Raw genomic sequence first — 131,672 nt, 5'->3', positions numbered from 1 at the left:
GAGGAAAGTAAGACATCTATCTGCTCCGATGAGACGACACAATTTTGAAAGCATCTGTAATCATTTACAAAAACACCAAGGTCGTGGTAGCCATGACTGAGCTGAGCTTCTTTCGAAGGGAAAACAGCGACTGAGTTTGAGGGGGAGTTGTTGGGTTGATCTCACTAAGAATTTAACATCAGTGTTTCTGGCTTTAATATGAAGGCAGATTCTTCAGTCCTGACCTCCTTTGTTGCCCTTTTGATGGTTTGCTGAGGCTTTGTGCGACATGAAAAGATGCAGGATGGAGCTGCTCAGTTTGCCAAGAGGAAGTCAAGAATCTGGGGTGTTGGAATGGCAAAGTGGGTGAGAGTGCAAAAGAATGTGTCCCGGACCTGACTCTCCCAGCTGTGACATTTTCATGCAGCCCTCATTAAGGCAAAGGCATGCTGAACACGTATCGTGTGAAATGACAGAGTAAACAGCACTAGTTGTGCGTCATAAAGCTGCAGCATCAGTGTCCTCCAAGTGTTCCCTCCCCTCGGCAATTTCACCGCCAACCGCTGATGAATGCTGAGTCACCCACTCCAACCAGACCGCCTGCCTGCATGATCCACCTCTCACTACACTTCTGTCGTCTCACCATGATGGTTTATTCTCCTCTTGGCTACAGCCACATTAGGCTATATGAAGGCAGATATGAGGCCATAAACGTAGAATGATTGTTGCATGAAGAGAAACATTATGTCCAGGTTCAGTACTGAACTGGTGCTTGCATTCGCAAGTGACTGGTGTGACCAGGTTTGCACATTATGAAAAGTTTGTCCAATAATGTCCTGCTATAATCATATTATTCATGCATTAAGTTTCTATTTTGAATAGTTTCTATTCAAAATGTATCTGCAACTGGAAACATTGGGACAATGAGGCTAATATATATTACCCTGAGTGTGAAGGTTTAAAATTTATAATTACAACAACACTTTTTTTTATTATTTCCTTCCAATTTATGATGGTTACCACACTTTTGCCCAAGAATAAACGCATTCAATAGTGTGTTTACACAGATGTGGATTAAATGATGGACATAAAGTGATGGACATAAACGTGTGCTTTAATACCAATAATGCTCTCTCAACCTTATCATTGCATCAGATTCATGTAATTACCTGGTAAGACACCAGGTGGTATGGCCTCGGACTCATCTTTCGCTCCACTCACTTGAAGAAATGTCTTTTCCTTCATGGATTACTTTCCTGTTTCAGATGGCACCAAAATAAAATCTTTCTGTATGTATTAGTTTTTTTCCCCCAGGTAAAAACATGAAAAGTATAAAACAACATTCCAACTGTTTACTTCAGTATTGCAATATAATAAATATTTATGTCGTCATATTGAGAGAAGTGTATTTTCTGTCAGGCATATCTGCAGCGTATAGAGTATATAAGAGTCTATTTGTTAATGTTGGTGACCAAATATACCATAACCCTGATAAGTTATTCTAATACTCTTAGTACTGGACCCAAATGTGCGTAGTGACTGGACACAGGGAGACTCGGACAAACAACAACAATAATACAAACAATAAAACAAAGATGGAATAGAAGGAGGAACCATGGGTGTCACTGAAGCAGGAGAGAAAACATGAACGAACAACCGAACAGAAAAACCTGAAACAAACCGAAGTTAGTAACAACCAAAAAAAAGGAGAACAGAAAGAAGAAAGAAATAAACAAAAGGTGAACAGAGCATATTGTGGTGGTCACAAATGATGAACAGAAATACCCACCACTTACTACATGGCCAAAATCAGAGAGCAAGATGAACAATTTAGAAGTAATAAAATTTAGAAGCCCAGTGCCTCATTTTTACATTCACTTCTGGATGTCAATGACATTGCTAGTCGTACCTTCTGCAGTCTCCTAAGACTTGTAGAAGCCTCTTTCCATGCAGCGGAGCGACGGACTGCGATAAGTCTTTGAGGGCAGAGTAAATTATTAAGGCGTGCTTTTTATTCGGCCGAGCATGTTGTCTCTCGTCTCCCACCATTTCCCTTATTTTAAGCTTCCTTTTGAGGGACAGCCGAGGGGAGAGGATGACAGTGGGAAACAGCGGGGCAGGGCGGAAAATAGAAAAATGGAAGCTACAAATGTGTTTTTGTAATGGACAGCGGGGAGATGGAGAGTGAACAGCAGTGGGCTGATGAAATGCACAGCAAGCAATTTGCTGCCTTCCAAGTGCCCTGCAACCACACCTGATTATTCCAGGTTTGCATCTCCTCAGTGGCTCAGCTGCTCTTGAAGAGCTCTCAGTCTGAGAACACCGCTGTCGGCAACTGCAGAGAAGATTGGCTGTTGTGATGTCGAGCGATCATATTTTTTTGTATTTTGGTGGGAACACCACAACTGAAATGATGACGGACAAGTCATTGCTTCTCCATGTATCACAGAGTGGCATCTGTCCATCTGGTCCTACACCTGGCTCTTATCGCCTCCACATTGCTGGGGATCAGCTTCAGTCAGTGGCTACAGTCGGGGTCAAATTGCCACCTGCACCTGCACAGTTTTCTGATCATGTTCTGTCAGTCCATGGAGCTGGAGCACAGGGACATGTTTGACCCTAAAAACCAGCAGCTCACCATCTTCAATTTGTTCCTCCTATTATTGAGTGCTGGCAGTCATCACTGAGAGGCTTTGTTTAATTCACACACTTTGGCACCTTCACTTGACACAAACACTGCCCCAGTCCTGTTGAACAATGTTTGGATTGATTCCTGTCTCCCACCACTGTGTGTGTCCAATTCATCCTCCACGATACTTCTGACTCATATTCTCACTGTATTTCTTAATGAAGTGTTTTGGTTGGTTCAGATGGGATTCTGCCGTCCGACTCGATCCGACTGATGGTTTTACAGTAACACGAGATGCCTACTTAATGAGGGCCTGCTTCACTCATCCCAAGTGGTCCATTAGTTCCCCTCTATTCTTTATGTTTGTACCAGATTAACAGTGCGGTCGGATTAGATGGCTTAGTGGACCAAGTGAGAACGTCAGTCAAAATCTCTCAGTGAAACCGTACTTTAACAAATCACTTAAAAATGAGTCATGCCACTTACAGTATATTGGCATTTATAGTCAACAGATTATGATGTCCGGAACCAGCAAAAAAACAAACAAAACAATCACTCAAATAAACTGATGGTGGCAAGAAAATATGCTGTTCATTCGGCATTTTGAGGGCTGAGACTTGGTTGTGGTTTGATCTGAACATTGCACTCCTGAGGCTTGAGGTTGGCTGGGAACATCATTGTCACTGTGAGCCAACACAATTCCTCAATCACAAATGCTGTTTTTATTATTATTACTTTACCACTTTTTTAAATTCAGTTTTATACGATGACACATTGCCAAACACAAATAACAATAAATCCCTTGGCAAAACTAAACAGCGACCCCAAGTCAACTAATGTACTCAAATGACTGGCAACAATGAAGTTGGTAGGTGGAGAGGCACAATGACTTGGTTTGGTTAACAACAATAGACATCAAAACAAACATTATATTAAAAAGATGCAAAACGCAAACGACATGGCTTATTCACAGAATAGGGGTCGGGTTACATTTAGGTTAGATAAAGATAGAACTGAAGACCTCAGCAGCCAACTTTGGCTTGTATCTGTTGCTTAAGATGATCTGCCATACGTGTAAGTTTAGTTTTTCCATCTAGATAAAGAGTGACTCCCATACTTTCTCAAACTTGTTACAGGATTTTGGAGGAGAATGACTCATTTTTCCAATTTCAAGAAATACAAACACATCTCTTACCCAGTGAAAAAGTTAGGCGAGAAACTGATTTCAATTTCAATGGAATTATTCTTGCGAGAAGAGTCACAGAGGCTATGGCGTCTTTTATGGAAGAGGACCGGGAAGATGAAGTTGATCTTCCAAACAGAGCTGTTAATGGACTGAGTGTCTTGTTTTCCCCCAGCCACCTGGGACACGTTGTTAAAGATGCCCTGAAGGGTCCAGAATGGTGGATGATATGTGACATCTGATCATGCATTTTTGCAACTCATGTAGTGGACACGGTGTACAGTAATATTTGGTTAAATAAGACTGTGTCAGATGGATGATTTATGTACCGGTCTCAGCATGTCTGCTGGTAATTCCCCAGGCCTAGGTCCTGCTGCCATGATGACTTTATAGAGTTCAGTGAACCCTCTTGTAATTGGTTCATTTCACCATCACAATACGAAATGAGTCTTTCAGTGTGTGGAAGAGGTGTTAGAAAGCCATCCAGGATTGAGGTAGTGGGTAGGTTTGGAAAAGAAGGTGTTGCCTTCAGAGCAAAACTACAAGACTGAGAGTATAGAAAAAGTCGCAAAGACGCAAACGTCGATGAACAGATCTTAAATCCTCCAGAATTGTAGGCCAGAAATACACTGACAAGTAAGGAGGGATGATTTGGAACTAAGGGAGCCTGAACTGAGAAAGGTTGAAGACCAAAGCAGCGCTTGAATTGAACCCAGATCTTTATTGAAGTCTTCATAATAACAGGGGGGCGCGGCAGAGACAACCATGCATCGGGACCAAAGAACGAGTTAATGTACTCACTCTGTGGGCCATTGTTCATGATGGTGGTCGCCCAGTAATAACATGAAAGGCTGGTCAAGGCAGGCCACCCGTCTCTTTAGGTCTCTGGAGGAATTGTTTTCAAATGTGTAATTTTTGTTCCGTATTAAATCTAAATACAAGCCATTGATTTTGTGGAAAAAAAAGGTTTTGGCGGAGAAGAAATGGGATGCACTGGAAAAGATTGGGAAATCCTGATGGAATATGAATGTTAACACAGTTAACTCTTGCAACAATTGATGGATGCTACTATTATAAATTCAGTAGCCATGAGCTGCTTGTTGGAGGTATGGACTCTCTGTGTACCTTTGTAGTTGTACATGTTGTTGGAAGAGATTGGAAATAAACCAAACCCTGACAGAGGCATCCGATTCGTCCATGAGTTGTGTTCTGGGATCTTTGCTTTGTTGGAAGGTTCTCTTTCTCACTGATGACCTCAGAATCTCTTCACTGCCTCTGGTGAAGAGGGAGCTGTGAGAGAACAGGCAAATATACTGCTAATGTTGATGTGGTGTCAAGGTTGCCCTTGTGACTAGACAGCATCCTCCATTACTGCTTCCTGTTGTGGTCATCAGGCCCTGTCCAAATGGAAAGAACATGCTAGTGAGATGTGTGTCTTAATTGATCTACTGTAGGAAGGAAGTTTCATGGGAGAAAGTCCTGACCTCTTCACATCAGATGCTGTGGACTGTGAGCTTTGGACTGTGAGCTTTGGACTGTGAGTTTGGGACTCTGTAGTAGTTTGTGTTCTGGTTTTTATGTTTTTATATCAGGAGGGTGTATTGACCACGCATGTGTTTTGGGTTTCAGGTTCTGGTTTGGTGACACCTTTTGTTGGATGCTTTGGTTATTTTATTGTGTCCTTGTCTATTCTTGTTTAAATGAATAAGCTCAAACTCTTGATACCTGTCTGTACTTCTGTTCACCACTCGACATACACGCTCCTTCTTCTAGGAATGGATGGCATCTCCCTGAATAGTGGGCAGTGGAACTCTGCTCCTTAGAGACAGCTTTGCTCCCTGCTGAACAGAGCCTGTAGTGATGGGGAGAACGTCGCTTGTTCTTGATGCTTTTGTGAGAACTCTCAGCTTTGACCCAAGAAGGCTAGCTTGAAGGGGATGTCTGCTTCCACTGAAGCCGTGTTTTTCCTGAAAGAGAAAAATTAGAAATGTGATTTAGACAAGTTCCCAAACCTGAATGGTGCAGTGTTTTGAAAGAGTGGGAAATACTTGCTATTTTCCACTGGTGGTGAGCGGTTGGAAGCAGATGCATTTCAGTGGCTGCTCTATCATCATCATCACCTTCATCCCCGGGCTCTGCTGTATCCAAACACGTGCGCTGCTCAGCAAATGTTGTTAAATTTGGCACTTTGCATTCCCTCGCTGCTTTTTCTCATCCTCATGGGCAATTAGAGGAAGCACAAGTCGTGTCAGGCCATTGTGCATGTCTGAGTGTGTGGAACTTGGCTGTGTGCTGTAAGGCATTACGAGGAAGCTGCCTTCTCTCTCAGCAACAGACATGGATCAAAGTAATTGGACAGTTTGGTTCACACTCGCAGCGCCTCAGAAGACATTGTGTTTGTCTCAGTTTACTGTCTGCCTATAGCACCTAGCAGAAAATGCTTCCACACCACCACTCAGGAACAGCTTCTCATTACTGGTGCGCAGAATAAAACGTGGCAGTAGAAGTGAGTGGAAACTGTGTCTCTGCTATCATTCAGCCATGTGACTTTAACTGACTGGGGAGTTGATGCTCACCGTGGAGCGGTTGCTCTGATCTCAGAGTCTTGTAATGATGTTCACATTCCCAGCTCTTAAGGTCCAGGCTCCTGACTTTCCTCTTTGATGGGACGATGTGCATATGGACTGAGCCAGTGGATAGTTTTGGTGGACTAAGGGTACTTTCCACTTATGCTTGGAAGCCGGAAACGCACAGCAAACAAGCCAAGATGGCATCACTAGAAATTCTGAGTCAAATACTTCTGCGAATTTGTGGTTTTCTAGATTATCAAATTAGACTTGTATTTCTCAAGAAGTTGCCTATATTCAGACCAATAGCTGTGGTGGACATCATTATCTGTTTTCCATCATAACTAAAACACGCAGAACTCAGTGACAGCATCAGTTCCAGCTCCAGATGAAGATTGAGGCTATGCCATGTTATAAATCTTTTACTTCACGTCTTTATCCATCACCTCACACAAAAACATACATAACAGTCATAACCTTGGAGGGCTGCGTAACTCCTCTCTGGGCACGTGCTCATGAAGTAACTGGCGTTGTAAAGCCACAGTTGACTTTAAAATGGTGACAAATGCCAGGAGGTGGTAACTGTGGGTGGCAGCGCAAGAGAAGAGGTGTGTGGTCAGAGAGAAGCTGTAAGATCACCCCTGCAGTGAGACGTGCTGGTTAGTTTTAACCTCCTGCTGCTGCTGCTGGGACTGAGGATAATGGATGGACGTCTGGGTGAAAATAGCACTAATGCAGTCAAACTACAGAGTGGGATGCCATATTTTCTGTTCAGATTCGCAGTTTAATGTCGAAATGAGTCATTCATATGTTGCAAATGAGGACTTTGTCCTTTTCCATTTGTTATTTTGCAATTATGGAGATGAGAGTGCCCCATGAGATGACATCATCTGAGAGCGTCTCACTGTCCCAAAAGAAACACACACTCGACAGACCATCAACAAATTGATATACTGTTGCGTTTCTTTGAGGTTTTACTTCCAAAATAGCCTTAATGTTCACTCCTTTGATCAACTCCAGAAGAATTTCCGTTTCTTCTCCCCCCTCAACACATCTCACTTTATCATCAATACTGCCATTTTTGTTGTGAGTCAAGACACGGAGTGGGACCCAAGTGCAGTGATGAGAAAACTTACAGGAGGCAAGGAGTGGAACAATTTTTAATCATTAAACAATAAAACCAGAACAGAAAGAGTCACCGAACAGGGAGAAACAAAGTGAAGCCTAAATTGTCCAAAATAAGAGCGTCAAACCGGGAGAAGTCCACAGGCACGAATAAGAGTCCAAACAGAAAGCATCACTGAACCGGGAGAGTCAAACAAACACAAATCTGCAAACAAAGACAAAAACACAAACAGAAATAGTGAATCACACAACAAACCAGGAAACACGCAGAAACACGGGCACCCGGGTTTCAAAGAGAGTAGTAAAAAAACGACCAATCTAGAACACAGAGAGAGAGAACGAACGAACAAGAAGGAGAGCCACTTTACCACAGGAATCAGGGAGACAATCTGGCACATGTTGCTGGAGTTCAGGTGTTCTTATTCACAGGTGATTGGGACGATTGGCTCCAGCCGTGTGCCACACAAACAGGAAGGAAGGTGGGAGAAACAGAAACAGGGGTCAAGGGAACAAAATAAAAGTGGATCATGACAATTTTTTCAGACCACAACATATACGTGTGATGTGATGTCCGATCCAAGCATCGTTTATCTGCTATGTTTCCATAGCATCTGCTTCCTTTTTAGCCACATGCGTTTGATCTATGTAATCTGACACCTTGTTTTGTAATTCAAATATCACTGAATGCAGTGAGGCAACTCCTACAACTTGACACCTGGTTAAATAGAAAAAAAGGGTAATAAAATTGTCCATAAAACAAAGAAAATCCCATATTTATGGTTTATATCGATGGGTCATGACCCAGATGTGGTTGCTTTATATTGTCACTGTGACCTATAAATCAAAGACATTAATGTGAGAAACTGTTCAGGAATCACCATGAGTTTGACCAGGGTTATTCACATCAATGGCTGCAACGCTCCGTCCTTGGAAATTACTTTCCCAGATCACAAAGTGCTGCATGCTCTCTAGCCCTCTGTTTAATGGCATGGCGGAGGAACAGGAAATAGAGGCAGTGAGTGAGATTAGACCTGCAGTGGGAGAAGAACCGGCAACATGATGGCGGCGAAATGAAGAAAGAGGGAACATACTGTGTCAGTGGATGGAAATAGAAAGGCTCAGCTGACCATGACAGTTCTTTTGATACGGCGTGTAGCTGTGTTGCTGTGGAGGGTGATTGTAGATTCCCTGGTGTTTAGGCGGGCCTGCATGCTGATTCTCTAGTGTGAAGAGCCTGTGAATGGATTTCATGGTTGCATTTGCACGTCCGTCTTGCGCAGGAGAGACCAATAACAACCGGGGGAGTCCCCCGCCACAAGATCAATGATCAGGACCAGCTGATGGAGAAGAGAGATGGACACCTTCACTCCACCGATAACCTCATTTCAGTGCCTCCATCTCCTTCAACTCCATAAAAACTGCAACAAGAACCCTTATTCCGCAGAGATGAGTCAGCATTATTACAGTGAAAAACAGCGTGGCTTCTTTTGAAATCACATTTGCTGCAACTGTCCGTGATGTACTTGAACTTTAATGGTCTGAGTATAGTTTATCCACCATGTTGTTGTCGTCATCTTGAGGTGAATCTGTTATCTCGTTCACTACTTTGTGTCAATGCTTCATCCAGTGACATGTTTATGAACAACATGACTGTTAACCATCAGTTGCTGCTGTTCAGGGTTGTGGGGAGCGCAGTGAGGATCGTCACGCCCGCAATGTCTTTGTAGAGTTTATGGCGTGTCTCATAAAGGATGGGACGACACTTGCCCACCAACATTAACAACTCATCATCCATGTTGTCATGTCGGTGTCTTAGTCATGTTCACCGGTTATGACGTAATGTTTACACTGCTCTTTCACAATAAAATGCGTGTAACATCTACATCATTCACATCCCTTTTCACCGGGAGATTCTCTGTCTGAACGATCGTGGCGCTCGCAAAAACAGCGGAATTGAAGCCGAATGGAAAAATTGACATTCTTTTTTTAAAAACTTTACACAGCTGCACCTCCACACCACTGCTGGACATGGTGTAAATTGGGGGTCAGACTCCACTGTGGAGTCTGACTTAGTAAATGGTTGAAAACAGCAGCTTCAACAGGCATGATGAGCATCATTGGTACTGGGACAAGTACAAGACTTAAGGTTTTTTCAGACCTGGACTATACATCTCAATGAACACTTTCTCTATCCCACTAATCTTTAGCATGAAAATGGCAACATGCCACAGCAACCTAACTAATCAACATGCAGGTAGCAAGATGTTCTGAAGAAGGCTTTGCTTGATATATTCTGCATGATTTGTAGTCCTTCAGTGCTAATAAAGAGGCATGTAAATTGTGACATTTTAAGAAGGCAGTGTTTCCGCTCATTTCCATTAGAAAAGTGGTCTACTTCGATCTGGCCTGGTGCTCCTCTGACACCTATTCTTGCTGGGAATTTAAGGATGCTTGTTTTCTTTGCACTATTGTGTTTGTGTGTGCTTTCACATTGACTTTGCAATATTGATCAGAAACAGCAGAGGGGTGGTCCTGCACCTACTTGTCCAAAGCACAGTCTGAAACAGAAAACTGGCAGAAAAAAAGGCTTAATCTACTTCATTGGTGCAGTTCAGACGGAATGATCTGGCTGTTCGGTTTATGAGCATCACATCGGTGTAAATCCTAAACTGACCTCAGCTGCTTGACTTATTGATTCTCTGTAGAGAGGAGGCCCTAAAGAACCTCCCACTGGTCTGCGTGTGGGACTGCAGAAGTTTCTGCCTTCTGCAGAGAAGCTCATGTGTTGGTCTGGTGAAGACATGCACAGCCGATTGTTGCCCTTCTATGACTATGTTTGCTGCATTGCAGATGAAAGGAGGATTCAGCACACTTATAGAAAAAACAACTGATGAGAACAGAAGAGAAAATTCACAAGTTACTGGAGGAATTCAGTTTTTCATGTCCATCAGTCTGCTCGCCTGCTAGAAGCAGTTGACCTGGTTGTTGTGAGGCTTCTGGCACAGAGCTACTGAGAGCACAGCATAAATGGGAAAGATGAGGACGTGGAAATGGTGAAGAGGATGAGCCCACTGACTCATTTCCTTGTTGAATGAGAAATACTCAAGTTTTTTTTTTTTAATCAAAAAGGGGTGTGCGGTCTCTGCAAACAAATCTCATACTCTTTTCGCTGATTTATAGCGCCAAATGTTTCTATTTTATGCTTCCTTGCTGTTCTCATCTGCTGAAATCTAGCAGTCATTTTGTTCTCTGTGAGCTTCATAGTTTCGTTGCTGTTAGTCAGTAGTGAAGGCACTGAAACCTTGTGAACGTTTTGAAAGCAGAGCGGTCTTCATTGGAAGGATGACGATGATGATGATGGAGATGCCGCTGGGGCTGTACAGTCCATTGTCAAGCGGAGATTTTGCAGTCATTTGAATGCACTTATTTTTTTTCCGTCGGTAAGAGGTTCAGGACTGGACGACGAAGACGTCCGACCCCCCTCGCCTCGCCCTCCTCCTCCTTCCTCCCGTGAGCTCCGGAGTTCTCCTCTCCGCTCCCTCAGTCTCCGAACTGACCGCGCGGTTGCCAGGAGCGACGCGCCAGCGATAGTACAGAGCGACGCGAGCTCCTCCCGCCATTTCCTAGTCGCGAGCCCTGGTATGTCGAGCGGAGGCGCGGGTCCCTCCTCGCGGAAGGAGTTCGACGTGAAGCAGATTCTCCGGATCCGATGGAGGTGGTTCGGTCACCCCGCGGTTCCTCCGCCTCACTCGCCGCCGCCACTTGGAGACTACTTCGCCGGGAGGAGACCAGGTGGCAACTCTGTAGACGGACCCTCAGTTAGCGGCTGTGGCAACTTGAATTCCCCGAGTGGCAGCAGCTGTGTGGCGGCTAGCGCCAGCGGCGGGTCGAACCTGTGTAGCAGCAGCGGAAGAAAGTTTGTTGATCCGGCTGGGGGTCGGGGTGGTCCAGGCAGAACTGGAGCGCCGGTGAGCTGCCCCCGCTCTGTCAGCTCACCGGAGTGCAGGAGTTCTGTCGCGTCCTTGTCTTGGCTTTCCCCTCCGTCGCACCGTCGCTCACGTCTGAACATGGAGCCCCCGGGAGAGGGCCCTGTCGCCCAGGAGCCCCAGCTCCACCCCGAGGATGGAGAGGAGCTGGTAGCAGCTGGAGCTCCGGGCACAGAGGAGAACAACAATAACCCCGTGGACACTGACTCCAGCTCCTGCAGGTACACAAACCTGGGGGTCATTGATAAGAAAGATTTTGGGGCGCATGCTTGGCAGACCACCTCTCAGTATGTAAAAATAGAATTATACGTCATTATTAAATGCATTTTATATTATATTTATATTGTATTTCGTGAGCATTTCAGTTAAACTCCTCTTGCAATTGTTTTGCCTGAATATAATTTGTTTAAATGAGTCAACGCCCATTAATCCAGCATGTTTTGAGGGGCCCCAGCAGTCGTGTGGCCCCCTTCATTTATTTCTTTGCCTTCACATCGGTTCATGAGTTTCGTTTCACAATCCGTTCTGTGTACTGCACAAACATGCCAAGTTAAAGAACGTCCTACAGATTTATAAACTAATATAACCTTATTCTAGTATAACCTACCGTGCTGTTGAAATTTTGCCCCAAATAAAAGGGAATTTGAATTAGAGTTCAACTAGAGTCACTCGCATTTAATTTTGCTCTGGAAATCAATATCAGTTACATCCTTCCACGCAGATTAGTTCCAGGCCAAATGATGTCAACGCTATCTATGACTACAATTTGAGAGTTGTCTGTTACTCGGTTTATTCAATTTATTTATTAAGGGTATCTTTGGCTCACATTTCAATAAATGTAGCCGTGACATGTTTTGGGAGGTCAGCTTTTATTTTGCACTTAAGAAAGGAAATACTGTTAACATGAAGGAACGTTCATATAATTTGTAATAAGTCCAAATTCAGGATGGAAACACTGAGTATATATGACTGCAATGCTGACAAGTGACTTCAAGATGTGTGACTTACGTAATGGTATCATTTTTTACAAAAAGGTAGGTAAAAGGAGCAAACATAATTTGTAATTCTTTATTCTTTACCAAACAAACAAAATGCACATGTCATGATTAAAAAAGCAATCGGCGACTGCAAACCTTCGCCAAGCAGTTAGTTACTCTCCTCACTTTTGAAACCAAAACTAACTGATGCCAAAACCCAGGATCAAACCGCAGACCTTTAGATCTTCTGTCCAACACTCTCCCAACACCTTTTTTGGCACGAAGATGAGGTCAAATTCCTGGATCTGAAATTGGAGTAATTTGTACCTTGTCCCATTTCACACCTTCTGAAGAATATATCCAAATTTGTCGATAACTAAGTTATTTTGAACACAGACAGGCGAGCCAAATCCGTTGAGAACTAAACCTCAGTGGTGGAGGTGAAAATGTTTCATTTGTGTCCATGCTGCAGAAGTCCATTTGTGTATCAGGCAGTAATGATGCAGTCGCTTTTCCTTCAGCTCGTGCCGACCATTAACAGCATGTGGATAAATCAAAAGGCAAGTCTATTCTCCTGTTTGCCCCTCCTCACTGTACACCATGCTAATCTAAGAACGCAGGTGGCAAAATCCCAAATGGGATCGCAGCGTTGTACGCATGCAGAATCCCAGAGTGGCTCAAAGCTCAGCTCCACTCATCTCGCCCTCTTCTATTATCCTCACTCATTTCTGTCGTACTTTCCCAAACGCCTCAAAACACCTTGGGTCCATTGTCCTTCAGTGCCCAGCCTCAACCAATCTTTTGTGCAATCTTTCTCCCTATCGTAAAAGAGATGTCTTTATATGAATGTCATTGAAGATTTAATGTGAGCAGATCAGTGGTGGATTTCAGCGTGAGAGGCTCTGTGTTGATTCTAGTGTCTCTGCATGTCTTGTAAAGGGTTAAAAATATTTTGACGGTCACTTTCTCACTCTGGTCATGTCGAGTGCCTGTCAGCCTCAGTTAACTGGGACTGAAAGGCTATATTTCTGCACTTCATCTGCTCTGGCAGGATTCAGCCTCACCCCCAGACTATCTGGAAAAACATTCGGGCAGGCATGCATATAAGCAGTAAACAAACTCAGGACGCTTTTTGTTTGAGGAGGAAAGTGGATATGAAGTGCAAAGTAATGGATAGGTCGGCTTTCTTTGGCTGACAAGCAGTGACTCTGGTGTTTTCTTTTCCATCTGCTTGCTGCAAAGTGCGGTTTCTCTACAAACCCCTAGGGTTTATTTTAGTCATATTTGTTGGAAGTAATTCTGAATTTATGTTTGGAATCACAAACCAAATATTGATCCTGAAACTGAAAAAACCATGTCCTGGAAAGTGGCAGAGAAAAGAGCTAATCTGCTTTATCACCGCAGTTCAGACGGAATGATTTGGCTGTTCAATTTATGAGCGTCACATCCGTGTAAATCCAGTTCAGGATATGTATGAAAGCAGCAGCATCTGTGATGTAATAGATGAGCATTGTGCATTTCTGAAAAAAAACAGAATAAAATTGAAATCTTTAAATCTAAGTTTAAATATATATGAAAAAAAGAATTGAATGAGATAAAGGTAGTCTAATCTCATCTAATTTAAAAAATGGAATGAGGTGAAACAACAAAGAAAACAATAATAAATAGTCTTTCTAAGGTGTAACAGATGTATAACATATACGCAAAGCTTTTCTTCTTTCTTTATCATTGTGTTTATTTGCTTCCTTTTCTCGGGTCCAGGACATCCAACAGCAGTGCCACACTTTCCTCGTGTGTGTCCATGGAGCCGTGTGCATGTCCAGAGGAGAGCATGTACACCGCGATGTCTCACGCTGACGTCACCTTCCGTAAGATGGAGGGTTACCTGAGAACTCGGCAGCTATGTGACGTCACTTTGGTGGCTGGAGAGAGGCGAATACCTGCACACAGGTAGGGCAAAAAAGCATTGAGGCACTGTGAAATTTGGGTTTTTTAAAACATGAACTACCATTTGAAATACCATTCGGTAATAGATTTTTGATGTGCTTCATACAGTAAAAGCTAGCGATAGAGAAGACAGAGAGCAGTAGCAGGGAAGATACAGGCAGGAAGAATCTGCCATCTTCAAGGAGCAGAAGATCAACCCAAGTTGTGACAAAGCATTGTACTTTACAATTACAAGTAGTCAAATACTACGCCAAATTTCTTAGCTTTTCAAATGTGTTGATGGTTCTGCGAACACTTCAAGAGTCGGTGCAGGGATAGACTCATGTTGACTCAGTGGATGCTGATTCAATCAGATCTAGGGAGGAAATACACCTGAATGTTGCCATATTTTGGGAGTTGCTGTAACACAGTGGGCCTCTGATTCATGCATCACCAGCCTGTCACCCATTTCTAGACGGTTTTGTCCTGATTTGATGCTGGCTTTCTCTGCGTGTAGCAGTAGGTAACTTCTGTACCAGAATAAAGAAGGGCAAAAAAACGATCTACAAGGATGCCTTTATTATCTTTTTCCTCCTCTTCCCTGCCCCATTAGACTTTGGACCTCTGGGCACAGATGGTGATGAACAAAAGCCCCTGTTGTGTGGGAGTGCATGTGATCCCTGTCGTCGTGTGTCGCATGTTGCAGGGGCTGTGCCAGGAAAAGTATTCTCCCTTTGGTTCCTGATTTGTTTCTCTCTGGAACTGGAACTGGAACTGGAACGCTCACTTTGTATGTGATTTAAGAGTGTTTTCAGCGACACTGTTAAAACTTTACTAAAAAATATCCATTGTGAAGGTGCCTTCTAGTGCCTATTTTAACGATACATAGCAAACCCCTGCAAAGTCAAACAGACACCGCAGTGTTTACTTCCCAGCTCTTAACCTTCTTTCCTGATACTCGCTGCTGTTTCCTTTTCTCTTTTTTTGAGTATTTGTTCTCGAGCAGTTCCCTGTAATACAGCGTGACACAATGTCTGCCTTGTCTCTGCTTTCATCTCTGTGCTGTGTTTGCAGATAACCTGCTGAAGCTTTTAGCTTTTCACAGCAAGAAATACAGAATACAATCTAAAAGATATAGCTGAAGCTCTTTTGTCAGGTGAATGATAGAAAGATTTTTGATGTGATGCATACAGTAAATGCCACCGATTTATTCTTTACCTCAGGGTGCCTAAGTACTTCCTTTCCTAAGATGCCTTGAGTTGCTTCTAGATATTTCACCTGTGTATTAAGTGTGTTGATTGTATTAATACAGAATTTGAATCATCATAATGTACGCATGAGATATATGTGTTAAAGATAGACTTCCCTATTCCCCACTTAACTCGCAAGTATCTATAAGGTCCCATTTCCACATGACCACATGCACAAGCACTTATTCCCACATTGTGTTGATGATCATGAAGGACAATACTGAAGAACTTGATGTGAATATATTGATCTGGACATTGGTTCTCTGTTTCTGTTGCTTATCCCTTGTGCTTTTGTTGCGGTTTCATCTTTTCAAGCACTGAATAATGAACAAAAGAGATATTTGTTGTGTCAGATCCATATAAAAGAGAAATGGTGAAAACCCCTGGCATAATGACAGAAGATCATCCGTGTATCAGTTCTGTATTTTCTATCCTGTCTGGAGAAGGAAGCCAGACTCTCTTAGTATCCATATCCACATTTGTGTGCATGTTTCCGTCATGGCAGCTTGGAAGCGTAATGGATTGTTACAGTGGGAATTAATTAACTGCCTCGCTTTACAAGCGACCTTCACCAAATGTCACTGCGGCCTGCATCAGGCTGTCTCTTCTGCTATATACTTGGCTTGGCGCTACCTCTTTCGCCTCTAAAGTTTAGACTGACCTTCTCTGAGACAATTTCTCCTTCTCACTTTCTCACTTCAGAGACTATCTAAGCCCCATTTATTTTCTAGTGCTCTATTAGTTTTATAGTATAGTTATAGTTTTCCTCAACTTGGTTGTGCCATCGTTTTCTTGCTGATGTCAAGGTTTCTGTTTGCTGATCGCTGATGGATGGAGGGAAGAGTAGGACTGGGAAGAGGCCAATGCTCATGTTGAGTGGACGGCTTCTTAGTGCTCTGTAAAATGATTGATTGCTGCAGCCACTGTTGTGTGGGATTAGTGCTACATTATATATGAGCTGTGTCAGCCAAATTATTGACTCAGTTAAAAGTCCTTGCCTAGCCTGTTTCTTGGTCAGTGATCCTGTTGGGACACTGTGTTGTAAATCCTCACTATCCAGACATCTAGTTAAGGGTTGTCATGATGAAATCTTTGCAGTTCTTTTTTTTAATGTCAACCAAATATTGCACATATTAGTAAACAAACAAGTACAAATAATCACTCAAAAGCAACACAAGCTCTATAATGTAGAATGTGGGATTTTCTTGACAGTTTAAGTTATAGAAGCCTATTCCTGGTTGGCAACAATAAATAAAAGCAGGGACAATATTTTGGTTCCCTGACAAAGGGGCTACCTCTGGCAGTGCACCATTAAATGTGTGTAGCTTCTAAAAGTGAGGTGCACCCCACCCAACTCCTAGAATACAGTTGTAATTGACTGTTGTTTTTCATCTAACGAAGACCAGTCACTGCCTCATTTCCTGTTATCTATGCTGTGAGAAGTATCGCAGGAAAACGGAAAGCTTTCCTGGTTGCCTCGGTCGAACTTCATTTGCCCAGCTTCATTGTTTTTGACATTTTCAGGATCATTGCTGTGCGACTGATATGTCACAGTTTCCTGGCTGCCCTTTCACTCTCTGTGCAGCATCCTTTCCCCTTCAGTCCACACTTGTCTTGTCAGCAAGGTCGAGAGCACCATCCGCTCATCACAGCTGTCCATCCTGTCTGACTGATGCCTGGCGTTCTCCTCTTTCACAGACTCATCCTTTCTTCTGTGTCCGACTACTTTGCCGCCATGTTCACGAGTGATGTGCGAGAGGCAAAGCAGGATGAGGTGAAGATGGAGGGCATTGATCCTGATGCATTATGGGTCTTGGTGCAGTATGCATACACAGGTACAGACCTTTTACATTTTCATCAAACCTATTATTCTAGATTCTATTGTTATCTATTCGATTGTATTGATATTGTTCAGTGTAACCTCTGTTAATGACAGGACAATTGGATAATGAAACTGAAATGTTCATTTAGTCGTATTTGAAATTGTTACATATTAATTATAAAAAATGTATTAACAGTTACACATTGTTGTGATAGGTAAAGTCAAACAGTCCTTTAGACTCATTATTTGCTACTATCAAGGCTTCTAGTTTGGGACGTATTTTCTGAATCTTGTTGATTCACCACTTCATCCAGGCCGCCTGGAATTGAGAGAAGACACTATTGAGTCTCTGCTGTCTGCATCGTGTCTGCTGCAGTTGTCCTCTGTAGTCTCTGCCTGCTGTTCCTTCCTCATGAAGCAGCTTCACCCCTCCAACTGTCTTGGCATCAGCTCCTATGCAGACGCTCAAGGCTGCAATGACCTGCAGAGAGCGGCCCATTCCTATACAATGGTGGGTGCATCTTAAGAAATGGCTGTAAATAGTTGCTCTTCCCTTGCTGTTTTTTACAACCCCTGGCCTCAGAACGAAATGTGACTATTAGCATAAATACCCCTCTGACTCTCTGGGACACTCACAATAAAAACATGGTTTATTAATGCTCATGCTTGTATATACTGTATGTCCAGTGTTATCTACGTATTGCTGGATACTTTCTTCATATAAACATAGGGATAATATTATGCTGTTGATGGACTTCTAATAATAATGATGGTTTCTACTATCAGGCTTTTGCATAGTTCTACTATATATTTACTTTCTAAGTACATTAATTCATTTTTAATACTTAGCTCCCTTTCCTTTCTTAGACTCTAATTTCTCTTCTTTGTCTCTCAGTGCATCAGCAGCTCATTGTTTATATATTGTGTGACCTTTCTCTTTCCCCCCCCAATTCACCAGGAACATTTCCTGGAGGTGGTGGCAGGCCAAGAGTTCCTGCTCCTGCCCCTGGAAGAGGTCGAGAAGCTGCTCACTTCTGATGACATTAATGTGCCAGATGAGGAAACAGTGGTGACATCTTTGTTAACATGGGTTCATCATGACGCTGCCACTAGGCAGCGCCACCTGCCTTCACTCTTGGCTCACATAAGATTGCCGCTGTTGCAACCTCAGGTAATTTTTTTCAGCATTATCGCTCCAGAAATTGCATTGTCATGCCCAGTTTCTTTCTTCCACAGTTGCTACTGCAGATCTAGATCTAAAAGTACTATTTATCATAGCTCTTGTAGTGAATTGGTGTCCTGGTATGTAAAGGTTTGGTGACAACAATAATTTCTTTTTCCCCTGTTTATTCTCCCAGTTAAGTTTCTTTAAGATATAAATCAAACATGACAACTTCACTGTTCTAACACTGTAGAATCGTTCATTGAACATCAGACCCAAGAACCCCTGATGGCTATGAAAAGTAATGCTTAACTGTCCGGTATCTGTGATGTTCTATAATTGTGATTCAGGCCTTTTTGGCAGTATCACCTGGGCTTTGCAAGAAAATGAATCTTCTTTTTATATTTTCCTTTGCATATTGTCTTTTGATGTATATAGTATTTGAGCCAGTGTCTAACAAAATTGTTTCGAATATATAAATAGGGTTTTTTCTTTTGCACAAATGGTTTTGTTACTTTCACAGTTTATTGCTCATAATATATGAATTCTTTATATTCACTGGGATATTAAGTTATTGTACTGTCACGCCTGTATCTCCATGTTAAATTTATGAGGAATTTGGCGTAATAGTTGTTCTTCTTTCGTTGCTGACCTTAGGCTGCTCCCCCCATTGCTGGCTAAACCTTAACCACATACACACACGCATAGCCATTAAACCTTTATTCAGTGTGATATTTTTTTTATGCCAGATAAATCATTTGTTCTGCTCATAACTCTTTCCCGCACTGCGTATACAGATACTGCAGAGATAAAGAGGCCAAAATGTCTCCCTCCCCTTTCTCCTACCTTCAACCTGCTGCACCTCTTCCAGTGCATAGCATGACCACCGCAGATATACGACTTAGCCCTGGTCAGCTGGAATCACAAGTAGCTATAACACATCATTAGGGAGGAAGATGGATCATGGAACCCAGGCTGTCGATAGCCACCAGCAGAAAAGAGTGTGAGGCTAGAGGAGACAGCAAGGTTATTTCAACCTTTAACATTTGCTTTCTCCACCACCTTCAGCAATGTGCCACGCTGACACATGGATTGATCATCACAGTTTTCATGCACTATGAAACTGATATAGCACATGAATGGGTAGTCAATATTTATCAACCATTAGAAACAGCACTATGTGGTGCATATTTTCACCGGGGGGTGTCAGTGTGCTGGATTAAATTTGTTAACCTCTGCTCCTCATGACCACCATCACTCACACTGCTTCACGCATGCAATCTGAGTCATCCCAGTGTCTCTGCTGGCCTTAAATAGGACAGACAACCGATAGCATGGCCAATTGTTGGCTGGAATTCATGTGTGTGTCTCCTTCGCAAGATGTATCATCATGCATCGCCCAGGATAAACTTCTTTCGCATTGTGATATACCAATACTTCTTATTTGAATTGGACATTCAGCCTCTCATGCTCTAGAAATGAGAGCATGGCCTTCTTGTAGCCTGCAATGCGACCCGGCTCGTGACTTATTTTTATAGTTCTCTCGAAGTTGATAGATTGGTGAATGTCCACGACTCAGAATACTTTACCTTTGTGAAGCACAACTGCCCCAAATTCTACTGCTACTGTATTGCCCTGGATATAATGAATACATTTAGTTGTGAAAAATGTAACTTCATGTATGTGGGATAATTTCATCATGAAGTTAAACTAACCGTCTGATCCATATTTGGAAGCCTCTGCCGACAATCGAAGTGAAGGAGGAGCCTCACAGGATTTAGTTGATGAAATTGTTCTACCTTTTAACATCAATTCCAAAAGTAGCTAGCTGACAGTTTTGCCAGTAGGGGACAGTGGGACGTTGACAACTCTTCATTAGTAAGTCCTGAGAATTTGTTTTAATTTCAAAGCCCTGGATCAGTAAAGTGAGGAAGTGCTTGAAAAGCTTTTCAAAATAAAATATTTGCTGGTGTATTGAAGTTAAAATGTTAAACTTCTTTTTCATTAAGGTTGATATTGAACCACATTTCTAGATGGTTGAGTTCTACTATGCATTCCTTTTTTCACCAAATGCAGTGAAATTCATTTTTCTTAACAATTCTGAAGATCATAGTTATGCAGTAGTTGCTTGCTGACAGCTTGGCTTGTTTACAATAAAATAACTGTAGCTCAGCATTTTTTAACTTGTCTTTCTCATTAGCATGATAAAACTTATAAGAAGTGAAGAGTTTTGATGGTTTGGGAGTATGAAACATCAGGGGTCAAAAGTCATATTTTCCTTATATGGTGATGAAATCGGTTGTCTGCACCACTGTCACTCTAAAAAGCAAAATGTGAGTTGCATTGTTCTAGTGGCAGTAATGAAAGGTTCCATGTGAAGTTCACAGCCGGACCGTCTTTACTTGAGGGGGCTGAATCGGTGGGAAATTTATCATGTGGTTGTCGCAATCTTCCCTGGCTCCACCAATTCTGTCGAGCCAGGCCTCAGCAGGAGATTGATGGTCTGAGTCAGCAGCCTGAGGAAAAGCCACATAAGGGATCGGGCCAAATACAAAGGAAAAACCCACCATTCTAATCAGATCGAGATGATTTATTGTTCTGCGTAGCAAACAATTGTAGTCATTTTGAACAATGTCAGGAGCGAATCCATATGACTAGCAAGGTGGCCACAGTTAGATTTGACCTTGCATGAAAGCTGGACATCTTTAGCTCCTGTATATTTGTGCATTAAACAGTCACGATTGCATTTCAGCAAACTGCCAGCTTCTAAATGTATCATGGGAAATCACCGTCAGACGTAGAAGACTTTCTTGAGCCAAAGAGAGCAGATAACAGAAGCTCTCAGCGGGAAAAGAAAAGCATTCTCCGCACTGGGCTGCAGCTACAGCAGATCCCTCGACCACTCATTCATTATCTCTCCAGGTCGGCGATAAATCTTGTGCACCATTTTCCTCTCACCTGTGAATAACTTCCAGAAAGACTTATGTCTCCAGTGGAGGGAAGAGTATAAGAGTATCTTACACTGTATATGACTGTAGCTATAAAAAAAACTACATTTAAGGAGAAGTAGCTCCTCTGACACTCCATCTTGTGACTCGAGGATCACGCTGTTGATTTTGTCCAAGTGTTTCGTCACAGTGGGTCGAGCAACAAGATCCATGGCGAAGACTGAAATCATCCTTCCAAACTTCATCACGGGGATAAGCTGCCAAGCGTATAAAATAAAGATTTCCCAATCTTCTCCCCACTCTGGCACACGGGCCGCAGTAAATGCAGGGTTCTTCCTAATTTGTCTGTGTGTGATTGTGTGCCACTGAAGCGTGGATTCATCCTGGCGTGTAAGCAGCTTATCCATTTACTATGCTTACTTACTCCCTCCACTTCATCTCGGGAAATTGATTTTATATTCAGTGACCAAGTTCAATTATCCGTTCCCTGTTTATTTTTCCTGTATTGATGGCAATTATGGAAGAAGTCCGACACTCAAAATGTGGAATTTGTAAAGATTGTGCTTATTAATATTTAATGGCTGAAGCAATAGCTGGAGCTTGATAAATATCAGCACGTCTACCTCTCTCTCTCTTTATGTCTCCTGTGCAAACACACAAGCACTCACCTATCTAAATGTAAACCATGTAATTCCCAGCTTGAGGGAGAATCCAGCATCTTTTCCTGTGGATTTGTTTTATGGAGCCGAGCAGTGGATTGAAATGCTCCACAGCACAGCCTCTGATTGTGTCCGTGTGCGAGAGACAGAGCGCTAGAGAGAGAGAGATGAGGGTATGGCCCAGGGAACTGATAAGATATTAAGGTCTGAATCGACCCTGTGTGAGTAAGATGATCTCTGATTGTGTGCGGTCGAGAAAACAAATGATTTCTTCACCAATTTAATCCCTCAATCAATAAGAGAACAGGTTCTAAGACTATCTGACCTCTCCCATCAGTGATCACATGGTGTTTCCGCTTGTTCTCGACCCACATCACACGCCCACCGGTGTATTTGCTTAATCTATTTGTCGCTTCGATTTGTTGCTGCTGTTTTACGTCCCTGTGTGTCTGATCAGTTCTTGGCAGACCTGGAATCCAATCCCCTGCTACGGGACAGTGTGGAGTGCCAGCGACTGCTAATGGAGGGAATGAAATATCACCTGCTGCCCCAGCGTCAGCCGCTGCTGCAGAGCCCACGCACCCGTCCTCGCAAGGCAACTGTCGGAGTGATGTTCGCAGTGGGAGGCATGGATGCTTCGAAAGGTAACAAGATTAGGGTCAAAATATAGAGCAACTACACTTTCATGTGAACCTCACTGAGACAGTTGTTCTGGCAAGATGTCTGCTGTTCGCCGATTGTAGTCTATTTCTAGTGTTTGGAGCTATGAGGGGGTGATATAAACAGGGATTTTAAATTGGAACTTCATTTCATTTGTATTTAAAAGTTCTGAACAATGAAGACATGATAGGGAAATCCATAACATTTAAACTTCCATCTGGTTGATGTGAGACAGTGGCAAGTAAACGCATAGATATTTTATCTGCTTTCAACTTAATCTCGATTGTGCTTTGCTCTAGGCGCCACCAGCATAGAGCAGTACTGTCTGCGGCAGGACACCTGGAAACAGGTGGCAACCATGAGTGGACGTCGTCTGCAGTTTGGTGTAGCTGTCCTGGACGGTCGCCTGTATGTGGTTGGGGGACGAGACGGGCTCAAGACACTCAACACTGTGGAGTGTTACAACCCTTTAAGCAAGACCTGGAGTGTGATGCCCCCCATGTCCACACACAGGCACGGCTTAGGTGAGTGTGATGTTCTAGAATCAGAATATATTTGACTGTTTGGGTTTAAATGTTGGTGTCAAAGTTTTGTGTCATCACAATCATATGTGGAAGGACAAGGACAAGGGTTCTGAATTCCGGGCAATTGATTGTTTTGTCACTTTTATTGCACTTTAAGAAACAGACTACTGGTATGTTCACACAGTAAACTTGTTGTGATTCACTCAGTCATGGCCTTGCAGTCAGAGACACTGAACCTTGAGTGATATTCTCAGCTAAAACACAAAGCCAATCATAACTTATGAGAGGTTTTGTCATAGAGGTTTTTTTTTTTCTGGTGCGTCAATGTTTTTACGACATCCTGTTTGGAAGGGGGTTTGTGGTGACTACACATCTGGAGGTGCAGATGTTCTGGCGCATAAATCCTCCCTGGTGTGCAGGTGTCAACGAGCTGCTACTGCCAAGTGTCTAATCACGCACGCAGTGAAACCTCTTGTCTTGTTTTATGGGCTGGTAATGATTCAGTGACACATCAGGCCTCTGTGACTGCTGCAGGTGTTGCCGTCCTTGAAGGACCCATGTATGCAGTTGGAGGCCATGATGGCTGGAGCTACCTCAGCACAGTCGAGCGGTAAGACTGAAGTCATCCTGTATGGATGAGTTTTGGTCATGTGCGATTTCATAATGTTCCTTTTGGTAGATGGGACCCTCAAGCTCGCCAGTGGAGTTTCGTTGCTAGTATGGCAACACAGCGGAGCACTGTTGGCTTGGCTGTACTTAACAGCAAGTAAGTGACCTTCGTACGAGTCCATCAGTCACTGTTTACATTTATTTCAGTGCTAAAGGGCGATAAGTTGAATTCTTGTTTTCTAAGAAGTCCTTTATTGAAATGACCCAATTGGTTTGTTATTCTTCGATACAAGACTCAAGAAAAGAAACACAAATCATTTCTAAGCTCTTCAGGAATGACACTCACGTGCGCGCTCCTATTCTCATTTATATGCTAAAGTGGATATGATATGATTGTTTCCACGGCTCGACGTGTCTCTGTTGCTCCAGAAATCTTCGGTGGGCGACAAGAAAGCATATTAGAATTGCAAACCAGCACTGTTGTTTTTGTTATTCAGTACCTGGGGGAAATGCCTCAATGAAGGGCTTTATAGATTGTAATTAATACAGCACCAACAGCGCTAAGCATTGCTGGTGAGTGTGTGTGTGCTGCCTTGTCTCTGGGTACTGTTCAGATGAAGCTCATTACTTGCTCGACTGCCACCGTCAAGCGTCTGTTTTCCCCACTGAACTGAGTCATTGGTCGGCAGGACACAAAATCTGAAGGTTGAACATGACACGCACATATGGTGTGACCCTCTCTGCATTTGATGTCTCATGGCTTTAGGTCCATTGATCTTTTTGGACCTCATTTTGTTCCCTAAATTTAGCACACACCCGTCACACCATCTGTTTCAGTGTCCACCAGCGCAGGTGATGAATTATTTCTGAGTGTTTTTCTTCATTCTCAGGCTGTATGCAGTTGGAGGTCGTGACGGCTCATCGTGTCTGCGCTCGGTGGAGTGTTTCGACCCTCACACCAACAGGTCAAGAAACTTGATTTCACTCCAGTTAATCTTCATCTGCAACTTCTCTATCAAGTTCTTAGTACTTGAAATTATCTGAACAAACAATGCACCCATGTTGCTTGAATACACTTTAAATGTTCATTTTCAGGTGGACCACTTGTGCTCCGATGGCAAAGCGGCGAGGCGGTGTTGGCGTGGCGACGTGGCACGGCTTCCTGTACGCTATTGGAGGCCATGACGCACCGGCGTCATCTCTGGCCTCGCGACTTAGTGACTGCGTGGAGAGGTGAGATGATCCATCCTTTAGCAAAGCTCACTTCCTTAGCTGCAGTGAAAACACGTACGTAAGCCATGATTGTTCTCAGGGACATTGATTCTAGTGTCAAAATATGCTCGGGCAGAACAGGATTTTTTTTTCTTTCAAGATGGTAAGGAATGTAACCTTAATTGATTATAAAACTTTTGAAATGCAAATCTATTCGGAACAGATACGACCCACAGACTGACGTGTGGACTGCAGTTGCCCCCATGAGTGTCAGCCGAGACGCTGTCGGCGTTTGTCTCCTGGGTGACCGTCTCTTCGCTGTGGGGGGTTATGACGGACAGGTGTATCTCAACACAGTGGAAGCTTATGACCCTCAGACCAACGAGTGGACCCAGGTAATTACACAGTAACACAGTAACTTACACCAAACCATTCCAGCGCAGCTAGAGAAGGAAATCCAACAAGATTGTATTTAATCATTCTCCCAGTTGTGTGAGCACTGACATTAACAGTTATCAACTTTCTTATAAGAATGATTGCACAGAGAGGAGAACCAAGAGCAAACATGAAATGTGGTGATCAATAACATGCAGTGGAGCACACTAACACGAAACAGAGAACAGGTAGAGGCAGATTACAAGGTGTAGTCTATGACAAACTCACAAAAAACAGAAACCACACGAGGTGGTCAACAACCACTCTCTGAATGTAACAATAACAGAAGCACCTAAATAAGAGTCACCAGGGAGAAGAGAAGGCACACAGCACTGGAACAGCATGGTTTTTAAGTACTGCAGATCAGTTCCAAGTGTGTGCCATGAGCAGGTCAGGCTCTCAGAGAAATGCACTGACAAAGTAACACCAAAAATGATAGCAGATTACAATCTTTTTTGCATACATTATATTTTAAAATTGAATTGTGGAGCTTATTAAAATCCAAAAATAAATATAATCCTGCTGTTTTTCTTTTGCCTTCCAGGTAGCACCTCTGTGTTTGGGTCGGGCTGGAGCATGTGTGGTGACAGTCAAACTATGAAACGTGACGCTCCACACAGCAAGGCGGAGGAGTGCGCCCTTCTCCCACCTCTGTCATGTTCACACCATTAAGCACAAAATCTATGTCAGCGCTGAGCTGAACATGAACTGAAGCTGAGTTTGTCTCACTCAGGTGTGTCTCCTCAGCACAGCACAATTGGTGAAAGGAAACCACAGAGATGATGTGGTTTTGGACCATTCTGGATGGGTTCTGTGCAGAGCTGAGCAGTTACAACAGCCATGATGAAGCAGATTATTTCAGCGGAACAGCTGCCTTGCACAATTTTCCTCAGCAGACCAGGCGACATTTTCACACGCACACACTACTACATGCTTGTATCTGAGCTGATGCACCTTTGATGCATTCCACATGAAGATGTGCTGCAGTCGACTAGCGCGCTGCTTCACTTCACTTCTCCCTCCAACCTGCTGACAAACGCAAACTAAACTTGACATAATCAGCACAGGTTTTTAAAAGCAAGGAAAGCGAATGCGTCTTAATCTGATGCAGTCAAAAGCGCGTTGTCAGTTACCTGCGATAACTCGGTCGGTGTGTTGTGTTTGGGTACATCACAGGTCCTGACATACTCCCACTTGAATTAAGCTATAGTTGTAGAGGCAACAAGCTGCACAGCACAGTTCTCTTCAATGGGAAATCCATTTGCTTAGTCATTTATTCAATCCCACTAAATTTGTCAGCTCTTTTATTTACAGCTGCTGAGAGCTTATTAGATTAATCTGTCTCAACCACTTGACATCAGCCAGGCTGTACATGAGAATCATTTATGCATTCATTGGAATATTCCAACAGAAATTACTGTTATATCTACTGACATTAATCTAATGGAATTTTGGATGATTTCTTAATGTCAATATTAAAAAGTTATTTGAAATTCCTCCATAAAGTGATGAAAGGCAGCAGTACTTTTTATGTGAAACTATAAAGATAGTGTATGTATCTGTCCTTTTTTTTTGTTTTACCAACATTGAATATGTTTCATCTAGACGTTCGCTGTTTGAATCAGCTGTCAGTCTGGCCTGTCCACACACACTGAACGGATTATAATGTATGACACTAATGGCAGTAACATGCTATTTGAATGGTACTTGACATGAAGTATGAAATTCACAATGATGTTTTAAAACTGTTGATCCTCTTGGAGTTCTTCAGTCACCACCTCACGTCGCCAATATTTTGTCATGAGGGAGTGCATGTGAGCAGATATGTGTTCACAGTAATGCTGGAATCCACCTGAATTGTTCCTCCTGCTGGTGCTTTCATTTCATTTTCTCTTTGAGCAGTACTGTGTTAACCTCGTGTGGGTTACACTTCAGATTATGGAACATTAAAAGCCATCTAATCTAGTCTATTTTTTATCATGAATAAACTACTCATTCATTTGTGTATAAGCAACATACCAGCCTGTTATCATTATACAGTACCAATTTGCATGCTGTTTAGCCCGACTATATTTTCCCTGAAATGCTCACTGAAAGTTCACTCGAAACAACGGCATAGTTACTGATAATTAACACTTATCATAGGTAATTCGTTTATCAGTAGTCAATATGTGTTCTGCATTCTAAAGAGTTACCATTTTGTGTCTTCAGTTATAAAGCAGAGCAGATATTTTAGGTGTGTTTACACAATGTGTCCCAGCAACAGTGATGATATTTAGACTCAAATCATGCCATGGCAGAATTCAGCCTCACTAGAATATGAAGCTCTTCACTTCTCATTTTGGTCACCTGTGTGACATCCCACAATTTGGACTTGACAATTCAATGTTGAGTGAAGTATCATGAATCCATTCTATGTCACATGACATGACTTTTTCCTCTTCTCACGTGGGTCTACTCCAGGCACTCCAATTTCCTCCCACAGTTCAAAAACATACAGAGGTGGATGAATGAATAATAGTAATAATGAGTGATTGCACTCATTCATTGCAGACAACTGTCCCTTTGTCACATTTATCAATTTTAAGATTTCATTGTGTGGTTTTGAGGATTATTCTGCTCCAAACATTCTATTTCCTGCCTGTCTAATAAATTCCACCATCTGTGACAGCGCAACCAGGCATGACTGAATGAACGTCTCCCAGATTAAATCAAGTCTGTTCCAAAAGGAGTCATAAGAATCTCTCAGTTACGGCGCTTGTTTTTCTTCCACGCCTTATTCTGGGGACTCTTCATCCTCAAATGTAGATGAAAATGTCGGATTCAAGGCAGCCAAGGAAGTGCGAGCGCAGGAAGCTGCGAGGCAAAGCAGGATTCCTGTCTGGACTGACACATCTGAACCTCTTGTTGCCCCAGGAGGCACTTCACATGGACAGGCTGCACACACACACACACACACACACACACCGAGGCACATACACATGCTTGGAAACACAGCTGAAAGCCAACTACTCCAGGGACCATTGAAGATTGAAAACGGCTGCCAGATTTGCCAGCGTGACATCTTAGAAGCAGAGACGGGCAATATAGATTCCTCACAGCTGACATGGTATTTGGAGGAGACAGATGCTGTTATAATCATATTTCTGTCTGATTTAAACCTGCCGGCTGCTGAGTCCTTCTGTTAGGATCAGGGAGAATTGTGTTACCTCTCTGTGTGTTCACTTTTTTATTACATTGTGTGTACATATTGTACATTAATATGAATCATTAGTGCTCTTATCACAAAGTGCTGTACATTATACTTTTGCCACATCATGTGTATTTGTATCATGAATGGATTAAGTGTTATCGCGAGTGCGGTTGCTCTTTTATGGCAGAAGCAAGTGTCGCTGAAATGATGGATGTATATATATGGTGCTGTAATATGCTGTTAGTGGCATTTTATACATTAAAAATGTATGCAAGTGATTTGAAGTCTCTCATTGCCAACAAATACATGATGCTGTTTTCATTCATCTTAATTTTATCAAATGTGGGGGGAAAGGATAAAGAGAGGCGCTTAAAATTTAAGGACACTTCCCCCCCAGGCAGTGACTCATTCAGTTATTTATAGCAGGGGGAAGCTTTAAATCATAACCAGCACTGACAAACAGCTCCTGATGCTGCTGAGAAATGATGCCACTGACCTTGTGCTTCTATCTTAACGCCAGCGTAGTATATTACATCTGGCAGAAGCTAAGTGGGACACAGTCTGTTCCGCATTCAAATGAAGAAATGACCCGGCATCCTGCAGCCGAAGTGGACCAACAACACCAGCGGCAATTAGATTTGGAGGTCCCCCTTTGAGCAATGTTGTGGAGAGTTAAACTACGTGTCATTGAGCTACTAGTTTGAATTTTCATTTACTGTCACTTATTGGCACTTCAGCAACATCCATATTTGTGCTGTATTGAGTAATTCAATTGCATTTTGGGTCATGTGGACTACAATTTAAGTCGGCAGTGCAAAGAATTTAATTTTCAAATGTTTCAAATCAGTACACTCAAGTTACACCTTCACCTGTGCTCTGTCAATGTCTATGCCTTCGCTGCTCAAGTCCCACAACACCTATATAACAGAAATTTGTGCTGGGGAAGTGAGTGCATGCCTCATATAACACAAGCATGTCATGGATAACCTTAGACAAAAGCTTCTTATTTAGCTGCACAAACTGCTGTTAGGTTGAACCAAATGTAGTTTTACAGCCATTAGTCCATGATATGTCAACATAAGAATGATTTTTTTTCTGCTTTATCTGTCTGGACTCTCTGAACAACAGAGTATAAGAGCAGGTAGATTATTGATTCAGTTCCAGGTGTGCACCATTAACAGACCAAGCTCAGCTGGACATGGAGGGGAGAACACAGGAAATCTTTCAATTGCTTTAACTTTGAAGGTGGCAGCTGACACACGTTGGTCACCTCCTGTCTTTAAAGCTGTGAAACATTAATATGAAAACAGATGCTCTCTTTTGCATCTTAATGAAATTTCAGTCAGCAGATCGCCCTCTGTGACCTTGGCGCCAAATATTTGAGTCACACGCTGATCTTCACTCCAGTACTACAGTTCCTGGCTGGGTGCAGGGAAAATAATCTTCACGGTGAAGCATAAAGAGCTAGAGGAGGTGTTCTCCATCTTTACATGGAAATGAAATCCAAGCAAGAAGACCATTGCAATTTGGTTTGTTTTTTTTATTTTTAAATGGCTCGGGGCCTCTTGAGGTTAATTTTACAGCTGTTGACCGAACCAGACCCAACCACCTTACACCCTAACTCCTGAAAACCTTGGCAATAACAGTTGGTTCAACAGAAACATTGATCCACCAGGATGTCAGTTTCATTGTGGTGAAGAAGACTCTTTTTCTCACACTATGACCTTAAAATCATCCCTTTCATCACCTGACCAGGATGAGCTGTCTGCAACAACCGTTATTCAGTCCACGCTTCACTCCTTCATCACTGACGGAGCTCTTTTGCTCATTGTAATTCATTTATTCACTCATGCACACTGTTGACCCTGCACCTTCTGGGGTCCCTCAAGGCTCAGTTCAAGGGCCCAAATTTTCCATACTATATATTAATGATATCTGCGGGGTGTCAGAACATCGCTTGCAGATGGCAAATTTTAGCAATAGTGGAGAGGACCTAAAGAACGTGGAAAAAATGCCTAGAAATATATAGACTCACCATGAATGAAGAAAAAAAATCAAGGCCTTTCAAATCGAAATATCTGGTCCTTCACTAACCATTAAAACAACACCTTGCGTTTTTAAATACGATTAGTTTGCCGACTGCGATGCAAATTATTATGTTGGGAATGGCTATATAAGGTTAAAAACAATTGTGGTTCATTTTCATTCCATAAATTGACTAGAATCTTTCCTCTCGATACACTCAGTTCATTGGCTGCTGCTGTTGCTAGGAGACTGACTTCAGACGCGTCCGCGCAAAGCATTATGGGATACATGTTGCTGCTCATCTCTGAGAATCCACTGAAACAGGACCTCGTAACTTTAAACTAAATGTCAAACAATTGCCGAGATGAAGGTATGCAGTTTTATAACGTACAAAAAACACTTACTTTGTTTTGTTTTTTTCATTTTAACTTCGTGTTAAAGCACACCGCTATCAGCAAGCTACATGCTAACTACTGCCGTCAACTAGCAACGGGTTTACCTAATAAAAAAAAGCCCTTTTTTGAGACACTGGACAGAACTATTCAGTCGACGTCAGTAGAAAATGATCTTTAAGTTCATCACAACAGTTGAATTACCTGTGTCCGCAGAGTGTCTTTATCCTCGCTGATAAAGCCTGGTCTGGGTCCAGTCTGCTATATAAGTGGCAGAAAAGCCTTGGAAACTACATCGCAGTTGCTGGGTGAGTCAGCTATTTAGGTGATAGATGTTAAACAGCAGTGTCCTCTCAAGTAATTTGTTACCTATTTCTCTTCAGGCAGGACAACACTGTCAAAGTGTTCGATCGACATGGCCACAGACAGAGTGAGCTCAACCTGCCGGGGTTAGTGTGTTGTTAGTGTGTTGTTTGGGAGGTGTGCGTCTCCTGTAACCACTCTTTAACGCATCTGTTTTCTTTTCTCACTTCTAGACGATGTGTGGGAATGGACTGGGACAAAGATGGGGACATTTTAGCTGTGATTGCTGCCAAATCCAGCTCCATTTTTCTCTGGGATGCCAGTGTGAATAAAACATCCCAAATAGACAGTGGAATGAGGTAAAGATTGCGGCTTGTATGAAAGTGGGTGACTAAAATATGAGGATGGAATTGCACTATAAAACAGAATTGGGTACAATAGATGCTAGTTCTGTTTTCTGGGGGGAGACCGGGCCTTTTCAAAGACATGAATAGTTCATAGATTGTTGCATATTTTATATTTACTTCAACTTCAACTCATTGGTTGATTGTTTCCTTCCGAGCTCTACTCCATAGATTTGTCAATAGAATTTGTTCTGCACCGAAGAATTCAACTGAGTGACGTATTTGTTTGTGCAGAGATCAGATGTCTATCATCTTGTGGTCAAAGACTGGACCTCTGTTGGCGGTTGGCACTGTGAAAGGGAACTTGTTGATCTACAATCAGCAGACATCACGCAAGATCCCAGTTTTGGGTGTGCATAAATATTTTAACACACTGTAGAGTGATTGAGTTGTTTTGTATGACTGCTGTGCTCCTGCTTCATTCTATTTGTCAGGTAAACACACCAAAAGAATCACCTGTGGATGCTGGAGTGCCCAAAATCTGCTGGCTCTGGGAAGTGATGACAGCACTCTGAGCATCAGTAACCAGGAGGGTGATACAGTCAGACAGGTTTCACAGATAGTTTTGTATTTTGGATATCAATTATTAAATTGAAAAAGGCTGTGGTAATATTTAGTGCATGAAGTGAAAGAGTTTACGGTGCTATCTGCCTATCATTTCAGACAACTTTGCGTGGTGAGCCTGGTGAAATACACTTTTCAGTGATGAAGACGGATGAAAGGTCCTCTCAAGGAGAGAGCACTGTAAGTTCTGTCATAAATCAACTGAGAAGGGGAAATAAAGCTTTGAATATGAATTTTTAAATTTGTTGAAGTGTAGCCTATGAAGGAACAGAGCAGGGAATAAATTGAACCGTAGCACCTTAGAAAATCTCTTGGTAACTTTCTGCAGGTGAGTGTCTCCGTGGAGAAGAAGATCCTGATGCTTTTTAGTGTCAATGACCCTGAGAATCGGATTGAATTGACCTTCCAGCGTCACTACGGAAGCATCGTGAGCCACAGCTGGTAAATCGAAGCATTACTTTAACAGCAGACTGTCCAGTCAGTCATTTCTGGTGCTTGTTGAAACCAGGTACGGCGATGGCTACATCCTCATCGGTTTCTCTCATGGATACTTTGTGGTCATTTCGACACACATCAGGGAAATTGGGCAGGAGCTCTACCAGACACGGAATCATAAGGACAATCTCACCAGTGTGGCCATCTCATCCGCTCTGAACAAGGCGGCCTCGTGCGGGGACAACAGGTGAGAACTTTAGTTTTTCTCAGCCATCTGCCAGCCCAGGTGCAGACTCCAGTGTTTCCGTTTCAGTGTAAAGATACACGAGCTGTCAGAGCTACATAACATCAGCAATGTCGTCCAGTTGGAGGATGAAACGAAAGGTGAGCCAGTTGAATGCTGGATGCACTCCACAGAGTTTTCTCTCACCTCCTCCTTCTTTCCTCACTTCAGGTCTGGACCGCCTGAGCTGGACAGATGATGGACAGCTGTTGGCAGTCTCCACACAAAGAGGGACGCTCCATGTCCTGCTGACTAAGTTACCTATTCTAGGAGATAGCTACGGGACACGACTGGCTTTCCTCACATCCTTGCTGGAGGTGACTGTGATGAACCAGGTGGAAGGGGTGAGATACTGAGCCATCTATTTTTTAAAATCTGAACTGCCAGACATCATTCCTGCTTTGGGAATTATTCAGTCCACGTCTATTCACGGACTGCCACTTAATATTTCATTAGACCCACTCATTTATCCCTTTTCATTGAGTGTGAGGCAAAGAACAGAACAAATTAAAGATTAAAAAGTATTTATTTTATTAAAACCATTTGATCTCAGGTTATAGATACTGAAAGTGCTGCAGCAGAATCCCTGCTCAGAGGACCATCAAGAGAAATTGTCAATGTCCCTCATTTTTAATGCGACTGAAGGAAAATGTACGATTATAGACCTTTATTTTGTTGTTTTAGGGTCATGTGTCTGTCCACTTTTTCTAACACCATCTAATCGCTGTGTTCCAGGAGAGTCCTGTGACCATTCAGGTGGAAGTTGAGCCCACTTTCATTGCAGTGGGACCCTACCACGTGGCAGTGGGAATGAACAACCGAGCTTGGTTCTATGTGCTGGTCGAACAAGAGCCTGGTGAGTGTTTAACTAGAATTCTTTGTGTCACCATGTCTGATGTGCTGTATGAAAACATTTAAGGCAGTAGTCGTGACTTAAACGGTTCACAACAGGTGGACAAACAGAGCAAATGACTGTCCATCACCTTAAAACAACTTTTAAGGCATCCTAAAACTTTGTATAAATTGCAGGTTTTATCAAACTGAAGGACATCGAGTACCTGGGGACGATCGTCAGCATGTGTCTGAATTCTGACTACGCTGCAGCTTTGTTTGAAGGCAAGGTTCAGCTTCACATGGTGAGACAATAAGATGCCGTTGTCATCTAGTCTCCTTGTGACGCTGTGACAAGACTATTTCTTTGTAACTTTAGATCGAAGGTAGAGACCATGAGGAGAGAAAGCAGATGAAATTGTTTCCAGATGACGACAGGAAAGGTCGCATCCTTTGTCATGCGCTGACCGCTGACTTCCTCTACTATGGCACTGATGTAAGAAGATCAACCATCTAAACACAGTGAAATCTTGGAAACTAAAAGCTTTAAAGACCTGCGTGCTCCATTCCTTTCTCTCTGTTCTCTCGCAGTCTGGTAATGTGGTGACTGTCCTGGTTGAGGATCTGGAGACTGTGAGCAGCTACAGTCACGAGGTGGGGGTGAGGAAAATCTTCCCGGACCTGAACGGCACCCGGTTGGTCTTCATCGATGACAAGAACAGCTGTTTCTTGCTTTCACCTTCAAGTGTAAGTATGCTTGATTCCGTTCATTTGAAACGTGTATTCTTATTTTTGAAATGATTCAGTGAACGTGGTGGAACAGATGCTGTCTGGATTCGTGATGAAAGTGTGGTCTCTGTCTTTAGGCGTCTGATTCCTGCTTTGAGCTTCCTAACTTCTCTCCAACCATCACTGGAGTGCTGTGGGACAACTGGCACGCAGACAGGGGAGTGTTTGTTGCCTACGATGATGACAAAGTTTACACCTATGCCCTTCACAAGACCACCATATATGGTAGGTGGATGATCTGTTGTTTGTTGATTTTTTTTTTTTATTTAAGAGATTTTGTGTTTTGGCTCTTCAGGCCCCCAGGTGCTGTTGGTAGGCAGCACTCCGCTCCTGTTTTCCCAGAAGCCTTTGCTGCTGTACAATGGTGTGCTGACCTGCCAGACCGCCAGTGGAAAGACGAGCGAAGTGGTGCTGAGCACACACTCTTTTCTCAAACACCAAAGTGGCACATCATCAGAGTCTGCATCAGAGCTCAGTACGCAACTGGACCTGGCGCTCAAACTGAAACGGTCAGTGACGGTGGTCCGACATTCATGGACTTTCATGGACAATGCTGATATTTTTGTCCCGTGGTCAGGTTCCATGAAGCCTGTGACCTGTGTAAGTCCGGGGGAAGTGACTCGGACTGGGTGGAGCTGGGGAAAGCCTGTCTGGTCCACATGGAGGTTGAGCTGGCCATACAGGTGTACAGAATGAGCGGCAACGTTGGGATGGTGCTGTCTCTGCAGGGCATCCAGGTAAATCCCCTCACTCAGGTTTGGACGCATAGTTCAGTGTTTGTCCAGCTTTGTAATCTGAAGCATTTCCATGGATGTCATTGTGTGCTCGAAGGGGATCGAGGACAGGAACTTGCTATCAGGGCACTTGGCCATGTTTCTGGGGGACTACAACCTGGCCCAGGACCTCTACCTCTCCTCCAGCAGCCCCATTGCAGCGCTGAGGGTGAATCACGTATACATCTGTTTTCTGCACTTGGTTTTGCTCCATATAATTCTTCTTTTCGTATTTTTTTTTACATCTTGCACAAGTTAATAATTGACATTCTGTTTTTTTCATAACCCACAAAAAGTGCATTTTTTGGTCTCTTTAATGAATCGTCTGTTTTAAGATGTTTTGACATTTCATAAACATAATGTAGTTATTGTAATGGTTGTGCTTGAGGTGCCCTGCTCCAGTGTGTAATCTGTGTGTGATGCTGTGTTTTCTAGATGAGGAGAGACCTGCTACACTGGGACAGTGCTCTCAAGTTAGCCAAGAGTCTAGCAGAGGACCAGATTCCTTTTATTTCCAAAGAATACGCCATCCATCTGGAGTTCATGTCAGTACACACACACTTTGTTTCACTGTCTTTCCCCAGCCTCACACTCTAAACCTAACCATACTAAACACATGGCTCACCTTAACCAGGACTCTGAACCAAACCCAGTTATAATGACCCAGTTATTTTGAAGCTTTCTTTCACAAATTGAGGCTTAACCTTGTGGGGACCGGCAAAAATGTCCCCATAAGGTTACGGCTCACACAGACACAGTGCACAAACTACACCCTGTGTATTTCTACCCACCACAAATATTATATGCTGGGTTTTTCCCCTGCAATATAAACAATCATCCTCCCCAAGATATAAAATAATCCTTTAAAACAAGCTTGAGGCAATGTGTCTAACTAAACATGCTCTAATATATTAGATACAGTCTTATGAAACTATCCTGTAGGTCCACACACAGTAAATCTCTAGATCCACACACAGTGAATATATCTAACAAATATATTGTTAGATATATTTGTATTAGTTGATTTTTTTTGAATGAACTAATCCAATTTCACCTGTTTAAGTCTCAGCCCTGCTAACAGTAGGATCTCAGTTTGACCCTGGGAACAGAAACAAGTTTGTTTTGCCTTTGACATCTGTATTAGTCATGGATTTCTTTTTAATCATCGACACCACTGTGTCTGCTGTTTGATAATGAGATGGACATAATATTTTTCAAAGAGTGTGTGTCCTACTGTTTCATAAATCAATCACTACATCACTAAAGAAGACGGTTTAGCGATACACATTTCATGTAACTCATCCTCTCATCATTGCTGCCCTTACACTCGGTATGTATTGACGCTGTTGTCTCTCTGCAGAGGAGACTATGTGAACGCGCTCGCTCACTACGAGAAAGGCATGACACATAATAATAAAGTAAGTCGACTATTTTAACTATGATTTATATTTTTCTAACTTTTCTAACTTTTCTCACGCTTGTTGTTTGATGTTTGAAATAAGGTGAAACGTGTCCGAACACTGGATGAATGAGAATGTAAAAAGTATTGCTGTCAGTTCCAGGAGCATGATGAGGCGTGTCAGGCTGGCGTAGCCAGAATGTCCATCAGGATGGGCGACGTCAGACGAGGCGCCACGCAGGCCATCAAGCACCCGAGCAGAATCCTGAAGAAAGAATGTGGAGCCATTCTGGAGAGCATGAAGGTCTGGGCTCGGTCAGTGTTCAGGGTGGTTTCTCTGAGGTCTCAGCGTGTTTTCCTTCTGCGTGCAGCAATTTTCAGAGGCTGCGCAGCTTTATGAAAAAGGACAGTACTACGACAAAGCCGCGTCTGTTTACATTCGCTGCAAGAACTGGTGAGTCTGGAACCAGCTGGCGCTTGGATTTCCTCAACCGTCTCCAACTATGATCCTGTCGTTTTGCTCAACCAGGACCAAAGTGGGAGAGTTGCTGCCTCACGTCTCCTCCTCGAAAATCCACCTGCAGTATGCGAAAGCCAAGGAGGCGGATGGGAAGTAGGTGCACAACTGTGATGTAGCAAGGTGGACCTGCTCGATGGCGCCTTGTCCTTCGCTCATTTGTTAAATCTTAGTCTGCAACATTCAAACATCGTATTATTGTTGGGAGGATGGGGTTTGTTCAGTTCCAACAGTTTGAGATGAGAGCTCTGTGTTTGCAGCAAAGGGAGAGAAACAGTGTTCATGACGGCTCCCATGTGCTGATGCAGGTACAAGGAAGCAGCGCAGGCCTATCAGAGCGCACAGGACTGGGATAATGTCATCCGGGTTCTTCTGGACCATTTGAACAATCCAGAAGACGCGGTACGCATCGTCCGCGACACGCAGAGCATTGATGGAGCCAAGATGGTCGCCAGGTAAAGTTTCCAACTGATGCCACTCGTGATCCAACTTCTTGTTACGACGCAATGGACATGTAAAATCGTGCCGTCAGGTTCTTCCTCTCACTGAATGACTACGGTTCTGCCATCCACTTCCTGGTCTTGTCTCAGTGCAACGATGAGGCCTTTCAGCTGGCTCAGCAGCATGGACAGATGGAGGTCTACGCCGACATCATTGGTATGTGAGGTGATGTGCCATGCTCTGAGTTTATCTCTGTTAGAAGCTCCACTCAGTTCTGAAACATAACTGCCACCTGCTGTGCAAATGAGCACATGAATTTGACTTTAACGATCAACAAGTTTTCAAATGCTCAACAAAAATCTCAATTTTCCAGCTCAGTATAAATGTCACCGCTCCATTCCTGTCCTGCAGGTGCTGAGGCCACTCAGGAGGACTACCAGAGCATCGCTCTCTACTTTGAAGCTGAGAAGAAACACTTGCAGGCTGGGAAGTTCTTTAGGAAGTGTGGACAGTTCAGCAGAGTGAGAGCTTTTTCAGCTTCAAACTAGAACTACCGCTAGACTCTAGGTGACGTGGCAGGCATGGCAAACCATTTTAGTGAAGCTCTGATGAATCATGGACCAGGAAGTGCTGTTATAGTGGCAGATATAAATAGCGAACTGTGACAAAATGGTTGAGATGTCTTCCAGGCCTTCAGTAGAACCAGATTTAGCTTTGCTCAGGAGTGAGGCAGATTTGGTTCCAATGAAAATGCAGTTTTTTCTCCTTCACTCCGATTATTCCTGACACGAGAAACATGACTTCCACTCAGGCTCTGAAACACTTCATGAAGTGCCCAAACTCAGAGGACAACATGGCTGTGGAGATGGCCATCGAGGCGGTGAGCAATGCGGCCAGTGACTTGTCTTTCTGTGGGACACTGTATTGAATCTATATAATATATTGAAATGTATTTCTGTGTGTTGCATTCAAGGTGGGTCAGGCTAAGGACGCCTCGCTGACCAATCAGTTCATCGATTACCTCCTGGGAGAGAGTGACGGGGTCCCCAAGGTATCAGCCAGGACCAGCATTGAGTTGCTTCTGTTTGGGGTTGTGAAACTCTGCAGAGCAGAGGTGTTGTGGGTGGAGGAACCAGTCGAGTCATTTGTCCTGTTTAATGTCACAGAAGTTCACTTGATGCTCTGTGTTCTTAAGTTAAGTGAATCTACGATGGATTTAACAAAAGGAAATTTGTCAAATAGTCATAATATATCATGATATGGTGATATGATCATATCGTGTCCCAAGTATCGTGAGGGTGAGATTGTGATAGCTGGATGAAAAACAGCATAGAACTTCAGAGTTGCGGGTGAAGGGCCACTCATGGTTTGTCTCTCTGACTCATCGACTTTTCTCTGCAGGATCCCAAATATCTCTTCCGCCTCTACATGGCGCTGCAGCAGTACAGAGAAGCCGCTCGCACGGCCATCATCATCGCCAGGGAAGACCAGTGTGCTGGTGCGAGCGCACGTCCTCCTGTTACCGACCACAGATGCTCATTCTCATCCCCGCGCAGGAAATTACCGCAATGCTCACGACGTCCTGTTCAGCATGTACACGGAGCTCCAGGCCCAGAAGATCAGGATTCCTGCTGAGATGAACAACAACCTGATGATCCTGCATTCCTATCTGCTGGTGAAGGTGAGCCCACCATAGCTGTGCTCTGCAGGGCCGGTTCCTCACACACGGTAGCACCGATATGTGCCATGCGTGTTTTTTTTGTTTTTGTCAATCAAATACCACACTTTGATACCGCTGTTTCAAAATGTCGGAGCTTGAAAACATCAGATTTGTTTATTAGTTGTCACCAGGCAGCAGCCACAGTGGTTCACATAGCTTTTACAGATGTGTGTCTGATCCACGGGAGATACTCTTCCTCATCTCTCACCAGGTGCCTACAGGGTTAAAATACTCAGAGGATCTTCTTGAGTGTTTGGTCAGCACGGAGTGAGAGGAAGCTGAGGTTTTCAAATGTCTTCTGCAGATCCACGTGAAGAGGGGAGACCACCTCAAAGGCGCCCGCATGCTCATCCGTGTCAGCAACAACATCAGCAAGTTTCCTGCCCGTGAGTTGTGCTCCGTGTAAGGAAACCTAGTGACATCTAGTGGCGAGCTCCGCATCCTGTTGAGCCTCCCGACCTCGAAACAAGCTGGGGTGCGCTGTCCCAGCTGTATACGGTAAAAGGCAGGGTTTTGGACTGTGGGAGGAAACTGGAGCCACAGAGACACACAACACAAAGGTCACACACACACACCCACGGTTGCCACAAGCAGAGTTTCATGTCTGTTGGCCTGTGCTTGATCTTCTCAGGGGAAAGTTCAACGGATCGTACAGCCATATCCAGAAACTAGTGTTGACCCTGGCGCTTTGTTGCAGATGTTGTTCCCATCTTGACGTCAGCAGTCATCGAGTGTCACCGAGCTGGACTGAAGAATTCAGCCTTCAGCTTCGCAGCCATGATAATGAGGCCGGAGTACAGGAACAACATTGACCCCAAGTACAGGAAGAAGATCGAGGCCATAGTCAGGTGGCACATGCCGTCCTCATCTGTCACCCCTTATCTTAAGGTTCTCACACATGAAATCTCTGATGGCAGACGGCCAGATAATTCGGAGCTGGAGGAGGAAAGCACCCCGTGTCCCTTCTGTGGTTTCCAGCTGCCCCAGAATGAGCTGCTGTGCATCTCCTGCAAGAACAACCTGCCCTACTGCATCGCCACGGTACACAGACGCCTGCTCTGATGGTTGTCTACCATTGTGGATCCATCATTGAGTCTCTCTGATCTTTGGTCGTGTCAGGGCCGTCACATGCTGAAGGAAGACTGGTGTGTGTGTCCACACTGCGAGTTCCCGGCCCTCTACTCCCAGTTCATCCTGTGAGTCAGCGCTGTTTAATTCAGGGCTCCATCCTCCTTTATACACCCGCTCAAGCTTTCACTCTCACCCACAGGCTGCTGGAGGCGGAGCCCACCTGTCCTATGTGCTCCGAAACTGTGAGGGTCAACGACCTGAAGAAGATCTCCGACTGCTCCAAATACCTGCAGACCGACCTCCAGGACCAATGAAGGGATGCGCTGACGATTCTCAGCAACTGTAGCTACTTGTGTAGTACTTTTGCAATAAAGCTCTTAAATGTTTATCACACAACTGCCTTAATTTTTTTTTTTTTGACTGAAAGTTAGTGTTCTTCATTTTGTTAGACTGCCTCACAACACAAATGGAACGCACCCAAGTGGTTAAAAGATGCTCGCGCCTTTTATGCACTGAACCCTCCCTGATGATGTGACTGAAACACATTCAAGTGCTTTGGCAGACAGGCTTGGTGTTCTCCTCCAGGGCGAGTGCGACGGCTGAAGTTGATCCGAACCTTGGTAGTAATGTACTGAGCATGTCTCACTTCAGCGGGCTGCCAGGCTTGTCTTCTACAGCCTTTGATCTCATTCCGTGAAAACATGATGCTCATTTATGGGGCTTCTTTTACCTTTGAGTTTATCATTTTTTATTTTCATTTCACTTTCTATAAATTGGTAACTCGCCTAGTAGTAATCTGGTCCTTGTCTCCTCTGTGGCAGGTGGCGCCACTGGTCCGACTGATTTCTGCTTCTACATATTCATGTGCATGTGTAGTAAGGAGTCGCAGGCAGGGTCGGCCTCTACAGTCATCTACCATCGCATGTTTTTACAGAGTTCTCCGTACACAGCAGAGCGCACAGGTTTGTTGATACAGTAACAGAGAGCATATTTACAGGTCCGTCAACACAGGCATGATCATGAAGGTAAAAAAAAAAAAAAAGCGCTGTGGCTGTTGTTGAGTGCTGGACGCAGGTCCAGACAGTCTTACTGCAGAGGTGGACTCCACGTGATTTGAAGCAGAGACGCGTCAGTCAGTCTTGCTGCTCATTTCCTGCCCTTGCCTTTCCCCTTTCCTTTTCCAGACTCTGTCTTCTCTTTCTTGGTCTCTCTGGGAGCTTTGGACTTCTTCTGCTGTGGAGACCAAAAAGGCAAAATCAGACAACCGAGTCAGGCTAAGTGACTCCAGTTTTTTTATGCTTACTTTGATCATGGCGTCAGTCTTGAGTCCATCGCTATCGTCCTCAGACTCGTGAACCTCTTTGTCCACGTCCTCTCCCCCCAACTCTGACTCTCCTCCGGCAGCACCACCGCCACGCCCTTTCTTGACGACTTGTAAGGAGTACGGCGTCAGGTGCACCTCCTTGTTGTAGGCACGGGTGAACGCTGCCTTCACCTGCGAGGACCATCAGATCAGGACCAGCTGCACTGACAGTCACCTCCAAATAGAGGCGCTCTAGTCTCTATTTTTTTTAGAACAAGCCTGAGGTTAAATCATCGCTAGAAAACGACTGGCTTGGGGGCCACTTGCAGACATTTTCAAGTGTTAGTAGTTCTGTGTTTTGACATTTGACATTAAGCACTTCTCTATTTACATTCACCATTTAATGGTGCTGAAGCCTGGTGTTGGCTGCGTGTCATTTTCCACACTATCAGCCCAGTGGCGCTCTCTTGAGAGACGAACACAACCTGCAGCTCATCTGTGCATGAAGCTGGGGTACATAAGGAGCTGCATCCTGTCCTGCTGGCCCCTACTGACCTTAGAGTCCAGCTTGGAGTAAGGGTCCGCTTGTCCCCCCCACACACTGATCTCCATCATGCTGTCCACGTCCTCCCTGACCAGCTGGTAGTCATCCAGCAGCTGCACGGCCCGGCCGGCTCCCTCCGCTCCGAGTCTCTGCAGCGGGCTCAGCAGTGCCTGTCTCAGGTAGTGCAGGTAGTCCAGGTTCACTGCCTGTCTGCTGCTCAGGGTCCTGCAGGGAGACGGGCCTGAGTCCAGAGCTCAGCTCAGCGGAGAGCAGGACCAGCATACCTGAGGTGCATGTGAGAGGACAGCTCCTGGACGATGCGAGAATGTTTCCCAGTGGAGGAGTTCTTGCCCAGCCAGCTGGGGAAGGAAGGGAAGTGACTCATGTAGCCTCTCATGAGTTCGCCTGGAATCACACTGGCGTAGATGGCCTGCGCACGCACACACACACACACACACACAGGTTAGTGTTGTCCCTAAACCCAAACAGTCAACGTCAGCTTAAACATCCAGTCATTTCCAAATACTCCATGGGATGTGCAAGTCCCGGTGTGTGCGTCTCACCTGAGTGGGCAGCAGCGACCAGTTCTGACCCGAGCGGATCCGTCTGTCCACCAGATCTCCGTCACAGATGGAGTCTGCCGCCTTGCTGAGCAGAACCAGGTGAGACTTCAGGTTGCCGCTGAAACAGAGACCAGAACAAGGATGAGCAATGCATGCTGGGACGCCCACATCTGATAATCCATGATAGAGATGCTGAGCTGGTTCACCTGAGATCTACAGCTGATATGAATCTGGGAAAAATACCAGGCAGGTTTTCAATCCTAACCCACACACTCACCCAGCAGCAGCCGGCCGCACGTGCAGGTAGTTCTCCTGGACAAAGAGTGGCGCTAGCGAGTAGTCATGGAAGAAGAGGTCGGACTTGTCGATGAGGCTCATGTGGGCCGTCTCCTCCCCGGCAGCGAAGACCTTCCTGCACACGTCGAAGGGCCCCATCTTCATGTCCTTGCGAGCTTTGGCGGCGTCCGTCTTGCACTGGTCGTAGGTCATCACCTTGTCTTTGGCCGACCACATGCTTAGGTTGTGGATCACCTGACGCGGTCACATGATCAGACACCAACAACCACAGCTGTCCTGTCACCTGGCCCGGATGTCTACCTGCCGCACGTCCTGGTTGGAGGCCAAGATGATCTCGTTGAGAGCCGGGGGTTTGATGTTGATGCCCTCCTTGAAGGCGATGGACATCATGGCGCCCTAGACGGAGACAAGCCACCACGGGAAAGAGAGTGGAGAAGACATCAAATGAAATGAAACATGAGAACATCATCTTGTGTCAGATAAAAAGTGAGAAGCACAAAGCAAGTTTCTTGAGTCCCTGCTGTGTTCACCTTGATCTGGTCCACTCGCGGCCTCTGGAATCTCAGGTCGAAGCAGTAGTTGGCCAGCGAGCGGATCTTCATGGCATTCCTGTCATTGCACATGCAGATGATGGGGATTTTGGAGCTTTTGATCAAACTGATGAGTTCCTGCAAGAAAACAGCGTTATGGCGCTCTCTGCTGGTCCCCGATAGAACTGCATGTCTGGTCAGGAACAGCCGGTACCTGCATGCCTCCGCGATCCTCATTCCCCGCCATGCCGTCCACCTCATCCATGATCAACACGTGTTTGCTGCTCACTGTCTGAGAGGTTCCTGGGATGCACACGTGCAGAGTCAGTGTTCATTAAACTCCTCAACAAACCCTATGGGTTTAAGTCCTCACACTAGCATAAACAAGTCTAACACAAAGTGTCCACCTTTGTAGAAGTTCTCGATGCTGGTGTTGTTGAGCGACTCGGCCACAACTTCCTTCAGGCTGTTCTTGCTGCGGGTGGAGCTGGCGTTCATCTCCACGTAGCTGAAGCCCAGTTCCTGCAGACGCCCCGGTCACTTCATCACCATCACACAGAACCTCAGAGTGAACAAGGATTGGGAAAAGCTTCAGGACTCACCTCACAGACAAGGGCAGCTGTAGTGGTCTTGCCCACACCTGGAGGTCCGGACAGCAGGGCAGCTTTGTGACCTGACCCATCATCCTTGGTGGATCCAAACTTCCCAAACCTGGCGGCTACAAGTCCCAACATCAGAGACTGTAGCCCAAAGATCCCTGAGAGGAGTCTGAGTTACCTGCAGGTTTGGACGTGGCTCCTCCATGGTGCGTGTGCCAGTTCTGGAGCCAACGGAGAAGCTTGTTGGCACAGCTCTGCTCCCCCTGCTGGCCGATCACACCCTTCAGCGAGGTTGGCCGGTACTTGTCCACCCAAAGGAGACTCGGACTCTCTTTGACTCTTGACGCTGCTGACGGCAGATCCAGCTCTCTCCGGACCGCCTGACCGGACCCTCTTCCAGGGGGTGTGCCCACCGCCACGGTCTTGGAAGTGTGCCCTTTAGTTAGACTGGTCTTCGATGGGCTGGGTGTATGAGGAGACCTGGAGTTTCCTTTAGATGGAGAGATCTTCTGAGATGTCGGGGTGCTCTTCGAGGTCGAGGCTGGAGTTCTCCTTTTTTCTGCTTTGATCTGAAACACAAAACAAACTTGTCTTATACAAACACAATTTCAATCAAGCATTGACTAAGAAGTGGACCATCAGAAGTGCTGACCTCGGCCTCTGCAGCCACCTCAAACTTGGACTTCTTCCCAGGTTTGGTTCTGATCAGATCTAACAAATCGTCCTCACTGAGGATCTTGGTGCCGAAGCCCTCGGCCTGGGCAAGAGGAAGAGTTGATAAACCCACTGGACTCACAGCATCAACGTTGAGCAGCACCACAGGACTCAGTCACCTTCTCCAGCTTGGACACACCACTGTCCCGGCCCTGGACCAAGTAGTTGGTCTTCTTGCTCACGTTGCCCGTCACTTTCCCGCCATAGCGCTCGATCAGCGATTTGGCTTCGTCCCTCTCCATGGACTCCAGGACACCGGTAAGCACAAACACACAGCCCTCCAGACAGTTGTCCGCGCCCTGAACACAGACAGAACAGAACCACAGCACAGGTGGTGAGATGTGCTGGCAGGTCTGTCCAGCGCAGCAGTTCCCAGATTATGTTTCACACATCAACAGTCAGTCTGTTACCGTTGGTATCTCCTTGGATCCCAGAGCTCGAGGTCCATCCCGGTTGAGGTAGTTCCTGAAAGCAGCAGAGTTGACCTTCTTCCTCTCCTGGTCTTCAGTACTGGTGCTGGAGCTCTGAGCACATACACAGAGATGGATGTTCACGGAGCATTCCTGTGTTGAACAACTATCTAGGTCAGTGGCATTAAAACATGTTGACAATATTTCATGACAATGTTCAAACTAAACATATGTCATTCTGTTTTTATATTCCATCTTCAATCAGTGACAGATCTGTTTTGTCAAGATGAAAGTCAAATGAATATCAGCTCAATGTGGAAGTAGTGTGGAGAGTCTGGAGGTACACGGTCATTGTTCTAAACGTGTATAACAGCAGAAACTCCCACTGCAGCAGCTGCACTCCACTACTGGCGGAGAGGGGAGCTCAGTGTGGTCCAGAGAGTTGCGTGTTCTGAGTGAATTCGGGGCTTGGTTGAGACAGACGGAGCCCTGCAGATGTCTACTCATCCATTCATTGACCCACCTCAGGTTTCTTCGGAGACGTCTTTAGGGCAGTGGGCGTTGTTGCAGCTTTTGGTGTAAACTTCATTTCGGAGCTGGACGAAGCAACAGGCTCTTTCTTGGGAGAGGTTTTCACTTTAGCAGGCGACCTTTTTGTCTTGGCAGGATCATTGTTATGTTCCGCTTCTTTTTTCATCTGGGCCAGCTTAGAGGCAGCTTTGGCCTTAGCCGGGTTCTTCTTGGGACTGGGGCTGATGGCGTCCTCTGAACTACTCCGCCTACGGTTGATCTTCGACATGGTCTGCCCTTCCTTCTTCTCTTCTTCTTTCTTTTGAGGCAAGAGATCCGTTTTGTCATCTGAACCTCTGCGAGCCTGAAGGAGAAATAAAAAAAACATATATACATCAAACCACCATGCCAAGTTCATGGTGGTTTGTTTAATCTTGATGCCTCAGCCCACCTTCTTGGCCAGCGGCTGCTCATCTAGCAGTGCCAACGTCTTTGCAAAGTCCTCATCCTCGTGGATCTGCCTTTCCAGCTGGATACAAAACAAATGTGGAAAAGCCTTGTAATTCATCATATGAGAATGATCCATGTCCAGGCAATTTATTGAATGCAGCAGGAGCTATGGACTTCAGAAGATACACCTTCAATAACGCAGTTAAACAATATATATTGATGAGGGCTCAAAGTCCAAAGTCATATTCAACAGTAAATAAGAAAAAGAATTGTGCAATATATATAGTCACAGATAATGGAGGCAAGTACCTCCATGTCCTCGTCCATCTGCAGCTGTCGGGCGATCTGTTCATCGCTCAGATCGTCGGTGTTTTGTGTGGGCTGAAATGAGACAGAGCAGCCTGGTGAATTTTGTGAGTAAGTAATTCAGCGTCAGGATGAGTTGCAGTGACCCTCACAGCTTTTCTCTTGGTGCTTGCAACCAGCTTCTTTTCAGAGCGCTGGATGTTCCCACTGCCGAAGTAGTCAAACACCGAGGTGGGTGTCTTTTTGGGTGGAGGGGGAGGAGCAGACTTAGGAGTGACTGGAGCAGGGGGACATTTATTCCCTGCCTTTGCTTGAGTGGACGACAATTTAAGTGGACTCTTGACTTCTTCTTTGACACGAGCAGAGTCTGGAGACGATTTGGACTGCTTGGCGTTCTTTGATTTAGCTTTGGCTTTCAAAGTCAGGAAGTTGTCACTGTCAGAATCTGTCAATCCAGAGAAAGGTGTGAAACAATGAAAAGGTTTAGTGAAGTTACTTACACCTCCACCCACCTGTCTCAGAGACATACTGCACAGGGTCTTTTTTGGGTGGAGTTTTTGTCTTGGTGCCTTTCTCTTTTGGCGATTTCTTAGACTTTTTTTTCGTCTCCTCTGAATCTGAATCTAGGAAAAAGTGACAAAAGTGTCACTACATGCACTATAAATCCAAGGTAGTAATCAACAATAACATTCTAGTCAAAGATTTAAATAATAATAAAAATTTTCACAAGGATAGATAGCTGTTTCCTCAGTCGGTTACATGACACTTCAGTTTTTTGAGAGCCTCCACGCAGTCACAAAACAGAAAAGATAAATTACCAGAATCAATGACGGCATGCTTCTTTCGTTTTTTTGGCTCATCCTTCTGTTTTACATCTTTTTTGGAGCTTTCAATCTGAAAGGAGGAGACCGAATGAGTTCAGGAGGATGTCGAGGACAGACGCTGCAACAGATATCCTGCCTTGTTGGAGTCCTTCCTCGGTAAGTCCTCGTCTGAAGAAAGAAGTTTTTTTGTTGTCTTTTTCTCTCTCTTAATGTTGCCATTAGTTGCTGGTTTCTGCACTCCTGCTGATGGTGCAAAGAACCGTCGAATATCCTGCAACAAAAACGTTGTTTACTGTCACGACGTTTTCCAAGTATCACCTACTGTGATCGAATAAAGGAAAAGTGACGTATAAAAGTTGAAAAAGACCATATCCACGTTGCAATTCAGTGGAGAAAAAAAAGGTATGGTCCACAGTCAGTTAGAACGCTTCATGAAACAACTAAGCTATAACTATTACATTAGACAAACGATTGATAATATTAAGTGTTGAAGAGAACGCTAGTTAACACTGTCACGTCACATTCAATCCAGAAAACAATAGTAAACATGGTCACAGTTCGAGCTAACAAGCGCGGGTATAACTTCATCATGAGATTTGCCGACTCACAACACGCCTGTTCACACTTCAACATGTTTTATTCACAACAACAATGTGCAGAACAGACAGAGCCGCTTTGCAACAGCAACGTACCATTGTGGTGTGATATTCTGGCAGTTCTCGGTGGCTTTAGCTGTCAAAGAGGGAAGAATTCCCAACTACAGCTTGGCGCGAAGCAGCAGTCTAACGGCGCACAGTGATGACGTATGCAGGCCCAGCACCTTAAAAAATTCCATTACCCCCGTAATGTAAAGTTCCAGTTTTTAGGAGTAATCCATACGTAATAACTGGGAATTATGTTGCACTACAAATTAACCAAAATGTGAGCTTACGCTAGTATTGTTTAACAAACACGATGTTGTGACGTGAACTGTTACTTGACTACTGTTTAGTAAATGTGCGTTTAATTCATTTTATTCATTTCTATCTGTACCTTTGAAAATCTTGAGCTCAAACACCTTTTTGGTGCTGCACCCGTTTTAATCCAAGTGCAGTCCTACAGGTTTTTAGTTCAACAGTACAGTAAGTGCTTCCATTTCTACAGTTCTCCAATTGAAAGAGCTTACAAAACTTTGTGGCTGTCCACATTCATACCGACTGGGACTCAATATGAAAATGAAAACCTAGCATAACTACTTCAATAACATGCATTCACACATGACAAGATCAATACCAGTTTCTTTGGCCTCCACAATTACAAGTAACCGCAGCGATGGCCATAGATTTCTCCAAGTAAAACTAATGCTTTGGCATATTGCTGCACAGGCATTTTCAAATATATACAGCACAGCATAATGCTGGTCATATATAGATATGTATATATTTATATATACATATGCGCTACAAATTACATAACTATTGGGAGGGGACATCATTTTCACCTGTAGTTCAGCAACAGAAATGTCAAGAAATCAGTGGCCTCAGTGAATATGATCAATGACTGCAAATGTTTACATCCAGCCATTTCAATGGCAGATTCCTGCATCACAATTCCATCCAACCTCACAGCAACCTAGATTGGATTAAAAAATAAACACCAAAATGACAATGTGCCAACAAATACACAGAAATGATTGACTGGAAAAGCAGATATTTTATTGGTCAAATCAGGACATGAACGTATTCAGCAGCATCTCCACCACAGCGATGTTCTGGCTGACAAAGATGTGTCCAGACATTGACCTCTTTTTCTGAGTGGTGGCCTGCTGGATCCAAGCTGCTGCAAATGACAAGAAGAGAAGCCAGGCTGTTATAGGGATGAACTAGACCTGGGCTGTCAAACTGAATCCCAAAAGGCCCATTTGGATGCAGGCTTTTGTTCAAGCCAAAGATGCTGCAACAGACCAACAACTGATTCAAATCTTCAGAAACCTGGTTGGTCTGCGTGCTCCTGATCGGTTGTACCAAAAACCTGCACCTATATGGCCATTTTGGGATTTAGCTTGACACCTGTGAACTGGATAACATGATCCAGCAGTAGACTGGTTAAAATGTAAAGCTGACATTAAAATTTTCAAACAGAGCAACAATCTCCTGTAGTAAAGTGTATGGTGAAGATTCTCCATACAGAAGCTTTAAAAGGACATGCAGTGGGCCCTCACCTCTACAACTCCGGTTCCACTACTGTTCCCTTCTCAGACACATAGATGCCATCCAAGAATTTTCTGATGTCCTTATTTTTGACTGTGGTGGCCTGCTGGATCAGAGCAGCTGCAGAAGAAATGAAAAGAAAGTTAAGAGCACAGCTGCCACAGTTGGCGCTAAAGAACAGAGGTTTCCTTTTAACTGAAATTCTTGCAGTGAAAACATGAGTGCTAACATGTTTGCCTTACTTTTTAGTGATACAAAAACTACACAAGGAAAAACAAAGGATACATTTCAAGTTAGGAAGATGAATGAGGTGACTAAATAGTGAGGATATTCAGTCAGAGTATGTCAGGTTTGAGGTCAATAAGAATGGGTAAGATAAACAATTGCAGATGTTGGGACAACTTCCCACCTGTGCAACGTGAGCTACGGTAACTAGATGGTTCCTCATGGGTCACCCCTTTGTTTCCCAGTTAAAGCAATGTAAGTGACAATGCACTGTTGATCTTTTCTTACACTACCACAGAAACCCTCAACTGGCTTAATCTAAATTGTGTCACAGCTGCAACTGAACAGTGGAAGAAACCCACCTGAGTTTGACACCAGCTCAATATCGTTACCCTCCAGCACAAGCTCATCCTTCTGTGAAGCAGAGACCGCACACACCACACCTGGAGGGAAGAGCACAAACAACCCAACTTGATGCGTGTTCCATAACTCTGCAAGCATACCCACCCATCAGCTGGCAGCACATAAACATGCAATACACCATTTTAATCATTTGTTTGCCAGCATACAGTCTCAATTTAGAATACCCTAACGCATTTAAGAACATCACAATGGTTATAGCCCCTTTAAACAGGTGAATGATCCTGGTTGTCAATACCTACCAGACCTCATCCTGACTTTGCGGATGTACTTCTCTCCCAAGAAGTTCCTGATCTCCACCATAGATCCAGCCTCCTGGATGACGACGTTGATGGGGAAATGGGCATACACGGAGCGCATTTTGTAGCGGAAGCCCTTGGGTTCACCAAAACAAATTCAAAACATTAAATAGTTGATAAAACCCAGCAGAAAAAAAAAAAAAAAAAAAAAAAAATCACAAAAAAGTTGACACAAAGCAAGCTACATCCACAGATTTTCACTCACCAGAGTCACTCCTTTGATCATGTTCTGAACATGGCTGCAGATGGTGCGGACTGTGGCCAGTTCCTTCCTGTTACCCCACCATTTCTCAACACGCAGCTGATAGAACAGATCCATTAAAACAGGTAAGCAAATGGCATTTTGATTAGCAGCAGTTTGATCAAGTCAGTGTGATTTAACAATCAAGTTTTAGAAAAAAAACCGAGGGGAAACCATATGCTTTGCTAATCTAGAAATGGTGCGACTTAGTCCTGTGTAAGAGAGATTGTAGGACATGACAGCTCACCACTGACTTCTATTTATTCATTACTGTTTTAATGTGTAACGCAGTTTTTTTTTTTTTTTAATGACTAACATTTTATTTCCATTCACAACAGACCGCAGACAGAATGAAGAACACTCCTACCTTCTTGTTTTTCTTGCCGAGCAGACTAAGCTCCAAGTTGATGTGGTTGAACTCCCTGACCAGTTTGCCACGGGGACCTTTGACAGACACTGTCCGTCCCTTTAGCCTCACCTCGACTGGAGGAAGCACAGTTAAGTGTTGGCAAGTGAACGTACATTTCCAGAACTTCAGACCAGTGCAACGCTACCAAGCCCTTACCATTGTCGGGGATGTCGACAGTCTGGCCGCTGAGAATGGTCTTCATTCTGTCAACACATCAGTACATCAACATGAGGCGGTTGTTTCAGACACAGACGCCTTACAACTGGACTGAACAAAAACATGCTGCATCACCAGTCATCCCTAGATGACAGCAATGCACCGCTACACTGGGCTATAGCAAGTAGCATTAGCGCTCATGCGGACTGTGGAATTAAGTCTCGCACATTGACCAAGAATGGAACCTGACGACATCAAAAGCCATACAATGAAAGTCAGAACATGTGGGACTGGGCAAACTTGTGCTAGTCTACTGGTATACGACTGGCTGCGGCCCTCGAAGTAGCTCCCTCTGCTTCAGACAGACGCACAGTCCACTTGATAAACAACTTCATATTACACATCGCGCAGGGTCATTTTGAGGAAAAATACTCATCGAAATGTCATCTTGGTAGATTTATGTTTACGTGTGTTGAAAGGATGGAACGTATGACACTCAACATAGGCAGATTAACTTAGATGAAGTTACAGAAACGAATCCATTGCTAGCCTCACCTCGCCGGTAGTAGAGGAAAGGAGGACGGATCGACGTCACCACGCTGTTGTAGGGTTTGTGCGGGCCGTCACAAGGCACTACCAATCGATCGATGCAATCGATAAAACTGAAACGTTTTTTTTTCATATATTTGTTTCATTTTAGTGATGAACGTAAACGTACGGTAAATTATCAACGGTATAATTGTCCATAGTTCTTTATTATTTATGAATGGAAATTGCGCTATCCATTTGCCTTTGATACATCAGGTATATTCAGTCAAGTAGAGCGTACTGTGTGATACATTATTTGTCGCCTGTCATTAAATATTTACTGATTCCCATGTATATGTTGACACACGTTCCCACCCCGCCGCGATCACGTGAATTCTTCTTTAGGCCAAACCAATCGAATATCGATTTCTGTTGTCAAGGACAGCTGGCTAACTGCTAACACTATGGCGTTGCTGAAACACAGCACATGTTTAGTTGGTCGTTTTTCTATCAATAATCTATGGCTGTGTTCCAAAAGTGCTCCGTATGTAAGTAATTCCAAAGTGTCCTTGAGTGTCATGTTTCATGTCGTGTCGTGTTGTGTAGGACTTGTCTGCTTGCTCTTGAAAATAACTTCTCTGCTTGACTGATGTTGTTATGGATCTTCACGGTATTCGCAATGTTGCTGATATGGCGGTCGACTAACTCGGTGATGATGTCGTTCTTAAGCTTCACACCGGCGGCTTGTCAACTGCTGCTAGTTCCTCTCCAAGTCCAGCGGACAGGAAGAAGGATCTGCTGTCTGAAGATGGACCTGATCTGCAAGACTTCATCTCTGGAGAACTGTCCGAGAAAAGCAAGTGGGAAGAGTACAGAGGCAACCTGAAGCGACAGAAGGGAGAACGGTGGGTGGTGGTTTCTGTTAAATTCAAAAGTAATACTTAAGTCTTGTCTGATTGTTGAGAAAGCGAGGGTTTAAAGTACAGATAAGTGTTTATCTACGCGACCCTCTGTCCTCTCACATGTTCTAATCTAAGACATGGCTGCCTTCTGGGTCTTAAATTATTTGGCCACACTTTAGAATAGGGAACATTTACCCTAAATAAACTGCTTATTCATATGCACATTCACAGTGTGTTAGCCAATAATTAATCACTATACTGATTATTAAGACTGACTAGATTTTACCCTGGAATAGTCAGTGAAGGCTCACTCTAAACAACACCATAACCAAGTATGAACCCTAAACAAATAAGGTATGAATACTGATGTTTTTCCCAATCTAAAGTGTTAGATTGGAGAAATTGTTCATACATTTGAAAGAGGGAGATGTTTATTTCAATCGCACACCAAACAACAGTACAACAACTTGAAAAAGAGATGACAGTATAATAAAAATTTCTGCTCCTTTTGTAAAAAAAAAAATGCTTGTAAACAAACTAATACGTGTCAGTACTTTATGATGAACATGTGGTGAAAAAGAAAATGAAAAAAGTGTTGCTTGTGTACAGTATGAACTGTCGGGCTCGGCCACGTGAACCAACATGAAGACCCGGACAGTCTATTTGATGTTTAGGACTCCATTAACTGTGTGGTGTTACAACAGGCTGCGTCTCCCTCCATGGTTGAAGACAGAGATCCCGATCGGAAAGAACTACAACAAACTCAAGAACACACTGAGAGATCTCAACCTTCACACTGTGAGTCATTGAAGTTTGAACAGCATGGCCCCTGATAGTGACTCTTGTGAGTCACAGATATGATGCTGGTCAGGTTTAAGGTAAATATGACAGTGGATGACCTCTTCATTTGTTTGTATTGTGTGCAGGTGTGTGAGGAGGCCAGGTGCCCGAACATTGGAGAATGTTGGGGCGGAGGAGAGTATGCCACAGCGACTGCCACCATCATGGTGAGTGACCCAGTGACCCGACTGACTCACGAATCTCTTTCTTTCTAATAAGATAAAAATACACTTATGTTTAGCATTTCACGCTGCCATTTCATCACTGACTTCCTCTGTGTAGCTGATGGGAGATACGTGCACGCGGGGCTGCAGGTTCTGCTCTGTGAAAACAGCAAGACAGCCTCCACCACTGGACCCTGATGAGCCTTTCAACACAGCCAAAGCCATCGCTGCCTGGGGCCTGGACTATGTGGTGCTGACGTCAGTGGACAGAGACGGTAATGGACCTCATGCTTTAAACAACCTGATATAAATGGGGTTCATGTTTAGTGCAAACTGAAGTCCAGCGAGTGGATGTTTACAAGACCACTTTGTTTTCCTGGACAGATATTTCAGATGGAGGAGCAGAGCACTTTGCCAAAACTGTCTCCCACCTGAAGGAAAGGTAGACTCTTATGGGATTAAAGACAACCTCAGAAAAGATAGACGTCTTGTTTTGTGAGTTTATATCGTCAACATTTTTCATTTTAAGGAACCCTCACATCCTTGTGGAATGTTTGACTCCTGATTTCCGAGGAGACCTGGCAGCTGTGGGGAAAATTGCTGTGTCAGGACTGGACGTGTACGCTCACAACGTGGAGACGGTGCGCGAACTGCAGAGGTGATGCCGTTTATGATTTCAGTTTATAAATATATATACATATATAGCTTTTCTGTGATTTTAAATGATGTTTGCAATTAAAAGCTGTGCATGTTTTTTTCTTAATATTTGTGAGCGTACTTTGCATTTGATTAAACACATCATTTAGTAGCATTAGAAAATACTCATGCTTTCATAAACCCCTCTGAAAGAAACCTAGTCTACACTCATAACAATCTGAGTGACTAATTTCTAAACTTCTGTTCTGAGCTAAGGTCTTAGAAGAAATGGTGTCCTCTCAAATTGTAGAATTAATGTGTCAGAAACCTGTTTGTGAAAAAAATCCTGTCTGGTTTTAGATCAGGACACACCTCAGAAACAGCTCTTATAAAAGCAGTGGACAAAAGCTCCATTTTCTTTTAGATCTCAGTGCAGCATTCAATGCTGTTGACCACAATCTTCACTCCTGCTCTTAGCTGGTTCCTGTCATGTGTCTCTGACAGGACACCGTAGATAACTTCTTGTCATCCAAAGCTAAATTTGCCTGTGGTGTGCCACTGCGTTACATTTTCGGTCCCATTCCATCTTCGGTGAAATCATGCAACGTCACCAGATATAGAAGTATCATGTATTTCAGCTGTGCTAGCACGTCTTGTTGATGCCACCAATTGAATGGCACAAAATGTCCCTCAGCTGAAGCAGTTAAAAGCAGAAATATTAGCCTTTCCCTCACTAAACTTTCCTACCTTCCCTGACAGCAGCCTCGGCCACTTGTCCAAAAACATACCTCCTATACTCCTATCACTTCGGTGTCCTATTTGACTCCTCACTTTCCTTTTACCCTCACATTAAAAATCAGTCCAGTCTTGTTTCCGACAGGTGCTCCATACTCTATATTCATACTCAAAATCTATTCTTGCATTCATATTCTCCTGACTGGACTACTGTAACTCCCTTCTCAAAGTCAAGACTTAGATTTTGGCGACAACGGCACCTTATCTGTTACGAGTTCCTCTGACTGAGGAGACCCCGAACACAACATCAAGCTCGACCCTTAAAACACACAGAGTTTACTCTGTAACTCCTGCTTCTACTGAGATATTATTGAACCATGCATGTATGTACTATTCTGGTTCTGTTTGTGAACAGTGTTCTGAAAGGTGCTACATAAATTGTATGTTTTCGTCAGTATGTTTATATGACAACAAACAGCGCTTAAAAATATCCGCAACACATAAAAAAAATCAAACAAAAAAGAGAAAATACTCTGTTTGACCAGCAGATGGCGCGTGCTTCCGTTTTCGAGAATACCTCAATAAATAATGGACTAGTGCGAATAGATTTACTCCCAAAATGACCCACAAATGTGTCGATTTAAATAAATTACCTATCACTGTGGTGCCGTGTAGGACACAAAATTTTATAAAATGAAATGGGCAACACTGACCTTATCTATTCTGTGAGGAGGTGTTGAGCTAGAGCCTAAATATACTGGATATAAATAAATAGTTCTGAGATGTTTCTAAGTTGTGGTGACATCTTGTCCTCTGAACTCAGACATGTGCGAGACCCTCGGGCAAACTTCGACCAGTCGCTGAGCGTCCTGAGACACGCTAAAGCAGTCAAACCCTCCGTCCTGACGAAGACCTCCATCATGCTGGGGCTGGGAGAGACAGACCAACAAGTCCTCAACACTCTCACTGGTGCGTGTCCTCACACTTGGTGATTTATTGCCAGAAGCGCATCACTGTCAATGAACTCGACGCTGTGTTGCAGAGCTGCGAGAGGCTGGAGTGGACTGTCTGACTCTGGGGCAGTACATGCAGCCCACCAAGAGACACCTCAAGGTACGGAATACTCTTAATACTATGGACTGTAGCTCTACTGAGGGGAATGTGGGACCCCATTAAGTGCTGGATGGTTAGGACAAGCCAAGACTGTAAAGAGTGTTGTTGAAGAATTAGTAACTTTAACAGTCAACAGTTCAAGTTTAGTACATATAATATAGCTGGAGATAAATCAAATGCTGCTCAGTTGTGCTGTGGTCTTATCTATTCACTTCATGTGTGCCGTGGATCAGGTGGAGGAGTATGTGACTCCAGAGAAGTTCGCTCACTGGGAGAAAGTTGGAACTGATATGGGGTTTGTCTACACTGCCAGCGGGCCGCTGGTTCGATCCTCCTACAAAGCAGGTGAGATGCAATCCACATTTCTGAAGGATGATTTGCAAAATGTGCTGGTTCTGGTGCATTGATGCCTCTCCCACTCTCTACTACACGAGTGTGTTCACACCACAATGAGCCACATGTTTTTTATTCTATTTTCAGGGGAGTTTTTTCTGAAGAACCTGCTGAGGCAAAGAAAAGAAGGTGCCAATCATGTGGAGTGAAATTCGGCCTTTTAAGGTGGGACGAGTGAATCGGTTTAATTCGCCCTCTGCAATAGGGCAGCTTTGACTCACACAGCTTCAGGTTGATGTCTCGGATGAACGTCTAACCAAACCCAGTCTTTGAGAGATACTTTTAAACTCCTTTTAAACCCAAGAAGCAACTTATTTCATAGATATTTCTGTCTTAAGTTTTGTACAAATGTATATTTGTTTGAATAATAAAAACACTTATCACGATGTGTCCTTGTGGTTTTGAAAATAGAAAGCAGATTGGACGCACATTTTATTTCATTGGCCAATAGACAGTACAATGACAGATTTAAAAAAGGACATTGATTAAAATGATGGTATAAAAATACTTTAAAAACAGTATAAAATGTTTCTATTCAGAGGCTATACTGTAGTAAACACTGTATAAAACTAAAGGTACATGAGTGCGTGTAGGCGTGGGTTCAAGTCTTGAATGCTGAAATGCTTTAAAAACTGGCTTGTTGACTAACTTCATTCAGAATCAACATTCATAATCACATTCACACTTTTTGGGTCTGAAGCTTCATTAAATGAATGATTGTAAGGCTGGAGCTGACAACTGTAAAGCCGCATGCACATTATTTCATTTTCTGCAGAAATGTTTCAGTCCATCTGAAGAAAATGAAGTATAAAATTCCAAATCTGATAATTCAACATTGAGAATGTGAAGTCAGGATTTATAGACAACACAAGTTAAAACATAAAGTGTCTGACTTTTTCAGATGAGCAGGTGAAATGTCTCAGACCTAATGTGGGAGGCGCATTGCTCTCAACAGTAATTTAAAATATTGTTGCGTGAATGCAGCTTGTAGTTGATGAAGGAATGTGGCGCAAATGTGTGCAGGCTTTAGGCTTTGGTCTTCTTGCTCGGGGGTTCGATGGCAGGGGCACGAGGGCCGACGGCTGCAGGGGTGTAGGGGATCCTGGCTGCCGTCACTTTCTTCCCGATGGTCTCGATCTGGAACAGAGCGCAGTGACACAAGTCTAAACTGAAGGAAACCAAGTTGACTTCCCCTCTAAGCCACTCAGATTCATTAGCCTTAGAAATCTAGTAGAGTTCTCACACGCAACCTGTTTAAGAGGTTTAAAACTGGCTTAAATATTAAGCCGTCTCATCGTTCCCTCACCTGGAAGCCGATGTTCTGGAGGGAGGCGTGCAAGTGGTCCAGAACTCTGCGGCCGTCAAATATAAAAGCTGGTTTCAGCATTTTCTTGTAGATCTTCTCGTAGTCCAGCTCCTGCGGTGTGAAACAACAGTGTAGCCTTCTGCTTAACACGCAGTGCTGTACAGAACGAAGGGTTGGTACCTTGAACATGTCCCACTCGGTGCAGATAACCAAAGCATGGGCACTCTGGCAGGCCTCATAGGGGTCAGAGGTCACGGTCACCAGCTCCGACACTGACAAAAGAGTTTGATGATGAAGACCATTTCAGAGAAATATTCCATCGCTGACACAAAAAAATGGCACTCGTAGGAAGTCCAGCTGAAGAACAGTAGTCCAGAACAAATCAGGCATGACAATATTGTCTGTCAAAGGCTGATATCATTTGCTGTTTAATGCATTAATGATACTGAGTAATTACCCTCAAAGTCCACAAGATAAGACATCAGATTCACATGGCACAAGAACAACCTCACTTAACTGAACTCATCATTGAACCAACTGTAATTTCACAAGTTTTCTCACACACACACACACCTCTCTCTGGGTCGTCTGAGATGCTGGGCTGGGACAGGTCATGGACGATCTGTTCCTTCAGAACTTTGGGGTCGTAAATGAACAGCTTGGCCCCTTCGTCCATCAGATACTTGGAGATGTAGATACTGGACGACTCTCTGCGGTTACGACAGAAACACGTTAAGGGAAGGATCAGGGTTCACTGCGGTGCGCTGGCAGGAGTGTCTCTGAGGTAAAGGTATGATCAACAATGACACAGCACCTTTTTATACGTGCCATTTGTTCAAGGATTAATGTTTAACCTGTGAGAACAACACCCACCGCGTGTCCCCGGTGTCTTTTTTGAAGGAGAAACCCAGGAGTGCGATTTTCTTGCCAGTCACTGTGTTGAAGAGGCAGTCGATGATCCTGCAGGCGAAGCGCCGTCTCTGATACTCGTTCATGTCGATCACCTGAGAGGGCCAGAGAGGGCGGCTGAAGAGAACCCCAACAGGCGACGGGCTGGATTCAACTTCTCACCTGCTGCCAGTAAGAGGCCACCTCGGGCAGGTTCAGGGCTTCACACAGATAAACCAGATTCAGCACGTCCTTCTGGAAACAGCTCCCCCCAAAGCCTGGCCAGACAGTCACGTGGGTCACATGGGTCCTCACCAAAATCAGCAGCCACCTGCAGTCAGTCACTCACCCACGCTGGCTTTTAGGAACTTGCTGCCGATTCTCTGGTCCATACCGATGGCCTTGGCCACCTCCTCCACGTCCGCACCCGTGGCCTCGCACAGGGCGCTGATGCTGTTGATGCTGCTGATTCTTTGAGCCAGAAATGCATTGGCTGCCTATAAAATGCGCATTAGCATCTGTGACTCCATGGAAGTGAGGTCACTTCAGTTTTTAGTTTAAAAAACGGGTCCGCTTTTTGCGATATTAGAATTAATAATCTATGTAGTTACAGGCAGCTGAAACCTATCCTTGCTGCTGAGAGCGAGCTGTCACGGACGCCTTGGACAGCTTATGGCTCCATGCTTTGAACTGTGGGAGGAAACCAGAGTGCCTGGAGGGAGCCAAGGGAGTGAACATAAAAATGCCTGCTTTAAAGCACAATGTTCTACTGGCTAGCAACAGTTTACATTAAATGCATCACTAGCAGCAGGACTATCAGCCTCAGAACATAAAAAAACCCACCTTATCTGTCGCTCAAATGAAACAGTGACACAAACCAACGGGAATCAAAAAACCCTGCAAAGGTCTTTCCTTTTAAGACTGACTGTTTCACCTTGTCTGCCAGTTCGTCTTCTCTCCCCTTAATATCCATGGCCTCCTTTTCTAGTCTCAACTTTCTCCAATATTCTCTTCCATAGCATTCCCAGACAGCAAGTCAACTTCCAAGGACAGAACCACACCAGACTGGTCTGTCAGTGTCCTCAATGACCTAGCAAGCATTTACTTTCAGAAAAATCTGATTGTAAAATCCGTCAAAGAGACGGCGTGAGAAAGCATTGGTGTATTCTTTTAAACAAGCCAAGCTGCAAATATGAAGCCTGATGAAGTTACTACTTCACACTAGCAGATGGCAGACACCCTGGCTTCGATCTGAGCAGCCTTTGTGGGCGTGTTTCTATCACAGTTTTGGAGTAAATAAGATTCTGAAAACTGCCCCACAGTTGAGGAGAACAGGCAGAGAGCGAGTCGGACTGACAGCAGTCCGATAGAAAAGTCAACTCGTGTTTGCAACAACTTCTTAGTGACACAAGCTACGGTCTTTTGAAATAATGAAATCAATATTTCATAGAAAATCTCTGGCATCTAAAGGTTTATATTCACTTATTTGACTGGTATTGGACAGATGAAACAAAAACATTTCTGCACCAAAGTCGGACAACGATAATTAATTCAGGCACTTGTTCTCACAACCTGACCTTATTGACAAAATTCTCACCGTCTCATCCACAATTAGAGGTGGGTAACGGACTATTTTGGGGGTCGAGCAGCTGACACTCAATTTGTCTCCTACACGAACAACGTCTAATAAGTGTTTTGATTTCTTTTAAACTTGAAAAAATCGTGTCTATTGTTATTACCATTTGTTCTTCAATCTTGCTCCAGTACCCCATATTGAACGGGAAAAAAACCCAAAACTAATAAAAAACTAAACTGAAACTAACTAAATAAAAATGAAACCGGTTGAAAAAAATCAAATCCACACTAACATTGACGGCTAATTATTTTCACTGACCCTCGTCATTAAACACCTGGCCACCCGAGTCCAACTCACCAGTTTGGACAGCTCTGAAGACCATGTGTTGGTGGTGATGATTCGCTCTTTGGGCACCCAGTGCTCATACACGGCACACAGCGCTCTAATTGCCTTTTGGCCTTCCGGCGACTCGTCTCCGCCAATCAACACTCGGTCCGGCTCCTTCAAATCCCGCACCGCGGTTCCCTCCGCCAGAAACTCGGGGTTAGACAGCACCTGCAAACACAGGCCACATTCAGAACCTGCACACCTGCTTCATCATGAGGCTCTGCGTCCACTCACCTGCAGTTCTAGGCTCGGCTTAGTGTTGGCATCAAAGATCCGTCTGATACTCTCCGCCGCTCGGACGGGGACCGTGCTCTTCTCTGTCACGATCTTGTATCCGTCCGACACTTCCACGATCCGCCGAGCGCAGGCCTCGATGAACTTCAGGTCCGCTGCACGACCTTTCCCCATCCCATAGGTCTTTGTGGGAGTATTGACCTGCAGCAGAGGAGAAACCCTTGTGATGCTGCTCCTGCACAGCTATAGGGTCGCAAAAATCTACTCTCTCTACAGTGTTCAAAACAAAACTGGACTCGTGCTCCTGTTCTCCGGATTGAGAAAAGATGCTGGTTATTGGAGGCATATTTCAAGGACCTCTGTGCTGTAGGTGGCAACAACCAGTGTGGTTTTTGTAGGAAATAGGGGCTCACATCAGACTGTCTTGGAAATGTGCTTATAAATGTCCTTCAGTCCATGCTACTATTTACCTATCATGATTTGTTCACATCCCGAGAGAGAGTCACATGACATGAGACGCCAAGGAATACTGAAGATTTTAACTATTTACTCTGAGTGTTTATTAGTGGTGTCCTGCTGTGTGTGTGTGTGTGTGTGTGTGTGTGTGTGTGTGCGCGCGCTCATTACAGAGTGAAAGGGTGTGAGTGTGCGGTGGACTCACAGAGATGAAAACAAGATCTGCCTCTCGGATGGCTGAGTCAATGTCTGTGGAGAAAAACAAATTTCTTCCTCTGCATGACTCAACGACATCTTTCAGGCCCGGCTGTGAAAGGAGGAACAAGAGAGAAAAGTTTTTTTAAAAAGCATGACAAAATAGTGAGTCGTCAGTGGAAGGGCTTTTGCTTTCGTCATGGCAGAAATACATCTCACATCTGGTCTGGTTTCCTAAAGGGTTGCATCACCACAACAGCCTGCGACCAATTAAAATTCAAAAGCCGCCCTGTGACTTCACTCAGTTCTCCGTCACTGTCAAGAATAGTTTCCTAGCAACGAGAACTTTCTCCCACTCCTCAGCCTCAGCTGAGGGACCCACCCGGTGGCAATTAAAAGCAATGTAGAGGTCAGATATTTTGCTCTAGTGAAGCAAGCTGGTGGGCTGTTCTGGATCGGTGCTGAGGCCACACTCCCGTGAACCCGAACACGACTAACCTCGTAAATGGGTAAAGTGTCAGAGTTCCAGGCCTTGATGCGAGACTCATTGACATCGACAACCGTCACGGTGACCTCCGGACACATCGCAGCGATCACACTACACGTGGGTCCACCCACATATCCGGCACCAATGCAGCAGATCCTTTTTATCTGAAACATCTAGAGGACAAACAAACATCAGTCTCATTTAGCTCATAAAAAGTCAGAGCCATCACTCATCATTTAAGTCTATATAAATGCACCAACACAATGGGCCACCTGAAGGGAGAGCTTGAACAAAACTACCACTTCATTCCCTAAACAGCAGCCAAATTACCAATATGTTTATATTTCACTCAGAAAACTAACCATATTTCACTTTTTAAAGTACTGGCTCATGTTTATCATTAAATAATAATAGTTATAACGGTTCATTTAATATCCATATTGGCTCTTGCTAACGAGAAACGAGGAAAAATGAGACAGAAAGAAAAAATACAATTTAATAAAATTTCATTTTGTGACTCTGGTCGGTGGCATGGGTCCAGTTTCACGCGCTGCGTTAGACAGAACTGAAGCTGAGAGGCTTATTCATCTTCACTTGAATAAAGTAGCCTTGGCTCGCTAAACCATTGAGGCTCAGGACCAAGAGGCAGACTGACCCCCCCACACTCCCCCAGCAGCACCGGTGTAACCTGGCACTGAAGATAAAGAGCCATTCATTCGGCTGAAACACCTCATTATGAGAATTTTAACCAGATCTCCCGTTCATATGTTGAATGTTTCGCGGTGCTCTGTAACCCTCTGTCAAGAAGCCCTCGTCCCCGCGAATGGAACTGGTCCGGCCGTGAAAGGGGTCTGTGTGGGAGCAGCTAGCACCCGGGACTCACCTTTGCCAACTCGACACTCAGCAGCCAACTTCAGTGCAGATGGTTTTGCGGCTCGCTCCTGAAACACGGGACACGACGCGGACTTCGGAATTGTCGGAAACTGTTGGTTCCAGGTGAGAGGTTGCAGCAAAGCTTCAGGAGTTCTCCGAGTCCACCTGGTTGCTGTCAGAACTCCACCCGCCTGGTCCTCCTCACCCACACTGGTCCACGTCCCTACTCAGCACGTCCTACTAGCCAGTAAGCGCTTCCGGTGTGGGGGCTTTCAGAATAAGAGCATGCTCGCTTGAAGCTTCCCTGCTTTTAGCGGAAATGGCCAAGGGGAAGAAGCTGTTCCTGTGACGGGAGGTTCTGGTCTGGATTGACCGTAGCCTCCTGCCAGAGGGAAGAGGAACAAACAGTCCATGTCCAGGGTGAGAAGGGTCGGCTCTGATCCGACCTGCACGTCTATGGGTCCTGGAGACATACAGGTCCTGAAGAGGTGGCAGGTTGCAACCGATCACCTTCTCAGCAGAACGTATGATACGCTGCAGTCTGCTCTTGTCCCTGGAGGTGGACCTGTTGTACCACACAGTGATGGAGGAGGTGAGGATGGACTGGATGATGGCCGTAGAACTCCAACAGCAACTTCGTCGGCAGTCGTAGTTTTTGTAGCTGCCTCAGGAAGAACATTCTCTGCTGGGCCTTCCTGATGAGGGACCTGATGGTTGGCTCCCATTTGAGGTCCTCAGTGATGGTGGTTCCTAGGGAGCAGAAGGAGTCTACAATAGGAATGGGTAAACCAGCCTACATGAGAGGGGACAGAGAAACTGTTACTCTCCTGAAGTCTATAACCATCTCCACTGTCTTCTGGGCATTGTGCTCCAGGTTGTTGGGGCTGCACCAGGACACCAGCCGCTCCACCTCCCTCCTGTAAGCCGACTCATCTCCATCTGAAATGAGTCCGATGATGGTGGTGTCATCCGCAAACTTGATCAGCTTCACGGACTGGTGGCTGGAGGTGCAGCAGTTAGTGTACAGGGAGAAGAGCCATGGAGAGAGAACACAGCCCCGAGGAGACCCGATGTTGAGGGTCTGAGTGTCGGAGACAGTCGTCCCCAGCCGCACACGCTGACTCTGGCTGGTCAGGAAGTCTGTAATTCATCTGCAGAGGAAGTCAGGAACGTTGAGCTGGCGAAGCTTGTCTTCAAGCAGAGCTGGAAGAATCGTGTTAAAGGCAGAGCTGAGGGCCACAAACAGGATCCTGGCATAGGTTCCTGGGGAGTCCAGATGCTCCAGAATGAAATGAAGGGCCTGGTTCACTGCATCGTCCACAGATCTGTTGGCTCTGTAGGCAAACTGCATTGTGTCCAGGTGAGAAGCAGTGATGGACTTCAGGTGAGAGTGAACCAGGCGCTCAAAGGACTTCATGACCACAGACGTCAGTGCCACCGGTCTGTAGTCATTCTGTAGTCATTCGTCCTGTGATCCTGGCCTTCTTGGGAACAGGAATAATAGTGGAGGATTTAAAGCAGGCAGGAACATGACAGGACACCAAGGAAGCATTGAAGATGTCCGTGAACACTGGAGCCAGCTCAGTAGCACAGTAGAAACTCTGTCCGGACCCGCAGCCTTCTGAAGGTTCAGCTTCTTGAACTGAGTGAGCACGTCCTGCTCCATGATGTCAAGAGAAGGAGGGGGAAGGGGAGAAGGTGGCTCATCAGTGACTGTGATCAGTGACTGTGATCGTCTTTGCTGTCTCAGTGACATCGTTCGTGGAACATGGGGGTGGAGAGACCACAGAGGTGTTGAGGCGATATGGCTGCTCAAAGTGACAATAGAAGTTGTTCAGGTCCTGTGCAAGATCGAGGTTGTTAAGCCCTCTCCACACTGCAGCCGAGTCACTGGCTGAGAACTGCTGCGTAAGTTTGCAGTCAATGGCACAATCACTGACTAAAACACAATATCGAACAACAACAAATGGACACAGATTGGGAAAAAAGATGTCCCTTCTCTAACCTACATATTCATGACGTCACACGTGTATTATTACACTCTTCACCCAGTCAATAAAACAATAAATACATCAAAGTTTTTAACACAACCCAGTTATATTATTGATGTAACAAAGCATGTTTATTTTCAGACTTTCTGTAGTTCAGCAGCTGAACTTGGAATAGATTATTAGTCTGGATAAACACACCAACAGAAAACATATATCACACGTCTCGGATTTGGTCACATTAACAAGTACACACAAAACTATAGGTGGAGACGTATACACATACATCTTTATTATATAACTATATAACTCTTATTCCTGTTCAGGATTGACAGACAGGGCACCAGTCCATAGTAGTAGGTGGAGACACAAACCTACAAATATTTAAAAACATGCCTCTAAAATGACTCACAGACACATCTCTATAGAGATAAACATACTTACACTCTAACATGCTTGTACACACATACAAAGAAAAACACAAGTGGATGAAGGAGGCTGTGATACACAGATATATACACATGCAAGTACTTCTCAGAATAGATGCACAAACAAAGTCACAAGTCAGTTCACACAAATGCCTGAATGACTGCACATAACCCTTTACTTCAGAAAAAGAAACAAACCAAAATGCATACTTAACCCCAACATTACACACCTACAGTACTTAAATGCAGACACAGACGCATGCGTACACTTAATATATACATGACAACGTTAATGTGACTTGAGTGTAACCTGAAACATAGACTAGAATTGAGGAGATGATATTAGAGTTAAAAGAAGTCTGATGCTGGCTCTGGGGCCACACAATGGCCAGGACACGCTGCACTGCGAGGGGCCATCATGTAAATGTGGTAATTGTAGGTTGTTAGTATGGACAGCTGTGTGAAGCCATTTTCAAACATCTGCAAGTCAGTTGGACTTTAAAAAAAAACCCAAACTGAGCTCTCCTCATCCAAATCTGAAGACTGAGGGAGAGCAGTGAAGCCAGCCATCATGGATACTCTGGAAACAGTGAAATTGATGACTGAAGGACCATATCTCAAATGGCTTCAGGGCACTGAGGCGTGACAGAGTAGTAAAACAAAAGTATTTGTCCCTGTTGGAACTTGTAATTAAGAGTCACAGCAGCAATTAAGATACAGCCACTATTTACAACCTCACTGCGAGGCGACATTCCTCGCCATTACTTCAAGTGGAAGTGAAAAGAATATGGACATGAAGCAGTTCCCACGGATGACTTTATTAGTTATGCATTTGTATATCTATTTGCAGTTTCACTACAAATATATATGCATATACAAAACAGTACAAAAATAAATCAATGTCACACGAAAGACTTAACAAATGTAGTTTGCTGGCACAGGTCACATGTGTTGACCCACAATAGTGAATTCCATTTCCAAGATATTCCTCAGAGTGCAGCTGAACATTTGAGTTCTGCTGTCAATTTTCCCTTTAGTTAACTCACAGCAACTCACCTTCTTTCAGTCAGAACACAACACCAATGAGGCCGATGAGTGTAGAGACCAAAGCGTAGCTTTTCATCTCACAGAGCTTTGTTTTTAAACAATAAGCTTAGCTGATCAGAATTGAACTACTCATAGAATCACTGAGTTTCCAGCATCAAAGTACTTATACTACTACTAAGCTCAGGTTGCCCTTTACTGTGTTTTGTTTAGCTGTTTTTGTTTTGTTGCTGGCTCTCCTGGTCTGCAATTGAATGCGTGGAACCAGAAGGATTTGTAGATGAACTACAGTGCCACATCCCAATTACGCAACAAACACAAGCAACCTCAATTCAATTGCAACCACCTTCGTATGCTTGTTTTGAGACTGTAATTGAATGCATCTCAGGGTGCACATACAACCGGCATACAACCTCCCAAAAAACACATTGCTGACTAACGCCCGTCCCTAAGTAAACAACACATTCGACGATCAAACCGGGACTTTGGATTTTTCTACAGCACAAAAGGCATCAGATCATATCCCTGAGAGAGCAATAGTCTCAGACTTACAGTTGACAAACTACATCCCCACACACAGGCACATAAAACAGAAGCACAAACAGAAGTGTGTGGGGGACACACTCATTTCTTAGCCCTTTGTTGGAAATCCAGATGAAAGTTGCACTCTTCCTCTTGTACTTCCTAGAACCAGTATTCAGCAATAGGTACCCCCTCACCTGCACACATCTTGTCAACCCTCAATCCTAAAATCATAAATAACAATTGAAACTGGATTCTATACGAGACACACTAGTTGCTATCTTGTTGATGTGGTCTTGTTTGGAGGGCTCCAGGGTGGAGGAGGACTGTCCTGCAATATCTCTCTGATATGTCGCTCATGTTTTCTTCTTCTTTGCTCCAGGTCTTTCCTGGCCTATTTTCAAAAAGAAATTATTACATCACAGACAATCATTAGTGACAAGACAAAAAAAAAACAGACCATCCTTACCAGCCACTGCTCGTACACCTCTATAGCGTTTTTATCGCGCTCCTCTTTCATGTAGCGATCCTCCTCTGCTTGGTTCCTGCCTTGCTTGCGTTCTGTCGCCACCCGTTGGTGGATGACATGTTTCTTCTTTTCATACCTGCAGCAGGTGAGGATGAAGGATGAGGGCTAACTTTACAGAATAAAAAGGTGGTGTTTCTTTGCAAACTAGAGTTTAAACACACTGGAGAGCAAGGGGCACTTGGATTTGAGTATGAGAGGTTTTCAGACTTGTATGCAAGCGCTGTTCCCACACCCCGACAAGTACGACCAGGCTCTCACCTGTGCGGACAACACGTTCTGCCCATGTGCATTAGGGGGTCTTAGAAGTTACAGGAAAGGTTTTTTTATTTCTCTTATGCATCATACTTGGGTCCTACATCCGAGCATACAGGCAAAACTTCAATCATTGTGGCTCACCAGCTAGAAAAAGCAGATTTGCTGTTCCTCATCCTTTCCTCCTCTTCTTCCTGTTTCTTCAGCTGGCATTTTCTCTCTGCTTCTTTTTGCTTTCTGTGCTTTTCTCTGAGGATATTATCTCGTTCCGCCTTCCATCGTTCAAACATCTGTTATCACGAAACGACAGACACATCAGATTGCCGTCTATTGAATAAGATTATAGTCAGTTTCATCATGTGACCTATTTACTCAGAGAACTAACTTTTAAAATGAATATACCTGTTTCGCAGAATTCTTTTTCTTTTCATTTTCTTCCAATTTTTTTTGTTCTTCTTGGATCAAAGATTGCTTCTCTCTGAATCTGGCTTTGAGACTCTCTGCTTTCTTTTGCTTCCAGGCCTCATAAGAGGCAGTGGCTTCCGCTCTTTTTGATTCCTCTTCCTGTTGAAGTGCAACAATATACATTTCATCCTGCGCCAGATTTGAAACACTGAAATGCATAATTTGGAGCTGAACAATCACCTTCTTCTTTTCCTGCCTCAGAATCCTCTCCTTCCTCATTAACTCCAAACTTTCCTTGGACTTCTCCTCTTTCTTCCGGAGCCACTCCTGCCCAAGATGAAAGATGATTCAACTTTCTATAGTAGGGTTAGGATTACAAAAAAACACGAGGGATTTTCTCACACTCACCTGATAAATAGTTGCCCTCAGGGAATCCGCTTCTTGTGGAGGACAATCCTCTGGTACCTTTAAGTCCAAAACTTTGAGAGAACCCAAATACTTGGATTCAATGCTGTTGAACTTGTGAGAGGATTGTGGCCGCACACTGTCAATTTAAAATAAACCCAAGGGAATTAACATAGGGTTTTACTGACATGTGTTATCAAAGACACAAACATTCATTCAAGTAGCCCTTTAAATTTTTTTTTTTTTTGCTGAAGTAGAATCTGACCAGACAAAATGGATATCAATAGACAGAACCCCAAGTCAACTGACCTTCTACGAGATTTTCCAAGATCAAATGTGACATTTCCAGAGGATTGATTCTGAGGAAAAGACCCATCAAACATAAGTAAAACTTGAATGAAATGTGATGATGACTGATATATATCAGGATAACAAACCATGGTCACTTCAAATGAATTGTTCCTCTGCACCTTGCTCCCTTCAAGAGTTGATCCTTCTGAAAAAGAAAAAAAATGTTTAAATTTCAGTAAAAAATATCTTACAAATCTTTCATTACCTCGGCATAAATCAGGATCAACTCTTGGACAGTTCATTTGTTGAGACGCTGTGCTTGTATCTGACGCGGATTCCTCATCTGTCCACTGAAGCAGAGCACAATTAGTGGACACTTTCAGCGCTGTCAGCGTGTCAAATAAGTTATCTCACGTGAGGGCTGCAGCTTCTGGCTGTGATCCTGTCAGGAGACGAGATTTGAGGCACGGTGCTCGATGCATCAGGGGATTCAGTGGACGTCTGCGGTCTGCTAGAGTCCTGAGAGTCCAGTATATCGAACGTTTTCTCTGCAGCATGCTGGTTATCGACCAGAGTTCTCTGTCGTGGTTTGGGCCTTGGCGGCGCCAAGCTCAGACCCTCTGAAGAAATTTGTTCATTATCACAAGTGGGTGGCCTTTCTTCATGATTTGTTTCTACTGCCTCATCCACTTCACTCTCAGATTTCAATGACCTCCGATATTCTGGGCTGTTAGACTCCAACCGATCACTTCCAATTTGTTTTCCATCTCCACTGGCATTTTCTGAGTGTGGTTTGAAATCACAGTTGAGGCTGTTATGTCCAGCGACGGGCAAGCCCGCAGAATCACACGGCTCCAGTAGTTCTGTGTCTGGGGTAGGTGACTTGTTTCTTGCAGTTTTGAGGAAGGACACTCGTTTTGGTTTCTCGTGCTTCTCTTCATCATCTGATAAATCAAAGTCATTGATTTGGGGTCTGTTTCTTGATGCTTTAAATGCATCTGACCGATGCTTCCTTGACTGGAGCAGCTCATTTAAAAACTCTGTGAAAAGGTGCACAAGAAAGCATGAATACACGCAAGACTGAATTAAAATGAAACACAGACCTCACATTCTGGAATATAATTTTCATTTATCATAGCACCTCGGGTGCACAGTCCTGTGTCCAGGACCATCTTGGCTAAAAAATAATGACATGATCACAAGCATTTTGCTGCTTAGTGAGCTTCCAATGAAACATGAAAAGGAAACGTGAGTTTAGATGTAAATTTTATGTACTTTTACAGGAAAGTGAACAGTGGGAGAGCTTTTACCTATAATAAACAAACTGCCAATGCATGACAACATAGCAACTACTGCTCTGTCTATCTATCTATGCTCGCTGCATTTTCCTTTACTTTTGGACACAGACCTTCTTTTTGAGAAAATTTGAGAATAAGCTTGGATTGGAAAATTTTATCCCATCATAGTATAATATACCAAACTTTTGTATTCACCAGATAATATCTCTAAACAGTGGAAAACAAGGAACAGCCAACACATACGTAAACAGAGACGCCATATGTTGAGACATGCCCAATGCCGTTTAAAAGTGTTGTGAACACGGAACTTACCGTCCTCCTCCTCCTCATTCTCGAAGTCATCCGGATATGAATTATTGTCAGCTCTCTTTATTCTGGCGGACACAGCAGCCTGGAGTTCATCCTACACCAACACAGTTGGTTGACCATCTCGATTAGAGTACAAATGTCAGTGAGTTGCAGAGTGTATCATACCTGGAATGTTGTCCGTTTCGCTGTTTTCGGACTCTCCGTGTAAGCGAGAGTTTCGAAGTCCTGACTTTTCATGTTAACGAACAGCTTTTACATCTTATGATTCCAGTTAGCATGCTATTTGAAACTAGCCAAGTGCTCGGGCATTAAACATTTCATCGACATATAGCTTGTTTAGTTAATGCTTGCATTTCAGAGAAGCGGGTGATTGATAGAAAACTATTAGATGCCTCTCCTTTGACCAACTTCAAAGAAGGGTTTTTTTTTTCATCATAAGTATAGCGACAGATTTACGCTCTTGTTGACCGTTACCCATGGAGACGCTGACTTCCGTTTTGCAAAATGCGCATGCGCCAAGGCAAATTGCTGTTTATTTTGTTAATGTTACTTCACTGCTCACTTCGATGTTCCATCCTTAATTCCCTCTGATTAACTGCGTATTATTTAATCAACCTGTTGAATGATAATGGTGTGGCCGATCACCCATTTCCATTAGCGTACAATAGAGGAAGTGTACACGGGCCTCTTGACACCACAATATGACTGAAATATTACTGATTTCACTGAATAAGTCTTGTTCTGGACCGTAAAATCTCAATAAAATCTTCAATAAAATTTCCCATCATCCACCCTCACCCACACAATCCTCATATAAATGCAGAGTAACGCAGCGAGATGATAAATCACAACACACGAGAATGAGACACATAAAAGTCTCCATCATTAGACTTCACTGTCATAACTGGGTTGACCTTTAGAATACTGAGTAGAATACTCCCTTTCAAAACTACATTACCTTTTCCAGGATAACATAAAGACGTTATTAAAGGGGGAAAAAAGGGATGTAAATAAATAATCATAAATATACACAATATACATAATATATTATGGCAAGAGATAGAATGGGTAGTTGTTGGTGTGTGTGTGTGTGTGTGTGTGACTAAGTATTGTGCTCCAACTTGTTAACTTGCTGTGCAGAGCTACTAGATACCAGAATTGTGTAAGAAGGTAGATTTTAAACCATAGACATGGTAAAATAGAACTTTATTTGAAAAAATGTATTTTGTAGTCGCTATGTTGACCTACGGAGACACACTGGCCACGGGAGTGTGGTGCACCGCTCCTCTCTTCAACCTTCCCATTGCTCTGCTCCCTCCAGGCTCTTTTTGGAGGTCTACCAGAGATGAGGGATGGTCTGCCCTCCAGCAGAGTCTTTCGGCAAGCAATAGCTGTGGGCTGCACACCTGTTTCCGTGCTCATTTGCAGAACCTTTCTTGGCAGCATTTTGTTGTGACGCGCAGCTGCACTCCTGGTCTCACCAAATGCGCACAGTGCTGGAATGAGGCTGCTGTCAGAGTGGATTCGTTCGTAGTTTGACACAAAGGATTCAATTGGGGCTTGGAAAGTCTTGTCTTTTTTCAGCTTGTCCATGAGGCCCTCGAACATGGATCTGAGTCGACCTTCAAGCTGCTCACTTTGGAGCTGAGGAGGCGTCATCTCAGAACGAGTCTGTAAGACTTCCCCCTGTTTCTCTCTGGCCACATCCTGCAGCGGTAAGTCCTTGGCACTGGCAAGCTGGTGGTTGTGGTGATGTTTTATGGTGACGTGCAGCAAAAAACCCTGTTGAATATGAGCATCACTGGATCTATGCAGAATGAAAAGGAAACACGAGCATGGAAGCTGGATTATACACAATGTTGATCTATTTATAAACTGTTCTGGTGCACATAATAGCCAACCTGGACTTCCTGTTCTGACTGTGCCTGCTTTTCTTTAACACCAGGTAGAGCCCAGCAGGACACTGTGTGTTCCTCTCACCGGATCCCATCTGCTTGGTGCTGTGTTGGCATTTCATGTCAACCTTTGAACCCAGAGAAGCTTCAGTACAAGTCTTGAATGACACCACATTTCCTGCTCAACTAACTAATTCTTTGTCTCTATGTTGATACCAAAGCCCTTTCAAATGACTCACTACATTATTGTCAAGTACAGTACAGGCACAGTTCGGACACATCTGATTCCGTTTTTTGTCATCATTTTTACTACTGTCTGCATTGCAGAAGACATCAAATACATGAAGCGGGATACATGGAATTACGTAGCAAAGAAAACATATTTTGTAATATATATTTATATTTCAGACGACTCAAAAATAGCCACCATATGCTTTGTTGACAGCACTGCAAACCCTCGACTCGAGCTCCATGATGGAGTCACCTGCTGGAAAACCACCATCAGTCCCACGATCGTGCAAAGCAGTAATCAAAGCAAAGGGTGGCTATTTTGAAGAATCTAAAATATACAATATGTTTTCAGTAATTGCACAATTTTCTGTTTATGTCTTCATTCACAGCTCTGATGCCTTCACTACAATGTAAGTAGTCATGGAAATAAAGGAAACACATTGAATGAGGGGTGTGTCTAAACTTTCGGCCTGTACAGTACCAGCAGAGCAGAACTATTTTTTGCAACTGCAAGGATGCTTCTAGATTTCAAGACTACATCATTACAGCTCTATTCTTATATCTTAGAAATGAAACAACACAAAACATAACAATTAACAATTAAATAATCTTACTCTGTAGCCATTGCGTCGTGTTGTATCCTCAGTAACAGGATAGGTTTTTTCAACTCTTAGTGTCACTCCTGAGGACCTTTGGAAGTCCTCCAACCATGTCTCTGCTTCTTCTCTGGTGCTAAGTTGGAGCTTTATGAAGGCGGTGAAACCTCTCTCCAGTGGTGCGTAATGACATAGGGCATGGCTGTGGCCTTCAGGCAGAAGTTGCTGTTGAAAAAAAGTATATAGTATATCGATCGTTTTTTCAAAAGGCAAACTGAGATGATTTCTGCAGTAGAATGCGTAGATCTAGTCAGTGCAACAAACTAACTAACCACAGCCATTCAATATCCGTGAGGGAACAACATGGTTCTCCCCAGCAATTCAGCAACATAGGGCCTCCCTACACTGGGAAAATTGCCAGCATAGGGAGAGTTTTCAGGTTTTATTGTCAAAATGTAGTGAAATATGCCGCCAATGTTAAAGTGCACATTTTTAGGTACGACCTTAAAGAGGACTGTGAAGGATGTGCACCAAGTACAGTACATCGCGTGAGTGTCAATAAAGTGTTCTACTGACTTATATATTCTACTGTACACCCTTTGCAAACATTCTGTTGCATCTTTTCATGCAAATATTGTACTGTTTGGGCACAATTAGGGCATGTCGGATGTACTTACTTTAGCTACCGAAAACATAAATGCAAAGGGTGAACTCACTTTTATGATGTACGGTACTTCTGCCTCCTCTAATAGCGGAGCTGTGCTCCCTGATCTTATCCTAACCTCAAGGTGATCCGGTATGGCGTTCTCCAACTCCTTTCCACAAATGTGACACCAGCAACACTTAGCATTCATGGCTGCGAGCACAACACAAACACTTAACACAAATTAGATGAACATACAGTTATTGGTAATTATTATTTACCTTGGAATGACTACGGCTTTGGCTTTCTATTTTTCAGGGTAGATAGTTTCTACAGAAGAGAAGCTGGAAATAATCAACATTTCTGCGTTAACAGTGAACAGGCTTCGCTATTGGTTAATCCACTCTGAGGCTCCACCTTGTGCCTGAGAATTGATTCGCTTCACTCTCCATCCAGGTAGGCTCCACCTCTCCCAATAAAACCCCCTGTTCCCCACTGCTGGTCTCCCTTTAGAAACTCAGAGAAAGAACGGCTCCTGCTGGGCGGACTGGCTAATCACATATTCACAAAACTGAAGTTACATTCAGGTCATGTCAATGTCATACGTGCTACGCCTTCTAACAGGCTTCAATATCCATTGAAACCACAGCGAAGACCATGAAGATGTGTTCCCTTCCAGAATGGCCCTCAACCAAAGAACCAACCGGATTCAGAACCCTTCGATAGAAGAACCAGCCCGATCCATCTCAGGGTGGATCCGAGACTGTCTGTAGGAACGCCATATCTCTGATATAAGCTCAAGCAAAAGTAGAAGCTGAAGACCAAGATGCAGCTTCACAAATGTCCGCCATGGACACACCTCTAAACAAGGCTGTGACGAAGAGATCGCCCTGGGTGAATGGGCCGTCAACCTGTCAGGGGGCTCATCTGCTGAGGCCTCATATGTTCTGGAGATAACTCCACTGATCCAATGAGCCAAACATTGTGTGGTCACCACCCTCCCAGTGGACTGACCACTGTAACACACAAACCATCTCACTTGAAGGGGGGAGGTTAGCGGCTCTGGCACATCAGGCCCAACATGCCAGACAACTGTCCCAAAGTCTTCCTCGAACCTTTGAATCTTTCCCCATGTTTGGTGTTACCCTCACCGTACAGTGAATCTTCTGTTATGGGTACTCCAGAGGACCTGTCTCTCACTGTTCCCCAGTCCTGTAAGGCCCAACCACATGTTCCACGCCGCCACTTGTAAAAGTGTGCATCCATTTCCTCTGTCTATCATGAAGGCCGGCACTATGAAGCAGCAAAGCAGCCATAGCGACCTGGACCATGTGGATCTCATCAGCGGACAACGATTCCTTGTCACAAAGGTTCCTGTCCATCGAGCCCACTAACAAGGAGAGATTATTAGCTTGTACTAGAGCAGATAAGGGACGTAAACCAGGAATGTTCGTCCGGGAGCGCCTGCTTCCCCATAGACCACGGGGAGGTGGTTGGTGACAAGCACAATCAATGCCTGAGAGGCGCCGAATAAAGTTGACTCCCGCCACTTTGGCGTTCGGCTTGTACACATCCGCTAGTCTTGATAGAAGCTGGGGCCTCCATATCCCCAGTAGAATGGTCCCATAGGTCCTGCATCTTGGGGCAGACCGTGACTGGGCGTATCCTTCTCTTTGCTCTGAGCTCATCGACAGACCACAAAGTGTTTTCTCTTTCTCTTGAGGGTCCGCGTCCTCCTTGTCGTCTGACATTGGCCACTGTCCACTGAAACAGAAGGGCTGTGCCTTCTTTCATGAAGACCGACTCATCATATTGTTCCCACGGTTTCATGGGTTAAGATGATGCCCTCCCCTTCACCCTCGACGGACCGGTTTGGGTTCACTGGTCTGCCCGACCAGTTCTCTGACCCACGGAAGGACAGCCTCTCTGACGCGCAGCTCTCCTGACGGGAGGTCGACGCAAGCCGCACATGAATCAAGAGCAGAACAGATTTGAAAAGTGCAGCACTTGTCATGGGTGTCTCCAGGCACCATAATCGCCTCACATGAAGAGCAAAAACAAGCCATATTCAAATGCACCAGAGGGTGATGAAATGATCCAATGACGCAAATCAATTCTCTGGCACGAGGCGTAGGCTTAACCCATGTCGAAGACCAGAAGAGGGCGTGGCATGTATGACAGAACAAGAAGTTACTGTCACAAGCAGATTATTGTATAAATTCACTCTCACAGTGTTTCTGTTCGACATTTAAATCATTTTATTCTACCCCATCTCAAACTGAGTTATTTTTCTGAGGAGTCTACAACTTGGCTTTATTGAACTCTGCTTGCATTGTACCTCAGCCGGTACGAAATGAACCTGAAAAAGCACTGATCTATTAAATCTTTTCACATGTTTTACACCAGCATCTCAGCCGACGGGACACATATCCTATTATGTCGACCAACTAGCTAGGTAGCTAACGATGGCTAGTTATCTAGCTATCGTTACTTCAACGTTAATGTAACGTCATAAAGTAACGTCATTGAGGACGCAATGACAGGCGGTAAAAGACAGCTATCATAAAAACAGCAGCAGTAATCAAGAAACATTGAGTCATTTTGCTGATGAATGCAAAGCCTTGCTTCAAACATTTACCTCTGCTCAGTTATTTACATTTGCTGTTCAGCTCGTCCCGTTTCACTGCATGATGTGGTCCGCCGGAAATTCCAGTGCTGGAACCGGAAATTGCGCATTTTTACCAACTGACGTTTACTGGTAAAACGCATGCGTACATGGTTGTTTACGTACAATTTTTTTTTTTTACTTATTAAATTTTTTTTTTTACTCACAATAGTCTAGATTTAGACTATTGTCTAAATAGTACGGACGAGGATTGGGGCCAGTGAAGAAAAAAAAATTGGCAGAATTCTGACTTTAAAGTGAGAATTCTCACTTTAAAGTCAGAATTCTGAGATTAAATAATCCTCTTCCGTGTTACTGTGATGGCAATTCGGTTTTCCGGTGCAAATGAAACCATACCCTTCAATGAAGAACCTCTCCATATGCTGCACATCACCACTTGCAAACAGCATGTCACTCTAAAACACATCAAAATCAGATTAACTAAAATGACTAAATGTCTTTCTGATCTTACCTCGTAAAAGTGGAATGGACAGCGGGTACAAAAAAGAGAATGTAGATATTAGAAAATGATGAAAAGAAAAACATCAGCAGTTACCATGCGCATCATAACTCCTCAGTGGTTTGTGGATGTTCGTTGAGGAAAGCTCTGAAAAAACAAAAAATAAAACACAGTCACACTTCTACTTTCGCCATTAACATGCCAATATTTTTGGAGCTTCTTGCCCTTAGCCAACGAACAAGGCTAAAATCCAAACTGTGAGCCATAGAACAAGGCTGAAACACAAACTGTTTGCAATTGCAGTCATATATGCAAACAATTCGCAAACAAACAATTCAATTAGTCATACAAACTTCAAGTTGTGGAACAAAGATTAAATACAAACCTTGAGCCATAGAACAAAGCTTATTTCAAACCAAAAAGAGGATTCCTAAACCAGTGACACCTGTAATAGAAACATTGAAGCACAACACAGTTATACTGAGGCATAACTACAATATTGCATATTAGGAAATTAATTTCTACTCAACATACAAGAAGTAGTGATCTGGTTGGTCCTGTTGTCGGCTCCATGCAGGAAAGAGAACAGCGTCCTTTGATCTCATGTCGCCCTGATACAAAAACATACAGTAGTTGAATACATTTTTCACACCAGCATAAGGCATGTGATAAAGCCATCCCCTTATAAGACGTACAGAATGTTATTTTAAATCTGAAAAATAATAAATCACCTGTGACAGATCTGAATTTTATAAAACATTAAAAGATGAAATGGCACCAATTTAATTTGAAATGGAAAATTTGAAATTTGTATTTCAAAGAAAAAGGATGTCTTCTGTCAACTCAAGGTATGACCACTCTGATTCCAAAATTGAGCAGATATTTATTGATAATTTGTTTACTCAATAATGACGATTAAAAAATTCACTTTAATATTTGCTAAAAGAACTAAGTCTGTTCTAGATTCAATCATTGATGAGACTCAACCTGGCCTTACGTCTAAGACACGTATTACAAGATGACATTATTACAGATGACAACACTCTATTCTTTAAAGCCATATGTTTTGTGATGCTTTGTGATGTTTATGTGATGCACCATGTGCATCACATAAACATGCACCATGTGCATCACATTTTTATGTGATGCACCATGTGCATCACATAAAAATTAAACATTTATTTAAAACAGGAAATTAAATCACCTTTTCCCATCACTTGAATCCTGCCGAAACAGAGAAAAACTGGGTCCGTGAGACAACAGAACATAAAAAGCCAGGAGTCAGCTGAGGTTCTTGAAAACTTTTACCTCTGGTTTGTTGACCTTCTTCATTTCTTGGCTTGTTAACCAGGAAGCTACTTTGCTTTTACCAGTTCCTCTGGTGCTTGGAGTCAGTCCATCTTGGGTGCTTGGAGTCAGCTTTCCTCATCATCATGAATATAAACACCTGCGATTGGCACGCACACACACACTGAATAGCCTGCTGACTCGCTACGACACCAGAGACAGAGAGAATGTCAAGGCCTCGCTAAAGGGTCTGGCACTTCTCTCAGGAAAGCCCTTGACCTTCAATTCATCAACGGTCCCACAGCAGACGTGTCAAACTCAACCACACAAGGGGCCAACTTTTTAAACAGTCACTGAAGGGCCTTTCACTGGGAATACTAGAAAAGTAAAACGTACCATTTAACTTCTCCTTGAAGCACAAAGCTACATCTCCTTTCACCTAGTGTCAGATGGCAACATGCATTGTCAGTGATCTAGTTTTGGCGAACTTCATTTTAAGACAACTGAAAAGTTTGACACAGCATCCGCGCTTCTCAGTCACCAAACTTGTGTGTCGCACACAGAGCTTTAATGTCTTCTGGAGGTCCTTCATATGTCTCGAACACTTGCGGTCGCCATTTCACTTCTGATCCATTTCAAAGATAATTAGTCATTTTCTACAAATTTCTATTCTAGAAAAATATGAAACTACCAGAGTAAGATGCTAAAACTGAACAGGTTTATAAGTGTGTAATAATAATAATAATAATAATAATAATAATAAAATCATGACAGCAAAGTCATGAAATTATAGTTTCTGTCTCCAATGTGTTTACACATTTCCTAGATGATATTGATGAAATAGTGCAAAAGTTTTCACTCACGACTGAGAATTTGTGGATGGTCCCCCAACTTGGCCCTGCTAGCGAGGGAGATCGTCCGAGATCAGCGACCGCTTTAGGGGACACAGACCAAACAACACCGTCCATGGTGGAGCCAATATCCAACATCCAACTAATTTGACCGCAGAGCAGATGAGCTCACTCCTGCTCCTTTTAAATCAATATGAAACAAATATTGGGAGAAATGGTTCCCACACCGTACGTATTGTATCAGAACTGCACAGGTTAAATGGAGGATCTTGAAATTATTGATTCAATAATACTGGATTAAAAAATTATAATAGCAAATAGAAATGAGCAATCTTCAGATTACAATGAAAATTATTACTTTAATAATAAAAAAAATCAATTCACAAAGTTGCAAGATATAACCATGTGCACATGCGCTCACCAGTAAACCAGTTAGTCGGTAACTTCTTATTCCATTAGGCAGACGGATCAGCTCAGGCAGTGGCACATAGCACTGTTAGTGAAAGTTGAGGAAAGTTTGATTCTTCTTCAAACTTCTGCTGCATCCAGGCCATGCTAAATAACAATAATGGCACGACCATGTCGACATTCAGTGAGATTTTTATGAAAGACGAAAGGGAAAAATGAATCCTATGGTAAATATGTATTTTGAAGGAAACATGGAACATTGCCGTTTCAAAACAAATCAAAAGAAAGACACATTGTGATTTCAAACCGTAATGATATAGTAACTCTCAACATTATCCCACCCTTGTGCTCACCCTATTTTTCCATTTCCTTCTTCAAAGATTTATTATAACAGTCAGGTAAGAAATCATTTACTATTGCCACAGTACATCGGTATTTCTGATAATTCACAGCATCCTATCTGTCGTAGTTATCTGACATAACTGGTTAGTACATAGTAACAGTTAAAGTGCTAAGAAAGGTCCCTTGGATTTAAACCTTTAAACAAAGAGCTAATGGAATTGTACAGGCCAAGCATCTAGTTAACTTGTAAGTGACAATTCTGTGGTAAAAAAAAATAGAGTAAATAACATTTACTTGAAGGCACCCATCTGAAATGACTGACTGGATTGCTTCTGAAGGACCAGTAACCCAGAGCAGGTCATTCATTACAGGTCATGTCACAACTTGGTGTCGGGGAAAAATTAAGACTGGAAATACACTTTTATTGTTGCTGCTGTATATCATTCTCTACCTAGACAAACAACCATAACGCAGCTTTTGGCACTAAACCATTCACAGTAACCGTTCATCAACACCAGATGAAGAAGCCATCTTAGCTTTGTCTAAATGTTTTGGATCAGAACCGTAAATCCATTTTCACGCTGCACTAGATCCAACCTCTGCACTGAAAAAAAGGGAAAAATAGAATTTGCATCATCATAAGCCACCATCCTGCAGTTCAGCAATTGAATTTGATTCACAAAGAGAAGTTCACTCCCGACAGACAGACGTTCTCGAGTACGAAAACATGAATGCCGAATGTTATTTCTGAGGGCCGACTGCCTCAGGGCCCAGTCAGCATCCACTGTGGTTCCACTCAGTCAGGGGATTCCAGCAGATACCGGTGTTAATCAACAGGTGGCGCTGGCGGCTCTCTCTGATCACTCTGCAAAGCAAAGTTGAGGACAGAGATTAACAGCATCGTCATGAGATCCTTCAAAAAATACATCGGATTGTTTGGAAGGCCATTGCTAATCTCGCGAGAGTTGACTCACTTCAACAAGATACGCTACCGAAGACGACCACAAGATGGCGGTAATCGCGAAACAAAGAGCCGTGAGAGAGGCGAGGCTTTAAAAATGTGTATTTGACTTCAATATTTCTTCTTTGTTTTGGCATTTCCGTGTTTAATTTTATCCTAAAGTAATCTTCTTATTCTTACAAAAATCTGTTTTCGAACTTTTATTCCTGGTTTATTTTTTAACTCTACCAGGGGAAGGATTCCATCTACAACTTGGGCGGGAACATACAATTTTCAAACTAAGAACCATTAAACTGCATCTCTGACTCCGCTTCTATAACCCCATTCTGCAGTCTGGATCATTCATTGTATTGTATTCATTGTATCAGTATCATTCAATCAATCATCTGACAGAATCTCCGACAGAAGCCAATAAATTCTTGATCTCTTCAACAACTATTTTCAGACCATTTTCAGTTTCTCCACAAAATTTGGTGAAAAAGCACAAAGCAAAGGTTGATTGTAGCTTAGTTTTTCCTAAATCCAAACTTAATCACGATTAGTCTGTTGCACAACGTAAGAAAAATATTACTTAATACTAATAAATATTACATTAGGTATGTCAACATCCACTGACATATGTCAACGTAACATTTATTTATTCTCCGACAACTACAATTTACATTGAAAATGACATTTAATACATTACTTCGTGGACACACCACTAACCCAGCTTCTCCACAGCATGAATTATTTGTCCTTGTTTGTAAAAGTCGTTGATATTAATTTGAACCACCATGGCCAGAACACAAACCCAAAACATTTCACCCCAGCAGTGCCACAGACTTTCCATCAAACTAGAGGCCATTTTAAAATATGATGACACATGCGTAAACTGAGAAACACAGTGAAGAGGATGACGGAAACCGACTGTAATATTGAGTCCATTATTTAGTCATCGTCAACTACTTCGATTTTGTTTTTATGAAGACAACCAGAATCATTTGAAATTTAAAACAGGTCGTACCACATATATTACAATCCTAATGTTTATTATGCCACATTAACACAGGAAAATACCAGATACTGACAATACAGTAGAGTTTCTAAACATTTTACCACTGACTTTCTCAGCAACTTACTACAGAACAGGCAGGGGCTCAGCTCCACTCTTTCCAACATAAAACAAGTGCCTGATATCTTTGCATCTGATTTGTCTTGAGACATGATTGACACCCTGAAGTGTAACTTAAGTGTGCTTCCGAGCTAGTGAGTCAAGCAGAGCAGCCAATCACTGCAGCAGAGGATGAAGAAAACCTTACACCTTAAAGACGCCTCAGGGCTCTTGCTTGGTGTGTTCATGTTCAGTATGTCATGTTTTACATGTTTATAGCTGTGAATCAGAAGAATCTACTTAAGATGAGACAGCACAAACATAATGAAAGAAAAAAAAAGAGACATGAGTGGCACTCAGAAATAAAAGCAGATTTACTGACATTGTCTGGTCCGGTGGGCTTGGCAGCGATACGAGGCCGTCGGAGACTTGCAGGACGCAGCAAGAACAGAAGCAGAGCCAGCACCATCCATCCTATCACGATCATAGGGAAGCTGAAGTCACCTCCTGCTCCCCCGGACCCACTTGGACCTGGCACTAAACAAAAAGATTTTGCTTGTTTCACTCAAGGAGGAAGCACTTCTCACAAGAGGTGACCTGAAAATGAGTTAGTGATCGTACTCACGTTCCAGAAGGCACTCTGTGTCTGTGCAGTAAGACTGAGCTTGCCGGAGCTGAAAATGTAAGGCGGAAACTTTTTCAGGCTGAATATTGATCCTGGTGGGTTTTTTTTGTATCAGACATGGAAGAACCGAATCAAATCACTTTCAACTCTGCGTAAAAATGTACGCCCCAGAAAACACATTGGTGCGTGAGTTCATCATCCAACAGTAATCTCAGACTCCACACAACTTAAACCACTCTGACAAATGTTATACAGGTTACTGGACTTCTCAGAGTGCAGCAGTAAGATTGTATAGCATAGATCCCAACAAGGCACCTCTGTTCTTCGACCATGACAGAATGACATTTTGCTTCCCTGGGCTTGTGTTGGTCAGTCCCTCATCTGGGACAATAAAGTGTCGCTGTAAAATATTTGCTGGCTGGTCTAAAGGGATGTGACTATAAAACATAGCTAGAAAAGGATGTCAGACTTCTGCCAAGCTGCTCGTTTCACATGACAATAAAAACACAGCAAACCATAAAACAACTGACATGATCCAAGATCTGTGTTGGCTCACGGCAAATGCACAGAACCCAGCTGGGATTCAGTTCAATAACAATAACACATCTTGTCTCCACAGTACCATGAGAGTAGTTCACATTTTACAACTGCAACTCTTGAAGACAGGAAATGTGATATTGTGGAGGACTTTCATGTTTGTCTTTAATGTTAGTATGCTGCCAACAGTCAACATTTCTACACTATAGGATAAACAAAGGCAATCTATTTAGAAAAACTTATTTTACGTCTTAGTACGCTCAGAGAAATACTTGTTGCTCGAATAAATAGCATGTCCACATGTTTAAGTCATATAAATGGCCAGAAATGATCTAAATTAAATAGATGAAGATGTAGGTTAAAAATATCAGCCTGTACAATACACCCGCTGAACGATAACAATTTCTAGGTTGAAGCCTTTTACTGCGAGTGGTTTTACAGGTTTCACTTGAACACAAACAGACTGATGTAACACGAGCTATTCCTCAGTCTAGTTGAAAATCCCTCACTAACAGTGCATTCTCAGTGTCAACACTGAACAGGATTCAGGATGTGGCGACCAGGCCGAAGAAACATCTGGGTGCCTCTTACTGGGACTTGCATGGTTTTTCTTTTTCTTGCTCTCACCAAACAAAGTTATCTTTGATGTGTCGTACTCACCAGGTTGATAAGACGCCTCATTGCATGCTCATGGGAGCAGATGCACTCACATGGGTCGAAACCTCCCTCTGCCATGTCTCACCAGTGAGTGTTCACCTGAAAATGAAACGCCTGTAAGCAGATAAAGCAATGAATCGAAGGGCAGTAGCGCTCACTTTAACAACAGTGTTTTCAAAAGCGAAGGGAGGAGTTCTGCTCTGCTAACTCCCAGGAGTCGAGTCACTCCTTGGACTGTGAGCAACACCAAATATTAGCAGGACTGGATCTAAATCAGAATGAATAATGATGGCACATGTGATTATATAAGAGTACATGATACCTCTATGTCATTTTAAATGGCACTAGAAAATGGTGTGGTTGGCTCAAAACTAAGGTCATTTATTTTAAGTGCACCAGAAATACACTCACCAAGAATGCATGTGTGACCAACGAAAATAAAAAGCTTCGCACAATACCAGCAGTCTCACATGAGTAGATGGAAAGTGGACTCAAGTGAGAAAGTATGATGGTCAGGGAGAATCTCTTAGGTTCCGAGATATTGTTTAGAGACACATTTCCAGTTTACTGCCAGTCACCATCAATTTAGTTTGGCTAACAACTAAGACCGTTGTTGGCCCCCATGTGTGATTGAGCCTCACACTGTGCTATAGATGTTAAAATAACTTACTTATATTGTATAGCAATTCTCTTGAAGGAAAATCTCCTTCCACAATAAACATTTTATGAAAGGACTATTCAAAGCTCTAGCCATGATCAAGTGACACAGATATCCAAATGAAACATTGGAGCATTTAGTGGATTATCTTAGACTGCCTTTACCCACAATGAGAAATTTGGGTTGTTATGGCAGCATACAGACATTAACGATATATAAGAACATTACAGACATAGACAAAGCAACAACACAACCAACACTGTGGAAACTGAAGAATTAACGCCATAATAAAATAATAAACATGCTTAAAATAAATGTTAAAAATTGAGTCCAGAGTTCACCACTGCGCAACGAGCCCTGGTTTAGAACCGATGTGGTGAAATACGCTTCGTCGTAGAGGACCATCATGGAGAGCAACTGGATTCCACTCCAAGCTTTTATTTGTTGATTTACATTAAAAAACGAGCGGATGCCAATACAAGTGTCTACTGGCAACAAATGTCTATTCCCTATGTGACACTCGATTCAGTTTTATTATGTGGTTCGATGTCGCCATTTTAATAGTTTGGACAAAGTTCTGGGGTCATTCGGCAAATCAAGCATTTCGTTGGTATCTCGACAGCTCGGGATCATTTTAAATGTTACTGACTCAGCTGACTGTCAGTTAGTGTACACCGTTGGTAGCACCACTCTGGAGCCGACAACATATATCAGGCTCTTTGTCACATTCACGAACCGCGACACTTCACTTCCATATTAACGTCGGACAAGCTTCTTTGCCAAGTTAGCAAAAACTGGAATTGACGGCCAACACGGGAAGGATGTTATGTGCAGTGAACCACACAAGACTTACTTTAATCCAAGTGCAATCGGAGGTAAACAGTACAGTTGTGATTTGGCACGAAAACTCGCAGCAGCAACTCCACTCCCAACATCTGTGTTTACAACACGTGAACAAACGACGCTCAACACACACATCCGGGTTCTTTGAAGGGGACAGCGAGGGCGGGGAGTTAATAAAAAAGCTCTATTTTATTGGTGGGAGGGATTAATGGACGGGCAAGTATTCCAATCAAAATCTAGGAACCGTGTAAACAAACAACCTGGCCCCAAAGAAGCTCTTGTTGAGCTACCATTTTATTTCACTTTATTTGATGAACAGTATACGAGGAATATAAGTTGCCGAACTGTTAAAATTCTCATTGAATTCCGTGACTTCTTGGATATTATCATGTGTGATTAGTATTAAATATTATTATGAATACCAGAGTGCTCTGCGAATATCCATATTTTAATACTAAATACAAATATGGAAACTAGCTGGAATTCTTTAGAATAAAATCAAGCATTAAACAAAGCCATAACACAAGGAAATACATTTAAAACGTTATTTTTCTATCATTTCTTCTGTGTTGTGCGGCAGCCACTGGTAGAGAGAAGAAAGAAGCCTCCTCAAAGTCATCTGGAGGAATAAATGACCAACTGAGAGACAATGTCTCCTCTGCCTGTCCTGGGTTTCCAGCCAGTCACACATGTCCAGAGTATGCTCCTCTCACTGTGAAAGAGCAGCGCACTACTATGAGTGTCTCCTGGATGACTGAACACTTAAAAGTATTTAAAGCCATTCACGCACAGTGTTTGCTATAGACATTGAGTGGTCGTGACAGGGTGCTTTTCTGGTGTGGAATGAAGTGAGACAAATTGGAGAGACACTTGTGTGAAGGATGGGAAGTTCTGGCCCTCTGTCGGTCATGCTTTTTGTCCTCTTTGACAGCCTTCGCACAGGTTACTGGGGACCTTCACCCGCTCACTCATTTAGGTGTTTCCCCATGAAATCCCGTGTGAGATATGTGTTTCCTGCAATATACAACGCGTTTTTAGAGTTGAGACTCAGCTGCCTTTAATATCTAACAAAGCCACCGGCACTCAACGATGGCAAAGATCACTTGATTCTCCTTCTAATTGAGGGAGTTTGCTTAAAAGGAGAAGCCCGCAGATGAGTTCTAGAAAACACGCATCATGTGATGAGAAATGTCACCAGACTGCCTCGACAAAACCTGAATCAGAATCATCCTGACTGAAAGTTCTCGCTGCAGCTTTGTTCCTGGACCCAGCGACCGCTGCATTGCATGCGGGGGAATGCTCTGACTGCTCTGTCTGGGTCGATCAAGACTGAGCTGAAAGCGAAAGGAAAGAGGGTTCTCGAGAAGGCTGCCTGCCGTCAGACGCCAGACGAACCGCAGCGGGAGGAAGGGGCCCCTGGTCAGACAGCACAGGTAGCTCGGCTGACTCAACCATGGCTAACATCGCGGTCCAAAGGATCAAGAGGGAGTTCAAAGAAGTTATTAAAAGTGAAGAGGTACCTTGATACTACGGACTTTTACCACACACGATTGTACTTCTTGTTTTTTTGACCATACTGAACTGTTCGAGCGGAGACCTCCACCTTCAGTGTCGTCCCAACGCCGTGTTGCCGTCATGGCCTAGACAGCACAACTTCAGCTAGCATTAGCTCCCGTCAAAACACCCCGCTGTGCTCGCTCAACAACGCTTATTTTAACCCCGGTTAGGTGGTGGGTGGAAATGCGTTCCATGTCGGAAGAGAATGCCAAACACGGTCTTGTAAACCACTCGAGCTACATGGGTGTTTTTCTCTGTCAACACTGGCGTAGCGACCGAGAGAGCTAATTTTGACACCTCAGCAACAGCTAGCGTTGCTAATCCGAAATTACTTTCACAATCGTTACTTTCATTAGTTTTAGTTTCGCTCTTAAGTCATAGCTGGGAAGTAAGTTCTGTCATGGTCTCGCTCAGGGATCTGAATGTTATCATTCTCACAATGTTTTGTGTCAGAAATCTAGTTGGACTACATTGTTTACTCAACTACCGTGAATAATTTGTACTTGCTCTTCCAGTTATTTGGTTATTATTAGTGGTTTTGTTCGCTAGTGAGGGGATAGTGAGAGATGTGGAAGTGAAGAGTGCTGTACTGTACTCATTATTACCACGGCCACCTTTAATTTCACGTGTACCTGTGCTGTGTTTACGCTGCAGATAAGTAAAAACCAGATAAAGGTCGATTTGGTGGATGAGAACTTCACAGAGCTCCGGGGAGAGATAGCGGGTCCTCCTGACACTCCATATGAAGGTATTGTCTCATTACTTATTGGAGTTTCTAAGTTTGGTTTCATGACAAGCCTTGTCGCTGTTTTTCTCTCAAGGTGGCAGATTTCAACTTGAAATAAAAATTCCTGAAACCTATCCTTTTAATCCTCCCAAGGTAAGTGAGATGTTCCCCATTCTTCAAGTCGGTTTTCATGCTTGCTACACTTGTGGTGATAGACTTGGTCACAGAGATGAGCCGAGAATGTCTGTCTACAGACAGTGTTTTCATATCTAGTGTGCAAGTCTGTTTCAGTGGGGTCAGAGTGAGTAGTGAGGAAGGCAGAACTGAGGTCTCTGAGATGTCCCAACAAGAAGCGAGCTGCTTGATGGAGCAGATTTTCCTTGCCTCGATGAAATAGCGCTTGCGATTCAAGCGTCGGAAGATTCGATCATAATAGTTTCATGAAATCTTTTTTAAGCGTCTACAAATACTCCACATATTTGCTGTGCTGTGTAATGCTTTTGACAAGTAAAAATCTGAAGTGTATTTCAAACTTCTCATCAGATAGTCTCCGTGACCGCTGTTTCTTTGAACACTTTCAGGGTTCTATAGAGCAGAGGCAGCAGAATCGAGAGACTAGACAGTGTGATGGCAATGAGACTAAGATGTAGTGTATTGCACCATGTGCTTGAGTTAAGAAGTTACTTCTTCATGATATCCAGTATCTGAGAGCGAAGTTAGTGACCCCAATACTGATGCACGACCTCTATCATAACCTCAGATTTGTAATTCATGGACTACTGCTCTAGCGTACTCCCACCAATGATAGATGACCCATAATGCACTGCAACGCTGTACTTGGTAGGAGCGGTTGATTTAAGTCAATATTGTATTCCTGATTAAACATCTCTGTGTTTATTAAAAGGAGTAAATGTTGATCTTGTTTGACCTGGAGATACTGTGAGGCCAACATTTTGTTTGCTTCCAAATGAAATTGTGGTTTTCAGGTACGATTCATCACCAAGATCTGGCACCCAAACATCAGCTCTGTGACTGGAGCCATATGCCTGGATATTTTAAAAGATCAGTGGTGAGCATCTGTGTACTCTTTGGTCTGTCATGGACGGAGCAAAACTGGACTTTGTGCCACCAGGGCCGCCGCCATGACCCTGCGCACGGTGCTGTTGTCGCTCCAGGCCTTACTTGCCGCAGCCGAACCAGACGACCCGCAAGACGCCGTTGTAGCGAACCAGGTTGGATCTGTGATGAGAAAAGTATTGCGGCGCAGATGTCCTCACATTCTCTGTGTCCTCAGTATAAACAGAACCCGGAAATGTTCAAACAGACGGCACGGTTTTGGTCTCACATCTACGCAGGAGCTGCCGTCTACAGTCCAGATTACACCTGCAAAATAGAAAAACTCTGTGCCATGGGATTTGATAAGGTGAGACACCATCACTGAATTTCTCTTACAGGAGGGCGCCACACGAAGAGTGTAAAGTAGCACAGCGAGGCTGTGCCGAGTGAAAGGAAGACGGGTTAGAAGCAGGTGATGTTAACATATCTGGCGATATAGACTGTCAGTTTCATGGGACTGGCATGAAGAAGCAGGTCCATGCTGCAGTGATGGAGGATTCATGCAGGCTGGTAACTGGCTGCTGCCCACATATGCTCCTGTTGATCTGCACTATGTTGGTGGATGAACTTTTTTAAAAGGCAAGCTGCTGACTCTCCCGTGAGCCAAAATGTCTCGTCTCAGTGAGTGGTTTCATTGCGACTTCAAATAAGACGAGTAGAAGATGACTATTCAGGTGTTGAAGCAGTCGCCTTGGATGAGCACTAGTGACCGCTGCCGGTTTGAGGTGCAATCTGTCAGTCAGATCAACTATTTATGGGATTACATTTAAGATGAGGTTGAGTTGACTTATGAATCTTTGGCATGTTCAGCCGCTACTCTCAGCCACCTAAAGGGTCGTCCAAGAACCAAGCTAATAGTGATCACAGCTTAGACTGATGATTCCAGATGCGTTACTAACTTTGGTAGGTTGTTTGCTTGTTGGAGATGTTGTGGAATGTGGCTCTGAACTGACCGTCTCTTGCAGAATGCAGTTATAGTGGCCTTGTCTTCAAAATCCTGGGATGTAGAAACGGCTACGGAGCAGCTACTTAGCAACTGAGTCTCTGCCAAATGTGAGGATTCCAAACATTCTGCTTCATCATCACCCCCCACCTTGTCCCATTCATCACGGAATCCCAAGCCCACAAACTCATGAGCTGCTGAGTGAGCATGACTCCTACTCCATCACGTCCCTCAGTCTGAGGCGCTTCTCCTGTTCTCTGCCCTCCAAGACTGCAGCGACGGGAATCTTCAGAGTGAGACGAGGAAGTCAAATCCATGGCAGCTCTCGCTCCTTCAGCGATGGCTCACAACAATTGTCTCTTCAGACTCTCAACACTTGACTGGATCGTTTTCTGCATGATCTGTGTAAAATATCGACGCTTCAATCATCTGCAGAGGTTTGCTGGATCGCCACGTCTGTAAATATGGCCAACTGTACATTTTGGAAGGACAATGAGATGCTTTCTTATCGAAATGACGTGAGAAGGTTTGGATCATGAAATACGTCTTGCTGAGTAACACACGGTTGCATTTACTTTATACTTTGTAAGAAAACCTTTGTTTTTGAAGCCTTCTTGCACAGACATTTTAATCTTTTACTGAATGTTTGTTGCTTTATTTAATTTGGGCCCCACAGCTTGATGACTTCAACCCCTTTCCAGTTTGCCGGTTGATATATTTTTCTAGATCATTGGTGTCCAGATGTTGGATTTCAGTGACGCTGCAATATCTTATCATCCAAACTTGCTTTACTGCTCGGCCAAATCAAACTCTGATTTTGGAGTGGAGGCTGAAACCCTGCATGACATGTTTTCATTCAACATATCAAAGATGTACTGTAATCTAGGCGACACTTGATGACATCACACCGTTTCCTTGTAAATAGGGATTTGATGAAGAGCCATGTTCTCACTTAAGAGTGCACCGTTGGCAGGATCTATATTTTGTAAGAAAAGGAAAGTGTAGAAACCGTTTTGCACGATGATGAAGCAGAAATGAACGGTCTCTTGCATTTCTGTCGGATTGAGATTTATATTCTTGTTTCAGTGGAAACAAGCATCACCTGTATAAAAAGCATGGTTATTTATTGTGACACCGTCATGTTTGATTAAAAATCTTAAATCAAATTTGATCCAAGTCCTTTTTCCACCTCACACAGGATGGATGATCTGATATGCATCACTGTTACAGGTCGCATCTGTGGCTCTGCAAGACGAGGGAAACATCAGGAGGCAGACTTTTTCCTCTCAACAAATTTAATAAGCATCAATCGTATCCAGATTAAAACCTTTGTAAAATTGTCAGCTTTTCTTTTTCTTAAAAATGCTCCAAAAAAGAAGCGAAAGGAGACATGAAAGGAACTTATAAGTAGTAAGACCTACATACAACGGGCTTCAATTGTTAACTACAAGGTGTTTAAAACCAACTAGGATGTCAGTGGTGTGTGTGTGTGTGTGCGTGTGTATGTATGTATGGTTGCTTGTGTGTAAGAAAGGTCCATGTGTCCCGGAAAGTTTTAAGAGTTGTGGTACAAAGAGTTGGGCAGTATGAGGAAGAGTCCGCCCGCTCTCCAAACAGCATGTTCTCAGCAGTCGCTTTACCTGGAAGACAAGGAAATAGGACAGAGGCTCAACTTTTGTGATTCACAGAAAAAGTGAACTTCTCACATACTAGCTTTCACCCTTGAGCTTTCATCCATGTTGTGTTGGCCACTTCTCTCTAGCACAACAGTGTGAGTCAAAGCTTCTCTGCCCTGAATTTTTCTTTTTAACTTGAACATACTAAAATAAACTACCCCCGCTGACCAAATGCCAACCTCTGAGAAGACTGCCATCAGAACAAGTGATTTATTTGTACCTCAGAAACCACTGCCCAGCTCAAAGAAACAATAGACATCAAAACCTGTGTCTTTGCATGTCCTGTGTTATTCATCACTGACCGTGGAGAGACAGTGGTTCCTGACACTATTTGCAAGAAATGAGAAGGTGTCTACAGTGTCAAAGTCACAGGGAAAAGAAAAGCCTGTCCTCCTAGCGTCTACAGCTTCACTACTCACAGCAACTTCGCTCAGCTTTTTCCATTTTTCATTTTGGATCTGGTCTGCTCCCTGAGAGCATATCTGAAGCTCTCTGTCAGCTCACCCAAACATCCCTGCTGTGAGGAATAGTGACAATATGCAGAGGTGCTCTGTGTGATGAGCGACATCAGCTGCCGACACAATACCATTATAAGGGTTTGCTTCTCAGTTGCTCCTTGATAACAAGATGGTTTGTGTGAGTTCGACTTGAAGTGCTCACCTCTGCAAGTCCATCTGTCGATTTGTCCCTTCCTCGTTTTGCTGCAGTTTTGAAATCTTGGTGGCATCTGCTGAAGAGTTGGACTCAGCTGCCCGCTTCCTGCCTCGGCCAGCGCCAGTGGCGGTCGGCGTGGCAGCTCCTCCAGCCTTGTCGGCTCCTGTCGGAGTTTTGGGTGGGCGGCCTCGTCTTTTGGCAGGTGGTTTTTCACCTTGCACCCCGTCCACAGCCTGCATCTGAGACAGACGCCGGGAAAACAGTCAGCAGATAGTTCAACAAGGAGTGGGCGTTCAAACTGAACTCACCTTCTTCACCTCCACTTTCTTCACCTCCACCTTCTTCACCTCCACCTTCTTGATCACAGGGTTCTCATTGTTTTCCCTAGTCTGACTAGCCATCGACTCTGCATGTGTCACGCTTTTACTTCAGAGAGGACAGAAGAGAGGAACATTGAGGCAACAGCTGCTGCTTTCTGCTCGACTTCAATGTTGCACCAACCTGTTCTTGTTGATGGCTGAGGAGCTGAGTGGAGACGAGTTGCTGCTGGTGTTACTGGTGGTGTCCGTGGTGATGGTGGTGGTCTTAAAGATCTTTCTCCCTTGTACCATTATAGTTTTGTTCACCGTCGCCAACACAGGGGCCGGTTTGGGCTGTTGGAAGGACATGAGCGCTTGGTTTACACTCTGGCCTAAACCCTAATACAAGTGTGGCACAATGAAACCTTCTACTCACCTTTCCAGTGAGCAGCGTTTGTTTCATCTCTGCCGACAGATATTCTTTATCATTTTTGAAGTCCTGAAGAAGTCCAAAGAGCAGGAAGTTAAACAGATATTCTGACCTTGATTCATCAAAATGTCAAAAAGCTTCCCCTTCCATCACATTCATTGCACATTGTTATATAATAATAATAATAATAATAATAATAATAATAATAATAATTCAGGTCCCTGTATTGGGGCCTACAGCCTAAGGGACTTTACGAGGGCTTTGGCAGCATTTACATTAGATTTGAAACAGTGTGTGAAAACATCATGCTTTGTTGAGGTGTATAGGAAGTGTTTGGCATAAATAAGTAAGTTTAAATACACATCTCACACAAGCAGCTTGCAGTTGACTCAAGGCCAGATAAAGAAGGTTTGACCAATGAGGAAAATGAGCAATAGGACTGGCTGTTATTGGTGTCTCTCTTAGAACATTTAGAGTCAAAGTTAAATATTGCAGCTTAAACTGTCACATTGCAGGATTCATAACAAAGTACTTTGTGTTGACTTGAGTGACTATTCACTCTGAAAGACATAACCATTACGTCATAGACTCTGAATGCATTTTTTTATACATGGAACTCTCTATAGTGACATTAGTAGCGAGTGAGACTCAAAGACGGACACACCTGAACTAATCTTGTGTCATGTGTTCCATAAATTATTCACAGTCAAAGTCATTATCATTCAGTCGTGCAGAGAACACAGCACATACTGTGCAAGGTGGCAATCCTAGCGTGAATGAGAAAACAACGGCTTCACCTGGGCTACATGTCCGGTGGGGATTGGAACCCTGCAGGTTCCATTCCTCCCCACCACCTACTTCTGCCATTGCTGAGAATTCAGGGTTTGGTCCAGACAGACTGGTGAGCAGCCTTGCTCTAAAGCCCGGTACTAAAGATGCTCTAAAGCTAGCACTGAACTTCCAGCAATGTTGCATGTTTGTTATATGTCACCACAAGAATCAGCATTTGTGGTACTGTTGTTTGCAACCAGCAGTGTACTTTGTGAAAGTCCCCCTCCCCCCATTTTGAAACACAGAGAGTGTGAGAATTTCAAACATTACCTTGTCCTGCAATAGAAAGAACTTTGAGGGTAGAACCGGGTCCTTTGGTGAATCCAAGTGACAGGCAGTGCTCTTGTTGGCGATGACGAAGAGAGCCACATCAGAGACCACATAGAGCTTCTGAAAGCACAAACAACAAAAAAAAAAACAGCTCAGAGGAGGGAATACACCACGTAAAAATCTTTTTGGGATTTTACCTCATTGGCTTTTGCATCTTCGGGACACTGTGCGTCTTTACTCTGTTTGATATTCTCGACCATCTTTCGGAGGAAAGCGTGACTGTTGTTCTCGTTCTTGGTCATCAGCACCTCCAACATGAACCACAGGCACCTAAGAAAACCAATAGGTCCGATAGTATTTTTTGTTTCTCATGGCAAAATCAAGCTCAACAAAGCGAACGACTCACTCTTTCACATCTTTGAGCTGATCATAATCCTGTGGTTTTGTGAAATCCGGGTCATGAGCCAAAAGGTGGATCATATAAGGAACAACGTACTCGGGTAGGAAGGAGACAAGTTTGTCTAGCAGAAGGGAAACACAAATGTAATTGGTGAAGGTAATAGAAGGAGTGAGCGTGTGCAGATTGGACTCCTACCCTGAGAAATTTGGTTTTGCTTGATATACTCTCTGCGGACTGAAATGTTTTTGAGCAGGCACTGTCGGGCGTGGGCACGGCGCTCCTTCACTGGGTCTTTGGCACACAGAGCAAAGATCCCCAGATACTCCAAAGGCAGCGCCAGTTTGGCAAGAGCCACATGCAACTTCTGAGCAAAGATTTGACGGACCTGGTAGCACTCGTCCTAAAACAAAGAGAAATTGCACACACGTTAGCTGCGTCCTTTGTCAGGGGGTGTATTATTTCTTTCTCATGGATGACCCGGTGGTCGGACAAAGCATGGATGTAACACATTTCTGGAACAGAAAAGGCCATCGATTCACTCTCATACGTTTTCTTAAGTCCAAATTATTAAAAAAGAAATTTTCACTGAAGCCGAAATACATCAAAGCTCTATTAATCACCACTTCTACGACAAGGTCCGAGAACACGTGGCCTTGGTGACAAGGAAATGAAGACAAATATAATATATGACTGACGTTTATGACAAGTCCACACAGTTGGAACTGCTCTGGGGTGATGATGTCATGGTAACAGGGCTCCTGCGCCAGCTTCATGATGGCTCCTCCTGCAGCCAGTCTCAACCTGGACATGTCCGATTTACTTTTGGGAGAAAGACACAAGAAAACAATTGAAGAGAAAATTCAAACAGAAATTAAAACATCAATACCTGTAATCAGTGAAACGATTTGAAAAATGGACACATATTTTTGTTGCATCACACAAATGGCTAAAGAATGTAGCCAAAATAATGCATCAAATTTGAATCTGTATAAATGTATTAGATGTAGTAAAAGTATTTGCTCTGATTGCTGTAAAAATATTCAGTTAAGGCTGTTAGGCTATGGACATATAAGAGCAGAAAACACTGGTACGGACGAGAGTCTTTAATGTTGCCAGGCAAACATGTCACCTTTGTAATTAATGTACTGCCAAAGTCCCTTAGCAGTGTTTCCCCTAGTTTTCTGTATGGAGGGTGGCAACCTCACGATAGGTCCATGTTGGCTATGGTGACCGTTTAGAAATGTTTAGAAAACCGAGATGGGAATTTAGCTAATTGCATAATTCACATTGAGTAATGGAAAATGTGTGAATTGAAATAACTAGAAAGGCAGCAGCACCATGTCTCCCCTTTCAATCTGTTATCTTAAGTTTGCATCCTGCAGCACATGTGAGGGGAAAATGCGCTTCAAATTAAATATGCCATTTAAAGCACCAGCACTTGACGTAGCATGGAGAGTTTTCCAGGCTTGTGAAAGTGAGACCGGTGGATCCTCAGCAGCAGGAACACTAAGCAAATTGCCCAAAAAATAATTGTGAATTTCACAGAGCTAGATGACCAGCCTTTCTCAGGTGTCTTTTATGACTGAGACGGAAACAACCAAATCTGTTGTGGTTTTGGAGTCGGGGGCAGCGTTCATTAGCCACCTGAATCTGTGATTTGAAATTGTCCGGAGTGGAAATTTTCATAAATCCAGTTAATAAATGCTGCTACAATGTAAATATTTCACGGACACAGTAACGTCTCAAGAGATTCACCAAACTGCTCCGTCCCACATCAAATTAAATGTCTTTTCAGTTGTCCTTTTGACAGAATAGTTGCTGCATTGCTAGCACTACATGCTATTTGTCCCCCTCCTTGAAGAGGTATATAAACCATGGCCGAATTTAATGGTTAATTTTTTTCACATCATGAACACAGAAGTTTCTTCTGATAACAAATTCATGGTTGATCCATGTGAGCGGTGTCAGTGATCAGAAGCAAAAATCCTGATCGCAGTATCCCTAGAAATAACAGCTTTCTATTGTCTTTGAACCATACAGATTTATTTAATATATGTTTAACTGATAATAATGTATGATATTCAAAATGTATACCAAGAATCTTCACATACAAGTTTACTCACACCTTGATATTACCTAGTCACATTACACAGACGCTGGACATCAGCAGAACAATTCTACTACATTATTGAGTCTTTCTCAGACTGACTGATCCATCAGGGATCCATCTATTGTGAGACTTTCATTTTGTCCACTTGAGGCCACCGTAGCATGACCTGCCTGCGTTGTTGGGGAAAAAAAATCAAAGACAAATACGTTTCTTTCACAGACTACACCAGGGGTCACCAAACTGTTCCAGAAAGGGCTGCAGTGGGTTTTTGTCCCAACCAATCAAGCACACACAGTTTAACCAATCAGGTGTCAAATTGATACTTGGCACCAGTTTACAGATAACCTGGTTGGTGAAGCTGTGAGTGCATCATTGGTTGGAACAAAAAACTGCACCCACTGTGGACCTTTCTGGGACAGTTTGGTGACCCCTGGACTACACTGTAAATTGTTTCTCAGTTTCTTCACTTGTCCAGCTCTAAAAACGGCACCACTAGGCTCTGTCTCTTGCTCTCTCTCACATTTTGACCAATCGTGAGTGACTTTCACAGACAAAAAATAAACCATAAATCGGCTCTTTGACATTAGCCAGCCCCAATACATTATAGTAGCATTAAATGACTGCATGTCCCATCGTACAAAGTGGTTAAAAATGCGTGTGCGAGAGACTTAAGAGCCTGTTGTAATGCGCCTGCCCGTGTCTCAGTGGCCGCGCATTGGTCCGAGACCGTGCTGAGAGCGAAAGAGATTGAGATGATGATGAATCCGCGCAGAGAGAGGAGAGAGAAAATGACATGATGTGTTGATGGGAGTTGGATGCCAAGGTTTTTGAGCTAATGTAATAAAAGAACAAGTTGAAGAGCTGTTCTACGGGAACGGTAACTTTCCACCACGTTGGCTGTAATGTCGTGCAATGTTTAAAACTCCATTGGTCCCCGTAGGACCGCATCAATGGAAGTATTAAAGGGGAAACGCTGCTTAGGTACCATTATTGTACAGCCCTATATCAAACCTAGCTTTCAAGATACTGCATCGAACTACCTGAATTAATACATTTACACAGTTATTTACTGTATTGCCCCAAAACAATTATAATGAATGTGGTTTAATGTGTTACACAATCACAACAATAATAACCACTATACCTGATCTTCTTCTGCTCTGTAAGGTCACCCTCACTGACCAGCATGGCAGAGAGCAGGCGCAGGGTGGAGTTTGCGGATTTTGACTGGTTGTTTTTCATTCCTAACAACCAGCGCACCAGCAGTTTAATGGCCTGCACCTGGAGGAGAATCAACGAGAATCAGTCACTGGGCCAGAGCATGGATGTTAGAGCATAATAATAATAATAACTGCAAATCAGACCTTGGCTAAAACCTCAGGTGACACCTCCTCATCAGTGGTCCACAGCTTTCCATTCTTGTTTCCAATCGACTAGACACAAGAAGAAAATAAAATCTTATTTTAAATAAAACATTGAGATTTATATATCAAACTTTGTTGATTTTTAAGTGAGGTGAGGCAATAATCAGTTACGGTTTAACCCACCCTGTCGTTCATGAGCAAGTCCTTGACGATGAAGTTGGCGACAATAGATTTCATTGGTGAAGCAAACTGATCTGGAGCCAACATGGAGATGTGGCCCAAGGACACGAGCGGAGTGATGAGTTGCTCAGGCACATCTGCATTCAGACTCCGTGACAGAGGCTGAGGAAGTCAAGAAAACAGTTAACAGTCATATTTACGACTACATGGTAGGGAGGACGGTAATGTGGAAGAGGCTTGACGTTAAATATTCTGAGACGCTATTAGATAGATGGCTCACCTCAAATATCTGGGCAAGCTGCACCTCCTTGTTGTTGAAGATAGTGTGGATACAGTGTACAGCCTGCTTGGCCTGGTGAGGCGTCCCCCTCTTGGCTTTTTGATGCAGGATGGGAATGAGAGTGCTGTAAACGGTGAACAGCAACTTCGTCATTCGTCACTTTCAGATCAATAGTCATACAGATGGAGGAAACAGTGATGAGTCAATGTGACGCTTTCAACGTTACTTACGATCTGATTTGCGGAAGTTCTGTCTCGATCTTTTGACCTGTGTTCCGAAATATTTGGATGGCGGCCTCAGCCACTTTGTCGTCTTCCATCTTCAAACACTGAAGTAAAGACTCGTAAGTTTCTGCCGAGTGGAATGACGTAGGGTGGGTGAACGACAGGACCTAGACAGAAAGGTACATTTCGACAATCAGTCTCAGACATATCAAGCAGTTCAAAGCACTGCAGAAAAGCCATTTTGCACATTATCGATGCCGGCACAGTACCTTGAGGAGCTCTAGTCCTGCACGGATGGCCGTGTCAGGTGTCACGCCCTCGTCATCATCGTCTGCCGTGCCCTCAACAGACTTGTTCAGCAGTTTAACCAGAGCGCTGACAGACAAAGCACATAAAAATAAACTAATTTATGCATCCCATGGAGATGTACAATTCCTATAGAACATTGTCTAAATCTCACTACGTAAACTATCTGCATTCAAACGTTAGTGAAGTGTGACACACCTACAACTTCTTTACTTATACAATAATCGGCAATATTATTCAGGAACTGAAGGTGCATTGCAAATCTTTCATTGCAGTCACTCATTCATAAAAATACATTTTTGGAGAGGAATTGAATGTTTTAGAGTAAAATGTATTTTACCACTTTGAGCTTTTGGGAGGAAAAATCCTCTTCAAACAAATGAAGTTTGCCGCTACATACAGGTTACCCCTCCTGCTGCCGTTTGCTCTTACAGTGTTTTTCCATTCAACAGCAGTGTGCTGTAATGACACCACAACTCCACGAGGTGTCTCATCGCATAAGAAAACTGAATTGCAGCAAACAAAGTTATTCATCATCTAAAACTTAAAATCCAACGTCTGACAGGGACAAATGTTTATGGTCCCTGGTTTTGCACTAGCTGGATTAAGTTGCTTCGATACAAAATATTACAGTTTTGTTCAGAGTGCGACAATTGTTGACAGACCTACCTGATAGCCTCAGAGTCAATGTGAACAGGAGCGATGCGTTCCAGCAGGAACTTGACCATCTCCAGAAAGGGGTTGGTGGGTTGTTTGGGGAATGTTAGCTTCCGGGTGATCTCCCTCTGTAAAAAAAAAAAAAAACAAAAAAAAAACAAAACAGAAAGTTGTTATTGTCACTTACCAAAAACACAAGAAGTTCCTGGTTGTTAATGAGGCATAATTAGCACTTCATGTCTTCACAAAACAGAATGCAAAACCAGTTTATAATTATCGTTGGAGTTGTCGGAATTCAAGCAACAATGAAGTGATTACATTCTTCTTTAATATTAATGAGTGCATTCCAGATGAACTATCTTTTCTCACCACGCAGAGTTCAGCCTGCTTGCAGGAACATGTCGGACTGATGAGTACATCCAGTTGTGCTCGGAGTTTCTCATCTTCACCAAGCACCTGGTTGAACTTTTTCATGAAGTCCTGAGCTTTTCCTGCATCAGGAAGGTTCTCTGCACACAGAAGTAAGTTGCATTTAAATGTCCATTAGGGCCAGACGGCCTTGCAGCAAGAAGGTTGCGGGTTTGATTCTTGGGTTGGACCGGTGGCTTTTCTGCATGGAGCTTGTATGTTCACCCACTGAGCACGTGGGTTTTCTCCGGGTACTCCGGTTTCCTCCCACAGTCCAAAGACATGCTCACTAGGTTAAATGGATACTGTAAAATTGCCCCAGGGGTGTGTGCGTGTGTGTCCTGTGATGGACTGGCGACCTGTCCAGGGTGTATTCCAGCCCTCCCTGCAACCCTGAACAGGCCTAAGCGGTAATGACAATGTATGTATACATGTAAATGTTACTTAATGAAGCAGTTTATCTGATGACTAAATAAAAAGCTTGGGGTGGGGCTCTTGTCTAGCTTCTGTACACAAGAACTTCGAGATCTTGAGTTTGCATCATAAAAGCTACACTTGAATTTGTTTTCATGATGACAGACTTTTCCGTTGTATCATCGTGATGCTTTTCTGGACATTGTTGGAGTAGCCACCAACTGATTGTGTGCAAAACACAAACATAAGGGTCATGATGAAAAAAAAAAATATGCAAAATATATATGCAGAATTTTTTTGTGTAGATTGGGTTGTTAAGTTACACAAAATGAGCATTTCCAGAGAGGACATGAAAGGGAAATTAATATGAGCTTCAATCTGAGCTAACTTACTTGCGATATTCATCAGCTTGCCAAACATAGCAGTGTTATTTGCCTCAGACTGTGGGAGACAGAAACACAGGGGTTGGTTTGTTTATTGGTCAAAACAGAGAAAGATGTGAGAGACGACAGTGGGCCTATTTTTGCATTAAACACACCACAGGGAGGTTGTGAAGGTCAAGCAGCTCTTTGACCAGACCTCTGAGCATGTTCTGACACTTCCACATCTCATTCAGAGCCCTGACGAGACAAAACCATGAATGGAGGGACAATTAGTTATTGTTGCAGTTCAGAGAGCTCACATTGAAAGGTCAGTCCAGTTCTGACACAGTAATTAACGTAACAATATTACTGACTTGACAGCGTTTGTGTCCAGACAGGCATACAGATAATAGAGACACTTCATCTTCTCTTCCGTGTCCAGGCTGTGGGGGACCATGTACTGGGCAAAGATCTTTTCCACTAGTAATCTAAGAAAAGAACAACAATGTAAGTGAATAAGTAAACAGCGCATCAGAAATAAATGGGAACATGGAAATCTCACTTGTCATCAATGCTGTTCTGATAGTAGATATGCAGCAACTTGTCTTTAATCCAACTAATTTTGAGGGCAGTCTCTTTCCCAGCTTCATGGTGCAGGCAGTATTTCTTGTAAAGCTGAGCCAGACCCATCATAGCCTCCTTACGCACACGCCACTGCATATGAAAAGGTGGTAACAAAAGTTACAAGAGTTCTGTTCTCTCAGAGTTCAACTAAAAAGGACCTTATTTGTGAGACATCGCCAACAGAATACCTTGTTCATAATTATCTTCATAAATATATAGATGGATGAATAATATTCCAGATTCATGTGTGAAATTTGTTCAACGACTAAAGTTGACATACATGTCCATTAGAAAAACACAAAGGTCAACCTTTCCCAATAGAACTGCAGCTCACACAACCATAAAGGTAACCTTTCTTTGATACTGTACCATGTGTCCTGCGGTCACACTCTAGGTAACAGAACAGCGTCAGGCGCCCTATGGGTCTGTCTTTCGAAAAAGTTTAAATGTTTGTTCCCTCACCCTTTTGTCCAAGGTCCTTTCCCTTACAAATCCTAACAACTGATCATTAACCAGATTCAGGTCTCTCTTCCCAGCATTTATGATGGTGACAATGACATCATGGCGAATGGCTTCCTCTGGATCATGGGAGCGCACTTTCAAAAACTCTGGTGAAATAAGCAGAGGCATTCGATGAGAAGCAAATTAAATAAGGATGGCTTTAAAAAAAATCAACCCAAAGTAAAAGCTCACCAGTGAGGTCTCTTGCCAGGTCTGGGTGGTTTATGAGGCAGTGGCTTGCAAATTTTACACACTCAAGTCGAACTGGAACATGTATGTCATTAAACCTGGTTTTGAAAAAAATACAATAGGTTTGTCACAATACGTCAAAAGACGTCCAGAGCTTGAGAGCTCATAGTCAGGGTTGTTCTCGCTAGCTACAACACTAGAATCAATATATAAATATGGGAAAACTTGTACCCAGCATATAACACACTTAAGGTGCAACATGGAACCAAATTTGAACACAATATTTGTGTGATTTAGTGAAGCTTGCTTTAATAATTGAATAGGATGTTGTGCCTCAATGAGAAAAGATGTGTCACAATCTAAGACAAGATACAGATAAGTATTAAAAGCTAACAGGATCAACATTTAATGACTTCTCTGATATAATAAACAGGAAAACTGGGGTAAATATGACTTGAGTGTTGCTGAGTGGCTAAAAACAAAGGACTGACAACATTCAACACAATCAAATGAAGCTAAAACAACATACCTCCCTAAGAAGCATTGCCAAAGAGGTCTGTTCTGTGAAGCAAGCTCCGAATCTTTAGCCCCAAACAGCTTTGCGAGCAACCTCACAACTGCTAGACGCTCCTCTCCATCATTACTCTGCAAGCATAAAGCGTCACATATCATTTACTGGTAACTAGTTCTGCCGTTCTTGTCTAATGTTAATGTTACTGTTAAAATTGGAGGGCTAACACTAGCTGCTTTCACACTGTAGGAACCTTTTCTGTTCTTTTTGCAGGACTGAGGACCATCCTCCTCATGGAGTACATGCTCGCATCAGCAGGAACCTGATGATGTAATGATAATAGTGACTGCGAGTGAGGAGGCAGCAGTATTTTGTGTATTCTGCATGTCTGTATTTGACGTCTGCAAACACATCACTGCAGAGGAAATCGTGATGGTTTGGACGTATATTTTTAATTACACTTGACTCACTACGCAGTTTAGCATTTACGTGTCATGAACCCACTTCAGTATTTGAGCCTCCACCGAATTCAAATGACTTCATACCAATCAATGAATAATTGTTTAGTTCAGATCATGACAATGTGAAAGACTGAACAACTTTAAATCATATAGATCTAATCACTGATCTGATCCAAAGCTTCCAAGTCACGCGGTGAGGTGCGAAAATGATTCCTCATTACTTGATCTGGTTCCTGCTAAGAAAATTGTACTATAGCAATGTATTCAGTGGAATTGCTCCAAAACTAACAACGTTCCTAGAGCACAAAGGCGGCTTATGAACCCCTTGTACTCTTTGGGGGGCAGGGTTTGTGTGGCAGTTCCATCACAGTTTCAAGAAAATCCTGATGGAAACACTGACTTCTGATGACAACCATTAAGTTAAGATGTATAATTTGTCCATAAAACTGACCTTGAGTTTGAATTCCAGCTGTGGCATGACTGAGGTCAGCAGCATAGGATCAATCGAGAAGAGTTCTTGAATGAGGTCAAAGACATGCTCTGACAGGTCACTGACTGACGACTTGCCCATCACCAAAACCTGATTAAAAAACTGAAAGACAAAAAACAGTAGGTGAACATTATGCATTTGGAAGAAGGTTAACAAACTTATTCAACAGATTGGAATTAAACAGATAGCATAAAAAGGTACTCACATTTGCGATGCAAGTCTCTATAGTCTGCACAGTCCTCTTCAGCAGAGTCTTTGCGAGGTCATAAGCTTGCTTGTTCAGATTCTGTGAGGAAAATATCAATACAGGACTAAGTGGTATAATAGTTGGAGTAAACCACATTAAATCTTTGTATAATATATAGTACTAAATTCGCTTTCCAAAAAATAGATGATTAAAAAAACTATACACTGCACGAATATATGTAACATGACATTTATCTATATTAGGGCAACATATATCAATTAGAGATAGGACCAGTCCAATCCAATAGTTTTTGGCGGATCGGAATGTGCAGATTTAATCAGCGGAATCTCCATGAGCCCAGTCAAACTCACTGTTAACTGTGGAATGGACCACCTGAATGTTGATCCAGAAAATCCATTCCACAGTTGGCAGCCATTAACCATGCGAGCAGGAGAGCTAGACGATCACATGGGGATCCCCACCATGTAAACAGCACAGCTGACTATCTATTCAGAAGATTGTGTCTCCAAAACTCTGTTGTGTCATTAAATCAGTCGAATATAAGTCTTTGGGCTTCAGACATCTGTCACTCATTTACACTATGCTACAAGGGTGTGTCATTTTTGCTAATAAAATGAGGCAGCATCTTCAATTCTATTCACTTTCTACATACATCTGTCTTGGATTTAATAAATATTAACTGTCGATGTGAAACCTTCAACAGTTGCTCATGATTTCTTGTTTTGATGGCTTTGTTTATGGTCTTATACTGACCTCTAGTTGACCTTTCTAATACAGAGTCAACAACATCAACTAATAAAGCAAATCGAGTTCGGAAGAATATCTGTATCAGCAAATTTTCAAATTCAGGGATCGGAAGCGAAAAATGTGGATCATGCATCCCTAATGTGAACTACAAACAAAAGTCTACGAAACCAAATGCACCTACCTTGTGTGCAGGGATCAGGTTAATGAGGATGGTATCCAGCAGTTCCTGTGTGACACCATCTCCTTCCATGATGATAGAACTCATCAGATCCATCATGTGCATCTGCACTTTCTGGTTATGGCTGTTACTGAAACAAAACATCAGAAAATGTATTTTGTGAAGACCATGAGTATGCATGTGTGTACATGTATTAACATTGCTGTATGGGCCAATCTCTGACAAGACACTGATCTTATGAGGACATCTGGCTTTGCTTGGACATTTTGGCAGGTCCACATAGAGTTTTGAGGGTGAAAATGTAAAAATAACTGGGTCATTATAATTGGGTTTAAGTTTGGTTCAGATTCCTGGTTAAGGTTTGCCATTTGTTTGGGAAAGCATTATGTCAATGAGAAACCTCACTATGTCCCCACAGGGATAGAGATACAATGTGCAGATACAATACATGTGCCAGTGTGTGTTGGCTTGTTGACATTTTGCTTTATGAGGACATTTTGGCCTGTCCTCACAAGGCTTAGAAGGTTAAAATGTCAGGAAAAGTAGTTTATTACAATTAGGTGCAAGTCCTGGTTAAGGAAGCTGGGGAAATCTTTATGTTAATGGGGGGTCCTCACAAAAACAGCGTAATGTGTGTAAATGGCAAGGTTTGAAGCCATTTACTGAAAAAGTAAAAAAGCTGTTTCCAAGCACAGATTATGACCGTCAAAGGGCGACATGGATTAATGAAAACTTACTTTATGACAGAAAAAAGGGTTTTAAACAGTTGAATAAAGATCTCGTTGCAGTCTTCCAGTTCAAAACAAATGTTGTATGATTTCACCCACGCTAGGTTCTGGAGGGGATAAAAAAAAAAAAAAACAGGTTACAAAACGAAAATGTCCTCAACATTACCCACATCCCCATAGTGACATTACCTCCAGCAGGTAAAAGTATCTGTTGAACTGCGGGCTTTTGGTGTCTTCCAACCCTTTCAGCTGTCTGGTGATGAAAAGGAAAATATCCTAAAGAGAAAATATAAAACAGTCATCAGATGTGTTGTCAATTTTACAACAAAATGTTAAGTGGGCACTGTATTGCAACATTAAAAGCGCAGTGATTAATACCTTGAGTTTATCATGAGAGGTGTACGGCGCCTCAGGTGCATAGATCCTGAAGATATCGGCTAGGCAGCAGGCAACTAGTAACCGCACATCTTTATTGGGGTTCCTGAGGAAGAACTCTGATGCAAGATGAAGGGCCAAGCCAAGGTACTGCTGCTTCTCCTCTTCAGAATCCTGATCCATGTCCATGTATGTCTTGACAACCATCTACGAAACATATGGGAATTGGTATGAAGAGAAAAATATTTTGTCATGTTGAGGGAATAAATGTTTGTGCTTCTTCATAAATATTTCAAACACCAAAAAATAAGACAAACTAAAGACAAAAAAAAAAAAAAACAAAAACAGATTTTGACAGTTGCAAGTCTCATTACCTCAATGCTTGGATAACTACAAAATCAAATAGACACTTCTCGAACCAGTAGGAAGGCAAACAACTGTTTTGATAGTCGATTAATGTACTGACTAAACAATTACTTCACTAATCTGATGACGAAGCATGCTATGGTACTAAGCGTACCATTTGTACATGGTATATGCACAAATGGTATACATTTGGTCCTCAGCAGAGCTTTGAATCATCCCCTTGTTGCTACATTTCCTGTCTCTGGATTGCCACAGCAAGCTAGCTTCCTCCACTTGTCTCTCTTCTCTGTAGGTTCAAACCATCTCAGTTTGGCCTCCCTAACGTCTCAATTTGAAAACTTGAGCATCTTCAAGTATGCCAGTTCTTACTCTGCTTCTTGTCTTTGTGATCCTGGTCCTACAAAGCTTCACTCCCAACAGTCACAACAAAACCAAATTGAAAATCTGATCTGTGGTGAGGCAATTCTAAACAAGCTCTGTGTGACGACAGCAAAGGTATGCCGATTCAATATGTAAGGTTTGCATTCATTCTGACAAGCGCACACACGCACACGTGAACAAATGCAAGTCCGGTTTTGGCAGCAGACTTGATCCCGGCTGGAGAGCTTCTCGCCTCAGGTGACTACATGGGCAGTGCGACTCCACACAAACATGATAGATGCCAGGCAGTAAAGGGTCTGATTGCTGTCTGGGCATCATTCAAAACTTCGCAAACTCCCACAACACTGAGGTGTGCAGCTGGGAGCTGTGGGAGACGAGCTTAGCGGTCAGAGATTCGTGATGTGTGCGGATGTTTGATAACTCAGGTGTTTCGCGCCGATAAACATCTGATTTTATTGACAGACAGATTTGCTTCAATGAATAATGCTGAGCTCTACAGTAACTGTTTTCACTGCTGTGATCTCGCAGCTGTCTGCATGAGAATAGCGAGGAGGAAAAACACAGACTTTTTCCCAAGTTACTGAAGATCACCAGACTATTCATTGATCATTTCTGACGTCTGGATTTGGACTTCACTAACTAAAATGTTTTGATCGTCAGTAATCTCTGAAAAAAAAGTGTTGTGAGATTGGCGTGGATCAATCATAACGCTCTATATTACACAGCTTGTTTCCGCTATTTCCTTGTAAAATGAACATGAAAACACTCTTTCATGTTTCAGGTCTGTCATCAGTTCATATCGTGAGGTGATGACAACTCGCGGTGCTAAGAACTGACATAGAAATAAGGTGGTCACGCTGATGGTGGTAAATAGGTTGTTGCGCATCTGACGACTTCCTTGAGACCTGCTTCGTCGTAGTGTCACAAACCAGTTGTTATACGCAGAGCACCACCAGGTAAGGAGAAAAAAAGGGAGAGGGGTGTGAGGCGGCACAGCAGGGGGCGAATTGGACTCAAGCCACCCGAGACAAAATTCATGGTGTGAAACCACCCTAACAGACTGCTCTGGCAGTTTCATTTTGGGGTTCAATTGAGCTGCCTGACTGCTGTACCCAATGTATCTCATGCCTCGGTTTTCTTTACCCATAGATTCTTTTGGGGAGTATTAGAAATAATGTGAATAAATTATCATTCAGTCATATTATTTTCATTGAAATAATTAACCGTTTGTCCTTTGTGATAAAAAATATTTTCATACTTCTCTAGCCTAATAGTTGTTTTTCATTGGCGCGAATGAAGATTGTACTAATATTTTGAATCAGAATCAGAAAAACCTATCTGGACCATCTATCAAGACCAATGGCAATCCAGACATTAAGAGTCGACCAATGTCCTTATAAAAAGCCCCTGTATCAAAAATACCATTGTGAAAGTCCTCCATACTCTCCACGACTGTCACATGGCCGTGTCAGCCGTAAAACACCGCGGCGCTGGAGGGCAGGTCACGCCGTCATGGTCTCATCATTGAGGATCAAGTCCAATGCAGCGATTGTGAAGCCCAACTCTTATTGGCTTAGAGCACGCCCCTTGCATTACGGTGAGACATGCTGCATCTGCGGGCTCCAGCCAGTCGCACCAGTGAAACGAAGAAAAATTCCCAGGCGCACTCTGAAAAATTTGAAATGGTTGCACTCTGGAGTCCTGGATACTAAATCTAATTGCAACCTAAAGTAATCAAATCCTGAGGTTCTGACTTAACTTACTTCAGAGCAAGAATAGACCTTGTCTCGAGACAGAGTCTGTTGTGAGAAATCCCCCTAAAAAGGTTCTTAGAACCATTCAAATTTAGTTCCTGGTTCCAGCTGTGCAAAGTACTAGAAGCATTCTAGGTACTAGAACTGAAAAGGTTCCTGCAGTGGGAAAGCGATGAATCTCCCCAACAACATTACAGGTCCAACAGCAGAAAAAGGGTTAGACAGTCCGATCCACCCCTCCCCTGCTAAAATGTGCAACGCAATTAACTCTAGAATAAATATGCATTATTTGCCCTGGAGCAGTCTGCCTGCAGTGTTAAAAACATAAAAATATAAGCTTTTTGCACACCATTTCAAATGTTAAATATTGCTTGTTTATTTTTGTAGACAGAAATAGAGCGTTGGAGAAAAAAAGAGGAAGAACATGTAGGGGGTGGGGCAACAGAAGCAGCAGTGAGCTGCACTCTCCACTCACAGGTCCCTGTAGTCACAGGGTGTACACACACAAGCACTCCGAGAGAAGCTGAAGAGCTCTCAATTTCAACCAAACAGTCAAGAAAAACGTGCCCACTCAAACCAACTTCTGCACTTGGTGGGGTCCCTGGAGGAGACTGTTTTATTTACCATTATTTCTCCTCCAGAAAATGAGTTACTGACCTATGCAGTTCATGTGCCAAAGTTTTTTCGTGTTTACTACTGGTTAAATAAAGGCAGAGGTCCGCTCAGTTCCGTTTATGCAAGATATCAGCGGGCTGATCACTATCCTGTGTGACAACAGACTCACAAGATGTTTCAGGACGATATCAGAGCTGGGGATGCACTGATCCAACTTTTATGTTCCTGATACAGATATCGATTCCTGGGCTTTGGGTATCGACCGATACCGACACTGATCCAATACCACCAGTGTTCAAGTATTGACCATGTTTCCATGTTGTGGGATAACATTAGTCATGCTTTATGTAAAAAGGCAAAAATGATCTTATGGAATTACAAACTTGATATTTATTGAAATGTGTTTACCAAATGTTGCCTGCGCTACTTCATTGCTGCTGCACTGCTTCAAATCAACAAGGATCGTATTTCTTGCAGAGCTACGTGCAGCACCGCTTGGAGTGGAGAGGAACAAACTGAAAAGAAATTAACCTGTGAAAAGTGATGAGAATCTGGGAAAAACACTGTGTGCTGATGTCATTTGCATTTTACTGTGACAAGTAAAATTCCAGCATGTGTTGCAGCTCCACGCTGTATGAAACCAAAACAAAAGCACGGCACCTGGCCATTTGAGTGTGAATGAGTGTAGTTCATAATCCTGGTTTTGATTGGACTTTAGACACAAGAAACTCTCAAGAGTTGAGATTTAATTAGATACACCCGTGTGTCTGTCTGACGACACTCGATCGTCTGATGAGCTGATGCATGACCCGATTCATCTCTGGTGCAAGACAAACACAGACCCAGGCGCAGCATGAGAAAACTCAGGAGGAATGTTATGTTTATAATGGTAGTTTTAAGCGCCTGTTCAATTCAAGAAACACTGACATCTGCAGTTAGAGACTCTGCAATGATTCATGGATCTGAGTGGGATAGTGCAGTGACACGTGATCTAGGCTTGTTAGTTCAGCGTTTCACATGGTCATATTCTTAACTAAACTTGTGTTGTGTATTATTTTATTATTTATAATCAATTGCTCAAGAGGCACTTCTCTCAACACACACGGGCAGCAACTGCGGACATTCATTCATCCGTTTGTTCAAGTCAGCAGCAACCTAGTGCTCCGCTCAGCTTCGGGGAACGGCATTGGTGCATCCCTAGTCTGAGCGTGTTTGAAGTGGTCGGGAGTGTCTCACGGTAACTCTCGGCTCCACTATATCAAAATTATTTTTCTGGAATCAGTGATTCCAAATTGTGTTGATCATGGACATGATGATGATTCAAATCCCCAAATGATGTAATTATTATTGTTTGGTGTATTAAAAATGTGTAAAACCACGAACATGAACAGAAGTTCCCCAGGCTGCCTGCACACTGCCTGTGTTGGCTTTTACATGTCACGGATGTGTGAGAACAGTTCCGTAGGAACTAATAACTCATTGATGAGGGACATTTTAGCGAGCACGGCGATTTTTCTTTTTTAGCTGGACAAATTAGGTATGTTTTCATTAATAATTCTGGAAGCTACCGTTTTCACTGACAGAATCCCACAGCTGTCACCTTGAAGATAACTGCGAGGAAAGACGCTGATGTTAGTCATTTTAATGCAAGATGATGACTATTCAGTAATCACTTAGATGACCGGCTCTGAATTTGATTGTGAACAATCTGTTTCGTGAACGTTGTGATTGTTTTCTTACTGTGCACTTGACCTAGGCCTGGGCGATAAGGTCTAAGGCGATGTCCTTTTTTTCTTCTCAGCTGGGGCGGTACGCGCAAAATAACTGTGCTTTGTGACCCACAACCAAGGATGTCTCAAGGAAGTCATCATTAGCCGGGTGACACTTGGGTGGCGAGCCGAACCTATTTACGACCATTGGTTTAACCACCTTAGTTCTCTGCCACTTCATAACACTACGAGTCATCATCAACTAAGATATTTACTGATGATGGACCTCCACCATGGCTGTAACAGAGTGCAGCGTTTCAGATGCAAAAGTAAACATGAAAGAGTGTTATCATGTTTATTTCTCAAGAAAATAGTGGAAACAAGCTGCATTATATTGTCCGGCCGGTGGCTTATTCACTTCTCAGAGCGTAGAGTCGGGAGCTGAATGAACCGCAGAAGTAGTGGGATGCAAGCTTCGGCTTATTCCACATCAGGCTAACATTGCATTATCTGTGCTGCAGCTGCTGTGCTTGCAGCTGTCTGCATGACAACAGTAATGCAGACCGTCTTGATTAATCCATCCATCCTCTCACGACAAGTTGAACAAAGTGATCGAGATCACGCATGATTGAGAAGATTCGTATCAGTGAATAACAAATCCAGAGTCAAAAATTATCAATGTATAATCTGGTAATCTTCAGTAACTTCAGAAAAATCAGTGTCTTTCCTTCTCACTGTTCTCCTCATGAAGACACCTGCGCAACTGCAAGATCATAGCAGTTGCAACAGCACAGCAACAGTTAGGTACAAACATTAATCATTTAAGTAAAATTTTCTGTCAATAAAATCAGATGTTTATCAACCTAATAAAGGCGTGTGAGTTATCAAAGACCCGCACACATAGCTGTGAGTTCACATTTCAAGCATTTTTAATCATATTTTGAGAGATCCTTTCGAGAAGAAGTCATTCCGTTGTTTTATTGTAGTTAATAGTTCAATAAAGTTTGAAAGTTTAATGACAGTTAAAACTTAAGTCGTTCAATAATCGTGACAATGATACGAATCAAAAATAATCGCGATTATCATTTTTGCCATAATCGCCCAGCCCTAGTGTGCGCCATGCGTCAGTTTTCTTGTGAAATAAACATGAAAACATCCTCAGGTTTTACTTACAGCTGTAAAATGTGCCACCACATTGTCCTCAAGTTGTGGTGGAGATCCATCATGACTTCTGACTAGAGCTGGTCAATCAATCAAATTTTTATCAGGATTAGACTATTTCTTCCGAAACGATTATTTAGCAGAACGCCGTCGTCTCCCCAGCTTCTCTCATTCTCCCCAGTCCCGCCTCGTCCCTCTGAAAACTGACCGGAGGGAAGCTGCTGGAAGGCACACTGAGCCCTTCAGCGCGAAGCTCTGCCTGTCAGCAAGAGAGCTCGAGCCTCTGTTTACATGGCGTTACTATTTGCCACTGTCATCTGTACAACAGCAGCATGGTATTCAGAACCTCTATGAAGCAGATGCTCATCCAGCGTTCTGAGTCACAAAAGCAGTAAGAGCTGCTTGTTGGAGATGTTTCAAAAACCAATGATTATGTGGAAGTGGATAAATGCATAAGAACAATCGCTTATGCTCAACCTGATACAGGGGTGATAAACTCAAGCGCTCCTTGTCATTCATCACGCTGCAAAGATGCAGGAACAGCGCTCAAATATGGAAGTTTCACAATCAAAGGAGTGACTTCTCTTATGAAAAAAAGTCTAAAAAAGCTTGGAATATGAAATGACAGCTAACAACATCAGAACATCAGAAAAACCTTTCAATCCGAGCCAAGTGCCTGCTCAGGTGGAAATATTAGGCCCTGTCTCCACTGTTCTCTAAAGCCAGACCATACAGATTGGTGTTTCTAGACAGAAAACTTTTACCTACATGATGAAAGTTAAATATAACTGCTAAATGATTTATATTTAACACATATTTCATTGTAGTTGTCCAATAACATTTGAAAGTTAAATGACAGCTAAATCTTAAGTTGTTCAATAATCGTTAAAAGCATCATTTTTGCCATCACCTACTGCCACCCTACTTGTGACAATCATGAAGCTGACACTGTTATTCTCCAACACTATACATTTTGATAACCTTCATAAAAACCAATCTGGCCAAGCAGAATAGACCAAATGCTAACAATCAATCAATCAGTGTCTACATAGCAATAAGATGAGTACCATTCATGATCATGAGACACGATCAACATCATCCAGTGGTCTTTCACAGCCGGACTATCAGGTTAAATCAACAAAGAAAGGCAACCAGGTGACATTAATATTCACTCTACGCCATGAAGCAGCAGCTCTCAATAAGATGTTTGTCACAGTCCAAATGGGACGAGTCAACCACAGCATCTTATATGGTTAGAGCAAAGGTCGTGGACAGGACTTACATCACGCCGCTTTCCATTGTGGTACGTTGGGGCCGTTACTGGAGGAACGTGATTGTAAACCAACAGAACATGGTTTCATGACGGTCTAGACAACCCATTTATTGCCTTATACTGGCTAACATCAAACTTTTAACGTGTATGCAAAAGCTAAGTTGAACTACACTAGAGAAATTTGAATGTCTCTTTGAACTATGCAACCACGATAATGCGGTTAGTAGCTTGAATGCCAGAATGCAGAGCATCAACACCGGCCAGTGGAAACCTTAGCGGTGGCACACAAAAAATACCAACTCCACAGGTGGAAGCAAAGGCAATCTAATAATTACATACAACTGAGAAGTAGGGTGTGTGTGTCACTGAACAGTGTGGGTCTGTGGTCTTTGTCGATATCTGTGGTGAACACACAAACCTGATATCAACCAGGTTATAAGTCACGATGGTGATCTGCCAACAAACAATCACTCAAGGCCACTTTGGTTTGTTTGTTTTTACAAGATTAGAGGATGTGATTTATTGGTTTTAAGGAAACTGGATTAAGATCACCAAATATTGCTACTGCATCAAAAACACTGCTCTGTAGTGCGATAAACAATAAAAAAAGATCCAACTGTGCTTCTCATTATTTTTCTGAGCTCTCATTTTACGGTCTTTTTATCAGTCTGACAGGCAACATTAGCTCTATGGTGAAGAAAACTATATCCACAATACATACATTTTCATTCTAAAAACACCAAGAAAACTTAAGTAGCAAAGTGATGACCATGGCTTGTCTAAATAATTTGATTCTGAAATTTGCAAGTTCACTATTCCCGCCTCTCGCCCAATGACAGCTGGGATAGGCTCCAGCACAACCCCACAACCCTGAACAGGACTAAGCGGTTAATTGACCGCTTAGGTTAATTGCCAATGTATGACTTAAATCCAGAAACCTGCCATAGCTCACTGCTGTCTGCTCCTGGATGGTGACCACACTGACCCTGATCAAAATAGTTTGCAGTTTATCTGTAGTTTATCATGGTAAGGCCACCTTACATTTTGTTTGTCTTTCTGTATTTCTTCCTTCCTAAGAGTCTTTTATGGCTTCAACATTCTCTTGTTTCTCCATGTTCATGTCCCACATATATTTGTTAACATTTGCACTCCTCCAGTGATGGCGCCGACACCCAAAGTGCACGTGCATGATGTCAGCTTCACATTCCCAACTAGAAAAGCACTCAGAGTGCAAACCTCTGCCAGTAATTAATCAGCTCACATGTGAAAATTAAACAAATTAATTAAGTTATGACTGCCGGGACCATAAAGACAATAAGGCATTATTTATATAGCACTTTTTAACACGCCACTCAAAGTGATCGTCAGTACATAACTAGAATTATCATACAAAATAAAACAAAAACACTTGATTGAAAATCCTTTTTCTATCCACTAAAACCAAGTTAAAATAATTTTCTACCAAGACTCTCCCCCACCTGAACTATTTCAGCGCTCACAGACACATCAGCATGCTCAAGGAGTGAAATGCATGTACACCAACACTGAATCACATACAAGACGTTTATAGCAATACAATTCCTGGCACCAGACACTTAGCTGGCTCCCAAAATTGAATCACATAACTTCCTTGGAGAAGGTAATAATTATGATTGAAAGAAAATGATACAAAATGGACCAATTCCAGAGGCTGTGACCAGCCTTTCCACTGTGTGCTGACAGAACACTTTGCCCTGAATGAGGCACTAGTCACCCATCGCGCTATAGAATTTGATTGTACTCGATTACCTCGTAGCATTCAGTAAAGTCAACAAACAGATATGTGCACGGTTACCTTGAGACGTTTCACCACCTCCTCGTTGCTAATTTTATCAGTTATCTCCTTTACTCCAGGGGGGTAGACGATTTTCCCGTCCCCCGCCGTTTTCGGCTGCTGAGGGAACTCCATGCTTGTTGATGAGGTGTCCACACGGTCTTCTACTGGCCTCTATGGGTCACAAAACAAAAGTTCAGCACAGCCATGCTAAAGCACCGCTAAAAACACCATTTTTAACAACGGTCTTCAACGTCCACACTCGAATGAAAAGAGCGTCACATTAAAGCACTAAGATTTTAACCGTACGCAGGTATACTTTGGCACAAAACGGCTTTTAAAACCACCATCACGATTATCATTAGCTTCAATGCTTACATCACGGCGATACATCAGGGCTGAATTTCACTAGAACGAATTGAGCCGCTATTGAACTACGAAGCTGGTTGTTCAAGCGGAAAGGTTGCAAAAGACCGAAACGAGGTGATGAAGGTCTGGCGTCAGGGTTAGAAGTGAATTGCGTGAAGCGCAAAACCCTTTGGCTAGCCACCAGCATTTTGCGGGAAGTGCTGTTAGCCCGTGCTAGCTTAGGCCTCAAACTCTCGAGGTTCCCATCACATCTCCGGCTCCAGACCGTCACCGTTCAAGTCAACTATCCGCACAGCTCTGCCTGAAATATACTCGCCCACCAATTGTGACCTCACTTTTTAACAAAACAACGGCATTGGTAAGGCCAGGATCGAAGCCAATTGAGTTGTAACTGTCTTTTGCAAGTTGACCGCATCACTCCGCTCAGCCGCTGGTTGAACAGGCGAAGGGCTGCTACCGTCGCCCGAGTCCACTTACAACTCTGCCACCACGGATGAATTAGAAGACCCCAACAAATGCAAAACGCATACATCCCCAGTAGTCTTTTTTTCCTGAAAATGCTTGGTTAGTATTTACCTCTCAGTAGGGCCGTTTTAATTCATTAGTCTGAAACAGGTTGGTTTAGTTTCAGCACAAAGCTCTGTCCGTTCAGTGAGTGCTGTCTGTGACGGCTAGCAGTGGAGCGCCCCCCTCAGTCAAGCAGGAATACTACAGTAACGTTTACATGGCGGGAGTCAGACACAACAGCATCGTCACACTTTGACTCTGTCAATCTACGGCTCTGCAACACGTAGAACGATAAGGATCGAAGCGGACATTTCTCTGTGTGATTTTGTTCTGTACCTTATTTTAATTGTTCCCACCCATCGACCGCCATCCACTTATCCAAATCTCTCCTGAGGCTCCATTAAAGTCCATACACGCTGTAGGCGTCCCATGGAAAACAGTGACATTTTTCTGTCACTTCAACTTCACTCGGTTGGACCGGCACCGAACCAATGGGAATAGACTCCTCTTGGAGCAGAGGATCAGCGGGATAGTTCCTCTGAGATAACCCGACTATGTTTTGCTGGACGGTGTTTAGATTGATAGACAGCGAGGAGAGTATTTTAAAGCTCCCAAAGGTTAATTTGTAAATAGATCCATATTGCCATCTTAACAGTGGTTTGGGTATTATTTGCTGTGCTTTTAATGTCTAAAAGAAAGTGTAGCAATAAACCGATTATTACTGTCACTGCATAGATAGACATGTTGTGTCATGATGATTTCAAATATATTCTTGTTCATAGAGGCCTGAGGCCTCGAGAAATTGCCCGAAATTGCATCGCATGCAAAAGAAAGAAAGAAAACATGTGTGAAAAGCAAACAGCCGTTGCATATAAATGGGTTTTTGTTTCTTTCTGCACTATGTAAACATTTTAATGTAAACAACACTTCTGTTTTCCGGATAACCATGCGTACTCAAGCTTTTATTTTGAAGCCAGGGTCACAACTTCCTGGTTATTATCTTCCGGTGGACTTTGGCACGAGTCGTGTTTCTACGATTCACAACTATGAATCTCGAGGCGACGCGCCTAACTAAAGTCACCATGAACACGCCTCTTTTCCAGCGCTGCCTGTCTCAGTACAGCCGCAGATGAGTGCGCGACTCGCAGTTCGGGATGCCCCGGAGAAAGAAGTTGGGCCAGAGCCCAGCAAGAGCCCCCAGTGGTGGACCAGACCTCAGCAACAACACTGGCTTCCGACAACCTCTTGACAGCACAATGGCGACCAACTCGGTTCCCAGTGTGTCAGTCCAGGAGCAAGTTGTACAGAACATGCAAGAGATGTTTGCTAACGTGGACCCAGATGTCATATACATTGTGTTGTCGGAGTGTGACTTTAAAGGTAAGGGACGACTTCAAGTTCAACCTGCTGCCTCAGAGTTTGTTTACTGCACGTATGCTAACTAACTACCGCGCTCATTTCACGGGTCTTCTAACTTTCCCTGTAACGATGTGTATAGCTAGCAATAGTGGTTGTAATACTACTACTATTTACTACACCCTTCTTAAGCACTCTTGGCTCCTACAAGTAATGTTTAACTAAATGTTATTGAAAGCATAGTTGTACACGCGTTGGATTGTAGTTCTAGTGGAATTAATCGTATTTATGAGCCGACTTTACCCTGTAAACCTGTAGTATTAACGTTGGAAGCTAAGGGGTATGTTTCATCTACACTTTAAAATGTTTTTCCCCTGTCCCAGAAGTGCACTCCCTTAATCATTCTCCCTTTGACCTGTTACACACTTAGCTGCAGGTGCTGTATATAGCATTTTTTGAATGCTCAGCTGTGTATTTAACCCTCCTGATCACGTGTATTGTATGCATTTTTTGAGTATTTGAATTCATTGCAATGTTGATTTGTCTGACAGTTGAATCAGAGTCCTCAGACATACTGAGGATGTTGGAACAGCTCCAGTTGGCCTATTAATGTATTAGCAAATATTTAGCCTGTCATTTCATGTTTTTTGTCCATGTACTGTCTGATATTTTTACAGTTGAAAACGCAATGGACTCCCTCTTGGAGTTGTCTGTGACGGTCGAGCCTCCACCCTCAGGTTCTCCACCAGTTTCTGGATTTGAACATACAGCTGCAGTCCTGCTGAATACTCAACAACCCTCTCAATCTGAGCTGCCTCTTGGTCCATCAGAGCCGTGCTCCTCCTCCACCAAACCTGATCTTCTGACAGAAGAGCTCGACCTACTTGTCGATGAGGAGTTGAATTTACTAACTGCACAGCAGGAGTTAATGCAAGATGTACACACGATTGAGCCTCCGTCTGTTGATCCAGCCGCCTCCTCAGTCCACACTCCAGATGGCTTACAGCATGATCGGTCGATCCGAATCGGTCATCCGAGTGCATCCTCTGTTCAACAAGACCTGCAGCAGAAATTGTCCTGGGAACCCGAAAGACCAGGGTGTCAGGACTCCATAATAAATGATCAACATCTCGTGACAGAGGTCCCTGTAGAGAAAGGTTCTTTGGAATTTCCGGCTTTAGGACGGACTTCTGCTTTCCAAGTATATAAAAAGCAAGATTCCTCTCACAGTGCTCCTAATACTACTGCAACAGGACAGCCTGAACATAATCTAGGACGAGCAGGGTCACAGCTTTATCCAACAGCACAGTGGAACCTTGATTCACCCGTCTTTACTCCTAAATATGCTTCCCACCAACAACCTTTCTTCATGACCCCCGTCGTTGCCCCCAACTCTCCTTCGTGGGTAAATTGTGCTCCTGCCAATCCAGCACCTAGAGCTTCTATTCCAAAGTCATGGGCCCTCCCTGCACCTCCACCTGAGGTTGCAGGCTCCAGGAGGCTTCGATTGGAAGGGAAGGTCCTGGTTTTGCTACGTGGTGCTCCAGGATCTGGAAAATCAACTTTGGCCAGGTCTGTAAGCAAAGCGAGTTCTTCACTCCTAGCCACAGTTTCGCTTTCTTGTAACTCTGTAATTTTACTTTCATTTTTTGGTACCTGAAAGTTGAGAGATTTTCTACTCTTCCATTTATAGTGTGACTATTTCCATACCAACTTAAAGCAATTGTATTTCTGCAGAGCCTTGAGGGAGCATAATCCGGGTGCTGTCATTCTCAGCACCGATGACTTTTTCCTTCACAATGGACACTATCAGTTCAACCCAAATGTCCTTGGGGAGGCACATGAGTGGAACCATGGGAGAGGTAAGCAGACATGCATGCATTATTTGCAGCAACGTTGTCAGTTATAACAACTTTTTTTTTCTATTCTTTCCATACAGCAAAAGAGGCGTTTAGAAGGGGTGCTCACCCCATTATTATTGACAACACTAATATGCAGGGGTGGGAGATGAAGCCGTATGTTGCCCAGGTCAGTCAATCAAATAGAATGTTGCATATGTGTATATAGATATAGATCCTGTACATCCTGCTGTGTGTTTTCAAACACAGTTGAAACTGTTATATAACAAAGTCCTGCGCATACAACACATGGTTGTTTTTTCTGCTCCAGGCACTGATTCACAATTACAAAGTACTTTTCCGAGAGCCAGATACTTGGTGGAAGAACAAGCCCAGAGAGCTCGAGAGGTAGAGCCATGGCAGAATATCCACACCTGTTCTGTCAGGTCACAATAAAAGAATACATGTCTTTCAGGCGCTCCAGACATAACGTACCAGTGGAAAGAATTCGAAGGATGCTTGATAATTATGAGCGTTTTGTTACAGTCCATTCCATTATGGGGTCAGCAGCACCGGAGAGGAAACAGTGTCTCCCTGTGGAAAACACAGGCACAAAGTGAGTATTGATGAAAAATACAACTGTGAAGTACATGCGCTGTGTTATCATACAAATGACATTTGATGTGTTGTTGCCAGGCCACTCACTTCTAATAACACTGCTCCTGACATTGTTGGAGACTCTGAACAGACAAAAGGCAGCAAGAATTCCAACCTTCATCTATCACTTCCCAACATGTCCTCTGATGGCCATTCAGCCGAGGAGGACAAAGTGGATGATGGCATCCACAAATCCATGGAGAAAATTGATTCACTTCAAACCAATGAGTTAGGTGACCGGACAGAATCCTTAGATCAAGACTCAGTGGACTCTGAGGCAAGTGTACTTCCAGTTCAATTGGGTGCTAACCAGCAGATACCAGATTGTGTGGTGGAGTCCGTGATGAGTGACGGTCACCATGGAAATGAAATTCCAGTTGCATTTTGTGATTCAATAAAACAAAGGGAGCGACGAGAAAGACCAAGCAGGAAGTCAGAGTTTGAAAAAAAGGATCAAAGTCATCTTCTCAAAGACATGAGCCAATCAGAAGTCACTGACGGAGAAGCGCGGGAGGATGGGAAGACAGAAGAACAGGAAGAACAGGAAACAACCAGAGATTTGAATTTCGAAGGAGACTGGCCCACCGAAAAGACCCTCGAGCAGCGCGCAGTGAGGAAAAGAGAGAGACAGAGAGAAGATGTAAAGCAAGACGATGGCCAGAACAGAGATGTGGACACGTTAAAAGTACACTCTGGGCCTGATTTCGCTGAGTTCCGGAAGCTTCTTGATCTCATTCAGACTGGGGAAGTCCAGGATGACACTAGATCACCGTCCTGCTCATCTCCATCTGCAGAGGTCAGCTTTGAGGAAGATCCCCATTGCACAAATCCTCCTGGAAGTGGAGTGGAATCAGGCTGCCTGGTAGACATTGAAGCTAATACTGTGGATGTAAATATAGATGAAGACAAACTTGAAATTTCAACGGAGGATGTAACTAATTATTCACATGTTCTGAAGTTAGATTCAACCAGCGCGGTTCCTCTGTCAGAGTGCTCTGAAGTGAGTACAGGGCTTGAAGAAGAGGCAGAAACTCACAGTATAGTTAGTGGTGAAGGTGAAGGAGAGTCTGGAATAGCTGGCCAGATTCTTACCAGTATGAGTAATGGCAAAGAAAACATGAATAGTACGACCAGGAATGATTCTAGCCTCTCAGGTCAGGCATGTGAAAGCTCCCATGAAACCGGTGTAGGTGGAATGTTGCCAAAGCAACGTCACAGATCAGGAAAGCAATGTAAATTAGCCCTGACTTTCCCACAAAATTTCCCGGACCCCTCCCTGGAGCCGCTTCAGCATCCAAACGCTGAGGGGAGGCCAGTTTGGCAGGACAGTCCAACCGACGACCCTAATGCTGACTCTAATTCCGACGAAGTCCCTGATGAACAGCTGCGCTGTCCTTGGGTAGACGGAGGACGGGTCACTCAGACTGAACCTCAAGACTTCGCCCTCCTGTGGCGTCTCAATCGTCCGGACAGCTCAGACAAGCTGGACGATGTCATATCCAGCCTCTCTAATGGTTTTAAAGTTATCGAAGGCAATTCTTCGCAATTCGTGCCCAAGACTTCTAGTGTTCACTCCTCGGCCCACGTCCAGGTCCCTTACCACGTGGTTCATGAGAAGGGTACGCAAGTGGAGGAGAGTGATTTTGGTTCGTTTCAGGATAGGCTTGATAGTCTCCGTATTCTCAGTCGCCATTTTAAGTTAGTCACTTTTGATACGTTAGAAGACCTGTATGATAAATGCCATCAAGACCTCGAGTGGACCACCAATCTCTTGTTGGACTCAGGGGAGAAGTTTTTCAAGGAAGAGGAGCATGTGGAGGTTGGCAGGGACACCAATGATCCGAGGTCTATGTTTAAACCTGAAGAAGCTGATGTACGAGAGGATTGTGTGACTGAAGATGTGATGAGTGCAGAGTCGGCTAAGGAAGTCACCATCGAATCACCAAGTGTGGACACAACAGAAGTCTGTGAGTCAAAGGATGTTGGCCTAATTTGTTCTGGAGCGGAGCAGCTTCAGCTCAGCGAAGGTCTGGATGTGCAGTCGTGCTCTCACACAAAGCTATCTCAAGAAAAACCTGGCCAGGTGGACAAATCAGAGAGCCTTGATGTCCTCCAGAGACATGAATATCAGTTTGATGATGAAGCCTGGATTGGAACATCAGGCCATGGGACAGATATGGATATCCAGAGTATGGATGAGATCCACAGACTTCTACAAGCCGAGTTGGATGAGATTGAAACATCTGAGAAGCAGAAGAATGACACACACCACAAAGAGGAGAGAAGAAGTGGACATATGGAGATACGTAGTGTGGAGATGAAGCTACCGACCGAGGTGGCTCTGCAGCTTACTGAATTATTCGGACCTGTGGGTGTAGACCCAGGTATGTGTGGTACAACTAGGTTGTCAGTAGCAGATGACTGTGGTTAACTTATATCTCATGCCTTCAGATACATGTTCGTCTGATGAGTACACTGTGCAGTTGGACTTGAACCTGGCCAAACTTCTACACCAGAAGTGGAAGGATACAATTCAGGTGAGTGAGCTGTTAGAAAGATACGCCCACCTGTGCTCCCCAGAGTCGCTGACCACAGATAGGTAATGAGATGAACGAAACTCAAAGTGGCTCAGTAAAGAGTGATTATTGTTATTGTATTGACAGGAAAGACAGAGGCAAGCTGCTCTTTCTTTTCACTTGCTCCAAGAAAGTAAGTATGCAACGCCACATTTTACTCACTTTGAAGTTTCTGCTGCCTCATGTTCTTCTTTGCTTAAAATATGTGAACTGGTATCCTATTTTCTAGATTTGTCACACGACGTGAAGCCCAACACAGATGGCTGGTGTGTTCCGCGTCAGCCTGTATCTCTACGAGATATTATCAAGGAGGAGCAGGCCTTGCAGAGGAATGTTGAGAAGGTGAAGATCTTGTTATGGCGTGAGCCATCCAAAATTAAGAGCCAACTTATCATGCACTCGTGTAGCGCTGGCATAGTGACCATGGTTAACACAACAAGAGGGCAGAATGATGAGGGTCAGAAGTAGAGATGCATTGATCCTGATCCCGCGATTGGTTATCGAACCACACAAAGTGGGATTGGGCACTGGAGGAAAAATGCCAATCCAGAAATCCGAAACTGGCATTTAAACTCCATTTTTAGTCCTCACATTGATATCACACATCACTCATTCCTAGTGATTGGTCAATGAGCCATCATAAAGTGTGAAGACTCAATGACACACTGTGTTGCTGCTACACCTACTGGACATTAAAAATCCCTGCAACCTACTTAACAGAATGAGTTGACAGTGATTTGTATACAAGTCTTTTAATTCATATTGTATTATTCCATATCTTTAAATACCGTATTTTCCGGACTACAGAGCGCACCGGAATATTAGCCGCGCCCACCAAATCTAAGAAGGAAAATGGATCTTTTTCATACATAAGCCGCACCGGTCTATAAGCCACGGGTGCACTGTTGCTGTCTGCGTGAGGATCACTTCTAGCGATCCTCTAGTACTAGTTTTGAAAAAAATGTCATGCTCAGACCGGCGAGTGACCCCTGGTTCCTGCAGTTTCACTTTCATGAGCACCAGAAAACTCTCTCTCAAGTGCTGGTGTTTTAAATATCGTATTGAATTTGTGGCGTTGACGCCTTTTAACGTGCATGTGCTGCAGGATGCAAACTTGACATGACAGACTGAAAAAAAGCTTCCGCATTAGACACGCCGTTGCCAAGCGAGTGGCGAGTCGGCAGGGAGGAGCGGACGCATCACAAACCGCGGGCGGTGCCTCATCACAATGGCTGCTGTCACATGTGATCGGATTTTGTGACCGGCAATGACAGGCAGTGGTCGGCATTCACAGATCACAACAAGTTCAGAGTTTCGTAATCGGTGGCCGATTGATTGGAATATCCCTTGTAAAAATCCATATATTAGCCGCATTGTTTTATAAGCCGCAGGGTACAGCGATAAAAAAGTTGTGGCTTATAGTCCGGAAAATACGGTAATGTGAACATGTATTATAATGTGAAAAACAATTTGCATGAGGATGGTTGTAGACTTATAGACTTTTTGTTTTTTCATACATATACACATACATGCACACACACACACACACACACATATATATATATATAATTTTTTTTTTTTGCAATGTTTAAAAAATTTGTAAATTAAGTCTATTTTCTTGCAAATCTAATAAAGAGTTACCTTGAAATTAATTGGAATTAGAATGGAACAAGACAAAACTGGCTAAAACAAGGAGATTGAAATAAATGCATTATTCTCCGATAGGAGATCAAAATGCTCCCACAGACAACTTGCGGTTCCCCTGGAGATGCTCCATAAGACATTCACAAGGAACCGTGAGATTAGATTGTTTCAGCAGTTGCATCCTGTTGATAGATGGGCTTCCTCAAACAGTTTGGCGTTTTTGCTGAGTTGACACAGTCACATGATTTTCTTAAAGCGGTATGTGGGGTGTTGAGCGATCAATTTTGAGTATCAAAAAACACAAGAGAGAAGTTAAGAATATCATTATGTGAAATGCTCAACTAACAAGCTTAGATCACGTCCAACTCAGATCCTTGGATCAACTCCCTTCTGTAGTTGCAGTCGAGAGTCTGAACATTTTCCTCTTAGTGTGGTAATTGTGTTTCAGTCTCCTTTTGGTGATGAGCTGTGCATGCTCCGCAGTGGTGCAGTGTACGTTGTGAGATATAGCATATAGCCTCGTATTTTTGTCGTCTCAGGTCCAGCATTGTTGTGCCTTCTCTTGTTTCCCTCACATGATAGAGGTACTTAGAACTCAATTTTTGTCAGTTTTCATTGAAGTGGTTTGTCACTGACCCCAGAATGAGATCTTTTTGGAAATGAGGTCACCCAACGTGATTTTACAGTTCTCTGACCTCACAATTCTCCATTCCAGAGCAGGCAGGATCGCGCTGACATCGACAAACGTGACGGTGCCACGCTGCTGAAAGAAGACCAGCTGTTTGCCAAATTCCCCACCATCGATAGGCACTTCCTCCAGGACATCTTCAGAGACCACAAGTAAGAATTAGTGACTCATCACCTTGTACAAAGACAAATTGCAGTTCTATCTCACTGACACATTTTTGACTCAGTGCAGTTTGCCATGTCATGATGCAATAAGATATAAATAAGTGTCTGTGCAGCTGTGACTTGTTTTCACTGCAAATTCAGACTTTAAAAAGATCTCTATTTAGCACCAGGGAAAACATCAGTAGCAGAAAGCTCTCTGCTTGGCTGACTGTGTTACACCTGTTTCATAGAGAAAATAACAAAAACATGGCACTGTAATTTGGTCTACTGTCTTGATGCATTTTTGTGAAGTCAGTATTGAAAATCCAGGCTAATAGTGTGTGTGTGTGTGTGTGTGTGTGTGTGTGTGTGTGCGTGCGTGCGTGCGTGCGCAGTTACTCTTTGGCTCAAACGGAGATATTTCTTCACTCCTTACTGGATGACGCTCCAGCAAAGACTGTCGTCGCTCCAGTCACACCCCGCTCTGATCACCAGCGGGCCACCAGCAAAGAGAGAGAGAAGGTCTCAAACAGGAACCTTGTTTTCAGTGGAAAAGTAGCTGGCATCTCAACAACTGGTGTAGTTATACAATTAAACTTCCATGCATCCTGTTAATTCAGATTGCGCTCGAGTCCAAAGTGATGGAATACCAGGACACGGAGGAGCCACAGTATGAGGACTTCAGGGCCGAGGCCAGGCTCCAGAGGAGACGACAGCTTGAGAACTTTTCTAAAGCTGCAGAGGCTTTCAAGCAAGGACGCAGAGAGGTGGCATCATTTTATGCACAACAGGTGAGAAGGTGGAAGATGTTTGGCAGACGTTCAGCTGCGAGTCTGCTACACTGATAATCCGGCTGGTCATTTAGTTATCTATTCATCATCTGACACAATTATTGTTTCAAGATAATGCAATAATGAAAACACAACTCGTATTACCCCATTAGAAAAAGAAGCCTCCCTGCTCGTGTTTTTCAGGGACACCTTCATGGACAAAGCATGCGTGAAGCTAACCACCGTGCAGCCATTCAAATCTTTGAGAAGGTCAACTCCACGCTGCTTCCCCAAAATATCCTGGACCTGCACGGGCTTCATGTGGAAGAAGCCCTTGAGTACCTGGCGAAGGTTCTACAGGACAAAACCAAAGGTACGGGGCAGTTTGACCTGTGACCTCAAACATGTCACGACGTCAAACTTGTTTGTTTATCAGAGTTTGTTCATCTTTGATGTGTTGGGTGTTTTAGAAAGTAATATAAATTAAACAATAGCTCTGCAACCCTCGACACTATGAACAGAATAATAATGTCTTCTTACTCTTGGCTTATATATTCTGGCCCACTCGAGAGCGCGGGTGACGATCTGTTTGATGTTTGTTCTTCCTTTTCATCTCCACCCCTGCGTTTGACATAAAAATGTCTCTCTGGTTGGTGTAGAATATGAGCAGGGTCTGTGCCGACCTCAGCTCTCAGTCATCACAGGAAAAGGGAACCACAGCCAGGGAGGCGTGGCCCGCATCCGTCCTGCTGTTATAGACTACCTCAACAACAGACACTACAGGTGAAGGCAGAAACACACACACACACACACTCGTATGCGCCTTGCTCATAGTCACCCACATGCTTCTCTCATCCCTTCGCTGTCAGGTTTACAGAGCCGAACCGAGGCCTGGTGCTGGTCTCTTTGAAGTGAACTCAGCATGCTTCATGGAGACTTTCTAACAACTCACATGAGGATGGTGTCATTTGAGTGAATGTTAATGGAAGCCACAATGCATCAACATTTGGAATTTTCTTCTTTTTTTAAAGTTTGCCTTTATGGCTTTTTAGAAAATATAAGAATTATTGCAACGTTACCATTGAAAATGTATATCCAAGGTAATCCAGGTGCTTTTGGCATTACATTTTTAAACAATTTCTAAAAATCCTGTTGCATATTTTCTCTTAAATATATTTTGTAAGTCATGAAATGATTGTTGTTTGTGAACCCGCAGATTTGTATTTTCTGACAACCGATATTGTTTGTAATTTTTAACTCCATCTGTGAAGAATTCACTTGGACATTCTTAATGAAGAGTTTTTTTATGTGTGTATATTTTTGGCAACAGAAAAAAAACAGATGTTTTTATTTTCATATTTGCAAAGGACTAGAATAAAATTTATTTTAAAGACTCAGATTTTTCAGTATTTGACCTACTGGAACGACACTCAGTATTTAGGCAATTACTTAACACATTTTTGTGCTCTCCATTCACTGTTCATTGTTTAACATTTCCTCAGTTTTTGTAAATACTGTTGACTTCATCAAGGACTTGTCCTTCGATCTCCTGCCACATCTGTCCATTGTGTAAACTAGACCCACTGATACCAAACTCCTCCACCAGGGGAAGGAGTTCATCTTCAACCAAGGTGGGACATACCTCTCTAGAAAAACAAAGCCCATGTGTGATGGACATCTTTCATTGCGAAGCTCTGTAGTTGCTATTAGAAACCTTCAATTCGTCTCAAACAATTTTATGATTTTCATATAGAATTATTGCAACTGTTTTATGCTCTGCTTAGAAAGTATTTCATGGTAATAGGTTGCTGTCTATCGATAGTCAAATGCCTTTTTTATGAACATGAACTTAAGTCTTGATTGATCATTGTAGTTTGTTTCCAACTACTGTACAGTGTTCACTTTAGAAAGATCTAGATAACAACTGTCACCAGCTGCAGCATGGGAGGAACCTTCAGTGAGGGGTCCCTCCTCTGCGTTTGTATTTCTCACTCTTCTCACTTCCCGACTCTCAACCTTGAGTAGCAGCTGCTGAAACATCAGGCTCTTCAGATGAGTTAGGTGCGATGGTAAAGAGCATGACCTTGGGGCGACGCTGGGCCTGCGATATCATGTGGCGCTCACATTCCAGATAAAAGGTGATGATCTCAAACTTATCCACTGTTTTTTGTGTTTAGATAGACATTTCAGTCTTCTTTTACATGATAGCTGACCTCGACTTTCAATCATTGCTAACATTGTTAGCATTGTTGTTGATTCAGCGTTTACATTTCTCATTACGAGCACTCGGGTGAATTTCTTTCTCAAACAGTTGAATGTAAATGTTCAACAATGAAGAACTACTGTAAATACCCTTTTACCCACCTTCTTTTTTCCCCTTAAATAGCCCTTTCAGGAATATTTGCCGGCGTGGGATGAGTCAACTCCGAGAGAAGAATCTTGTGAACCAACTGGGATTCTGATTTAAATAGGTCATTGGTTGGATTCCACATGACTTTCTACGTTTCCCCAACTGACTGCTGCCATTTTGGATCACAACCTGGAAAGCCTTCTCTTCTAAACCCAGCTGATTCTCAGAAAGAAACATGGCCGATTCGACGGATTTGGCGGTGAAATGCGTTCTAGTCGGAGACAGCGCGGTCGGAAAGACAGCTCTGCTCGTGCGCTTCACCTCTGAAACTTTTCCAGAAACCTACAAGCCAACGGTCTTTGACAACACTGGGGTGGAGGTGTACATGGACGGGGTTCTGGTCAGTCTGGGACTGTGGGACACAGCTGGTCACGACAGCTTCCGGCCCATTCGACCCAGATCCTACCAGCAGGCTGACGTCGTGCTCATCTGCTACTCTGTTGTCAACCAAAACTCCTTTGCTAACATCCTGAACAAGTGGATTCCAGAAGTCCGACAGCACCTTCCAAAGGTGCCCGTGCTGATTGTGGCCACGCAGACTGACCTGAGGGAGTCGCCGGCACACCGCGGCCAATGCATCTCACCTGCTGAAGGTAGACACGTGGCTCAGGAGGTGCGTGCCAAGGGCTACCTGGAATGTTCTTCACTTGGCAACCGTGGAGTGCAACAAGTGTTTGAGCACGCAGTGCGGTCGGCAGTACGCCAGACCCGGAAGCAGGCCCGGCGACGTATGTTCAGTTTAAACCAGTGCAAAGTGTTCTGATGCTTTGCGATGGACTGACGGAGCGGGGAACTTGTTGTTCGTCCAGAACTATTCATGCAACAATTCAACCTCAAATGGGGATACAATCCATTTATGACCATCAAGTTCTTAGACTTGAAAGAAAGATTGAGAATTATTTTTGGCATAAATCGTTTTTTGCAATTCACATTCGTCATGATGGCTCAGTTTAGGTCTTCGCCAGGAAACTCGAGTCATACATTCATGGGCAGCAAATTAACAGATCGAGTTAAATTCAGAGAGGACTTCTTAAAAAGAATCTATTTGAAAATGGATACCTCACATGTGGCTAAAATAGTAATAACTGTTGTTTTTTTGTGAATTACTGCTTGAGGTTTATAAAGATTTCTTTTCTTTACTATTTTTTTCTTTTTGTTTTATGTTCATCTGATCCGCTGCGCATTATCTTTGAATTATGTCATGTCCTCTTCGGAAATCCTTGATGAATATTTCACTTATTCAGAAATGTTATTTATTCTGTGTAACTATCAAAGGCATCCTCTTTCCAATTTTGAAAACAGTGAGATATTGTGAACATTCAGTCAAAATGTGTTTTTATGGATATATATGGATGTTATCTATGAGATTCATAAAATATTTTTCTTTAGAAGTCATTCCTTTGTGGATCATGGATTATTTTTGAGGTCTTCAGTGAAGTCTGCAATGATGCACATTTTTGACAATTAATTTACTGTTTGTATTAAATTAGATAGCATAACTGTTGAACATTACTGATGATTATTTTATCATTTATACACCCTGCATTCATTCCTGTGAAAGCAAAAAAAAACCCTACGTTGTGACAGGAAATGATAAAGCTTGTTGAGTCACTTTCTAAACTGAAGCCGGCTTCATTTAAAGATGAGCTTGTTTAGCATCTCAGTCACAACTCACGCAGTTGTGAGCCAGGATGATGCCAGGCTGAGCTGTACGTATAATGCACCATGTTGCGTTCACTGCACGAGCAACTGCAAGAGTTTGGTCTGTTTTGAAAGAAAGATTGAATGAGACAGGTTTGCTTCTTGAAACAATGTCATCCTTGGTTTCGAAAATCACAACATTTACACTGTCGTCCAGCTTTATAGTAGAGATACAAAAAAGACTCATGTCCATGAACTAGTTGGTTGGTGTTTATGGGTTTCTTCTGGGTTTATTTATTAATGTTGTCTTCAAACTGTGCTTTATGAACAAGAGGAAGTGAGGTGTTGTTTAACCCCCACCGCAGCTCTCCCTGTTAACTTGTGGTCTTTGTTTCTGCTCAGTGTGATAGTCATAGTGACGTTCTAATACTCCGAGCCACGTCTAAATACACAAAGCATTGATTTCAAACATTGTACAGTGTCAATACATTCTGACATTGTACACTTTAAAAGCCTACATGTATTCTGTTCTATTAGAAAATGCAAAAACGTCTTAAGAATGTGAGCGAATAAATTGAGATGTAACTGAAGAAGGAGTGATGGGGAAATATACAAAAAGGTGAAAAAATATTTTTGGTTCTTGCTCGGCGATGTTGTAGGTTTTGTTTTTTTCCTCCTCACTTCATGACTTCAATGTTGGAATTTTAGAGCCGTAAAGGTTTGTTAGTTTTCTTCACTTGTACATGGGCATTTCACAACACAAAGATAATTTAGATTCCATCAAACAGCGGCCTCAACTCATTATGATTTAACCAGCTGTTTTAACCTCCATTATTATTGTCTTTCATTTAATTTTCATGGGGTGGGATTCAACTGAAAAAAATCTGATTAATTGGAGATTTTGGGATGAATTCATCTCAATTAATCACAGTTTAATGGTATAAGAATATTTGCCACATGAAGCCACATTTTTCACTTGGAATGAATTTGGTATATTACTGAATTAAATGAGGAGCCATACATACATTTAAACAACAAAATATTGTTTATATATATATATATATAATAATATTATCAGCTTGACAATAGCACAATAAATCACAATGGTGGCTATATTCAAGTTTTTATATCACCTTATTTAAACTAAAGCTCTTTCAATGTCTAGAAAATATTTGTATAAGAATTTTCATTTTATTTTTGATTTTATTTAATTTTGTTGTTGTTTTGGTTTGGGCCTGGTGCCTTTGTATAAAAATGCATAAATAAAATATAGAAAAAAAAAAGAATTAAAATTGTATAAGAATATCAAGTACATTCAGAGTAGTGGAAACTCTGGCCATTGTGTAGAGAAAAACATCCCTGAACAAAAACAAACAGAAGCTTTTGTTTGCTTTTGTTCAGGGATTCCTCCATGTTTGTTGTTGTTGTTATCATCCTAGCTGCCACGTGTCTTGTGCATCAGTGTGATCAGTGGACCAGGAACTCCTGCACTCACAAAGGTTCTGTGTTGTCTGGAGAGCAAACTATTCAATTAAATTAAATTAAAGGTAATTACAATATATTTTTGCGTTTTTTGTTGTTGTTGTAATTAATCAATCATAACTAACTACAAAGTCCCACAACCACTTTTAATATCCAGAATTTGACAAGGTCAATACAGGGGGTCCAGCCCCAGTGAGATTCTACTTTTATAAATATGAATAATTTATTGAATGAACATTTAAGGCAAATAAAGGCTTTGTCTTTAGATGCCATGTTATGAAGAAAAAGCTGCCTAGGAAGCAGAATAATGATATTATGACATTTTAAACTTGAAACATTAAAACTGGGTTATGTTTGTTTGTTAAGTAACGAATTTGGCTCTTTTAGGAATTGTCTTGCTCTCCCTGTACTCCAGTGATGATTAATGTTCAAAACAAAAGGCAGCGCTTATGTGATGACTTCCGCTCTCTTTCACCCACAGGAAGCACCTGTGTGAAACGTGTAAGTTCACCACCGCAAAAAGTCACGGGCACACCATCTTTTCTGAGAGCTTCATGCGACAGTCACATTTCTACCTCACT

At 43.2% G+C, this 131,672-nt stretch overlaps 11 protein-coding genes across 37 annotated transcripts; 5 read left to right on the top strand and 6 right to left on the bottom strand.

Moving 5' to 3' along the window:
• Window positions 1-10,784: 10,784 nt before the first annotated feature.
• LOC128754685 (kelch-like protein 5) lies at window positions 10,785-29,097 on the top strand. Of its 3 annotated transcripts, XM_053857486.1 has the most exons (13): window positions 10,785-11,690; window positions 14,208-14,396; window positions 17,321-17,457; window positions 17,759-17,955; window positions 18,403-18,615; window positions 22,671-22,857; window positions 23,173-23,397; window positions 23,932-24,007; window positions 24,077-24,163; window positions 24,897-24,971; window positions 25,102-25,239; window positions 25,442-25,613; window positions 26,198-29,097. In XM_053857486.1, exons 1-13 carry the CDS (start codon window positions 11,125-11,127, stop codon window positions 26,252-26,254), a joined length of 2,319 nt encoding a protein of 772 aa, XP_053713461.1. In that variant the 5' UTR covers window positions 10,785-11,124; the 3' UTR covers window positions 26,255-29,097. The 3 variants fall into 3 exon arrangements, with proteins under 3 accessions (XP_053713461.1, XP_053713462.1, XP_053713463.1); XM_053857487.1 differs by lacking the exons at window positions 23,932-24,007; window positions 24,077-24,163 and having other exon boundaries at window positions 24,908-24,971; XM_053857488.1 differs by lacking the exons at window positions 23,932-24,007; window positions 24,077-24,163; window positions 26,198-29,097 and having other exon boundaries at window positions 25,442-25,605.
• Window positions 29,098-31,139: 2,042 nt separating this feature from the next.
• LOC128753795 (WD repeat-containing protein 19-like) lies at window positions 31,140-41,189 on the top strand. Its single transcript, XM_053855880.1, has 36 exons — window positions 31,140-31,241; window positions 31,480-31,571; window positions 31,647-31,712; window positions 31,800-31,925; window positions 32,205-32,320; window positions 32,405-32,520; window positions 32,634-32,714; window positions 32,863-32,975; window positions 33,043-33,216; window positions 33,283-33,353; window positions 33,424-33,596; window positions 33,988-34,108; window positions 34,282-34,388; window positions 34,463-34,579; window positions 34,675-34,830; window positions 34,950-35,097; window positions 35,168-35,381; window positions 35,450-35,609; window positions 35,704-35,814; window positions 36,081-36,190; window positions 37,006-37,063; window positions 37,202-37,348; window positions 37,416-37,498; window positions 37,574-37,657; window positions 37,870-38,016; window positions 38,094-38,218; window positions 38,414-38,523; window positions 38,814-38,882; window positions 38,976-39,053; window positions 39,404-39,500; window positions 39,559-39,683; window positions 40,027-40,108; window positions 40,420-40,570; window positions 40,640-40,763; window positions 40,842-40,918; window positions 40,993-41,189. Exons 1-36 carry the CDS (start codon window positions 31,236-31,238, stop codon window positions 41,105-41,107), a joined length of 4,050 nt encoding a protein of 1,349 aa, XP_053711855.1. The 5' UTR covers window positions 31,140-31,235; the 3' UTR covers window positions 41,108-41,189.
• A 343-nt stretch (window positions 41,190-41,532) lies between these two features.
• LOC128754034 (replication factor C subunit 1-like) lies at window positions 41,533-48,635 on the bottom strand. Its single transcript, XM_053856340.1, has 23 exons — window positions 48,536-48,635; window positions 47,980-48,114; window positions 47,838-47,913; window positions 47,532-47,642; window positions 47,172-47,464; window positions 47,023-47,094; window positions 46,715-46,792; window positions 46,277-46,627; window positions 45,754-45,867; window positions 45,463-45,642; window positions 45,282-45,386; window positions 44,808-45,198; window positions 44,633-44,748; window positions 44,438-44,552; window positions 44,245-44,333; window positions 44,031-44,168; window positions 43,801-43,896; window positions 43,481-43,734; window positions 43,204-43,321; window positions 42,925-43,070; window positions 42,652-42,865; window positions 42,097-42,288; window positions 41,533-42,026 (listed from the first exon to the last, which is right to left on the bottom strand). Exons 1-23 carry the CDS (start codon window positions 48,536-48,538, stop codon window positions 41,940-41,942), a joined length of 3,474 nt encoding a protein of 1,157 aa, XP_053712315.1. The 5' UTR covers window positions 48,539-48,635; the 3' UTR covers window positions 41,533-41,939.
• Window positions 48,636-49,515: 880 nt separating this feature from the next.
• Window positions 49,516-52,400, bottom strand: LOC128754040 (60S ribosomal protein L9). 2 transcript variants are annotated; one of them, XM_053856354.1, is made up of 8 exons: window positions 52,338-52,400; window positions 51,783-51,829; window positions 51,585-51,700; window positions 51,182-51,277; window positions 50,920-51,052; window positions 50,620-50,700; window positions 50,044-50,152; window positions 49,516-49,658 (listed from the first exon to the last, which is right to left on the bottom strand). In XM_053856354.1, exons 2-7 carry the CDS (start codon window positions 51,826-51,828, stop codon window positions 50,046-50,048), a joined length of 579 nt encoding a protein of 192 aa, XP_053712329.1. In that variant the 5' UTR covers window position 51,829; window positions 52,338-52,400; the 3' UTR covers window positions 49,516-49,658; window positions 50,044-50,045. The 2 variants fall into 2 exon arrangements, with proteins under 2 accessions (XP_053712329.1, XP_053712328.1); XM_053856353.1 differs by having other exon boundaries at window positions 49,516-49,661; window positions 52,338-52,396.
• A 304-nt stretch (window positions 52,401-52,704) lies between these two features.
• On the top strand, window positions 52,705-57,471 carry LOC128754039 (lipoyl synthase, mitochondrial-like). The gene is made up of 11 exons (XM_053856352.1): window positions 52,705-52,858; window positions 53,040-53,215; window positions 53,917-54,010; window positions 54,139-54,219; window positions 54,335-54,491; window positions 54,601-54,658; window positions 54,746-54,874; window positions 56,411-56,556; window positions 56,630-56,700; window positions 56,934-57,045; window positions 57,181-57,471. The coding sequence occupies exons 1-11, from the start codon at window positions 52,775-52,777 to the stop codon at window positions 57,240-57,242; spliced, it is 1,170 nt and encodes a 389-aa protein (XP_053712327.1). The 5' UTR covers window positions 52,705-52,774; the 3' UTR covers window positions 57,243-57,471.
• Window positions 57,472-57,501: 30 nt separating this feature from the next.
• LOC128754038 (UDP-glucose 6-dehydrogenase) lies at window positions 57,502-65,135 on the bottom strand. The gene is made up of 12 exons (XM_053856351.1): window positions 63,506-65,135; window positions 62,634-62,795; window positions 62,146-62,247; window positions 61,485-61,685; window positions 61,221-61,418; window positions 59,637-59,784; window positions 59,471-59,565; window positions 59,273-59,403; window positions 58,973-59,109; window positions 58,580-58,671; window positions 58,400-58,510; window positions 57,502-58,230 (listed from the first exon to the last, which is right to left on the bottom strand). The coding sequence occupies exons 2-12, from the start codon at window positions 62,793-62,795 to the stop codon at window positions 58,120-58,122; spliced, it is 1,488 nt and encodes a 495-aa protein (XP_053712326.1). The 5' UTR covers window positions 63,506-65,135; the 3' UTR covers window positions 57,502-58,119.
• Window positions 65,136-66,722: 1,587 nt separating this feature from the next.
• On the bottom strand, window positions 66,723-78,421 carry LOC128754905 (microtubule-associated protein 9-like). Of its 15 annotated transcripts, XM_053857879.1 has the most exons (22): window positions 78,188-78,421; window positions 77,991-78,067; window positions 77,842-77,901; window positions 77,553-77,603; window positions 77,354-77,412; window positions 76,970-77,046; window positions 74,613-74,675; window positions 74,471-74,544; window positions 73,707-73,913; window positions 72,868-72,989; window positions 71,132-72,773; window positions 70,970-71,060; window positions 69,774-70,399; window positions 69,625-69,709; window positions 69,506-69,564; window positions 69,378-69,427; window positions 69,072-69,207; window positions 68,904-68,990; window positions 68,661-68,822; window positions 68,403-68,548; window positions 67,938-68,082; window positions 66,723-67,871 (listed from the first exon to the last, which is right to left on the bottom strand). In XM_053857879.1, the coding sequence occupies exons 11-22, from the start codon at window positions 71,201-71,203 to the stop codon at window positions 67,755-67,757; spliced, it is 1,776 nt and encodes a 591-aa protein (XP_053713854.1). In that variant the 5' UTR covers window positions 71,204-72,773; window positions 72,868-72,989; window positions 73,707-73,913; window positions 74,471-74,544; window positions 74,613-74,675; window positions 76,970-77,046; window positions 77,354-77,412; window positions 77,553-77,603; window positions 77,842-77,901; window positions 77,991-78,067; window positions 78,188-78,421; the 3' UTR covers window positions 66,723-67,754. The 15 variants fall into 15 exon arrangements, with proteins under 15 accessions (XP_053713854.1, XP_053713853.1, XP_053713859.1 ...); XM_053857878.1 differs by having other exon boundaries at window positions 77,354-77,437; window positions 77,553-77,901; XM_053857884.1 differs by having other exon boundaries at window positions 74,613-74,661; window positions 77,553-77,901.
• A 1,512-nt stretch (window positions 78,422-79,933) lies between these two features.
• On the bottom strand, window positions 79,934-85,964 carry LOC128754301 (small integral membrane protein 14-like). 2 transcript variants are annotated; one of them, XM_053856822.1, is made up of 5 exons: window positions 85,729-85,964; window positions 84,221-84,316; window positions 83,024-83,072; window positions 82,781-82,935; window positions 79,934-81,209 (listed from the first exon to the last, which is right to left on the bottom strand). In XM_053856822.1, the coding sequence occupies exons 2-5, from the start codon at window positions 84,293-84,295 to the stop codon at window positions 81,171-81,173; spliced, it is 318 nt and encodes a 105-aa protein (XP_053712797.1). In that variant the 5' UTR covers window positions 84,296-84,316; window positions 85,729-85,964; the 3' UTR covers window positions 79,934-81,170. The 2 variants fall into 2 exon arrangements, with proteins under 2 accessions (XP_053712797.1, XP_053712796.1); XM_053856821.1 differs by having other exon boundaries at window positions 84,221-84,331; window positions 85,729-85,927.
• An 876-nt stretch (window positions 85,965-86,840) lies between these two features.
• Window positions 86,841-91,222, top strand: LOC128753486 (ubiquitin-conjugating enzyme E2 K-like). Of its 3 annotated transcripts, XM_053855232.1 has the most exons (8): window positions 86,841-87,151; window positions 87,930-88,023; window positions 88,097-88,155; window positions 88,989-89,071; window positions 89,135-89,234; window positions 89,297-89,425; window positions 90,084-90,171; window positions 90,331-91,222. In XM_053855232.1, the coding sequence occupies exons 1-7, from the start codon at window positions 87,005-87,007 to the stop codon at window positions 90,156-90,158; spliced, it is 687 nt and encodes a 228-aa protein (XP_053711207.1). In that variant the 5' UTR covers window positions 86,841-87,004; the 3' UTR covers window positions 90,159-90,171; window positions 90,331-91,222. The 3 variants fall into 3 exon arrangements, with proteins under 3 accessions (XP_053711207.1, XP_053711206.1, XP_053711208.1); XM_053855231.1 differs by having other exon boundaries at window positions 90,084-91,221; XM_053855233.1 differs by having other exon boundaries at window positions 87,004-87,234; window positions 90,084-91,221.
• LOC128753485 (sister chromatid cohesion protein PDS5 homolog A-like) lies at window positions 90,795-116,098 on the bottom strand. 3 transcript variants are annotated; one of them, XM_053855230.1, is made up of 33 exons: window positions 115,715-115,832; window positions 115,032-115,184; window positions 105,942-106,145; window positions 105,753-105,839; window positions 105,573-105,670; window positions 104,839-104,965; window positions 103,908-103,988; window positions 103,664-103,804; window positions 102,770-102,885; window positions 102,244-102,338; window positions 102,013-102,158; window positions 101,489-101,640; window positions 101,301-101,414; window positions 101,103-101,184; window positions 100,957-101,005; window positions 100,112-100,251; window positions 99,755-99,870; window positions 99,049-99,154; window positions 98,786-98,946; window positions 98,556-98,679; window positions 98,279-98,437; window positions 98,096-98,164; window positions 97,876-98,012; window positions 95,317-95,440; window positions 94,817-95,021; window positions 94,628-94,742; window positions 94,419-94,551; window positions 94,222-94,341; window positions 93,127-93,189; window positions 92,893-93,044; window positions 92,700-92,817; window positions 92,398-92,630; window positions 90,795-91,701 (listed from the first exon to the last, which is right to left on the bottom strand). In XM_053855230.1, exons 2-33 carry the CDS (start codon window positions 115,143-115,145, stop codon window positions 91,698-91,700), a joined length of 3,885 nt encoding a protein of 1,294 aa, XP_053711205.1. In that variant the 5' UTR covers window positions 115,146-115,184; window positions 115,715-115,832; the 3' UTR covers window positions 90,795-91,697. The 3 variants fall into 3 exon arrangements, with proteins under 3 accessions (XP_053711205.1, XP_053711203.1, XP_053711204.1); XM_053855228.1 differs by lacking the exon at window positions 115,715-115,832 and adding an exon at window positions 115,389-115,647; XM_053855229.1 differs by lacking the exon at window positions 115,715-115,832 and adding an exon at window positions 115,956-116,098 and having other exon boundaries at window positions 90,796-91,701.
• An 805-nt stretch (window positions 116,099-116,903) lies between these two features.
• LOC128753483 (rho-related GTP-binding protein RhoH-like) lies at window positions 116,904-129,622 on the top strand. Of its 5 annotated transcripts, none has more exons than XM_053855225.1 (17): window positions 116,904-117,266; window positions 117,920-118,814; window positions 118,980-119,104; window positions 119,182-119,270; window positions 119,412-119,488; window positions 119,556-119,696; window positions 119,777-122,121; window positions 122,189-122,274; window positions 122,401-122,446; window positions 122,543-122,655; window positions 124,673-124,797; window positions 125,184-125,343; window positions 125,409-125,579; window positions 125,763-125,931; window positions 126,218-126,341; window positions 126,428-127,696; window positions 127,945-128,128. In XM_053855225.1, exons 1-16 carry the CDS (start codon window positions 117,041-117,043, stop codon window positions 126,471-126,473), a joined length of 4,938 nt encoding a protein of 1,645 aa, XP_053711200.1. In that variant the 5' UTR covers window positions 116,904-117,040; the 3' UTR covers window positions 126,474-127,696; window positions 127,945-128,128. The 5 variants fall into 5 exon arrangements, with proteins under 5 accessions (XP_053711200.1, XP_053711198.1, XP_053711199.1 ...); XM_053855223.1 differs by having other exon boundaries at window positions 122,401-122,655; window positions 126,428-127,189; window positions 127,584-127,696; XM_053855224.1 differs by having other exon boundaries at window positions 122,401-122,655; window positions 125,184-125,310.
• The last annotated feature ends 2,050 nt before the right edge of the window (window positions 129,623-131,672 follow it).

Source organism: Synchiropus splendidus, chromosome 2 (assembly GCF_027744825.2).
Source record: "Synchiropus splendidus isolate RoL2022-P1 chromosome 2, RoL_Sspl_1.0, whole genome shotgun sequence".
In the NCBI taxonomy this organism is placed as follows: Eukaryota; Metazoa; Chordata; class Actinopteri; order Syngnathiformes; family Callionymidae; genus Synchiropus; species Synchiropus splendidus.
The sequence above is the reverse complement of the archived record's forward strand: the minus strand, read 5'-3'. Positions and strand labels throughout refer to the sequence as shown.

Coding starts and splice junctions, on each gene's coding strand:
- LOC128753485 (XM_053855228.1), bottom strand. Junction 101,415..101,488: donor CAGAACAGCATTGATGACAA/GTGAGATTTCCA, acceptor TTCTTTTCTTAG/ATTACTAGTGGAAAAGATCT. Junction 95,441..97,875: donor ACAGAGCAGAAGAAGATCAG/GTATAGTGGTTA, acceptor TTCTCCCAAAAG/TAAATCGGACATGTCCAGGT.
- LOC128753486 (XM_053855232.1), top strand. CDS start 87,005: ATGCGGGGGAATGCTCTGACTGCTCTGTCTGGGTCGATCAAGACTGAG. Junction 89,072..89,134: donor GATATTTTAAAAGATCAGTG/GTGAGCATCTGT, acceptor TTGTGCCACCAG/GGCCGCCGCCATGACCCTGC. Junction 89,235..89,296: donor ACGCCGTTGTAGCGAACCAG/GTTGGATCTGTG, acceptor CTGTGTCCTCAG/TATAAACAGAACCCGGAAAT.
- LOC128753483 (XM_053855223.1), top strand. CDS start 117,041: ATGCCCCGGAGAAAGAAGTTGGGCCAGAGCCCAGCAAGAGCCCCCAGT. Junction 119,489..119,555: donor AAGCCCAGAGAGCTCGAGAG/GTAGAGCCATGG, acceptor CATGTCTTTCAG/GCGCTCCAGACATAACGTAC. Junction 122,275..122,400: donor AGTGGAAGGATACAATTCAG/GTGAGTGAGCTG, acceptor TTGTATTGACAG/GAAAGACAGAGGCAAGCTGC.
- LOC128754301 (XM_053856822.1), bottom strand. CDS start 84,295: ATGGCAGAGGGAGGTTTCGACCCATGTGAGTGCATCTGCTCCCATGAG. Junction 83,073..84,220: donor TGAGGCGTCTTATCAACCTG/GTGAGTACGACA, acceptor TTACATTTTCAG/CTCCGGCAAGCTCAGTCTTA. Junction 82,936..83,023: donor CACAGAGTGCCTTCTGGAAC/GTGAGTACGATC, acceptor CTTTTTGTTTAG/TGCCAGGTCCAAGTGGGTCC.
- LOC128754039 (XM_053856352.1), top strand. CDS start 52,775: ATGGCGTTGCTGAAACACAGCACATGTTTAGTTGGTCGTTTTTCTATC. Junction 54,875..56,410: donor ACGGTGCGCGAACTGCAGAG/GTGATGCCGTTT, acceptor CTCTGAACTCAG/ACATGTGCGAGACCCTCGGG. Junction 57,046..57,180: donor TCGATCCTCCTACAAAGCAG/GTGAGATGCAAT, acceptor TTCTATTTTCAG/GGGAGTTTTTTCTGAAGAAC.
- LOC128754040 (XM_053856354.1), bottom strand. CDS start 51,828: ATGAAGACCATTCTCAGCGGCCAGACTGTCGACATCCCCGACAATG. Junction 51,053..51,181: donor TGATCAAAGGAGTGACTCTG/GTGAGTGAAAAT, acceptor GGTGAACCCAAG/GGCTTCCGCTACAAAATGCG. Junction 50,701..50,919: donor CAAAGTCAGGATGAGGTCTG/GTAGGTATTGAC, acceptor TCTTCCCTCCAG/GTGTGGTGTGTGCGGTCTCT.
- LOC128754685 (XM_053857486.1), top strand. CDS start 11,125: ATGTCGAGCGGAGGCGCGGGTCCCTCCTCGCGGAAGGAGTTCGACGTG. Junction 17,458..17,758: donor GGTGCAGTATGCATACACAG/GTACAGACCTTT, acceptor CACTTCATCCAG/GCCGCCTGGAATTGAGAGAA. Junction 25,614..26,197: donor AGACCAACGAGTGGACCCAG/GTAATTACACAG, acceptor TTTGCCTTCCAG/GTAGCACCTCTGTGTTTGGG.
- LOC128754034 (XM_053856340.1), bottom strand. Junction 47,643..47,837: donor GCATGCCGTCATTGATTCTG/GTAATTTATCTT, acceptor ACTTTTTCCTAG/ATTCAGATTCAGAGGAGACG. Junction 45,868..46,276: donor CGTCTCCGAAGAAACCTGAG/GTGGGTCAATGA, acceptor GTATGTGCTCAG/AGCTCCAGCACCAGTACTGA.
- LOC128754905 (XM_053857882.1), bottom strand. CDS start 71,203: ATGAAAAGTCAGGACTTCGAAACTCTCGCTTACACGGAGAGTCCGAAA. Junction 69,565..69,624: donor TGATCCTGATTTATGCCGAG/GTAATGAAAGAT, acceptor TTTCTTTTTCAG/AAGGATCAACTCTTGAAGGG. Junction 67,872..67,937: donor AGCAGTGGCTGGTAAGGATG/GTCTGTTTTTTT, acceptor TTTTGAAAATAG/GCCAGGAAAGACCTGGAGCA.
- LOC128753795 (XM_053855880.1), top strand. Junction 32,321..32,404: donor ACGCAAGATCCCAGTTTTGG/GTGTGCATAAAT, acceptor TCTATTTGTCAG/GTAAACACACCAAAAGAATC. Junction 37,064..37,201: donor GCATGACACATAATAATAAA/GTAAGTCGACTA, acceptor TATTGCTGTCAG/TTCCAGGAGCATGATGAGGC.
- LOC128754038 (XM_053856351.1), bottom strand. CDS start 62,795: ATGTTTCAGATAAAAAGGATCTGCTGCATTGGTGCCGGATATGTGGGT. Junction 61,686..62,145: donor CAGATCTTGTTTTCATCTCT/GTGAGTCCACCG, acceptor CCTCTGCTGCAG/GTCAATACTCCCACAAAGAC. Junction 59,404..59,470: donor TGGCCTCTTACTGGCAGCAG/GTGAGAAGTTGA, acceptor TGGCCCTCTCAG/GTGATCGACATGAACGAGTA.